The 110,405-nt window shown below is 42.3% G+C and overlaps 4 protein-coding genes across 6 annotated transcripts; 2 read left to right on the forward strand and 2 right to left on the reverse strand.

Moving 5' to 3' along the window:
- Window positions 1–257: 257 nt before the first annotated feature.
- On the forward strand, window positions 258–11,257 carry LOC116684579 (interferon-induced protein 44; the record flags this gene model as incomplete). Its single annotated transcript, XM_032510119.1, is given in 6 exon segments — window positions 258–291; window positions 1,005–1,206; window positions 2,216–2,368; window positions 8,092–8,260; window positions 9,391–9,491; window positions 10,622–11,257. Coding segments are annotated over 6 exon segments (818 nt in total), but the record flags the coding sequence as incomplete, so codon positions are not given.
- Window positions 11,258–24,056: 12,799 nt separating this feature from the next.
- epc2 (enhancer of polycomb homolog 2 (Drosophila)) lies at window positions 24,057–37,468 on the reverse strand. Of its 3 annotated transcripts, none has more exons than XM_032510116.1 (14): window positions 37,112–37,468; window positions 35,724–35,883; window positions 33,958–34,103; window positions 32,856–33,062; window positions 31,507–31,655; window positions 30,446–30,575; window positions 28,572–28,766; window positions 28,318–28,401; window positions 28,067–28,191; window positions 27,659–27,917; window positions 27,388–27,498; window positions 26,132–26,237; window positions 25,937–26,051; window positions 24,057–24,370 (listed from the first exon to the last, which is right to left on the reverse strand). In XM_032510116.1, exons 1-14 carry the CDS (start codon window positions 37,262–37,264, stop codon window positions 24,301–24,303), a joined length of 2,010 nt encoding a protein of 669 aa, XP_032366007.1. In that variant the 5' UTR covers window positions 37,265–37,468; the 3' UTR covers window positions 24,057–24,300. The 3 variants fall into 3 exon arrangements, with proteins under 3 accessions (XP_032366007.1, XP_032366005.1, XP_032366006.1); XM_032510114.1 differs by having other exon boundaries at window positions 26,132–26,249; XM_032510115.1 differs by having other exon boundaries at window positions 26,132–26,249; window positions 27,388–27,494; window positions 27,658–27,917; window positions 37,112–37,467.
- Window positions 37,469–38,595: 1,127 nt separating this feature from the next.
- On the forward strand, window positions 38,596–63,829 carry LOC116684578 (kinesin heavy chain). Its single transcript, XM_032510118.1, has 26 exons — window positions 38,596–39,065; window positions 42,777–42,864; window positions 43,185–43,258; window positions 51,284–51,388; window positions 53,437–53,485; window positions 53,573–53,628; window positions 53,744–53,831; window positions 54,897–55,021; window positions 55,328–55,432; window positions 55,519–55,667; window positions 56,593–56,741; window positions 56,983–57,155; window positions 57,239–57,311; window positions 57,765–57,970; window positions 58,308–58,454; window positions 58,601–58,789; window positions 59,491–59,608; window positions 59,988–60,064; window positions 60,192–60,301; window positions 60,518–60,619; window positions 60,938–60,998; window positions 61,075–61,146; window positions 61,534–61,638; window positions 62,016–62,232; window positions 62,448–62,636; window positions 63,744–63,829. Exons 1-25 carry the CDS (start codon window positions 38,931–38,933, stop codon window positions 62,627–62,629), a joined length of 2,955 nt encoding a protein of 984 aa, XP_032366009.1. The 5' UTR covers window positions 38,596–38,930; the 3' UTR covers window positions 62,630–62,636; window positions 63,744–63,829.
- A 3,434-nt stretch (window positions 63,830–67,263) lies between these two features.
- Window positions 67,264–78,191, reverse strand: arhgap15 (Rho GTPase activating protein 15). Its single transcript, XM_032510117.1, is given in 16 exon segments — window positions 67,264–67,494; window positions 67,497–67,582; window positions 68,410–68,482; window positions 68,485–68,514; window positions 68,705–68,772; window positions 68,774–68,837; window positions 70,537–70,614; window positions 70,941–71,039; window positions 71,400–71,534; window positions 73,328–73,451; window positions 73,601–73,699; window positions 73,990–74,079; window positions 74,531–74,674; window positions 75,035–75,109; window positions 75,179–75,353; window positions 78,087–78,191. Coding segments are annotated over 16 exon segments (1,449 nt in total). The 5' UTR covers window positions 78,101–78,191; the 3' UTR covers window positions 67,264–67,399.
- Between the last annotated feature and the right edge of the window lie 32,214 nt (window positions 78,192–110,405).

The following is a 110,405-nucleotide window of genomic DNA, read 5'->3' on the forward strand; positions in this document are numbered from 1 at the left end:
GGACATTGATGCACAAATTCTAACAAAAAAAAAATTCTTAACCATAAGTCTCCTAAAGATAAATGTTGTAAACATCCAAACTGACTTCATTCACACTTGCAAAGTTTTTTTTGTGCATTTAATTGGTCATTATATATTTTTTGTTTTTTAAGATATCCACTTTATTTCTGATCATCTCACTTTTAGTAAAACCATTATTGATTTGTCCATTGAAATATTAGGTCATTTTCTAAATAATTACACAATTTCCACTTCAGCTTTGAAGGAACCATGGAGGAAAATAGCCTGGGGGTGAGTTCACTTTACTACATTTAATTTTTATGTGTGGTGTCACTACTGTTAAAATAAAAGACCCCAAGCTTAACATGATTTCTTAAAATAAAACCAGACGGACCAGAGGTGGTCAACAATACCTGAGTGCTGAGTGTTATGGCTACAAAGTAGAAATGTGGTTTCAACATTTCATATTATACACCAACTGTTGGAAGGATGTCCATCAATAAAAGATGAAAGAGTGAAACCACATCCTTTCTAGACCAAATATCAAAAGCCTCATTCTTCATTGATAGGACAGACCTCCCAGTATTTAAAGTGGTGCAGCCTGGGATTTTCTCTTTAAGGGAAAGAGATCTTCTAACCTGAGACCAGATACTAATTCAATGTATAATGAATGGATTAGTTAATCTAGAGATAAACTGTGTGAATGCTAGTTTAGAACTCAATAAAGCTGCTAGACCCCACTGAAACCCCCAACACCAGGGGGCAGTGTTGTCAGCGATGTTTTTATTATGGCTGCCCAAGGGTAATATATCAAACATGAGAATGCATCACACCCTTTGATGTAACTGTTATTTAAAAGAAATTCTACTATAATAAATAGTTTTTTAATATAAGAAAATCTACTATTTTACTGCTGTTGAGCAACAATCAATAATAGTTATGTTATTAGATGTAATATACACGTACATATCAATCTAACATTAAAATGTAATGTCTTTTAACAGACACAAAGCGGGGGATCTCCAATATGTGAAGGATTATGAGCCTGACCATGAAGACATCAAACAGATCCGGATCCTTCTGTACGGCCCCGTCGGAGCTGGGAAGTCCAGCTTCATCAACTCCGTCAGCAGCGTCGTACGAGGCAGAATGACTACTCCTGCTTTGGCCAGTGCCACCACCTCGGACAAAAGTTTCACCAAAAAAGTAAGACCACTTTAGATTTCACGGTGAATTTTCATTTTAAACCAGCTGCTGTTTTATCAACTTTGACTCCAACCTTTCCTTTCACTTTCTCTTAATTCAATGATTTTAAACGTTGAGTTACGTACATAACTTGCCCCTATGCAGACTAAAACACAGGGCTTTCAGCCCAGGGAGCAGAGTCCATGTCCCAGGTAGAGGTTAGGGAGGAAACCCAACACCTTCGCCCATTTAGGGTGTTTGTATCCCAGGAGAACTACTTAAAGGGATATTTCACTGCTTGAAGATAAATATCTATTGAAATTTACATTTATGTAGTAGAAATGTGAATTTCTTTTTAGAAGTTGGTGCCTTCTAGACCAACAAACCTCAGAAAATGTAATTTTGGCTCATGTGGATGAAAGACAACTACTCCCAGAATGCACTTGTGGTTAGCCTTCTAAAGTATGGAATAATTACTCAGCGTTCTCCACAGAGCAATAACCTGTGTTAGCTTAGCTTCAAGATGGCTGACACTCATCTAACATCGGGTAGTTAGGGTCCCACCCCCTATGGGAGGGTTGAAAACATGTGGGACTGTAGTTCATAGCCTCTGGGCAAAAAGGCATCTGTCGCAAAACGACGATTTTTGCAACATCAGTTTTTTTCAGACACAATAGAGAGAAGTATCTTTCCAGGTGGACATGGGGGGGTTGTCATTTGAATGCTAATCGGTGAAGTAACCTTTAAGGGAGCCCCTGTTTTAACCCAAACCACAATCTTTTTTCTAATCTTAACTAGTCGTTGTGACTATATTTTAGTTTAGTTTTCCCCCACCGGGAATCAATCATGTTTTAAAGTGTTCCTGACCCCAATTTATTACCCAAACTGATCTGGAATTAGAGATAAACATAAAAACATGACTAATATTGATGCGTCCAGGGACATTTTACAAAATAAACACTGCAGGACCCAAAGTCCGTAGATGGCATCATTGTGACTAACACAAGCATTTAATCTTTTTTTGTTACAGTATGTAACTCATAAAATCAAAAAAGGAAGAGGACAGTCAAAGACATATTATCCTTACGTCTTCAATGACGTCATGGGTTTGGAGAAAGGGGACGGAGTTCGTGCTGAAGACATCAAACTGGCCCTGAGAGGACATGTGAAGGAGGGCTACAAGGTACAACAGTGACTTTATCAAACTTTCAGTCTCACAGTGCCAGACATGTCTCACAGTGCTGCAGACAGGTCTCACAGTGCTGCAGACAGGTCTCACAGTGCTGCAGACAGGTCTCAGGATGTTGATATGGAACTTTTCAGTAAAATATTCACTGACAACAAAAGTGCTGATTAATTTGATGTCCACTTGCTAGAACCTTCATTGGACCTCATGCAGCAACGTCTTCTTATTTCCTGTTATATGACAAGTCCACTGCAGATGCAAGAGACATCCTGAATAATGCAGATCTGCTTTCACCTAGGTGTCCTGAATGTTAAATGGGTCATGATTCTTTACAGTAAACACTATGTACAGTGGGGTTCGAAAGTTTGGGCACCCCAGGTAAAAATGTGTATTAATGTGCATAAAGAAGCCAAGAAAAGATGGAAACATCTCCAAAGGGCATAAAATGACAAATAAGACATTTGTATTATAAGTCACATAAAGTTAGATTTTGTTTCCATTATTTACACTTTTAAAATAACAAAAAACAGAAATTGGCATATGCAAAAGTTTGGGCACCGACCTCCGGGTCAAGGGTGGTTGTTTTCATCCATCCATCCATTTTCATCCACTTATCCAGGTATCGGGTCTCGGGGGCAGCCACTCCAGTAAGGGACCCCAAACTTCCCTTTCCCGAGCCACATCAACCAGCTCCGACTGGGGGATCCCGAGGCGTTCCCAGGCCAGGTTGGAGATATAATCTCTCCACCTAGTCCTGGGTCTTCCCCGAGGCCTCCTCCCAGCTGGACTTTCCAGGAACACCTCCCTAGGGAGGCCCCCAGGAGGCATCCTTCCCAGATGCCCGAACCACCTCAACTGGCTCCTTTCAACGCGAAGGAGCAGCGGCTCTACTCCGAGCTCCTCTCGGATGACTGAGCTTCTCACCCTATCTCTAAGCCCCCCTCCAGAGGAAACCCATTTCGGCCGCTTGTACCCTAGATCTGGATCTTTGGGTCCTGACCCAGGCTCCATGACCATAGGTGAGGGTAGGAACAAACACTGCCCGGTAGATCGAGAGCTTTGCCTTCTGGCTCAGCTCTCTTTTTGTCACCATGGTGCGATAAAAGCAATGTAATACCGCACCCGCTTCTCCGATTCTCCGACCAATCTCACGCTCCATGATCCCCTCACTTGCGAACAAGACCCCAAGGTATTTAACCTCCTTCACTTGGGGTAAGGACTCATTCCCTACCTGAAGAAGGCACTCCATTGGTTTTCTGCTGAGAACTATGGCCTCAGATGTAGAGGTGCTGATCCTCATCCCAGCCGCTTCCCACTTGGCTGCCAACCGATCCAGTGAGTGCTGAAGGTCACAGACCGATGATGCCATCAGGATCACATCATCTGCATCATCTCAGTTGAGGTCAACAGCGTCCCATCCTTACTGTCCACAGCTTGGTTATCACCCCCCTGATCTGGCATTTCTGAGGGCCTTCCTAAACATTATTAGAATATGTGGGTGGCAGTGAGGTCACTTGCATGTTAAAAATGGTTGTAGGACCTTAAAGACAAATAAATAAATAAAACGGAACAGGAATCTTGCAGATATGTATGGATATCACAGAGAGAGAAGTAAAACCTAAAAACATTTGTCATATGTCTTGGGAGTCACACTGTGAAGAAAAAATCATCATAACTTATACAGATGACAAAATACATTTTTTCAAATAAAGTCCAGACGCTTTTGCTCTCATGACATTTACTTATGCCAATAACAACATAATCATGTCATATTTATTAATATTACACCCACAGCAATGCTACATAAGCAATTGTGTGTCTAAAATGTGCGCCTCTTGGCCTTCCATACAGCCTATTACTCTTTTTGTCCCCTCTGGCCTTCCATACTAGAGGGTGACGTTGTCTCCCATATATGGGCATACTGGTGCCTGTATTTCCATAAAAAGACACAAAGGAGAGACGGAGCGGGCAGCTAGCGGCAGAAATGAGCCAAAACACTGTGAATTATGGACATAAAGTGGACAAATCTTGGATGTAACAGTTTGGATTTAAAGCTCAACGACCCCGAAAGAGGCTGGAAGTCCCAGGCTGGATAGAAAATCACCTGTAGAGGCTAGAAAGACCCGGAAGAGACCTCCGTAACCGCTAACTCGTTACCTTTTAGACTCGTTTGAGTGTCTCGGTCTCAGACGGTTAATCAACTCTGCTTTTGAGCCCCTGCAGCAGGCTACTGTCTTCTCCAAACTGGATCTTCGCAACACCTACCACCTGGTGCGTATAAAAGAGGGAGACGAATGGAAGACAGCTTTCAACCCCCCACTCGGCCACTAAGAGTACCTGGTAATGCCTTTTGTGATTGACTAATGCACCATGCAGTATTCCAAACCTGGTCAATGATATTCTTCAAGACTTCCTGAACCGTTTTGTTTTTGTGTACCTGGACGATATTTAGATTTTTTTCCAGAGATCCCGTTGAGCGCATTTCCCACGTCCGCCAGGTTCTTCAGCTGCTGCTGGAGAAGAGGCTCTATTTCAAGGCAGAGAAGTGTGAATTCCACTCCAGTTCTGTGAGGTTTTTGGGTTACATCATTGGGCAAGATACAGGCAGATCCTACCAAGATCCAGGCGGTAGTGGAATGGCCAGTTCCGGGTTCCCGCAAACACAACAGTTTTTGGGGTTCGCTAACTTCTACTGCACGTTTATCAGGGACTACAGTAGAGTTGCAGCCCCCCCCTTACCAGTCTTACTTCTACCAATGTACCTTTTTCCTGGACATCAGAGGCTCAGATGGCTTTTATCAGTTTAAAGTCCCTGTTTACTTCAGTCCCCATCCTTTTGCACCCTGATTCCTCCAGGCAGTTTATTGTTGAGGTTGATGCTTCGGAAAGCTTGGGTCGAGTACGCCCACAACTCCCTTGTCAGTGCTGCTACGGGTCTGTCACCGTTTGACGCTACTCTGGGTTACCAACCGCCTCTGTTCCCTGCTCAGGAGATTGACCTTGCGGTGCCATTGGTCTAACATCATCTCCGCCGCTGTCGCAAGGTCTGGACGGACACCCGGGCCGCTCTTCTCAGGTCTACGCAGCTCTTCTCAGGTCCACGCAGTTCAACCGCAGCCTGGCAGACCGACGTAGAGTCCCGGCCCCAGAATATGTGCAGGGTCAGAGGGTCTAGTTGTCTACCAGGAACATTTCCCTCAGGTCGGAATCCAGGAAGCTGACGCGCGGTTCATTGGTCCCTTTCCTGTTGACCGGATCCTTAATTCCTCTGCGGTCAAGCTTAAATTTCCTCAGTCGATGAAGATTCATCCTACCTTCCATGTGTCCCAGCTGAAGACTGTGGTGTCCAGTCCTTGCCTCACCTCAAACCCGGACTTCACCGCACCTCCTACTTGTTGGCTCTCCTTGTGTTTTCAAATAAACTCTGCCTATTCACTCTACCGTTGGTGTCCGCATCTGAATCCTCCCCCGTGTATCATAACAGGTGTTATGTCTCAGTTTTAAGTAATGCCCAGTGTGTCAGGCTCAGCTTTGTTGAACGCCATAAAGCCGACACGTTGGGCTTTATTTTTGTAAGTGAATATGTTTGTGTTTCATGTGACAACGTTACATCCAGCCCTTCACCTAGTAGACTTGATAGGATGCTGACAACAGGTAACCATAGCTACCTCTCTGTCCTCTGATAGGATGCTGATAACAGGTAACCATAGCTACCTCTCTGTCCTCTGATAGGATGCTGATAACAGGTAACCATAGCTACCTCTCTGTCCTCTGATAGGATGCTGATAACAGGTAACCATAGCTACCTCTCTGTCCTCTGATAGGATGCTGATAACAGGTAACCATAGCTACCTCTCTGTCCTCTGATAGGATGCTGATAACAGGTAACCATAGCTACCTCTCTGTCCTCTGATAGGATGCTGATAACAGGTAACCATAGCTACCTCTCTGTCCTCTGATAGGATGCTGACAACAGGTAACCATAGCTACCTCTCTGTCCTCTGATAGGATGCTGACAACAGGTAACCATAGCTACCTCTCTGTCCTCTGATAGGATGCTGATAACAGGTAACCATAGCTGCCTGCCGTGAGCGTTTCAGCGCCCTGTTCTGCTGCAGGTAGCATCGGTGGTGTTACTTGCCAGTGGTCATCGGTCTGCTCCCCCCCCCCAGACCTCTTGGTTTCTGTTTCCTCAGCCATGTCCGCTAGCCTCCGACTCTTTGTATGGTGTTGCTATGGCTGCGCTGCTAGTGCTAGTTAGCCGCGGAGTAGCTTACCATGCCAGTGACGTAGTAGATTGTGGAATTCCAACATGTAACAAAAACAACACTTTCAACTTGCCATTTTATCCCTTTTAACAAATTCCCCCATTTTAATAATTGTACCAGTGAGAAGAAATAAAATACATCTGTTATATCTCCATTATTCAAAATCCAGTTCAGTTCATTTAGCTACAGCACTGTCAGATAGGAATCTTGTGTAGAAGCTTTTATTTACGTTAGTATAGTCCGGTAGGAAGAATTCAAAAGTTATTAGAGAATGGTCTGATACTAAAGGATTCTGCGGAAATACTACTAAACCTTTAATTTGGACGTGATAAGTCAGCACAAGGTCGGGGGTGTTGTTAAAACAGGGAGTGGCCTTATGCACACTGGCTGAAACCGACTGAATCTAGTAGTGAGTTTAAATTATTATAATAATAATTTAGTTTAGGTTTAGGATTAATTAACAGGTTTGAATCAAAGATGGCTGCAACCCCCCCCTTTGGCCTGAGCCTCTAGGAATTTGAATTTTATTGCGACTGGGAGGAGTGGCTTCATTTAGTAAACCATTTTCTTCATGGCCCAGTAAGAATGTAAATGGACTCTTCCTATGTAACGCTTTCTAGTGTCAACAACTACTCAAAGCTCTGTAACATAGTACAGGAACCAGGCCAAGGCTGCCATGCAAGGTGCCACCGGCTCATCAGATACACACTCACACACATCTACACTCCGATGGGGCAACTCGGGGTTCAGTGTCTTGCCCAATGACATTTCGACATGGGACTGCAGGGCCGGGGATCGAACCGACAACCTTCTGATTGGCTATTCTGTCTTGCTAAAACAGAATAGATCAATTTGATTATCTGATATCAGATTGTTTACTACTACTGCTTTAGAGGACAGAGATCTAATTTCCCTGTTCTGTTCTATCATTGCATTTGTAGTTTTAATTCAATTAGGTTCTTAAGGATAGCCCTCTTCTGTTTACCTTTGATTAACCGGTCTGAGTCGGGGGACAGACACCGTGGTTGTTGGACTATGAGTGGGTGACTGCTCCAGTGGCAGCACAGAGGAGTTATTACTACTGATTACTAATATCAGACTTGGGTTGTCATGGTTTATGGCTGGTAATAGATCGTCAGATGTTTTGATATGAGAGCGTCTCCGTCCAAAGTGGGATGAATGACGTCTCTCCTAATCAGACCAGGCTTTCCCCAGAACGCAGTCCAGTATCTATGTAGGCCACATCATTAGCTAGGCCGTCCCTCCTAATCAGACCAGGCTTACCCCAGAACGCAGTCCAGTGTCTATGTAGGCCACATCATTAGCTAGGCCGTCCCTCCTAATCAGACCAGGCTTCCCCCAGAACGCCCTCCAGTTCTCTGTGTTCATGCATATGATAACATTGTTAATTTTAACATCTTATTATCTAATTGTGTTTTCATCATTTTCCAGTTCAACCCTGCATCTGCACTCTCTGAAGGTGATCCTGGGTACAACCCTTGTCCGTCTCCGGAGGACAAAGTCCATGTTCTGGTTTGTGTGCTTTCTGCTAACGCTGCAGAGTTTACAGACTCAGTTCTGCAGAAGATGGCGGACATCAGAGAGTTAGCCAGTGATATGGGTAAGAATATGATACATGATATGATGTTTGGCTTGAGAAAGTATTCAAACTGTTTATTTCTTGCACTTTATTGTCTTGGTCAATTAAAACAAAATAAACATTATTAATATATATATATTTTTTAAATGTCTTAAATATCAAAAACTGAATCTCTCGTTTAAGGAAGTATTCAGACACGTTGTTCAGTACTTTGTAGTAGCCCCTTGTGCAGTATTTACAGCATTGAGTCTTCTCGGCTACAGCTCCAAGCTTTGCACACTTTTGGACAGTTTATGCCGTTCGTCCTGGCAGATCCTTTCAAACTCCTTCACATTGGATGGGAAGCCATTTTCAGGATGTTGTAGCGGGTTTAGGGCTTTAGTTTGTTACAGTTTCCAAACTCACTCGGTAAGGGAAAGGTACAACGCAAAATATTAAGGTAATGGACGGATCTCTGATATCAATGGGCTATAATCTAGTCCTGCCTATTTTAATTACACAACACCTGAATAAACCCTCAACCCTACAAACACCCTAATTGCCTCTAAGTCGGCTCAATAACCATGCTAATAAAATAAAAAAGACCATAGATTATAAGTTTAACTGCTTATATACTTTGTCCAGTGGCTGGTGTCGCCTGGAAAACCTGCCACGCTGCGCCCTCTAAACCCGACCGCTTCTTTACGTCCGTCTCCAGAGTCCAATCGATCAGCTGATGGTTTTTTCCCATCACCACCCAGTGTCATTTTATAGAAGCATCCATTAGAAAAGCATTTCAAAATAAAAGGAAATAAAGCACCCACATCAGACCATACACAATCCGTGATACCAATCCAGGCCACTGATAAGAAAGCCATATATTTTATCAATATGGGAAAAACAACAATACACTCCTGCATGTTCTCCACATATAATATAGCCTCTATCAAAGATGGACATGGGCAACCATTACAGCTGGGCCACTCAAGGAGAGTCGGAGACTTGTCCCGCAGCCACTAAGGCATTGTTCTTATTCACGGCCCAAAGTGTTTTACGTAATGTTTAATGTAAAGCACTTTGACTTGCCTGGTTGATGAAATGTGCTATTCAAATAAAGCTGCCTTGCCTTGCCTCTGTATTTTTGGTGCATTAATTAGTGTTTCTGTCTGCAGGGATTCCCCAGATGGCAATAGGCACCAACATCGATTTAGCCTGTCCTGAAACTGAGAAGGATCTGAAGAATGTGTACAAGAGCAAGCACATCAAGAAAAAGGTGAGTTTCTGTCTTTCTGAGTTCATACAGAAATATAATTTGACGTGATTTAAAGCTATAATGACCATGACCATCGTGCACATGATGCAGGACTTCCACATGCAATCTGTGGGTCAGCAACAGCTGCTTCAGACTTCCCCGTCTCGAGTCTATTAGATCCTAACCCTTAACTAAGGTCTATATAAAGAGACTTCAGATCCAGTATTAGGGACCACTAAGGTCTATATAAAAGAGACTTCAGATACAGGATTAGGGGACCACTAAGGTCTATATAAAAGAGACTTCAGATCCAGTATTAGGGGACCACTAAGGTCTATATAAAGAGACTTCAGATCCAGTATTAGGGGACCACTAAGGTCTATATAAAAGAGACTTCAGATACAGTATTAGGGACCACTAAGGTCTATATAAAGAGACTTCAGCTACAGTATTAGGGACCACTAAGGTCTATATAAAGAGCTTCAGATCCAGTATTAGGGGACCACTAAGTCTATATAAAGAGACTTCAGATCCAGTATTAGGGGACCACTAAGGTCTATATAAAGAGACTTCAGATCCAGTATTAGGGACCACTAAGGTCTATATAAAGAGACTTCAGATACAGTATTAGGGGACCACTAAGGTCTATATAAAGAGACTTCAGATACAGTATTAGGGACCACTAAGGTCTATATAAAGAGACTTCAGATTCAGTATTAGGGACCACTAAGGTCTATATAAAGAGACTTCAGATACAGTATTAGGGACCACTAAGGTCTATATAAAGAGACTTCAGATACAGTATTAGGGACCACTAAGGTCTATATAAAGAGACTTCAGATACAGTATTAGGGACCACTAAGGTCTATATAAAGAGACTTCAGATACAGTATTAGGGGACCACTAAGGTCTATATAAAACGTTGCTGTAACCGGGTTGTGTTGAGCTCTAAAACCTGACTGTACATCAAGTGGGATGTTGTGCTCTGCTTCCAAACTTTTTGCAGGAATAGAGAGTTTGGAAATTGGTCTATAATTGTGAAGATCTGAAGGGTCGCCACCCTTTAGCAAAGGAAGCACATAGGCTGCTTTCCATAATTTGGGAATTGAATTTGTCTGGAGACTACAATTCAAAATGTGTTTCCCACTCAGGTGAATGACTTCAGCGCTGCAGTGGGAATCCCAGTGAACTGCATCTTCCCTGTGAAGAACTACAGCGATGAAATCGACATGAATGATGACGTTGACAGTCTGATCCTGAGTGCTCTGAGAAAAATGATCGACTTCGGAGACGACTTTATTGACAAATAATTTTGGCAGCATTCTATATTACAGCACGGTAATAAGATGTAATAGTGGGGTTACAGTGTGATAATAAACAGGTAATATATAGGTTATAACATGTATCTACAAAGTAAAAACTGGGTATTAGATCACAGTAATAAGATGTAATACTGGTGTAATAAGAAGGTAAAACATGTAATATTTAATTACCAATGTAATAACTAGGAATGGGTTTGATAATAACCATGTGTATATCTGGCAGTGACGTGCGGTGATGTCAGTGAGAGGCTAGGCACTGAGTTATGAAAGCCAGATTACCTAATTTATTGTTTAGGCTAATAATCAAAACAGTAGGCTAAACGTTAGGCACAAGTGCGGCACACATGCACGGTCGATAGCAAGACATTTCCAATCAATCTATCAATCAAAATCAATCTAATGTAATTATATAACACTCTACAGCAACCAGCAGGCTACAAAGTGCTTAACAGAATGAGTAAAATCACATCATCCAATAGAAAGAGAGAACATAGAGAACAGTAAAATCACATCATCCAATAGAAAGAGAGAACATAGAGAACAGTAAAATCACATCATCCAATAGAAAGAGAGAACATAGAGAACAGTAAAATCACATCATCCAATAGAAAGAGAGAACATAGAGAACAGTAAAATCACATCATCCAAAAGGCTGGCGTAGACCTCCCTCTAAGGCTGGCGTAGACCTCCCTCTAAGGCTGGCGTAGACCTCCCTCTAAGGCTGGCGTAGACCTCCATCTAAGGCTGGCGTAGACCTCCCTCTAAGGCTGGCGTAGACCTCCATCTAAGGCTGGCGTAGACCTCCCTCTAAGGCTGGCGTAGACCTCCATCTAAGGCTGGCGTAGACCTCCCTCTAAGGCTGGGTAGACCTCCATCTAAGGCTGGCGTAGACCTCCATCTAAGGCTGGCGTAGACCTCCCTCTAAGGCTGGCGTAGACCTCCATCTAAGGCTGGCGTAGACCTCCCTCTAAGGCTGGCGTAGACCTCCATCTAAGGCTGGCGTAGACCTCCCTCTAAGGCTGGGTAGACCTCCATCTAAGGCTGGCGTAGACCTCCCTCTAAGGCTGGGTAGACCTCCATCTAAGGCTGGCGTAGACCTCCATCTAAGGCTGGCGTAGACCTCCCTCTAAGGCTGGCGTAGACCTCCATCTAAGGCTGGCGTAGACCTCCCTCTAAGGCTGGCGTAGACCTCCATCTAAGGCTGGCGTAGACCTCCCTCTAAGGCTGGGTAGACCTCCATCTAAGGCTGGCGTAGACCTCCCTCTTGCTATTAGTTCTTTTTTTGAATTAAAATCGCGTTTAGAGAAGTTTCTCACCGCTGTGATATCTGCTGTCATTTTGACTTTGAATTTCGCGGGTATGGTTCTTACAACGTGGCTGGTGTAATGACGTCAGCTACGCAAAGGGCCAGGAATATCTGGATTTTAATTGGTCCGTGTTTGATATGTAACGGAGATGATTACAGCAGAGTTGTGCCTTTTGCTGTACATGTTGAAGAAACAGCATCGCAGTGCGCAACATTGGTTAATCGCTTGAATGGACAGTAAAGGCATTATCTGCTTATTCTACCATTTTTTCTATTTGATTATGCGTAATTGCTACATTTGTCATCGTACCCTTCAAATAATTGGAATAACACACATATATACTACCGGTCAAAAGTTTGGGGTCACTTACAAATTCCCCTTGCACTCCATTATAGACAGAATACCAGCTGAGATCAGTTGCATTGTTTTTTTAACCAGCGCAGCAGTTTTCAGATTACTTTGTGTGCTTACATAATTGCAAAGGGTTGTCCAATGTTTTCTTAGTTAGTTTTTTAAAATGATATCAGATTAGTAAACAGGATGGGCCTTTGGAACATTGGATGAATGGTTGCTGATAATGGGTAATGTAGATATTGAGTTAAAGATCAGCCCCCCCACTCAGATCAGCTGGTACTCTGTCTGTAATAGAGTGGAATGGAAAATTGTAAGTGACCCCAAACTTTTGACCGGTAGTGTAAATCACAAGAATAAACAGTACAAATACAAGCTTATTAAAAACATTTATTTAATAAACATTTTTATGCTTGAATTTTGGCAGGGTAGGCAGGGCCTAGCTTGCCTACCCTGACTGCACGTCACTGGTATCTGGGTACTGGTAATATGGTTACATAATAATATTGTAATAACATGATAATGGAGTAATATACTGTTGATGTTTTCACAGTATCATAGGCTACTATCATCGTAATACCTTCCAAATCAGATGAAACCTTTTGGAATTTTAAATTGGTAATTAGCATATTATAATGCTGAAATCTATCCACCCTTTATGTTTCAAATATTTCCCTTTTGTTTCAAAGTAATACTTTACAAATTACATGTTTAATCTTGTGACTTCTTACCTGGAAACACGTCAGGCATTTTCTGTGTAATAATCATAAATCAGTGGTGCAAAATGCAAATCTGTGTTTCTATTTAATTACATGGTAATATTTAATTCATACACATTTTATATTATTGATGCCTTGTTTTTAAAACTCCAAAGGAATGCCATGTATGAACACATTTATATACTGATATCCATCGATTCATTACTGAAAATCCCTGGAACCTCAGCCACACCTTAATAATAATAATAATAAATAAAAATATTACCTTTGAAATTAAAGTGTGTGTCTGTTTGAGTGTGTGTTTGGTCATGTTTGTGTGTGTGTGTGTGTGTTATAAAGGGTGGATTGCTGTTATGTACTTGAAAAGGTGACCAAGGGCTCCATCTCTGGGAGCTGTAGCCAGCCAGGAGATCCACTTAATGAATTGTAGGGTTTTTCAAGATGTTTCCTGTCATGTTTGCCCTGATACGGTACACCTCATTCTTGAAGCTCCTCCAGGACCTCTGTGTGTGTGTGTGTTGTGTGTGTGCTCCCGTTGGCGGGTGAACAAAGAACCTCTGGTGGTGGACTTGGTACTAGATATACAGTTTCCACTTTCACTCAGTCTGTGATAGGGGCGCCACGAGTCATTTATACTTGCTGGTCTGCAATATCTCTGTATAATGGGAAGCAGGTTGTCTGCATTTCATCTGCTCACCAAATATAAGACAGGCCGTCTTTGTCATTGCTGACCTCTAGCAGTCCAAAGACCCACCCTCTTAAGGACGACAAGGACAAATCAGGGGTGATTGTGACAAAGTGGGTTTGCTCACCACTTGTCCCATACAGGTCATTAGTAAAGGAAACACACAGTCATGTTAGTTTCAGTTCTATTTTATTAGGTTGCAAGTTTAAACCTGGTTTAAGGTTTTCCTGTGTTGATACTTACAATTGTTTGTTCCTTTGTTCAGTTCCCCCATGCAGGACAATTGTTTAGGGAGGGGCCGGCCTAATATTTCCTGTTTTATAGGAATAAGGTGGTCATGGATGACGTCACCGGGCAAAACCAAGTAGAGGGTTTTCTTTTGTATAGGAATGTTTATTTTGGTTGTTTTTGGTTATTGTATAAAAAGGTATGCTAAATCCTGACCTGTTGTGTAGTCAGTAGGATAGGAGGGAACTGGTAACCAAGTTCCATAGGTTAGAAGATGGCTAGATATTAAGGTTATGGAGTGGATCAACCTGCTGTAGGATGGGATGGACTGAAGCAGTGGGGGGGAATTGACAACCTTATATAAATGGTGGGATTTGTGCTAATGGGAGGAGTGAGGGAGGTGAGGCTGTGCTGCCAGGAACATGTGCCTGTTATTGCTACTATTAGTTTAATGTGCAACTGTCTTGAAGTTTGATGGGTTAATTTTCCGTGTACTGTAGACCATGGAAATGAACTAATCACCTTTGAAAATGTGCAATGTTTGAGTCTGCCTACCTACCACCATCCTAGCCACTCTGGCCAACGCTCCACAGTGATTCAATTGGAAATTATTTGAACAGTCATGGATATATGAGGACACAAGCTTGATTTATACTTCTGCGTAAAATCCACGCCGTTGCTATGTACGTAGGTACGTTGTGGCAACGTACATCACCAGCGCACAAGTGTATCCACCAGGCCACTTAGGTAGGCTACGGAGAAAGCTCTGCGTGGAGCCTCCGCACGAACATAAATCCCAGTGACGCTGTCCTGCCACAGTTAAACAAAGACGGGGTAGGATTTTATATGTATGTCATATGTTTCTCTATTCAATGACTCAAATGCATACAGATAGATTTCTGATCACACAGATCACTATTGGAGGTTAATTTGGAAACATTTGCAAAATAATTAAATGTAATATGACATGTAAGCCCCAATTTGCATAACAGCCATTTCATCAATTTAGTTGTGACCATAAAAATATGTGGAAATATTACATCATGAATAAGGTTATTTTGTTTTAGACTGAAGTATTACGATTGCAAAAGTAATTCTCGTCTGTCAATACTCATCCGTTTTTAAAGGTGATCTTCATGGCTGCCTTTAAATAATAGTACACGCACTGACTTAATGAACATGTTTACCTTTCTGCTGTGACAGAATTTACTCTCTTCGATGACAACCAAGGCATTTCTAACTCTATTCTCACTCCCCCGTTCTCTGCGAGCGTTTGGCTGCATGTACACACACTCCTTAGACTGCTAGACATGTTGCTCCGTGTGAGACTGCTTCCACACACTCCTTTAATCAGATCTGCTGGTCTCAGTCCTAATCTTTGAGCAAACCTTCTACATGCAACAATTCTGTGATGAACAACTTTAGTAATGTTCCCTGAACACCAAGATGGCGCTTCAGAAGGGTGACACGGTGTGTTGCTGCACGTTGTTTTGTTTTGTGTTTTAACTGTTTTCTGCGATGGTCCCGGATCTCATTCACCAAAGAAGAGCGTGTAAACCTTTCACATCCCACCCTTCCCCTGTTACTACTGGCGTCCCTCAAGGTTCAGTTCTTGGCCCCCTCCTTTTCATCACCTACCTACTTCCCCTTGGCAATATCTTCCGCAAATTCAACATTCATTTTCATTGTTACGCAGATGACACCCAGCTCTATTATCCAGCAAACCCACCTCCTCGCTCCCCCCTTGTCCCTTACTACTGCTTACTTGAAATAAAAGACTGGTTCACCTCAAACTTCCTTAAACTAAACAGTGATAAAACCGAACTCCTCCTCGTAGCCACCAAGTCCACCCTATCCAAAATCAATAGTTTCTCTCTACCAATCGACAACTCCTTGGTCTCCCCTCCCCTCAGGTCAAGAGTCTGGGCGTCATCCTCGATTCCTCCCTCTCCTTTCAGTCACACATAAATAATATCTGCCGGTCTGCATACTTCCACCTACGCAACATAAACCGCCTCCGTCCGTCCCTTACCACTCACACTGCCTCCATCCTTATCCACAGCCTCGTCACCTCCGCCTTGACTACTGGAATCTCTCCTTTTTGGCCTTCCTCAAAAATCCCTCCATAAACTTCAACTTCTTCAGAACTCAGCAGCTCGTGTCATCACCAGAACCCCCTCATTTCATCATATAACCCCGGTTCTTCAGCAGCTCCATTGGCTCCCGGTTCAATTCAGAATACAATTTAAAATCCTTCTCCATACTTTCAAAGCCATCCATAACCTTGCTCCTCCATATCTATCAGAACTCCTACACATCGCCGTCCCCTCCCGCTCCCTCAGATCTTCCTCCTCTATCCACCTCACTGTCCCCCCAGCTGGACTCATCACCGTGGGGACCAGAGCCTTCAGCCGCTCTGCTCCCCAGCTCTGGAACTCACTCCCACCCGACCTCCGCAACATCAACTCTCCCTCTGTTCAAAACCAGACTAAAAACCCATCTGTTCCAGCTCGCTTATCTGTAAATACACTGTTCCTGTTTTGTTTTTGTTTTTGTTTTTTTTTTTTTTTTGTTTTTTTTTTTTTTTATCTGTTTTGTTATTACTACTTACACTTTTCTGTTCCCTGTATCTGTCTCTTATTCTCTGTAAAGCGTCCTTGAGTGTTAGAAAGGCGCTGTTAAATAAAATGTATTATTATTATTATTATTAAACATCACAGGAACAACACAAGCATATTTATTTTCTTCTCCCTTCACTGGACATTTTTGACATTCTGGTCAAAGTGGTACTCACACACAACACAACCAAATACACAAAACACACGCAAATACACAAAACACAACCAAATACACAATACACACATAAATTAAGAAAACAACTTCATTAATTTGACAACACATGCACAGCATTCAGCAAACACGTGGCAGTGTGACCATGGGAGACCACAGAGCAGAGACACAAAACCTCAACTCCCCTTTTCACAAGTCCAGCACCCCTCTAACCCCCTTACCAACCCCGAACCCTTTGAGGATCCATCGCTCTCTCCGCTCACCCTTTCCCCTCTTTCCATAATCCCCATGTTGGAGGTCACTGACCAGATGAAAAACGAAAACTGGAACCAAATTTACACCCCTTCCCTCCATCGCTCAACCACGGGCAAAAGTAAAACGCCAGGCCCCTCTGCCAGGATGTCAGCTATTAGACAGTCAGTGCCTCCATATCAAGTCCAGGATATGTGTTGTCACAGTGTTCAAGCAAAACTAGTTCCAATATGACAGAATTTAATTCAATCAACCTTAAAATCCTGGAGGACATTACACAACATCTGAAAACCTCCTCCTGTTGCCTTGATATTCTACCAACGGGTGTTTTCAAAAATGTTTCGACTTGTTTGGCTTCTGATCTTCTACAGATTGTGAACTCGTCTCTTCTTTCAGGAATCTTTCCACAGGCCCTGAAAACTGCAGTAATCAAGTCTCTCTTAAAAAAGAACAACCTAGACAAGTCACTAATGAGCAGCTATAGGCCAATATCAAACCTTCCGTTTGTAAGTAAAATCATTGAAAAAGCGGTATTTCAACAACTCACCCATTTCTTGTCACTAAACAACAGTTTTGATACCTTTCAGTCGGGTTTCCGACCACACCACAGCACTGAGACGGCTCTCGTTAAGGTCTTTGATGACATCCACAAAAATTTCAGTCTTAGTATTACTTGATCTCAGTGCTGCATTTGACACGGTCGACCATGACATACTACTAGACCGATTGGAAAACTGGGTTGGCCTTCCTGGCTTAGTACTAAGGGTCGGCTGTGGCTCTGTGGTAGAGCGGTTGCCTGCCAATCGGAAGGTTGGTGGTTTGATCCCTACCCCTGCAGTCATTGTCGAAGTGTCCTTGGGCAAGACACTGAACCCCGAGTTGCCCCCGGTGCTGCGCATCGGAGTGTGAATGTGTATGAATTAGATTAGATTATACTTTATTTATCCCACGACGGGGAAATTCTGTCGTTACAAGTATAGCAGCAACAGCAAAAAAACAAAACAATAACACACAAACAAGTAAGCACGAAAGAAATACAAGGCAAGAAATACAAGGCAAGAAATACAGGCAAGAAAAAGACAATGAAAATATGGTAGACTGAGTAAGTAAAATGCCGTCAAACAAAAGGAATTTTAAAGTGCGGTTGCCATGATAAGAGAAACAATATTGCGGTGTAAGTGACGTTAAAAATTAAGTTGAATGTGTAATTAGAGCAAAGAAGCAAGAGTCGGTAGCATAATTTAAATATATTAACCTGAGACCATCTGATGAGCAGGTGGCACCTTGTACGGCAGCCCTGGCCACAGTGTATGAATGTGTGTGAATGGTGAATGTTTCCTGTAGATGTAAAAGCGCTTTGAGCAGTTGTTAAGACTGGAAAAGCGCTATATAAATACAGCACATTTACATTTACATTACTAAACTGGTTTGAATCCTACTTACAGAATAGGGATTACTTTGTGTCAATAGCTAATTATACATCTGAACTTACAAATATGACGTGCGGAGTTCCCCAAGGCTCCATTCTGGGGCCTCTTCTGTTTAACATCTACATGCTTCCACTGGCTCAGATTATGGAAAACAACAAAATAAGTTACCATAGCTATGCGGACGACACATTTACATAACCCTATCGCCAGGGGACTTATTTCATATACAAAAACTGACTAAGTGCATCGAACAAATTAACTCAGAGGAACTCCAGCACCAGTTCTCGGCTAATGATTGTGTGTCTGTCTGGTGAGGACTTAGGCCTGCCTGGAGATCGGCATGTGGTGCTTTCCATAAAATCATCATTTAATGCAAATCAAACCAGCTATTAGGCTAATTGAAATAAAACCACGCCAATCTCTGGGTACGGTGAAGGGTACGTGATGATGGGGAGTTATTTTAATTCCATAGGCCAAGGGAACTTTATCAGGACGCACAGTATCCTGATCCATGGAATAACTGGCCTTCAAAAATAAACATTCTATGGGAATTTAACATAGGGGGGTGTATACTGTTGTGGTTTCTGTTGGTTCTGTTACTGTTTCCTGTTATTATTGTGCATTTGTTCTGTTTCCTGTTTACTTCTGTTTACTGACTGTGTGTACTTCTGTTCTTTGATTATAACATAGGTTTCTGTTTTAGTTCCAAAGTCTGGTTTTCTGTCATGTCCTAGTTTCCTCCCTTGTCTTGTGTAGTTGTACTTCCTGTCTTGTGTGTTCCAGTAAGTTTATGTTCTGTTTCCTGTTTGATTTCTCTTGGTTTTCGCCCCTCGTCCTGTCTAGTCTTACTTCCTGTGTGTTCCCGCCCCTGTGATTACTTAATGTTGTTCACCTGCTTCCCAGCTCTTTTGTTTCCTTGTTACCCAGTGAACTGTAGTGTTTTTGTGTGTCTTTAGTGTGTTGGGTATTTGTTTTTTCCTCCTTGTGTCGTTTGTTTTTGCTTTTTGGATCCCTGTATTGGTTTGGACTTTTTTTGTTAATAAATCCTTGTAAGTCCAGAGTCTCAGCTGACGTCAAGCCATCCAGAGTCTCAGCTGACGTCCAGCCATGCAGAGTCCCAGAAGATTGGTGTTCAATTCCCGGCCCTGCAGTCCCATGTCGAATGTCCTTGTCAAGACACTGAAACCCTGCTGCCCCATTGGTGTGTAGATGTGTGTGTGTGTATGTGATTAGCGGGTGTGTAGATGTGTGTAAATTTGATGAGCAGCTTTGTAGGTGTGTGTGTGTCTGATAAGTAGGTGTCACCATGTACGGCAGCCTCGGCAGTGTGTGATTGGTTCCTGTATGCTACAGAGATTTGAGTAGTCATTAAGACTAGAAAAGTGCTATATAAGAAACACACACGATTCTTTCAATTTATTAATTTTTGTCTTAAATCCACCAGCTGTTTTCATATTAGACACCTGAAGCACCCTGAGCCGTTTTGGTTACTACAGCATCACTCGGCCCAAAGTAGTTGTATCGTCCCTGAAATAAGTTCACTTTTTATTTTTTAAAGGGGTGATAGAATGCAAAACCGATTTTTACCCTGTCATATGTGAATAACGACAGTTCGGTGGGTAAATAGGACATACATAGAAGCTTTAAATCCCATTGACATGCCTTTCCTCTGAAAATCTCACATTTTGAAACTGCCGCTGAAAACGGGCGAATCCCAACAAAGCCAAAAGATGACGTCAGGATCTCAGAACCATTAGCTTTGTCACGCCCATGGCCGTATCAGGAGAACGGTCCAGCCCCAACATCTACACACAGGCCACTGACCTGAGACCAGCTCCTAATGGAGCTAGCGTTAGGTCAGTTAGATGTCCGACTGAGAACGCTGCTCCTGTACTCTGACGGGATTTACTAAGAAGAAAGTTTGGAATATTTTCCAGGATATTTACAATGAACCAGGGTCGTAAATGCAGAGTTCCAGTCTGTACACGGAACGGAGACACTTCTCATAGCTAGTCTTCCCAAGGAAGCAACCACTCGACGGGCATGGCAGATGTTTATAAGGAGATCCCAGGGAACATTTTCCCCAAAGACAGTTTTCAAAACTTTGGACAATTTAAAGCAGGATTTGCTAAGCTGCTGTTGCTGTTCCGACTGTCTGGTCATCCCAACCACAAGCTGTAAGTAGGATTTCGTCACTAACAGTAACAGTGAAAACGGTGTGTATATAGACTGCAATGTATTGATTTGCATTTTTTTTTTATTTCAGAGTACATCACAAGAAAGTCAAGACACGAAAGATGCAGCTTGCTAAACAGATGCTCCAAGTGTGGCATCTTGGGGGACACAACTGTCTCATAGGACATTAAGACCTCACATATCATACAAGGTACCCTTTCTACTTATCCTTACAAAACCAGACGTCTTATGGTGTTTGTGTAGCATTGTGACTGGGTAGGATTTAGCAGAGCAGTGTTATCTAACAATGTTACCATGATGAGTGAGGGACTTTTATCAAATATGGGAGCCATTCACAACACATTATTAGTATGAACTTTGTCATTCAACAAAACAAGTCTTTAGAAAAGGCAAATGTGAATGGGGGACAAACTGTCTGCTGAAACTGGTTTTGTTCAGTGAAGGAGTGAGACATGAGCAACAGTCTAAAGACATCAGGCCTAATGGCCGGCCATATAAATGTAAATCATTTCAGTTTTAAGCTGGTCCAACTGTAAGGCACTTGTAACAACACTGGTTAGAGTCCAGGTCTGGCTCAGCCTAGAGGTTTAGCAACTGCTTTTGCTGTGAGTTAACTGGAGTATTTTGCTTGTTGTGTGTAAAAGGTAATACAGTTATGTTACAACAGTTATGTTTTTTGTTTCAGGTTGTATCTTGCAGCCACAACGGAAGACAGCCAAGGGGAAACTAATGTCCAGACGTCTGTTCCCGAAGGCCAAAAGGGGGGGGGGGTTACACCGTCAACAAAGTGAAGACAGAGCCAACAATTTGTAAGTTTAAATTTTTTTTTTAATTACAAATAAAAATAAAAAATTGCATCGTATAGGCACTAAAAATAACTTTTCACACACTTCAAACAACAAATCTGAATGTGCAATGGTATAGGTGCTAAAAAGGACTTTTCACACACAACAGGCTATGTCTTAGACCGGATGAGACTGGTGTTCGAGGAGATCCTCCATGACCCCCTTCCTTATCTGGAAGCAGTCCGGCAGATTCCTGGGCCCCAGGACCTGTTGCTCAGCTCGACAGACACCCAACCCGACATACTGCCCTGAAGCCTCCAGAACCTCCCTCCGTATACGCAGCACCACACAAGAGGGGTCACGACACGGACCCTTCTCCCAAGAAAACCCAGCACCAGCTCACCAAGTCCTCCAGGCCCTGGGTCTGCATGGCCTGCAAAGAGAACAGGGTGTAGTGGACAACCACATTCTTTATCTTTTAGATTTCAGAGTAATGATGATTGTTTTTAAACTAAATAAAGTTTTTCATTTTGTTGTCTTGATAATACTGTGTTTTTGTAATAATGCTGAACCAATAATCAGTGGGTATTGTTATAGAACTGCTAACAGTGGTATCACATTGGCCTCACCTTTCCATCCCTCTGATTCTCAACTGGCCATGGTCAACTCTGTAAATATTCACTGCATTTTGCATAGAATATTTATTGAGACCCACCGGATGAAGGCCAGGATGGTGAGTCGACAGGTTCTCTCCTCAGGAACCTGGGTCATTCTTCTCATGACCTGTTAGAACAAACCATGAGATTGTTATTTCATAATGTTGAATGAGCAGATAACAAAGTAGCTTGAGTTAATGTATCTAGTTTTAGTTACCTGAGGTATTTATTGGCAACATATATTTTCTCTCTCCTGGGGCATTTGTGCAGTTTCCACAAGAACACCTGCCCAGGTAAGATGGATGCACCGTAGTTGTAATTTTACATATTACTACATGTTAAGAAGGTAATAATCTCAAAGTCAGATGATCTAATCAGCAGGATAGTACTTCCAAGGTAACATTTGACCTACTGACACAGGCGAGAGTAGTAATAATGCTTTAGACGTAGCATACAAACTGAACAGAAATAGTAGTCTCCTGTCCAGCTAAATGGACGTCCTGTTGTAAGATAACAATACTACTACGTGTTAAATAATTTACGAAACTCATAATCAGAGAGACTTCCGTTGTGAGCAGCTCTTTGAACCAGCCACTAACTTTTCAGCCAACTAGACATCTTGACTGAAACTGCGACGTTACAAGTAGTAAAATATTTGTCCGTGTGCAAATTAACTTATGTTGCTTACGATACTAACAAGACTAATACAACGTTTTTCTTAGGCTACAACACTTAAGTGTGAGGATTACATTAGTAGTTATAACAACGGACGGCTAATGTTGGGCTATGTGTTGTAAATGACCAAACTTACCAGTCTGAAGTCATTTCCAATCTACTGGCAGGTTGCTCCTCTTCATCAGATCCTTCCTCTGATTCAGGCTCAAACAGATACCGTTCAACAGCTAAAGTCTCCATGCTATCTCCACCTTGGATGTTTTAGTGAGTGTTGTTGGTCCTGTTGCACACCAACCAATCAGCACGCAGCTTATTTAAATATTCATGAGCAGACCATATAAGGCAGAACACCTTTCGTTTCAAGCCAGGTCAATTTAGCAGGGTGGTGTGAGGGCCAAAAGAACAGCTAAAGCAACATTTTCACCCCAACAAATGTTACATACCCTATCAGGAGACATCAGGGAACAGCGTGATATACTCTATACAACCATTCTATCACCCCTTTAAGAAGTATACCCAAAAAAACAAGGCAACTTATTTTGGAATAAAACAAAGACATCACAACTTTTTACAAAAGCTCCCCAAAATCAGACATTTTGGTCTCAAAGAAATGTCCAGGGTTAGCCGCTAAATGAGACCCTAAACCAGCCCCCCCCTCCATCATCACCAGCTGACACACTACGAGCAGGAACAAGTTGACTCGTACAGACACACTCTGGTACAGTGAGAGGACGTTTGTGTTGATGGATTTTAATTTGTCATTTGATCAGAATAAGGCAGAGCTGCGTCTCCATGATCCCAACATGGCCGCCACAGATACAACTCCAAGCTTATTATTACTACTCCGTGTTGAAATGAGCAGACGGCCATGAACACATTCTCTCACATTAAAAATAATGTGAAATAATGCTGACCCCCCAAAAATCATTTAAATCAGATTTCATACAAAATGGAAACATGAGAAATAAATAACCAATCAGAGCGGAGATACAGACTTCTCATGGACCAAACAGAGCCGAGCTACAGACTCATCGTGGACCAATCAGAGCGGCGATACAGACTCATCATGGACCACTCAGAGCGGAGATACAGACTCATCGTGGACCAATCAGAGCGGAGATACAGACTCATCATGGACCAATCAGACTCTAGATTGTGAGTAGTTTTTGGCGGTGAAGAAGGAATTGTGTTGCCCTGGTAACAGATGTGTTTACTATCACATGATGATGATCTGCTTCAGAAACAAACTATTTTACATCAGAAAAATTTACAAACTGTACAAACAATAATATTAATAACAATAATAGTTTCCACGCTCAGTAAAATGTTCGGATTCTGACGCCGTTGTCTTCTTTCTTCTGGAGGTCACGGCGCATCACATTCACCGGTCGGGGGGGTGGGGTGTGTGTGTGTGTGTGGGGGGGGGGGGGGGGGTCATGTGACCTCCATGGGTAGCGTGTTCTCTGCCCGTCCGTTCAGAAGTCTCTCCGACTCGTGAGAATCTCTGTTGGAAAATCAACAGAAAAAAACATCACTGATGACATCACTTCAGTTAGGACTCTACGTTAGGATGATAAATGAGGTCTAACTCTACGTTAGGATGATAAATGAGGTCTAACTCTACGTTAGGATGATAAATGAGGTCTAACTCTACGTTAGGATGATAAATGAGGTCTAACTCTACGTTAGGATGATAAATGAGGTCTGACTCTACGTTAGGATGATAAATGAGGTCTAACTCTACGTTAGGATGATAAATGAGGTCTGACTCTACGTTAGGATGATAAATGAGGTCTGACTCTACGTTAGGATGATAAATGAGGTCTGACTCTACGTTAGGATGATAAATGAGGTCTAACTCTACGTTAGGATGATAAATGAGGTCTGACTCTACGTTAGGATGATAAATGAGGTCTGACTCTACGTTAGGATGATAAATGAGGTCTAACTCTATGTTAGGATGATAAATGAGGTCTGACTCTATGTTAGGATGATAAATGAGGGCTGACTCTACGTTAGGATGATAAATGAGGGCTGACTCTACGTTAGGATGATAAATGAGGGCTGACTCTACGTTAGGATGATAAATGAGGGCTGACTCTACGTTAGGATGATAAATGAGGTCTAACTCTATGTTAGGATGATAAATGAGGGCTGACTCTATGTTAGGATGATAAATGAGGGCTGACTCTACGTTAGGATGATAAATGAGGGCTGACTCTACGTTAGGATGATAAATGAGGGCTGACTCTACATTAGGATGGTAAATGAGGTCTGACTTTACGTTAGGATGGTAAATGAGGTCTAACTCTATGTTAGGATGATAAATGAGGGCTGACTCCATGTTAGGATGATAAATGAGGGCTGACTCTACATTAGGATGGTAAATGAGGGCTGACTCTACGTTAGGATGATAAATGAGGGCTGACTCTACGTTAGGATGATAAATGAGGGCTGACACTACGTTAGGATGATAAATGAGGGCTGACTCTGTTAGGATGATAAATGAGGTCTGACTCTACGTTAGGATGATAAATGAGGGCTGACTCTACATTAGGATGATAAATGAGGTCTGACTCTACATTAGGATGATAAATGAGGGCTGACTCTACATTAGGATGATAAATGAGGGCTGACTCTATGTTAGGATGATAAATGAGGTCTGACTCTACGTTAGGATGATAAATGAGGGCTGACTCTATGTTAGGATGATAAATGAGGTCTGACTCTACGTTAGGATGATAAATGAGGTCCGACTCTATGTTAGGATGATAAATGAGGGCTGACTCTACGTTAGGATGATAAATGAGGGCTGACTCTACGTTAGGATGATAAATGAGGTCTGACTCTACGTTAGGATGATAAATGAGGGCTGACTCTACGACTTTAATGGAAACCTATCAACTCAATTCAGCGTCAGCGGTAATTTTCCTCTGTCTTCAAGGTTTGTTTTCATTTAATAATAATTGTGTGTGTGTGTGTGTGGTTGTGGGTGTCCAGGTGTGTGTGTTTCAGTGTGTGTTTGTGCGCATGTGTGTGTGCATACGTGCGTGTGTGTCTGTGTGTGTACCTGGCGGTGGCGGCAAGCTTTAAGGCAGACGTTGGAGGGGTGAAAGCTCGGTGGCGGTGGGCGGGGCTTCTGCTGACAGACGAAGAGGAAGAAGAGTACGGAGATCTGGAGGGACCTGAGGAGGAAGACTTCATCATCATCGTCATCGTCATCGTGTGTATGTATGCGTTGTTGTTGTTGTGTGTATAGTCTGACCTGGAGGACGGAGAACTCCGTTGGCTCCGTCCGGTTTGTTCTCTCCGTTCAGGCGACTGCTGATCACGGCCGAGGCTGCAAACTGAGCGCTGGCAGAGTCCAGAGGCTCGCTGCTGGACTACAGACACACGACAGACACATGATAAACCCTGCTGGACTACAGACACACAACAGACACATGATAAACCCTGCTGGACTACAGACACACAACGGACACATGGTAAACCCTGATGGACTACAGACACACAATAGACACATTATAACAGGCTGTGCTGTGTCAGGTGTTGTTTACCTGTGTGCTGTGTCGTTTACCTGTGTAAGGTGTCGTTTAACTGTGTAAGGTGTCGTTTAACTGTGTAAGGTGTCGTTTACCTGTGCTGTGTCGTTTACCTGTGCTGTGTCAGGTGTTGTTTACCTGTGTAAGGTGATGTTTACCTGTGCTGTGTCGTTTACCTGTGTAAGGTGATGTTTACCTGTGTAAGGTGATGTTTACCTGTGTCAGGTGTTGTTTACCTGTGTAAGGTGATGTTTACCTGTGCTGTGTTGTTTACCTGTGTAAAGTGATGTTTACCTGTGTAAGGTGATGTTTACCTGTGCTGTGTTGTTTACCTGTGTAAGGTGATGTTTACCTGTGCTGTGTCAGGTGTTGTTTACCTGTGTAAGGTGATGTTTACCTGTGCTGTGTTGTTTACCTGTGCTGTGTTGTTTACCTGTGTAAGGTGATGTTTACCTGTGCTGTGTCAGGTGTTGTTTACCTGTGTAAGGTGATGTTTACCTGTGCTGTGTTGTTTACCTGTGTAAGGTGATGTTTACCTGTGCTGTGTCGTTTACCTGTGTAAGGTGATGTTTACCTGTGCTGTGTCAGGTGTTGTTTACCTGTGTAAGGTGATGTTTACCTGTGTCAGGTGTTGTTTACCTGTGGCAGGTGTTGTTTACCTGTGGCAGGTGTTGTTTACCTGTGTAAGGTGTTGTTTACCTGTGTCAGGTGTTGTTTACCTGTGTAAGGTGATGTTTACCTGTGGCAGGTGTTGTTTACCTGTGTAAGGTGTTGTTTACCTGTGTCAGGTGTTGTTTACCTGTGGCAGGTGTTGTTTACCTGTGTAAGGTGTTGTTTACCTGTGGCAGGTGTTGTTTACCTGTGTAAGGTGTTGTTTACCTGTGTCAGGTGTTGTTTACCTGTGTAAGGGGATGTTTACCTGTGGCAGGTGTTGTTTACCTGTGTCAGGTGATGTTTACCTGTGTCAGGTGATGTTTACCTGTGCTGTGTGAGGTGAGCTGTTGTTCTGCAGATGTTCCAGCTGCTGTTTCTGCATCTGGAAGAGCTGCTGCTGATGACTGTGGTACTGCTCCTCTGTTATGCCCCCTACGTACACACACACACACACACACACACACACACACACACACACACACACACACACACACACACACACACACAGTTTAAACTGAATGTTTCTAATTCATCACAACGTTCATTTTAACTTGGTGGATTTAGAGGGAGGTTAGTAACTTGCCCGATGTCTTACCTAAGACATTGCTAGGAGACAGATGGAAAGACGGGGACCTGGTGGACCGGCTGTCCCCTTCCCTCTGGACATGGACCCGTTTGGGTCTGAAGCAGAACCTCCGCAGGGTCTGGATGCTGTTCACGACTTCAGTCAGGGAGGAGAAGCTGCTTCCTGGACTCAGAGAGCCCCTGAGGAGGGTCCTGCAGACTGGGTCTGTTAAAGAGTCCAGCTGCTGCAGGACTGGGTCCAGAGCTGAGGAGGTCCGGTCCAGAACCATCCTGATCACACCCACACCCGACCACACCCCCACACACACACACACACAGGCTTCAGCTACAGAAAAACCCTTCAATATTAAATATTATTATCGAGACAGACATATTTCAGGGTACCTCTGAGTATTAAATATTATATCAGAACAGGGTACCTGCCCCCTCGTCCTATCCGGCGGCGGCTCAGTCCCGTCCAATGAGGACGCCGCGCGAGTTCAGCCAGAGAGTGGCGGAGACACTGAGGGACGAGATCAACTCCACCCGTCTGCTCCATACGAGGCTGAGGAAACAAACGCACACACAGTTACACAGCTATCATTGTTAATTTAATTTACGTTAAAATTCAAACTCAGAACGCCGTCTGTCTCTCTGACACTATAAATAAAGTTATCCGTTTTAAACTCACAGACAAATATTGACATCCATCTTTTCTCCTGAAGACAAAAGCTCCATCAGGATGATTTTCTTCATCGGGGGAAGACGGCGGAGACTGAAGAGACACTCAGATTACTTCATTATAATCAGATTACCTCATTATATCAGATTACTTCATTATATCAGTTTACTTCATTATAAATCGGATTACTAAATTATATCAGATATCAACCCAGAATATCCAGATCCCCCCCAACCCCCCCCAGAGTATAGAGGCGCTCTGACCAGCGGCGGTGGCGTCTCATCCTCTCCAGAGCTGTGGAAGTCGTACTGTTTGATGTTGGCCATGTTGACGGTGAAGACAGCAGGGGGGCGGCCAGGATGTCTCTGGGGAGGACACTTCCTGTCCCGCCTCACGTTCTTCTTCTTTGGTCTGATTGGGTCAAAGGGAAGCTCGTCTCGGACGCACTGTGGCTTCTTCTGCAACAGACACATACACACTTCATTCATATAAAAGATAATGGAACAGTGACTACAAATGGTAGTTGTAGTCGTTCATGGCACTGCAGGGTGTTACAGGGCACTGCAGGGTGTTACAGGGCACTGCAGGGTGTTACAGGGGACAGCAGGGCGTTACAGGGGACAGCAGGGCGTCACAGGGGACAGCAGGGCGTCACAGGGGACAGCAGGGTGTCAGGGGGACAGCAGGTGTTACAAGGGACAGCAGGGTGTTACAGGGGACAGCAGGGCGTCACAGGGCACAGCAGGGCGTCACAGGGACAGCAGGGTGTTACAGGGGACAGCAGGGTGTTACAGGGGACAGCAGGGGTACAGGGGACAGCAGGGCGTCACAGGGACAGCAGGGTGTTACAGGGGACAGCAGGGTGTTACAGGGGACAGCAGGGTGTTACAGGGCACAGCAGGGCGTCACAGGGGACAGCAGGGCGTCACAGGGGACAGCAGGGTGTTACAGGGGACAGCAGGGTGTTACAGGGGACAGCAGGGCGTCACAGGGCACAGCAGGGCGTCACAGGGGACAGCAGGGTGTTACAGGGGACAGCAGGGTGTTACAGGGACAGCAGGGTGTCACAGGGGACAGCAGGGCGTCACAGGGGACAGCAGGGTGTTACAGGGGACAGCAGGGCGTCACAGGGGACAGCAGGGTGTTACAGGGGACAGCAGGGTGTTACAGGGGACAGCAGGGCGTCACAGGGCACAGCAGGGCGTCACAGGGGACAGCAGGGCGTTAAAGGGCACTGTGCCATGGGTGTAACAGACACAGCAGGGCGTTAAAGGGCACAGCAGGGGTGTTGCCATGGGCGTTACAGGACACAACAGGGCGTCATAGGGTGTTACAGGGCACAGCAGGGCGTTACAGAGCACAGCATGCCTGATTTCACCGACCGGATAGCTTTAGAACGATCACTAAGGAAATAAAGAACATTTTAAAACAGAAATCTGAATTTCTAATTCACAGAACAAGATCCAGATCTAGACATTCCCGCTATTAAATCCTCAGATGGTAAAGAAGAGCTTTCAGAAATTTTATTCCAATCTGTATGAATCTGAGGTCACGGTGGATAAATCCCACTGTGACAGCTGGTTGAATCAGCTTGATTTGCCTCAGTTATCAGCAGAGGAATCAGTTAGCTTAAACAAATGAATAACTATTGAAGAATTGAGATGACAGTACAGAATAGACCAAAAGGATAATCACCAGGCTGTGATGTATGTGACTTTTTTGAGAACAGTTGGGCCCTTTCCTTCTTGACATGATTAACTTCTCTATTGAACCTCTACCCGATCCTCATTGGAACTCCAGACCCTCTACCCAATCCTCATTGGAACTACAGAACCTCTACCCGATCCTCATTAGAACTCCAGATCCGCTACCCGATCCTCATGGGAACTACAGATCCTCTACCCGATCCTCATTGGAACTACAGATCCTCTACCCAATCTGGTTATAGGGCAGAGAGCTGCTAAGCTAATACAGAAGCGCTGTTCACCTTGTTAAGAGTGTAAAGGATTTGGGAAAGATTATGTTAAGTTACTAAAAGTTCTCTAGTGTTGCTTGGAGGGCCTTGCTCAAGGGCACTTCAGTTACATTAAAAGAGTAAGACACAGATTATATAATAAAGATAATGAAGCGGCAGTACCTTGATGTTGACGTCACTGTTGTGTCGGCTGCTGCTGTTCAGAGCAGACGGGCTGCAGTACGCTGATTTCTCCAGCAGAGGGAGAGAAACCTCTCTCAGAGTGTCTCCGCTGAAATCTTCCATCTGATACCTGAAGAAACATCCACATATCAGACATTAAACTATCATCTGATACCTGAAGAAACATCCACATATCAGACATTATACTATCATCTGATACCTGAAGAAACATCCACATATCAGACATTAAACTATCATCTGATACCTGAAGAAACATCCACATATCAGACATGAAACTATCATCTGATACCTGAAGAAACATCCACATATCAGACATTATACTACCATCTGATACCTGAAGAAACATCCACATATCAGACATTATACTACCATCTGATACCTGAAGAAACATCCACCCTTAACGCCCCCATCCAACCTAACGTAAAAACCGAGAACCGAATGGAGCCGTGACCTTAGAAGAGGAAATGTGACGGAGGATTTGGAGAATGGTGACAGCCCAAAGTGTAGATTACAGGGAAGTCTAAGCAATCAGAGATTCTTTTAACTGAAGACGTCCCCAGAAACAAACTGATTAAAATCCATTAAAATGAGCTTTACATTTCAATTGTTCAAATCAAAAGTACAATCAGTGATTCTCTGTTTCAGTCCGAGCATGTCTACTAAACAAAATACTAAAATAAAAATATAATATAATATAACCACAGGCTGTTTTTCCACCGCTACGTTATGGTTTAGAAAGGAAAATCTTACTTAATCTACATTTCTCTCTCTCATTCCCCCTGCTCTGGCGTTTCCCCCCTCTCATTCCCCCTGCTCTGGCGTTTCCCCCCTCCATTCCCCTGCTCTGGTGTTTCCCCCCCTCTCATTCCCCCTGATCTGGCGTTTCCCCCCTCTCATTCCCCCTGCTCTGGCGTTTGCCCCCTCTCATTCCCCCTGCTCTGGCGTTTCTCCCTCTCATTCCCCCTGATCTGGCATTTCCCCCCTCTCATTCCCCCTGCTCTGGCGTTTCTCCCTCTCATTCCCCCTGCTCCCCCCCTCACCTCCTCTCCACCAGCTGCAGGGTGAGGTGGAGCAGCTCTCTCTTGGACTTCTCTCTCCTCTTGACCATCTCCAGGATGTCGACCGTTCGGCTGAACTCTCTCCTCAGCCGCAGCATCTTCTCGTACGACGCCTCGTCGTTCTTACGGTTCTGAAAACACACAGCAGGTATTAATCTGGACAAGTAGAGATATATGGACAACGATATATGAGGCTGGACACGAAGAGATATTACATGGACAACGATCTAGGGCTGGACACGAAGAGATGTTACATGGACAACAATATAGGAGGCTGGACACGAAGAGACATTACATGGACAACGATATAGGAAGCTGGACACGAAGAGACATTACATGGACAACGATCTAGGGCTGGACACGTAGAGATATTACATGGACAACAATATCGGAGGCTGGACACATAGAGATATTACATGGACAACGATCTAGGGCTGGACACAAAGAGACATTACATGGACAACGATATAGGAAGCTGGACACGAAGAGATATTACATCGACAACGATATAGGGCTGGACACGTAGAGATATTACATGGACAACAATATCGGAGGCTGGACACGAAGAGACATTACATGGACAACGATCTAGGACTGGACACGAAGAGATATTACATGGACAACAATATAGGAGGCTGGACACAAAGAGATATTACATGGACAACGATCTAGGACTGGACACGAAGAGATATTACATGGACAACAATATAGGAGGCTGGACACGAAGAGATATTACATGGACAACAATATAGGGCTGGACATGTAGAGATATTACATGGACAACAATATAGGAGGCTGGACACGAAGAGACATTACATGGACAACGATATAGGAGGCTGGACACGAAGAGACATTACATGGACAACGATATAGGAGGCTGGACACGAAGAGATTTTACATGGACAACGATATGGGGCTGGACACGTCCAGATATAGAACCCAACGAGACACTAAAGAGGACAGTTGGGGTGGCAGTAGCTCAGTCCGTAGGGAGTTGGGTTGGGTACCGGAGGGTCACTGGTTCAAGTCCCTGTATGGACCAAAAAGTAAGGAGTGTGGATTGGTGCCTGGAGAGATGCCACTTCACCTCCTGGGCACTGCCAGGTGCTGTTGAGCAAGGCACCGTACCCCCCCACCCGCTCAGGGCGCTGGTTCGGCTGGCAGCCCACTCACTCTGACATCTCTCCATTATTGCGTGTATAGATCCTGAGCGCGCGCGTGTGCGGTGTGTGTGTGTGTGTGTGTGTGTGTATAAACTAACCAAGTGTGGACACCGAGTGTAAATTATAATTTCCCCATAGGGGATCAATAAACAGATTAAAATTAAAAACCTTCCTGGTCTGCATCTTCTCCGTCCTGCGCCTGAAGGCCACGTAGGCGTCGCTGTTGGTGGATCCGTCTCTCCTCTCCGGCTTGATGTGAGGAATCAGGGACGGACCTCGCCAGTTCTTCCTCTTCCTCACCCAGTAATCATAGGCCGCCTTCAGCAGGTAGTCATCCTCATTCAGCAGCAGCTTGGCCTCCGCCACAGACAAGAGCTGAGGACAAGACTCATGTATTTATATATACACACACACACACACACACACACACACACACACACACACACAGTATACAGTGGTGTTCGAAAGTTTGGGCACCCCTGGTAAAAATTTGTATTAATGTGCATAAAGAAGCCAAGAAAAGATGGAAACATCTCCAAAAGGCATCAAATGACAAATTAGACATTCATATTATATGTCACAAAAAGTTAGATTTTATTTAATCATTTACACTTTAAAAATAACAGAAGACATAAAAATGGCGTCTGCAAAAGTTTGGGCCCCCTGCAGAGTCAGGCTTAATCTCATTTCTCTGTCGTACCCCTACCCCTTACCCGTGTTTTTGCGTGTTCACACGGGACCTGATGCTGTCCCATTTCTCTTTTAGAACGAGGGGTAGGGCCAAGACCAAGGGGTGTTTACCCCTTGAAACCACATGAGGACGCAAGCTGACTTGTAAACAAGGGCTATTGTACAGCAGCAACAATGGCTGCCGCATCGACCTGAGACCCAGAAATGGAAGTATGTTCGGCTTAAATAACTGATTTAAAAGTTACGACAGTCTTGTTTTGTGGTCTATGCAGTCCTGTACATATATACTGCAACCATGTTCCTAACTGAAACTTAAAAAAAAAAAAAAAAAAAAATCGCTAGCTTGCACTAACGCTAATCGCTAACGTTGATTTGAACAACAGTCCCGCATTTCTCTGCCTTGAATGGACTGTACACATCGCATGGACCATGATTTCTAAGTGGGAGAACTTGTAAAATAGCAGGGTGTTCAAATACTTATTTTCCTCACTGTGTGTGTGTGTGTGTGTGTGTGTGTGTGTGTGTGTGTGTGTCTGTGTGTCTGTGTGTGTGTGTGTGTGTGTCTGTGTCTGTGTGTTACCTGGTGCGTGCTGGCCTTCTCCAGACGGTCCACCATGATCTCAAACTGCAGTGGTCTGATCTCCGTCTTCCTCTTCAGTCTGTTCAGCAGCATCTCGTCCTCCGAGTCCATGTCATAGTCCGGCTGCTCCACATCGACACCCAGAGCTGCAGAAACACACAGTTACTGAGGAGCCTGAACACACCACACCCAGAGCTGCAGAAACAGTTACTGAGGAGCCTGAACACACCACACCCAGAGCTGCAGAAACAGTTACTGAGGAGCCTGAACATACCACACCCAGAGCTGCAGAAACACAGATATTGAGGAGCCTGAACACACCACACCCAGAGCTGCAGAAACACAGAGATACTGAGGAGCCTGAACACACCACACCCAGAGCTGCAGAAACCCACAGTTACTGAGGAGCCTGGACACACCACACCCAGAGCTGCAGAAACCCACAGTTACTGAGGAGCCTGGACACACCACACCCAGAGCTGCAGATACACAGTTACTGAGGAGCCTGAACATACCACACCCAGAGCTGCAGATACAGTTACTGAGGAGCCTGAACACACCACACCCAGACCTGCAGAAACACAGAGATACTGAGGAGCCTGAACACACCACACCCAGAGCTGCAGACACACAGAGTTACTGAGGAGTCTGAACACACCACACCCAGACCTGCAGAAAGACAGTTACTGAGGAGCCTGAACACATCACACCCAGAGCTACAGAAACACAGTTATTGAGGAGCCTGAACACACCACACCCAGAGCTGCAGATACAGTTACTGAGGACCTGACCACACCACACCCAGAGCTGCAGAAACACAGAGATAATGAGGAGCCTGAACACACCACACCAGAGCTGCAGAAACACAGAGATACTGAGGAGCCTGAACACACCACACCCAGAGCTGCAGAAACACAGTTACTGAGGAGCCTGAACACACCACACCCAGAGCTGCAGAAACACAGTTACTGTGGCGCCTGAACACACCACACCCAGAGCTGCAGAAACACAGAGATACTGAGGAGCCTGAACACACCACACCCAGAGCTGCAGAAACAGTTACTGTGGAGCCTGAACACACCACACCCAGAGCTGCAGAAACACAGAGTTACTGAGGAGCCTGAACACACCACACCCAGACCTGCAGAAAGACAGTTACTGAGGAGCCTTACACACCACACCCAGACCTGCAGAAAGACACAGTTACTGAGGAGCCTGAACACACCACACCCAGACCTGCAGAAAGACAGTTACTGAGGAGCCTTAACACACCACACCCAGACCTGCAGAAAGACACAGTTACTGAGGAGCCTGTACGCACCACAACTAGAGCTTCAGATACACAGAGATACTGAGGAGCCTGAACACACCACACCCAGAACTGCAGAAACAGAGGAGCGCCAGTGTTGTGTGTGTGTGTGTGTGTGTGTGTGTGTGTGGTGTGTGTGTGTGTGTGTGTGTGTGTGTGCGCGTCAGACTCTGACGTGCAGACAGAGGATCAGGACTAAGTAACTACATTTTTACCAGAACAAACAACCCTTGCCATGTGGCAGATGCCCTCTGAGACCTCCCCTCTGTTAACAGAGGGTGAGGGGTGGGTCTCAGAGGGGAGGGCTCAGCGTTAGTTACCAGTTTCCTCCTAATATTAATAATACTGTAATGTGTTGGAGCCTGAACACCCCACACCCAGAGCTGTAGCTACAGAGGAGCGTCAGTATGTGTGTGTTAATATTAATAATATTGTAATGTGTTGGAGCCTGACTTACGCTGAATGTGGATCAGCTGTTTGGGGACGCTGACCTCTCCTCGGTACAGACGGTCGTAGTATGTGGTGTTGCTCTCGGCTTCAGGGACGGGGATCACCATGTTCTCCTTCTTCTCCCTGAACACCTGCTGGGCCGACATCACCCTCTGCAGGTGGTGCTCCTGAAACACACACACACACACACACACACAAACAGAGATGTGGTGATTGAGTGAAGGAAGATTCATGTCCAGAGAGAGAGAAGAGACAGAGGGACGGAGGAGTCAGCTAACCTCTAACCCTAACCCCTGACCCTAACCCCTGGCCACTAACCAGGGACCCTAAACCCTGACCCTGACCTCTGACCCTAACCCCCGACCCCTAACCCTAACCACGAACCCTAACCCATGACCTCTAACCTCTGACCCTAACCCCTGACCTCTAACCCTAACCCCAGACCCAACCCAGCTGTAGGCGTGGAACGGTTCAGGTATCCTTATTGAACCCAAACGGTGCGAGCGGCACATGAATGTACACGGAGAAAACACGGTGTGAAAATGAATAAAACTGTGAAAATGAACTAATGGAACAAGGACTACTGTTAGATAGACAGGTTCTGCAAGGACACTTGATCTGGCCCCCCAGAGGGACACAGGGACCGGTCTCTGTTACATGACTGGCCCCCGTAGAGGGACACGGGGAACGGTCTCTGTTACATGACTGGCCCCCGCAGAGGGACACGGGGACCGGTCTCTGTTCCATGACTGGTCCGTTTGTCTGTCTGTCTCTCCATCTGTCTGAACCAGCCTGCTGTTGTTGTTGTGATTTATCAAACAGTTCCAGCCCCTCCCTGATTTACAGACAATTATTAACGCTCTTTAGATACCTGACGATCATCAGAGGGAGGACAGTAAACACACACACACACAACACACAACACACACACACCACACACATATATATATACAGCATGTATAATCAGCAATTATGTTCCCTTGCAAGCGTCCTGAGTTGCCATGGGAACTACGTACAAACTTCAACGTCACCGCTCATTGGAGCTACGCTAAGCGGGCACTGTACGTGATGAGTACGCAAAGTGCGCACATTCATGTGTCCTGCAGTAGGACAGAGCTAGGTACGCTACCAGTGCTAACTGCTGAGAGCCAACAGCAAGACTGTAGATCGAAACATGTCCCGAACAGGGCTAACAGCTAACAGCTGGCAGCTAACTGCTAACAGCCAGACTGAAGATTAAAACATGTCCCTACCAGGGCTAACAGCTAACTGCTAACAGAGCTAACACCCAGACTGTAGATTAAAACATGTCCCGACCAGGGCTAACGGCTAACAGCTAACTGCTAACAGCTAACAGAGCTAACAGCCAGACTGTAGATTAAAACATGTCCCTACCAGCTCCTCTTCTTTCTCCATCCCGGTGGGCATCTGCGGGACGGTCCGGTTAATAGACACGCAGTCGGTCCGGTCCGGCAGCTCCCGGTCCCGGTACACCGGGAGCGGTTTGGCGGCGTCTAGCGCTCGCGCCCGAAACGAGAGTTTACTCATTGTTTGCGCCAAATCCGCAAGGACCCGAGGGAACAAACCGCCGCAGCACGCTCAGCGGGGCCCGCGGCTCCGGGGGGAAGGGGGCATCAGTCAGCGGGGTTAACGGGCCGGTCCTCCGGGCTGCGCGGCTCCCTATACCGGGGAAAACATGGCGGACATGTCCACACCAGCGGCAGAGCTATCCCAGCAGCCACCGCGGCACAACGACACGGGAAGGTGCGCGCGCAGCTGCTCAAGGCAACACTTACAAGTGTCAAGAATACACTAGTTATACAAAAGTAATTATAATAATAATAATAACAACACTTTGTGTTTGGTGTGTATATCAGAGGAATGGGAACATCCTGGGCTGTTTAGACTTCCCACCACATCTTCTCATCCTGCTTACCTTTAGTTCCCATAGCAACCAGCCTCTGACAGCCATGATGACGTATCCTGTGGTTGGTCCATTAGTCAGAGATGGGTGTCGTGTTTGAGATGAAATACTTCATAATATAATAATAATAATAATAAATATGTATTATTATATATATATTCTAAGTTCTAATGTTCTAAAGTTCTAAAGTTCTAAGTTCTAATGTTCTAATGTTCTAAAGTTCTAATGTTCTAAAGTGCTATGTTTCTAATGTTCTAAAGTTCTAAGTTCTAATGTTCTAATGTTCTAAAGTTCTAATGTTCTAAAGTTCTAAAGTGCTAATGTTCTAAAGTTCTAAGTTCTAATATTCTAATGTTCTAATGTGCTAATGTTCTAATGTTCTAATGTTCTAAAGTTCTAAGTTCTAATATTCTAATGTTCTAATGTGCTAATGTTCTAATTTTCTAATTTCTAAAGTTCTAAGTGCTAATGTTCTAAAGTTCTAAAGTGCTAATGTTCTAAAGTTCTAAGTTTCTAATATTCTAATGTTCTAATGTGCTAATGTTCTAATGTTCTAATGTTCTAAAGTTCTAAGTTCTAATGTTCTAAAGTTCTAATGTTCTAATGTTCTAATGTTCTAATGTTCTAAAGTCACATCAAAAACGTCTAAAGAGTCCACCTATAACATATAATAATAATAATAATAATAATAATTATAATTATAATTATAATCCTTAATATGGAAGAAAATAAATGAATTAGCAGCTCCTTTTGTCTGCGTGTGTGTTATTTGTTTGTTATTTGGGTAAATATTTGTGAAATATGATATTATGATATTAAAGCTTCTTCTTCCTCCTCCCAACCGATCAGTTTATTATCTGAGGAAGAAGGACTCTATGTCCCAGAGTTCCCTGCACCTCAGTGGTCCAGGCTGGACCTGTGGGAGGTGGGCGGGTTCAGTCAGCATCCTGATGGAGACACACACACACACACACACACACACACACACACACACAGAGAGACGGAGCCACGCGGACACCCAGAGCGACGGACAGACAGACAGACAGCCTGATCTAAAGAGTCTAACGGATCCAAAGGATCTAACGGATCTAACGGATTTAACAGATCTAACGGATCTAACGGGTCTAACGGATCTAACGGGAGGTATCTGAGTCGTTATCCGCGGCCTGTCTGCGGCTGTTATTGGAGCGGCTGAGGGTAGGTGGAGGCTGGAGCGGACCGTGTGTGTCCCCCGGTGTGGTCCCCGGTGTGGTCCTTTGTCTCGAGCAGCCCTGCCGGTGTGTGCGGGAGATGGTGGACGCGGCAGAGTGCGGGGTTTGCGGGGTGAAGGTGATGTGTCGCTTCCGGCCGCTGAACGACGCGGAGCGGGGCCGCGGAGACAAAGACATCCCCAAATTTAACGGCGAGGACACGGTGGTGGTGGCGGTGAGTCGGGGGGTCTGTGTGTGAGTGTGTGTGTGTGTTTGTGTGTGTGTGTGTCTCACCACCACACCCTCTTTCTGTCCGTCTGAAACCGGAAACTGCTGTTTGATATTTCATCTTCTGAAATAGAAATGAAATCAACAAATGATTATTGTCATCATCTGATCAGTCAATAATAAATCAGTTAATGATCCATCTTATCAAAGGAAAAAGGAAATCATTTCCAGACTGAATATGGAGAATAAAAATATAAAAACAACAGTGCAGTTTTCTGCTGATATTTTCTTTCAACTGACCCAAAGAATCTGAGAGAGATGTGATGATTGTCTTCTGTCTGTAAATGTTGACATTGAGTAATGTCTGCTTCCTGCTGCAGAGCTGCCGTCTACGTTAATGTTAATAATATTAATTACTGTTAATGCAGAGGCAATACTACTCAGTTATACTACTCAGGTTACATGTGTTAGTTCATGTACAATCTAAAAGTAGTGATTATTTACATGGAGTCTGGTGGAGATATGCTGCTCTGTACACGCTAAAAGTAATGATTATTTACATGGAGTCTGGTGGAGATATGCTGCTCTATACACGCTAAAAGTAGTGATTATTTACATGGAGTCTGGTGGAGATATGCTGCTCTATACATGCTAAAAGTAGTGATTATTTACATGGAGTCTGGTGGAGATATGCTGCTCTATACACGCTAAAAGTAGTGATTATTTACATGGAGTCTGGTGGAGATATGCTGCTCTATACACGCTAAAAGTAGTGATTATGTACATGGAGTCCAGTGGGTTTGGTGATGGTGATTTCAGGGACGTCAGTAAAACAGAGGCTTGTTTCTAATGAGACGTCATTAGAGGTCTGTTTCTAATGAGACGTCATTAGAACAGAGGTTTGTTTCTAATGAGACGTCATTAGAACAGAGGTTTGTTTCTAATGAGACGTCATTAGAGGTCTGTTTCTAATGAGACGTCATTAGAACAGAGGTTTGTTTCTAATGAGACGTCATTAGAGGTTTGTTTCTAATGAGACGTCATTAGAACAGAGGTTTGTTTCTAATGAGACGTCATTAGAGGTCTGTTTCTAATGAGACGTCATTAGAACAGAGGCTTGTTTCTAATGAGACGTCATTAGAACAGAGGCTTGTTTCTACTGAGATGTCATTAGAGGCTTGTTTCTACTTCCTGTTTAATGGTTAGTTTTTCTGTGAAGGTTCAGTCTGAAAAGCTTCTACCAAACAGAGAATAACAGTATGTTAATGCTGCCGTGTGATTGGATGACGCAGCTTCTGAGTTCAGTAGAAACTGAAGTTTTTATCAGTGAGAGCGGGGGATGGTCCTGCTCCAAAGCGTCTCCATGTTGGACTCCAGCTTCCTGTAAAGCGTCTCCATGTTGGACTCCAGTTTCCTGTAAAGCGTCTCCATGTTGGACTCCAGCTTCCTGTAAAGCGTCTACATGTTGGACTCGAGGTTCCTGTAAAGCGTCTACATGTTGGACTCAAGGTTCCTGTAAAGCGTCTCCATGTTGGACTCCAGCTTCCTGTAAAGCGTCTCCATGTTGGACTCCAGCTTCCTGTAAAGCGTCTCCATGTTGGACTCGAGGTTCCTGTAAAGTGTCTCCATGTTGGACTCAAGGTTCCTGTAAAGCGTCTCCATGTTGGACTCCAGTTTCCTGTAAAGCGTCTCCAGGTTGGACTCGAGGTTCCTGTAAAGCGTCTACATGTTGGACTCCAGCTTCCTGTAAAGCGTCTCCATGTTGGACTCCAGCTTCCTGTAAAGCGTCTCCATGTTGGACTCCAGCTTCCTGTAAAGCGTCTCCATGTTGGACTCGAGGTTCCTGTAAAGTGTCTCCATGTTGGACTCGAGGTTCCTGTAAAGCGTCTCCATGTTGGACTCCAGTTTCCTGTAAAGAGTCTCCAGGTTGGACTCGAGGTTCCTGTAAAGCGTCTCCATGTTGGACTCCAGCTTCCTTTAAAGCGTCTCCATGTTGGACTCCAGTTTCCTGTAAAGCGTCTCCATGTTGGACTCCAGCTTCCTTTAAAGTGTCTCCATGTTGGACTCCAGTTTCCTGTAAAGCGTCTCCATGTTGGACTCCAGTTTCCTGTAAAGAGTCTCCAGGTTGGACTCGAGGTTCCTGTAAAGCGTCTCCATGTTGGACTCCAGCTTCCTTTAAAGTGTCTCCATGTTGGACTCCAGTTTCCTGTAAAGCGTGTCCAGGTTGGACTCGAGGTTCCTGTACAGCGTCTCCAATTTGGACTCCAGCTTACTGTAAAGCGTCTCCATGTTGGACTCTAGCTTCCTGTAAAGCGTCTCCATGTTGGACTCGAGGTTCCTGTAAAGCATGGGTCTCAAACTCGCGGCCCGGGGGCCATTGCAGCCGCGGGATGATATTTTGTGGCCCCTACTTGACATCAAAGTTAAGTGTAGTGCGGCCCGCGCATTCTGAAACGTTTTGTCATTGCGCATGTCACTTATGGCTACCGTAGTAGTCTCCTGACAGCGGCCTAACGGTTGTCAAGCTAGCTAAGTACCCTTTGTGGCAAATGCCTGAGGTTTGATGTGATTCTGTTGTTGTGAAATGCACCAACCATATCAGATCTAGGGGTTTAAAGCACCGGCAGTTCCGCGCCCTTTTTTGAGGAAATTTAGGGTTTTTTTGGAATACTTGATGCGGCCCAGCCAAACCCAGACTCTACTTGCAGCGGCCCCCATGTAAGTTGAGTTTGAGACCCCTGCTGTAAAGCATCTCCAGGTTGGACTTGAGGTTCCTGTACAGCGTCTACATGTTGGACTCCAGCTTCCTGTAAAGCGTCTCCAGGTTGGACTCGAGGTTCCTGTAAAGCGTAGACGCTTGCCCCACTGATTCATGGTTCTTACACAGAAAATACCTGATGTGTTTCCAGTTAATAAGTCAGAAGATTAAACATATGATTTGTAAAGTATTACATTAAAAAAAGGGAAATATTTGGAACATAAATGGTGGATAGATTTCAGCATTATAACATGGTAATTACCAATTTTTAATTCCAATAAATTTGATCTCATTTGGAGGGTATTACGATGATGGTAGCCTATAATACACATCAACATACATTACCCCATTATTGTCATGTTATTACAATATTAATATAACTATATTACCATACCCAGATGTACACATGGTTATCATTGAACCCATTTGTTGTTCTTACCTTGGTAATTGCATATTATTACATCTGTTACCTTCTTATTACCCCAGTACTACATCTTTTTACAGTGATGCATTACCCAGTTATTACCTTGGTAATTACATGTTATTACCTATATATTACCTCATGATGTTCACACTCTTACCCCACTATTACCGTCTTATTACCGTGTTGGACTGTAAAGTGCCACCCAAACGTTTCTGAAACGACAGTCCAACAGAGAAGCTGAAGTTGACCCATGAAGGACGAGAACAGTCCAGATGGGGGGTGGTGGCTCGGGTGGTAGAGCGGTTTTCTACCAATCAGAAGGTCAGAAGGTCCGATCCCTGCAGACATGTGACCATGGAGATAAGTGACATGGGAAAATGGAATTGGCCTTGCTTTGTGTGGAGGTTCCTTCGAGACTCTGAAGTCTGAAATTGTCAGAGAGAGCAGACAGACCTTTGATTTTAAAAAGAGAACACTGTTTGTTAAAGGGTTAACCCAGAGGCTTTTGTTTTGACGGTGTGCTTCCTGTGTTTCAGGGGAAGCCGTATGTGTTCGACCAAGTCCTCCCTCCCAACACTGAACAGGTTCAGGTGTATGACACCTGCGCCAGACAGATTGTCAAAGGTCAGTTCACCTCATTAAATCTATCTGTCGATATATATATATCACTGCTTTAAAATAATTAATTCTATTTTCTTACGCTGCGCTGAAACTGTTATAGCTGCTTTTATTTTCTATTTATTGAATATTTTCAACTGTTTTAGATGATTTAATGTTTTAGTAAGCTCTTTGAATGGCCTTGTATTACAATACTAATACTAGTAATAATAACAATAACAATAATAATAATAATAATAATAATGATGATGATGATGATAATGATGATGAGAAGAAGAAGAAGAAGAAGAAGAAGAAGAAGAAATACTGTTGTGTGTGTGTTTCAGATGTGTTGGGGGGGTACAACGGGACAATCTTTGCTTACGGTCAGACGTCTTCAGGAAAGACTCACACCATGGAGGTCAGGCCGGTTTTATTGTCTACTCTCTTGTTATTAAAATACTTCAACAGAACATGCTGTAACCATGGTTACAAGCATCATCCGCTGGTGCATTAGTGGACATTTATGTAGTTAAAGAGGAGATCTAACATATTCTTTATATAACGTCCCAGTTAGAGATGATCTAACATATTATTTATATAACGTCCCAGTTAGAGATGATCTAACATATTCTTTATATAACGTCCCAGTTAGAGAGATGATCTAACATATTCTTTATATAACGTCCCAGTTAGAGATGATCTAACATATTCTTTATATAACGTCCCAGTTAGAGAGATGATCTAACATATTCTTTATATAACGTCCCAGTTAGAGAGATGATCTAACATATTCTTTATATAACGTCCCAGTTAGAGATGATCTAACATATTCTTTATATAACGTCCCAGTTAGAGAGATGATCTAACATATTCTTTATATAACGTCCCAGTTAGAGAGATGATCTGACATATTCTTTATATAACGTCCCAGTTAGAGAGATGATCTAACATATTCTTTATATAACGTCCCAGTTAGAGAGATGATCTAACATATTCTTTATATAACGTCCCAGTTAGAGATGATCTAACATATTCTTTATATAACGTCCCAGTTAGAGATGATCTAACATATTCTTTATATAACGTCCCAGTTAGAGATGATCTAACATATTCTTTATATAATGTCCCAGTTAGAGAGATGATCTAACATATTCTTTATATAACGTCCCAGTTAGAGATGATCTAACATATTCTTTATATAACGTCCCAGTTAGAGATGATCTAACATATTCTTTATATAACGTCCCAGTTAGAGAGATGATCTGACATATTCTTTATATGACGTCCCAGTTAGAGAGATGATCTAACATATTCTTTATATAACGTCCCAGTTAGAGATGATCTAACATATTCTTTATATAACGTCCCAGTTAGAGATGATCTAACATATTCTTTATATAACGTCCCAGTTAGAGAGGAGATCTAACATATTCTTTATATAACGTCCCAGTTAGAGATGATCTAACATATTCTTTATATAACGTCCCAGTTAGAGAGATGATCTAACATATTCTTTATATAACGTCCCAGTTAGAGATGATCTAACATATTCTTTATATAACGTCCCAGTTAGAGATGATCTAACATATCTTTATATAACGTCCCAGTTAGAGAGATCTAATATATTCTTTATATAACGTCCGAGTTAGAGAGATGATCTAACATATTCTTTATATAACGTCCCAGTTAGAGATGATCTAACATATTCTTTATATAACGTCCCAGTTAGAGAGGAAATCTAACTTATTCTTTATATAACGTCCCAGTTAGAGATGATCTAACATATTCTTTATATAACGTCCCAGTTAGAGAGATGATCTAACATATTCTTTATATAACGTCCCAGTTAGAGATGATCTAACATATTCTTTATATAACGTCCCAGTTAGAGATGAGATCTAACATATTCTTTATATAACGTCCCAGTTAGAGATGATCTAACATATTCTTTATATACGTCCCAGTTAGAGAGATGATCTAACATGTTCTTTATATAACGTCCCAGTTAGAGAGATGATCTAACATATTCTTTATATAACGTCCCAGTTAGAGAGATGATCTAACATATTCTTTATATAACGTCCCAGTTAGAGATGATATAACATATTCTTTATATAACGTCCCAGTTAGAGATGAGATCTAACATATTCTTTATATAACGTCCCAGTTAGAGAGATGATCTAACATATTCTTTATATAACGTCCCAGTTAGAGAGATGATCTAACATATTCTTTATATAACGTCCCAGTTAGAGATGATCTAACATATTCTTTATATAACGTCCCAGTTAGAGAGATGATCTAACATATTCTTTATATAACGTCCCAGTTAGAGAGATGATCTAACATATTCTTTATATAACGTCCCAGTTAGAGATGATATAACATATTCTTTATATAACGTCCCAGTTAGAGATGAGATCTAACATATTCTTTATATAACGTCCCAGTTAGAGAGATGATCTAACATATTCTTTATATAACGTCCCAGTTAGAGAGATGATCTAACATATTCTTTATATAACGTCCCAGTTAGAGATGATCTAACATATTCTTTATATAACGTCCCAGTTAGAGAGATGATCTAACATATTCTTTATATAACGTCCCAGTTAGAGAGATGATCTAACATATTCTTTATATAACGTCCCAGTTAGAGATGATCTAACATATTCTTTATATAACGTCCCAGTTAGAGAGGAGATCTAACATGTTCTTTATATAACGTCCCAGTTAGAGAGGAGATCTAACATATTCTTTATATAACGTCCCAGTTAGAGATGATCTAACATATTCTTTATATAACGTCCCAGTTAGAGAGGATCTAACATATTCTTTATATAATGTCCCAGTTAGAGATGATCTAACATATTCTTTATATAACGTCCCAGTTAGAGAGGAGATCTAACATATTCTTTATATAACGTCCCAGTTAGAGAGATGATCTAACATATTCTTTATATAACGTCCCAGTTAGAGATGATCTAACATATTCTTTATATAACGTCCCAGTTAGAGATGATCTAACATATTCTTTATATAACGTCCCAGTTAGAGAGATGATCTAACATATTCTTTATATAACGTCCCAGTTAGAGATGATCTAACATATTCTTTATATACGTCCCAGTAAGAGAGATGATCTAACATATTCTTTATATAACGTCCCAGTTAGAGAGATGATCTAACATATTCTTTATATAACGTCCCAGTTAGAGATGATATAACATATTCTTTATATAACGTCCAGTTAGAGATGAGATCTAACATATTCTTTATATAACGTCCCAGTTAGAGAGATGATCTAACATATTCTTTATATAACGTCCCAGTTAGAGAGATGATCTAACATATTCTTTATATAACGTCCCAGTTAGAGATGATCTAACATATTCTTTATATAACGTCCCAGTTAGAGAGATGATCTAACATATTCTTTATATAACGTCCCAGTTAGAGAGATGATCTAACATATTCTTTATATAACGTCCCAGTTAGAGATGATATAACATATTCTTTATATAACGTCCCAGTTAGAGATGAGATCTACATATTCTTTATATAACGTCCCAGTTAGAGAGATGATCTAACATATTCTTTATATAACGTCCCAGTTAGAGAGATGATCTAACATATTCTTTATATAACGTCCCAGTTAGAGATGATCTAACATATTCTTTATATAACGTCACAGTTAGAGAGATGATCTAACATATTCTTTATATAACGTCCCAGTTAGAGAGATGATCTAACATATTCTTTATATAACGTCCCAGTTAGAGATGATCTAACATATTCATTATATAACGTCCCAGTTAGAGAGGAGATCTAACATGTTCTTTATATAACGTCCCAGTTAGAGAGGAGATCTAACATATTCTTTATATAACGTCCCAGTTAGAGATGATCTAACATATTCTTTATATAACGTCCCAGTTAGAGAGGATCTAACATATTCTTTATATAATGTCCCAGTTAGAGATGATCTAACATATTCTTTATATAACGTCCCAGTTAGAGAGGAGATCTAACATATTCTTTATATAACGTCCCAGTTAGAGAGATGATCTAACATATTCTTTATATAACGTCCCAGTTAGAGATGATCTACATATTCTTTATATACGTCCCAGTTAGAGATGATCTAACATATTCTTTATATAACGTCCCAGTTAGAGAGATGATCTAACATATTCTTTATATAACGTCCCAGTTAGAGATGATCTAACATATTCTTTATATAACGTCCCAGTAAGAGAGATGATCTAACATATTCTTTATATAACGTCCCAGTTAGAGATGATCTAACATATTCTTTATATAACGTCCCAGTTAGAGAGATGATCTAACATATTCTTTATATAACGTCCCAGTTAGAGAGGAGATCTAACATATTCTTTATATAACGTCCCAGTTAGAGATGATCTAACATATTCTTTATATAACGTCCCAGTTAGAGATGATCTAACATATTCTTTATATAACGTCCCAGTTAGAGAGGAGATCTAACATATTCTTTATATAACGTCCCAGTTAGAGATGAGATCTAACATATTCTTTATATAACGTCCCAGTTAGAGAGATGATCTAACATATTCTTTATATAACGTCCCAGTTAGAGAGATGATCTAACATATTCTTTATATAAAGTCCCAGTTAGAGATGATCTAACATATTCTTTATATAACGTCCCAGTTAGAGAGATGATCTAACATATTCTTCATATAACGTCCCAGTTAGAGAATGATCTAACATATTCTTTATATAACGTCACAGTTAGAGAGATGATCTAACATATTCTTTATATAACGTCCCATTTAGAGAGGAGATCTAACATATTCTTTATATAACGTCCCAGTTAGAGAGATGATCTAACATATTCTTTATATAACGTCCCAGTTAGAGATGATCTAACATATTCTTTATATAACGTCCCAGTTAGAGAGGAGATCTAACATGTTCTTTATATAACGTCCCAGTTAGAGAGGAGATCTAACATATTCTTTATATAACGTCCCAGTTAGAGATGATCTAACATATTCTTTATATAACGTCCCAGTTAGAGAGGATCTAACATATTCTTTATATAATGTCCCAGTTAGAGATGATCTAACATATTCTTTATATAACGTCCCAGTTAGAGATGATCTAACATATTCTTTATATAACGTCCCAGTTAGAGATGATCTAACATATTCTTTATATAACGTCCCAGTTAGAGATGATCTAACATATTCTTTATATAACGTCCCAGTTAGAGAGGAGATCTAACATATTCTTTATATAACGTCCCAGTTAGAGATGATCTAACATATTCTTTATATAACGTCCCAGTTAGAGAGGAGATCTAACATATTCTTTATATAACGTCCCAGTTAGAGATGATCTAACATATTCTTTATATAACGTCCCAGTTAGAGAGATGATCTAACATATTCTTTATATAACGTCCCAGTTAGAGATGATCTAACATATTCTTTATATAACGTCCCAGTTAGAGAGGAGATCTAACATATTCTTTATATAACGTCGCAGTTAGAGAGGAGATCTAACATATTCTTTATATAACGTCCCAGTTAGAGATGATCTAACATATTCTTTACATAACGTCCCAGTTAGAGATGATCTAACGTCCCAGTTAGAGAGGAGATCTAACATATTCTTTATATAACGTCCCAGTTAGAGATGATCTAACATATTCTTTACATAACGTCCCAGTTAGAGATGATCTAACATATTCTTTATATAACGTCCCAGTTAGAGAGATGATCTAATATATTCTTTATATAACGTCCCAGTTAGAGAGGATCTAACATATTCTTTATATAACGTCCCAGTTAGAGATGAGATCTAACATATTCTTTATATAACGTCCCAGTTAGAGAGATGATCTAACATATTCTTTATATAACGTCCCAGTTAGAGAGATGATCTAACATATTCTTTATATAACATCCCAGTTAGAGATGATCTAACATATTCTTTATATAACGTCCCAGCTAGAGAGAGGATCTAACATATTCTTTATATAACGTCCCAGCTAGAGAGATGATCTAACATATTCTTTATATAATGTCCCAGTTAGAGAGATGATCTAACATATTCTTTATATAACGTCCCAGTTAGAGAGATGATCTAACATATTCTTTATATAACGTCCCAGTTAGAGAGTGATCTAACATATTCTTTATATAACGTCCCAGTTAGAGATGATCTAACATATTCTTTATATAACGTCCCAAATAGAGAGGAGATCTAACATATTCTTTATATAACGTCCCAGTTAGAGAGATGATCTAACATATTCTTTATATAACGTCCCAGTTAGAGAGATGATCTAACATATTCTTTATATAACGTCCCAGTTAGAGAGATGATCTAACATGTTCTTTATATAACGTCCCAGTTAGAGATGATCTAACATATTCTTTATATAACGTCCCAAATAGAGAGGAGATCTAACATATTCTTTATATAACGTCCCAGTTAGAGATGATCTAACATATTCTTTATATAACGTCCCAGTTAGAGAGATGATCTAACATATTCTTTATATAACGTCCCAGTTAGAGATGATCTAACATATTCTTTATATAACGTCCCAGTTAGAGATGATCTAACATATTCTTTATATAACGTCCCAGTTAGAGATGATCTAACATATTCTTTATATAACGTCCCAGTTAGAGAGATGATCTAACATATTCTTTATATAACGTCCCAGTTAGAGAGATGATCTAACATATTCTTTATATAACGTCCCAGTTAGAGAGATGATCTAACATATTCTTTATATAACGTCCCAGTTAGAGAGGAGATCTAACATATTCTTTATATAACGTCCCAGTTAGAGATGATCTAACATATTCTTTATATAACGTCCCAGTTAGAGATGATCTAACATATTCTTTATATAACGTCCCAGTTAGAGAGATGATCTAATATATTCTTTATATAACGTCCCAGTTAGAGAGATCTAACATATTCTTTATATAACGTCCCAGTTAGAGATGAGATCTAACATATTCTTTATATAACGTCCCAGTTAGAGAGATGATCTAACATATTCTTTATATAACGTCCCAGTTAGAGATGATCTAACATATTCTTTATATAACGTCCCAGTTAGAGAGGAGATCTAACATATTCTTTATATGACGTCCCAGTTAGAGAGATGATCTAACATATTCTTTATATAACGTCCCAGTTAGAGATGATCTAACATATTCTTTATATAACGTCCCAGTTAGAGATGATCTAACATATTCTTTATATAACGTCCCAGTTAGAGAGATGATCTAACATATTCTTTATATAACGTCCCAGTTAGAGAGATGATCTGACATATTCTTTATATAACGTCCCAGTTAGAGAGATGATCTAACATATTCTTTATATAACGTCCCAGTTAGAGAGGAGATCTAACATATTCTTTATATGACGTCCCAGTTAGAGAGATGATCTAACATATTCTTTATATAACGTCCCAGTTAGAGATGATCTAACATATTCTTTATATAACGTCCCAGTTAGAGAGATGATCTAACATATTCTTTATATAACGTCCCAGTTAGAGAGATGATCTGACATATTCTTTATATAACGTCCCAGTTAGAGATGATCTAACATATTCTTTATATAACGTCCCAGTTAGAGATGATCTAACATATTCTTTATATAACGTCCCAGTTAGAGAGGAGATCTAACATATTCTTTATATGACGTCCCAGTTAGAGAGATGATCTAATATATTCTTTATATAACGTCCCAGTTAGAGATGATCTAACATATTCTTTATATAACGTCCCATTTAGAGAGATGATCTAACATATTCTTTATATAACGTCCCAGTTAGAGAGATGATCTAACATATTCTTTATATAACGTCCCAGTTAGAGATGATCTAACATATTCTTTATATAACGTCCCAGTTAGAGATGATCTAACATATTCTTTATATAACGTCCCAGTTAGAGAGGAGATCTAACATATTCTTTATATAACGTCCCAGTTAGAGATGATCTAACATATTCTTTATATAACGTCCCAGTTAGAGATGATCTAATATATTCTTTATATAACGTCCCAGTTAGAGAGGATCTAATATATTCTTTATATAACGTCCGAGTTAGAGAGATGATCTAACATATTCTTTATATAACGTCCCAGTTAGAGAGATGATCTAACATATTCTTTATATAACGTCCCAGTTAGAGAGATGATCTAACATATTCTTTATATAACGTCCCACTTAGAGAGATGATCTAATATATTCTTTATATAACGTCCCAGTTAGAGATGATCTAACATATTCTTCATATAACGTCCCAGTTAGAGAGGAGATAGCATAGGGTTGGTTATGATGTAAGCTGCAGATTTTTGATAAACCTTCTGTGTGGATATTTTTATGCTTTCATGTTGAAATGATGTGTAATGTCTGCAGGGGAATCTGCATGACCCCCGTCTGATGGGAATCATCCCTCGGATCTCCAGAGATATCTTCGACCACATCTACTCCATGGACGAGAACCTCGAGTTTCACATCAAGGTGATGATGTGGTCTTTACGTTCATGACATCATCACTCCCATCAGCAGAAAACCACAAGAGATCTTTCACCCTTTATGCATGTCTTTTAAATATTTTTTTATTCTGCAATTTTCTTCAAACTTGGTCCATCGTTTTGTCCTCCAGTCGGCTGGAAGTAGTAATAACTGTAGCTGGTCCCCAGCGATGGTTGGGGCTGAGCACTTTAAGGAGGACAAGGAAAAGGGGGTTAATGAAAAAGAGAAAGAGGAGAAAAATGGCAAATACCCACATGTTCACATCGATTATTCCCAAGGAACAAGTGAGAGTTGATGAGTGGTGTGTATGGGATTAAACTCTACAGCTACAGCTCCTACGTAGCACCTGGCCAGGTGAGCTACTGGCCAGGTGAGGTATTGGCCAGTTGAGGTATTGGCCAGGTGAGCTACTGGCCAGGTGAGCTACTGGCCAGGTGAGGTATTGGCCAGGTGAGCTACTGGCCAGATGAGGTATTGGCCAGGTGAGGTAATGGCCAGGTGAGCTACTGGCCAGGTGAGCTACTGGCCAGGTGAGGTATTGGCCAGTTGAACAGGTGAATTTGTGTAAATTGTCAATTAAGGTTTGTAATTCATTTTATTAAATCCATCAAGGTCAATTTTAAAATACTGTAAAAGATTTGTGAATCACTCTAGACGATGTATAGATGCCTTTAAGTAAACAGGAAGTGGACTGATTATTAATCTAAATCAGGCAGAGACACACTTTTAATATGTCTATATAGTATATATTATTATTATTATATATTAATAACTGTGACCCTTGATGCCGTGGGCAGGTGCTGATCTCAGGGAGCTATTATCTGACTCATGTCACATTTAGTGTCAGTGGGCAGGTCTAATATGTTAGAATTATTTTATTCTCTGTAATAAATTAATACGTTTTTCAGTTGGCATAGGACTGAACGTGTGTGCAAAGTTTTGATTTTCGTTAATGGGAACATGGATTTTTTAGGAAGAAGAAGAAGAATACTGGCTTGATAAGTTGATGACAGATCTCACACCGTCACATGACGGCGTCACGTGACCCTGTCACATGAATTCAGTTCCGGAGTGGATTAAATCATTTAACGCTGTAATGAAATCATTCACACAAAGACTCAGATAGATAGATCTGAGCCTCAGTGTGTTCCTCAGATCTGATCTGTGGTCAGCCGTCCTGCAGAGACTGTCAGCGTCAGGAACCAGCGAGGCGTTCACTGACCTGCTGCTTTCCATATGTTCACTGTTCACCGGCTGCTCTTCACAAACCACTTCCATTAAACACACAACACAAACTCAACAATAGAAAGATAATTTACATTACAACAACTTCACAAACACAGACACACACTTACAGACTAAATCAGGATAAAACTGCAGTTTCAGCTGGAGGACCACATTCAGGGTTCAGGTTTCACTTCAGTTCATTTTCTGGGCCCAGAACATTTAATCTAATCTAATTTAATTCAAATTTCAGGATTACCCAACCCGGTTTATCAGAGCCTTGGTGGACCCTGCTGGCTCAGCACAGAACAACAGCAGCCAAACAGCCATTGCTTGTTTTCATTATAAGAAACAGAAACATCTTACGTTACTCATTCTTATATAATGTTAAATAACAAAACAAAAACATTCATCCATCTTTGGCTGTTATTTACAAAACAGAAACAATACTATGCAACAGTCCAAAATCATTTACAGGACAGATAGCAGCTCTTTAGGAGATGGATCTCCATCTCTTGGTAAGCACCATTTGTTCATTTGAGAGTTTCAGAAGCAACTCATATTTGTCCCCGTCCTGGTTTGTAGTCTTCATTACATCTACGTCCTCAATCATTGGAGACAGGTCCAGGACAAACACTTCCTCTGCATTCGTCTGAAGACCTCTGATTGGCTAACCATGAAATTTTACTCAGCCAGTCGTCAGTATTTATATATACAGTGCATTCTGTATATATATTTCAGTCCCACTGAGTTTTACTGCATCTAATACACACTGAACCCTGTCTGTGTCGATCTGTTTTTCTCTGCAGGTCTCATATTTTGAAATCTATCTGGATAAGATCAGAGACCTCCTGGATGGTGAGGATCATATAGAACATATATAACATTTATATGTTCAACCACACACAGTGTTGATGAATACAATCTGACTGATTCATGTTTCAGTGTCAAAGACAAACCTTGCGGTCCACGAAGACAAAAACAGAGTTCCTTTTGTCAAGGTATCCACTCTAATCATTATTAAAGAAAAAGTGTCTCTCATATCCAAGAATAATGTTGCTGATGGTGTCAATCCTACGGTACGGCCACTCTGATACGCTTCCTGTTTCCTGTCAGGGTTGCACGGAGCGTTTTGTTTCCAGTCCTGATGAGGTGATGGACGTCATTGACGAGGGAAAAGCAAACCGCCACGTCGCCGTCACCAGTCAGTCTCTCACCGTCTCTTTGTGTCCTCTATTCGTCTCACCCTCATGTGCTACTAGTTAATTCAGGAGAGACTCATGAACACAACACATTACAAATACTAATGGAGAAAGTGATCCCTCAATATTTTCTGACCTGTACTGACTCCAGGGCCCAGATTTTAGTATTCCAGTGGGATCTGGATCACGGAGAGGATCAAGTCTTGGAAATGGGTTTTTCAAAAGCAAAAGAGGGATTCTGAACTAGGATCAGAGCATGTAATCCGATCTTACAGTAGACCTGGATCAAGCCTGCCCTTTGGGTTTTTAAAACTTTGAACTCGGTTTGGGATCTATTTGATAAAAAAAATCTGAAGGGTGGCAGTTCTAATTATTTGAACCAGTTAAAATCAGATAGTTATTTTAAGTGAATGATCATAATATAAGGTTTACTAATATTTAATGTCAATGTCAATTTTATTTCTATAGCACATTTAAAAACAACAACAGTTGACCAAAGTGCTGAACAGGGTCAATGTCAAATACATAAATAACAAGTGTAAAAATCGCTCCAACCAAAATACATCACAGGGAGACAAACAACACTTCAAAACATCAGAGTCCAGGTTAACGAGGGTTAAAGCTGCAGCACACAGGTGCGTCTTAAACAGTGATTTGGCACAGACCTGAGCTGTCTTTATTTAAAGCATATATGAGGCATGTCACATCTAATTAATTAATTTTCTGTCACATGAAAGGCACCTTGAGCAGTTGGGGGTTATGTGTCTTGGAGGTGGCAGTAACTCAGTCCTTAGGAACTTGGATTGGGAACCGGAGGGTTGTTGGTTCAAGTCCCGTACGGACCAAAGTACGAAGTGGGAATTGGTAGCTGGAGAGATGCCACTTCATCTCCTGGGCACTGCAATGAGAAAGCGCAATGAGATAACTGTTGTTGTGATTTAGCGCTATGTAAATAAAATTGAATAAAATTGAAAATGGGAGAAAAGAGGACTGCACTAAACTAATAATGTTTCCTGTTTCAGATTTCAGAGAATAAGATGTATATTTCCTGTTGGTTCTTCTTGCAGACATGAATGAGCACAGCTCTCGCAGCCACAGCATTTTCCTGATCAACATCAAGCAGGAGAACGTGGAGACGGAGCTCAAACTGTCGGGGAAGCTTTACCTGGTCGACCTGGCCGGCAGCGAGAAGGTCTACTTCTCCATCCCGCTCTGCATTTCTAGTTTCATTTACTTTAATGGCCACATCATTCACAGAACATTAATTACACAAGGGTCAGCGCACTCTGTCAGCTATCTGACTAACTGAAAGATAGAGAGCTGATTATTAATGAACACATTAACATTGTTTTCTCCATAAGGAACCCGTCCGAGGTAGACTGACCTCGAACAAGTCTGTGTAACAAAAACACAGGTTTCATTCACCAAGTCATGGAAAAGTACTACACTTTAAGTTAGGGTTAGAAGGATTGATCACGATGTTTCTGTGTGTGATCAGGTGAGTAAAACAGGAGCAGAAGGCTCCGTGTTGGACGAAGCCAAGAACATCAACAAGTCTCTTTCTGCTCTGGGGAACGTCATTGCTGCTCTGAGTGAAGGAACGGTGAGTATGGAAGTAACTTTTTAACCTAGTAATGTAATGTAGTAACTTTGAGTTCATTTGTCTATTGTTATTGGTTGTGTTTGCAGAAAACCCATGTCCCGTACCGAGACAGTAAGATGACTCGAATCCTGCAGGACTCTCTGGGAGGAAACTGTCGAACCACCATCATCATCTGCTGCTCTCCTTCAGTTTACAACGAGGCTGAAACCAAGTCCACGCTCATGTTCGGACAGAGGTAAAGTACAGTCTGATAAGTACTAGAACTACATCAGCCACTAGAAACGTAAATATAGGTCTTACCAAACGTCCTCTGGGAGTGGGGCCAACAGTCTCTTAAATATTAATAATCATCTTCTTTCTGTGTTAAAGGTCACATAACAAATTGTAGTTACATGTGATGTTATTATGTATATGCTATAAATATAATTTTGTCATTCCTTTAATACTTTAATATGTTCACTAAACAGCCTGTAGACTAAAACAATATTAAAATTCTGAAAATCACAATTTGAAATGATGTAGGAAAGCATCCATCACAAACACTCTGTGTGTGGTGTACCTTAGTGGGGGGGGGGTAGCAGTCCGTCCCCACTAGACCATCTCTGGGGCTGAGAAAGAAGAGACATCATCTTCATCAACCTGCAGAGAACTACGTTTGTTGTTAAGATGCAAATAATCCCTAAAAAACACTTTAAAACTTGCCAATACATAAGTGATAACCAATCAATATCCTTTAATAAGTGTAATACATGTATCTATCTATTAAATAACTTCACAGATGTAACTGCCTCAGTGAAGTTTAACCTTTTAGAGTCCTGAGTACTCAGTTGGATGAGAAATTGCTCTATTGTCTGAAGGTTCCATCCATCCATCCATCCATCTTTGACCGCTGTCTGAAGGTTGTAAGCTCAAATCCCATCTTTGCCATTTATTTTTCTGTTTCATAAAGGATTCTCTTATTGTGAAAATTCTGTGCCTGAACTCATTAAAATGCCTCAGAAGAGGGTACATTTTTGAACCCTGTGATAGGGGGCAACTAGGGGTTCAGTGTCTTGCCCAAGGACACTTCCCAGCCACTGTGTAGGTCCCTGTCCAGCAGACATCACAGTGGTCTTTGAGTGTTTCTTAAAACCACTTCCTGTGTTATTTTGGGGTTTCAGAGCTAAAACCATAAAGAACACTGTGTCTGTTAACCTGGAGCTGACGGCTGAGGAGTGGAAGAAGAAGTACGAGAAGGAGAAAGATAAGAGCAGGAGTCTAAATATCGTGATCCAGAAACTTGAGAACGAGCTTAAACGCTGGAGGAAAGGTAAACAGAAGAACTCTGATCTAAACCAGCCTCTGGAGACTTGACCAGCTGACGGGCCGTTTCACACTGCTGAGCCCTTTCCTGCTGCTTTATAAGATGACTTTGAACTGGACTTTACACATCAGCTGCTAACAGCTCTCAGTTTCCAGAGGAATTAAAGCAGTTAGATAGATTTCTATGGTTGTTAGAGGAACAACAAAGGACATTTTTTATAAAGTCGAACCTCTGTTAACCTCTCCAGGTGAGTGTGTACCTGTGGAGGAGCAGCTGAGCAGCAGAAACAAGAAGAGCAGCAGCAGTGAGACGGCAGCAGTGATCGACAGCTCAGCCCCGCCCCCTGTTCCTCTGTTGGATGAAGAGAGGACGCAGTATGAGACGCTCATCACTGACCTGTACCACCAGCTGGACGACAAGGTGAGTCCTCCCTGCACCAGTTAACACCCCTCTGCTCAGTGTGAGTCTGTGAAAAATTAAGAATCTGCTGACTCATGTTTTAGGACGATGAGATCAACCATCACAGTCAGACGGCCGAGAAACTCAAACAGCAGCTGATAGACCAGGAGGAGGTGAGTCTCTCCACAGGAGATTACATATGTTAACCATGACCCAAGCCCCTACTGTAGATCAGGAGATAACATGCTAACACATGCTAACCTATGTTAACCATGACCCAAGCCCCTACTGTAGTTCAGGAGATAACATGCTAACACATGCTAACCTATGTTAACCATGACCCAAGCCCCTACTGTAGTTCAGGAGATAACATGCTTACACATGATATAGATATAAGACCTTCCCTCCCTTTATCAGCTGCTAACATCTATAGATATAAGACCTTCCCTCGCTTCATCAGCTGCTAACATCTATAGCTATAAGACCTTCCCTCCCTTTATCAGCTGCTAACATCTATAGATATAAACCTTCCCTCGCTTCATCAGCTGCTAACATCTATAGATATAGACCTTCCCTCGCTTCATCAGCTGCTACTATCTATAGATATAAGACCTTCCCTTCCTTTATCAGCTGCTGACGACCGCCAACAGGACTATGAGCGTGTGCAGGAGGAGCTGTCGCGGCTACACAGGGACTGCGACTCGGCCAAAGAGGAGGTGAAGGAAGTGCTGCAGGCCCTGGAGGAGCTTGCCGTCAACTACGACCACAAGAGCCAGGAGGTGGAGACCAAGAACCGCTGCAACGAGCAGCTGAATGAGGAGATTGCACACAAAACTGTAAGTTTACAAAAAAAGACAGTTGGATAGTTGTCTGGTTGAATAGTTGGATGGTTGGATAGATGGATGGGGATAGTTGGATAGCTGGATGGTTGGATAGGTAGATGGTTGGATAGATGGATGGGGATAGTTGGATAGCTGGATGGTTGGATAGGTAGATGGTTGGATAGATGGATGGGGATAGTTGGATAGCTGGATGGTTGGATAGGTAGATGGTTGGATAGTTGGACCATTGGATAGTTGGATGTGTAGACAGTAGAATGGTAGGGTCCTCTTCCTTTGCCTGAGCTGTGTATATTCTGTAGCTCTCAGCTCTTGTTCTGACCCGTCTCTGCAGTTGCGTCTGGAGGCGGTTCAGAGGGAGTTTTCTACGCTGCAAGAAGTGAGTTCTCATCAGAAGAAAAGGTCTGCAGAGATCGTTAGTCTGCTGCTCAGAGACCTCAGTGACATCGGCAGCATCCTCAGCACCACCGAACTCAAAGCTGTAAGACTCAAATTCCTGTTTCACACATCATACTCACTTTACATGTCGGCCTGTGAAGTGCTAAATGTGTGCAGGCCTTCATCCAGACAGGCTGATACAGCTGTAATAAACCATGGACCTGTCAGCATGTCTCTGTCTGTCTTCAGATGACCGAGACGAGCGGCGTTATGGAGGAGGAGTTCACCACAGCTCGGCTCTACATCAGTAAACTCAAGTCTGAGGTCAAATCTCTGGTGAACCGTAGCAAACAGCTGGACATCAACCTGACGGAGAACATCTGCAGGATGGAGGCCAATGAGACAGAGCTCAACAGCTGCCAGCTGCTCGTCTCCCAGGTACAGACTAAAGTTAATCGGTGCCGTCTCCTAGGTAACACACTGAACCAGAAACTCTGAGTAACTGCCGTTCTCAATCTTTAGATAGAAGGATTCTTAGAATTATGTTATGTATGTTGATAATTCACAGAGTTATCCACTGTATTTGGCTTTATTGCAGAACTGTCCAGTTAGACATCAAGAACACGTGAGCTTCATTAATCAACCTGTATTAATCCTCTGGCCCTAGAACTCCTCCCCAGCCTAACACACCCATGATGTAACAATCCGCTAAACAAACTAGTACCATTGCAATACAAGAGTAATTTCCTTTCTCAGAATAACTTTCTGTCTGTGTGTTCATGTCTCTCTGTGTGTAGAGTTTTGACGATTACATTTTTGGGCAAGGGTTATTATACTAAAATGATGTGGTGGTGGACTGGTGGCTGGAGAGATGGCACCGAACCCCCAACTGCTTGCGGCGCCTTTCCATGGGCAGCCCCCCCCACTCTGACATCTCTCCATTTAGTACATGTATAGGACCTGAACATATGTGTGTAGTTCAGGCCTGTGTGTAATAACAACAGAGTGTAAATTGTAATTTGTGGGACTAATAAAGGACACATTAATCTTAATACAGTAATCTTAATTAATTGTCCTGTGTTTGTGCTGCTACTATTATATATACTGTATATAAAAATGTATATGTATGTTTGTTTTAGCTTCAGGCGAAGATCTCGTCTCTGACAGACGACCTGCAGAAGTTGGAGCAGAAGAAGAGGAAGTTGGAGGAGAGTCAGGACGCTCTGATGGAGGAGCTAGCCAAACTGCACGCTCAAGGTTAGACACCGTCACCATGGTTACAGGAAACACTGCACTCTGATTGGCTGTCCGTTGACATCCAACAGTTCTACAGATTTGGGGGTTTGAAACAATTGGTGGTCAAAAGTCTGTTTCTAATGTATACATAACATACAAATTGTGTGGATGTGTGTGTGTGCGTGTGTGTCTTTGTGTTTCTGTGTGTATGTGTGTGTATGTGTATCCGTATGTGTGTCTTTATGTATTTATGTGTGTGTCTGTATGTGTGTGTATTTGTGTGTCTGTGTGTGTCTGTGTCTGTATGTGTGTGTCTTTGTGTGTCTGTGTGTGTCTGTGTCTGTATGTGTGTGTCTTTGTGTGTGTGTGTGTGTGTGTGTGTGTGTTTGTTTGACCACAGATCAAATGCATGAGGTGACGGTCATGGACAAAGAGAAAGAACACATGAGCAGACTGAAGGACGCTGTTGAGATGAAGGTAAACAGCATCATCATCATCATCATCGTCATCATCATCGTTTTTGACACAGCAGAGTTCTCCTGTGTGAAAGTGATCAGCCATCTTCAGAGATGTGAGGTGACAGTGTCCCTGCTGTGGTTTGTAGAGAACACTGGAGGAACAGATGGAGAACCACAGAGAAGTTCATTCCAAACAGCTGAGTCGTCTCCGAGACGAGATCGAGCACAAGCAGAGACATGTCGACCAACTCAAAGAGTACGTTATTCACTATCACTCATTATATCAACGTTTTTATCTCTTCATTTCAGTCACGTTTAAGTCCTGTGATAGTCTAAAAGTAAAACCTTTTGTGGTTTCTTTGGTAATTTTGAGTCTCATTTTTATTGTGCATTTCTTACTTTGTTAATTGGTGAGATTGTACAAAGCGTTGTCAGTAATGGAGTTTGAATACATGTGTTTGTGTTATTTCAGTGTGAATCAAGCTCTGCAGGTCGAGAACAGGAAGCTTCAGTCCGACTTTGACAAACTGAAAGCTGAGGATCAGAACAAAGACCAGAAACTCCAGAAACTAGTGTAAGTTTGTCCCGTTCTGCTCACCGTAGACTTATCTCTGCTGCTTCTACACAAACATCCTCACATTTCCCATAATCAGTTAGAGTGTTTCCATACACACGTTTTTATTTCAATTCAGTACAGACAATCCTGAGGGGAAACACTGGAAATTAAAGAAAAATGTTTTTCCCTATTGGCTACGGTGCAAAAGTTGGTCTAAAAACAGAAATGGATAAGAAAAAGAAGAAAAACAAGCGTCCATTTGGTTAACATTTAACATTTGGTTAAAGGGTAATATGAGTAATGTTTTATTGTTTATCCTCTGTTTGTGTAATCCAGGTTTCTGAATGAGAAGAGAGAACAAGCCAAAGAGGACCTGAAAGGTCTGGAGGAGACTGTGGTACGTGGATGAGTTTTGTTTTGACTTGCATTAGCAACACATATAAGATCACATGATTAATTGTTTCCTCTAACAGGCCAAAGAGCTGCAGACACTAAACCACCTTCGAAAAGTCTTCATCCAGGACCTCGGCACTCGTGTCACGAATGTAAGAAAACCATCATTCAGAACTTCTTTCCAGAGTTTCAGTGCTAAATTCCTCAATAACAAAATGTACAAAACTTCACAGAGAACATGATCCTGAAGAATCTATAAAAGTACAGTTTATATTAGTACCAAATATCCAATCGACACCCTGCAGGCCTTCCATCTGCCAAGGTGTGATTGCTGCTTCTCTACAGAGCTGATGTTTGTTGGGACAGCATGCATCCTGACACTCTGACAGGTGTCCACATGTAAAACAAAGGCTTTAGCAGAGTCAGTTTGGGAGACGGTTAAAGGATTTAAAGGATCGGAAGATGTTTGGTGGACTTTCTGGGTTCAGTCTTAACCCTGAACATCAGCTTTAAGGTTTTCGTCTTTCTTCTTTAAACAGAGTGCAGAAAACGACTGTGACGAGGCCGGCGGCAGTCTGGCTCAGAGACAGAGGATCATCTTTTTAGAAAATAACCTAGAGCAGCTCAGCAAGGTCCACAAACAGGTCAGTGAAAGTACCACGGGGACACAGTCACACCTGTCCACCACTGAAGCGTCTCCCACAATCAGGAACCTCCAGAGGAACACCTTGCGTTTTGCTGCAAGGTCTAAATTTAGTTCTGGGACTTTTTTCAAGGATTTCTTACCCCCAACAGTCTTTGATGGATGGTAGTACTTTTGGAAAGTACACAAAACTTTGGGGTAGGTTTCTCAAGGATAACCGTCTCTGATTGGTTAAACATCAGCTGCTTCAACTCACATCCACGTAATCCATAAAGGAAAACAAGTACGTACTCTATTTATGGATGAGGGAGGAAATGTCTCTTAGTGTGTTAACATTTATAGGAAAGTCTCAGTGTAATACCTCTCTGTGTCTGACAGCTGGTGCGGGATAACGCTGACCTTCGCTGTGAGCTACCTAAGCTGGAGAAGCGTCTGCGGGCCACAGCAGAGCGAGTGAAAGCTCTGGAAGCCGCCTTGAGAGACGCCAAGGAGTCGGCCATGAGGGACCGTAAATGCTATCAACAGGAAGTGGACCGCATCAAAGAGGCTGTACGCTCCAAGAATGTCTCCAGGAGAGGACACTCTGCTCAGATAGGTGAGGAACTACAAAACATACTGATGGGTCAGATCTAACCTGAGGGTGGTGCTACAGGAAAGCTCAGGAATAACAATGGAAAGGGTCTAGCCTTAAGTTTGTGTTCTGATGGTGGTGCTGGTCCCAGGTGAGAATCCAGCAGCAGTTTGATGTGACGGATAAATCGGGTTCATGTTATGAAACAGCTGACACCTGACTCACCTGTCTCCATGTAGCCAAGCCAATCAGAGCAGGACATCTGCGTCATCAGAACCCGTCCTCCTCTCCGTCCATCAGACCGGCTGTCCGAGGAGGGGGGTTGGCGTCCAGTCCACGCCACCACTCCCCCCGACAGAAACCACAACAACAACCGCAGCAAACTCCACAACAACAGCCCCATCAGAGCCAAAGCAAGTAAGCTACAGGTGAGTCTCAACAAACTCAACAGTGGCAGGAACACAACATAAACCACAACAGAGGCCTCTCCTAGTCCCAGTCACAAGCCTCTCCATGATGCTCATAAAGATTAGACGAAGCCCAGCAGGTCAGAACCAGAGGTTTCACCAGTCGGACATCAAACGCCCACCAGACGGTCTGCGGCGGCCATTTTGCAAAGCGTGAATGCTCTGAAACACAAGCAGTCCACAGCAGACATGTTGGTGTGTAATCATGTTGCTATAGTTCATGTACTTTATATAGCGTGTAGTAATTACCGACCGGGGCCCTAACACATGCAGATGTTAGCTAACGTTACCGGGAAACGTAACTTACCCTTTTGTGTCGGAGAACAACCGTCATGTCGACGTCTGAACTCCGGAGGAATTCCCAAACTCCCGTTTTTTTTCAGCGGTGATTTTTGTTGCTTCCTTCAGCTTCTTTTGAAACAAAACATTTCTTCTGGCCGTGGCGAGTATGCGACGTGCTGTTGTGATTACGTTGAAAATTACATCATCACGCGTAGCTATGGTGACCAGCCACGCTGAGGCGTTACTCAATCTGCAACGGGAAACAGACGCAGAATGGGTTGAGGCGAGTAGAGGCGAGTCGAGCTGTTACCAGCAGTGGGAAAACGCCACAAGTCTTCTGGCAGCAGAGTAAAGAGCTGACTTTAATATGAATGAATTAAACGTTTCTTAGCTTTAATAAACCATCTTGTTGTACTGCCATGATGATGACATCAAGTGTGCTAGTGAACACTAAAACTTTCCACATTTTTCTAGTTGTTCCGAGTTCAGCATGCGTTCACATGCTCATTTTCTTCCCATGTGTCCCCCAAGTACATGCCTCAGGTCCACAGAGACCATAAATAGAATCAAAATTAGATCATTTCATGAAAATCTGAAGAATTATACCATTTAATATAAATGTTGCCTTTAAAACAAAAGTCCCCCTTGTCCCGTCCTCAAGGTTTGGAAGCTTCCTGATGCGATTATATCTTAGTATGTAATGTTGAAACCTCAAAAAGCAGTTTGGTGATCAGTTTTGTTCACATCAGTCTATATAATAAGGTTTATCTCTTCTTTTCTTCACAGGGTGCAGACAATTCCAGGTCATTTTCCTTTTCTGTGGATCTTTGACTTTCTGAACTCTCCTGCTCTCACCACTCTGCTTTACTGGAACCAGACTCCATGTTTCCACGACTTTCCACATTAACAGCCTATCCACATTAACAGCCTTTCCACATTAACCCTATTCCACATTAACATCTATTCCACATTAACAGCCTTTCCACATTAACATCTATTCCACATTAACATCTATTCCACATTAATAGTACATTCCACATTAACATCTATTCCACATTAACATCTATTCCACATTAACATCTATTCCACATTAACATCTATTCCACATTAACATCTATTCCACATTAACATTTCAACATTAACAGCATTTCCACATTAACAGCATTTCCACATTAACAGTACGTTCCACATTAACATCTATTCCACATTAACAGTACATTCCACCTTAACATCCTTTCCACCTTAAAAGCCAACAAGTGCTTTCTGTCCTCTGACTGTCGTCAGCTCTGGTGCTCCGAGTCTGTTTGTCTCACAGCATCAATGCAGTTTAATCTGTTATATAACAAGTTTAATAAGTTAATTATGAGTTTCTATCTGAATGTTCAACATTAATGGAGACTAAGGTCTTTCTGATCTCGGGTTAGCACACGTTACAAAAGTTCAAAGAAGTTGTACAAGTTTTAAGTGAAAGAAATGGAGATTTGGCAGGGAAATTATAAGATATTGAGTCAACTTTTCAACTTTTTAGACCACAATTATAGCACAATCTTCTTTCTGGTGGACTAACCTTAATGTGCTGAATATAGTTGACTTTAACGTCATTTTGAGCCTAAAGCAGTTACTCAATTTTCAGTCATATTAAGATGTAATGTGTAATATTTACTAATAATACAATCCAGTATTAAAAAGTGACAGTCTTGACATAGTTCTCAGTAAAAAGTTATAATTTGGACTTTTGTTTTTATATAGTCTCTTATCAGGATAAAATGTGACGTTTATGCTCGCCTAGGTAACTTCTTTCAGTATTTAGTATCCTTGTAGTATTTCTTGCCCCGTATTTAGTATCCTTGTAGTATTTCTTGCCCCGTATTTAGTATCCTTGTAGTATTTCTTGCCCCGTATTTAGTATCCTTGTAGTATTTCTTGCCCAGTATTTATGTATCAGCTGTGCAGAGCCAGTATGTGTCTGTGGTTCAGTGCTTACATCCGTGTTTTAGTGAAACGTCTTAAACACTTGAGGCTGATAAAAGATAAGATAATAAATATATGAACAGTTAGGAATGATGAAATAAAGAATATCATGAAGAAGTCATAGTAATGTCTACTTTATTCTCACTTTAAGGAAATAAAAATCTGTGATTTGAAGAGTAAAACATTGATACAGAACGTTTTATGACGAGATATAGTATATAAAAAGTCACATTAAGAATAAAGAGGTAACATTTTTAACATTATTATATTATAACTCCATTTACTATTCTTACAACATGTAGACTTCCCATCGAAGGTGCTCTGTTTTAAAATCACAAGTCACATATGATATTTTTATTGTTTAAGCCATATTTATATCTTTAAATACAATAAATACAAATAATACTGTAGTTTAGTTACCCTATCTTGTGACTTTTTTAAACTTCATAATCATATAAATTATTTTACTCATAACTTTTCGTTGTTTTTATTTTCCTGCACTCAATTTTTGTTACACTGATATCATGTTTTTTTTTTAAATAATTCCAATTTATTACTGAGCTGTTTGATAGATTTATGGATTTTTAATTTTTTTGAGAAAAGCTCATTGTTTCTGTGTAATATGTCTGCAATGTAAAACAGTGTTGAATCATAATCATAATCTAACAGTACCATGAACCCAGAAGCAGTCTTTAGACCCACAGTGTCCGTCTGTCTATGGACGTTATGTCTATTAAAACTAAATAATCATGAATATGTTTCTGAGAAGCACAGAGTCTTTAGACCCATAGAGTCCGTCTGTCCATGGACGTTATGTCTATTAAACTAAATAATCATGAATATGTTTCTGAGAAGCACAGAGTCTTTAGACCCACAGAGTTCCTCTGTCCATGGACGTTGTGTCTTTTAAAGTGTGGTGCAGTTGTTGTGTAACGTGTAGTATGTTGCCGGTGTCCTGAGCTGATGGTTGGAACTGGAAGTTAGGAGCAGTGGGGGGGGGGGGGGGGGGGGTGGAACTGGGGTCAGAATAAAGCGTTAGCGTTGAATCGAGGGTCTGAGGACCGAGGTTTAGATAGTAAAGCCCCTTAGGCAGATTTGGGGTTGTTTAATTGGACTTATGAATACAAATATTGACATTGTTAAGTTACAGAATGAGAAGATTGAGCAGTGATACCAAATAATAAATATAGAACAATAGGAGTTCATAAGGATAAGCTACTGCTGCAGAAATCAGTCATGAGTGAAAATGATATTTAGCATGAGTGAAGTTTATGAATTGGTTACGGATATTTTGGTGTATATTTATAAAAATACTAAAAGAAAATGCTAAGAAGAGGGTTACAGGTGTGTCATTGTTTTGTAATAACTTAATTTATTTGAATCATGTCTTTCTTTCTTTTTTTCAGTCTCTTTTAAACAGTTCCTTATGGAGACAACAGTGTATTTCTGTGTATTTATATTATACACTAAGATATTTAAAGTGGAGAAAACCATCTTTATGCTTTTCCTCTTTTAGTTATTATTGGTGAATCAAGTTGTACCATTTATTTTAGATTATATCTTTAATCTGGCACTCACAGGACCACTGGGACCGGCCTAGAAGCTGGTAAAACAGGACAGCTGCTGTCCTTCTGCTTCAGATACACTGCAATATCATGTTGTTTTTATATTTCATGGTTGATGATCTATGTGGAGTAGAAAATGTTTTGTCTCCTACTCATTAGATAGTATATTAGATATATATCCAATCACTAAAAACCACTAAACCACTAAAGTGTGACTGAGCATCTCGCAGTGGCTGCACCATGGAGGACTGAGAGGAAAGAAGAGGCGGAGAGAGAAGAGAGGAGAGAGAAGAAGAGTGAGAAGAGAGGAGAAAGGAGAGAGAAGAGGAGTGAGAAGAGAGGAGAGAAGGGGAGAGAAGAAGAGCGAGAAGAGAGGAGAGAGAAGGGGAGAGAAGAGAGGAGCGAGAAGAGAGAGAGAAGGGGAGAGAAGAGAGGAGGTCGCCGACCAGTCACAAGCAGCTGGGAAGTTGAAGAGGAGAACAGCTCACCAGCTGCCTGACACTTGAACAACAGACGTTTCCATGACACCTGCTGCTGGTCATGTCTCTGTAAATGTCCTGTTAAAATCTGGTTGGAATGATCAATATTGAAGTATTATTCCAGATATTTGGGTTTGTGTATATTTCTGGATCTCAAACAAAAGCAATCTTCAAATCAAACATTGTTTAATCCACTCTGTGAGGTAAAAGTCATTCAATTTAAAGTCAATAATGTATTAATTATGTAGCCTATTAATGTAAATGAAAAATTATGTCATCAAATAAAATTCAGATCAGAAACTGGTTGTTTGTTTTTTTACAGTCCAGCCAAAACCAGGCGCTGCTTCCGTTTCTGTTTATTCAGTTACTCATAGCTTTGACTTGGAAATGTGAGTCTGTCAGGTGATCAGCTCCACCTCAGGACGCTTCACTTCCTGTCCAGGTTGAAGATTTCTCTGCTCTCAATGAGGATGAACTCCACAATCTGGTTCTGGTAGACCATGTTGACCGCCATGTTTTCCGGTCCAGCTCAGGCCACATCAGCGTTGGGCCGAACACGATGCCGATTCCCTGAGTGGACATCAGGTTTTTCCTGGAGAAACCCAGGACTCTGAAAAGAAACACAAGGAACCGAAACTCAAGGGAAACATGAACCGTAAGGCCCTTACGCTATAACTGCACTATGGATGACATCGCCAGTCTCCTCCGAGTAAAAATGTGTAGGAACGAGAACTTTTATCATTCTTTAAATTTTACTTGAAAAGTGAACATTCCAACATAAATAATAAAATTGATATACAAATACTAACACTACAAAAATGTAAAGTCCACGATGAACTTTATAATTTGTCATTTAAATCTATGTGATTTAAATTATTTATATTATTATATATATTATATTATATTTAAAGAGCAGTGTTAATGTGGGGACTGGAGGCACAGGGAATCAAACCAACAACCCTACAATGAACAGCTGATACTTTAAGTGACTGGAAGGACCATGCTTTAGGTTTCCAGTGACTAGAAGTTTTTATAACTGCTTAGTTTAAGTTTGTTGACTTGTTCTTCTTACTTTCTTAGTTATTCCAGTTGTGGTAAATGTGTGTTTGGGGCGTGTTCAGGCATACCTGTCCAGGTGTGTTGGGGTGTGTTCAGGCGTACTGTGCAGGTGTGTTGAGGTGTGTTTGAGGCGTGTTCAGGTGTACCTGTGCAGGTGTGTTTGGGGCGTGTTCAGGCGTACTTGTGCAGGTGTGTTTGAGGTGTGTTTGGTGCGTGTTCAGGCGTACCTGTGCAGGTGTGTTTAAGCTGTGTTCAGGCGTACCTGTGCAGGTGTGTTTGAGCTGTATTCAGGCGTACCTGTGCAGGTGTGTTTGAGGTGTGTTTGAGGTTTGTTCAGGCGTATCTGTGCAGGTGTGTTTGAGGTGTGTTCAGGTGTACCTGTGCAGGTGGCTAAAGAGTAGCTTCATGGTGTCATGGTTTGGTTTGGGCAGGTCCTGGATCAGTTTTTCACAGCCTGAACTTTGTGTTTAGTTTCTTTAATCTCTGCAGAGAAAAAAAACAAAAAAGTTATTATTACAGTTAATTAAATAATCTGTAGCAAAAGCCTTAAACCTGATACTTTATATGTCTTTGTTGTGATATGTAAAAGACATATCTGAAAAATGTAAACATAATCCCATATAGGATGGGATACACAGAGAGTTGGGTTTTATTGTGGACAGGTCTGACTCACTGACGGCCTCCACAAATGGCTGGAAGAACCGGAAGGGAAACAGCGGCTCTGGCAGTTGCGGAAAAACATTTGAGGGCTCCGGTGACGACGTGGATGTCTTCCCACTGACTGTGGTCCAGGTCCAAGTCCTCCTCTGAGCGTAGAGACCAGAACCAGATACAGGATTATTTAATAATGATAACATCTATAAATAAAATGTATTATCTGTTGAAAGGATAATTATTAATGATTACATTGATTAAAAACTGTAATATCTGTGTAAACTGATGGAAGCAACACGTTTCTTTGTCTAAATGTCACTAATGAGCACAACAGTATTTTACATTTCTGTAGGCTCTGTTTTCACATTAAAATCTAAATTTTAAAAACTCATATCTTCAAATACTATAGTGAATTTACAAAATTAAAACATTGGTATTATACAAGTTAAAACACCACATAGAAAGTTTATTGTTATTATGTGTATATATTTCTGTTTCCTGATTTACTTTGGTAGTCTGTTTGTCTGTCTTGTTTTACTCTGTGATTGACTGCCACAGCCTGTTGTGTATCACCTGTTCCTAGCCTGATGTGTATCACCTGTTCCTAGCCTGATGTGTGACACCTGTTCCTAGCCTGATGTGTATTACCTGTTTCTAGCCTGATGTGTGACACCTGTTCCTAGCCTGATATGTTCACATGTTCCTAGCCTGACGTGTGTCACCTGTTCCTAGCCGATGTGTATCACCTGTTCCTAGCCTGATGTGTGTCACCTGTTCTAGCCTGATGTGTGTCACTGTTCCTAGCCTGACGTGTGTCACCTGTTCCTAGCCTGATGTGTGACACCTGTTTCTAGCCTGATGTGTATCACCTGTTCCTAGCCTGATGTGTGTCACCTGTTCTAGCCTGATGTGTGTCACCTGATTCTCTCCTGATGTGTGTCACCTGTTTCTAGCCTGATTTGTATTACCTGTTCCTAGCCTGATGTGTATCACCTGTTCCTAGCCTGACGTGTGTCACCTGTTCCTAGCTGATGTGTATTACCTGTTCCTAGCTGATGTGTACACCTGTTCCTAGCCTGACGTGTGTCACCTGTTCCTAGCCTGATGTGTATTACCTGTTTCTAGCCTGATGTGTGACACCTGTTCCTAGCCTGATGTGTATCACCTGTTCCTAGCCTGATGTGTGACACCTGTTTCTAGCCTGAGTGTATCACCTGTTCCTAGCCTGACGTGTGTCACTGTTCCTAGCCTGATGTGTGACACCTGTTTCTAGCCTGATGTGTGTCACCTGTTCCTAGCCTGTGTGTGTCACCTGTTCCTAGCCTGATGTGTGTCACCTGATTCTCTCCTGATGTGTGTCACCTGTTCCTAGCCTGATGTGTGTCACCTGTTTCTAGCGCTTATTTTCATTAATATAGGTTAATGTTTGAAATGATTTCATTTATTTTGTATATCTTGATGTCAGATATATGTATGAGTCAGTAATATAATTTATTTCAGGAGAATGAATCAGCAAGTATAAATCTGAATACTTTTGAAATGATAGGATCAGTGCAGTACACCACTAGTACTAAGGCATTTTTAGTTTTTGGCTTTTGGTTAATTGTAAATAAAGTTAAATCATGCTTGACTTTTGAACCTTAACAAGGAGCTGTGAGTGATGAAACAGTACCATAAATGGATTTATACAGTATGAACATGTTAATCCTAACCTTATCAGCATTTCTTCAGTTTGTTGATAAAACATAAATGTGGTGCAGTTACTTCCTGCAGTAATTGTGTAGAATGCAAACGTATTTGTAGGTGACAGGACTGGACAGATATCAAAGGAAAGATTTTTGTTGAACTGACCCTGATCGACTATGAAGCGAAGTTTCTGGATTGTGGCCAGATTTCCACTGACTCTGTAGATCCCGTCAACGTCCAGACCTGGATGGGGAATATAAGAAACAAAACTCTTACTGGCTTCAGTCAGGAGATTAAAAGGGAACACTCTAATAGCATTAGTAAAATGCTGCAGCGTGTGTGTTAACAAGAACTAAGAAAAGAGATCAGATTTCTCTTGAATTAGCTTCTCTTTAGAGAGAGTTAAATCAATTTCTCTTTCTTTTACTGGCTTCCAGGATTCTCCTGACCTCCAGAGCTCTTAATTGTCAGATATCTCAGAAAGCTCATTGTACCTTATTGGCCAACCAATGGAGGCCGATGCCCCGCCACGCCGCCTGGTTCCGCCCCTTCAGCAGCTGTGAACCTACCTCGCTTGTCAACGGCGTCCAAACACATCTGAACAAACGTCGGCACCGTGCTTCCTTCACGCTCGCAGAGAGTCAACAGATGGCAACCGAAAACTCGATCTAAGACAAAAATGATCAAAAATAACATTGCAAAAGGTTTCAGAAGCTTTAATGAATAATGTTACAAAAGGTTTGATGACTAATCATTAATGACATAAAGCCTGCCAGTGAAGACCTGCCAGTGATGCTATTGATTCAAACCATCTAAACATTATTTTAATTCTACTGGAAATCTCCCAAGAGGATTTTTAGTTAAGTTAAAGCGTGAAATGATTCAGCAGACATGAATATGACATATTTAATAATCAAATTGAAGATTGAACTGAATGGAAACATCATTGCTGCAGCAACATGATAGAAACAGTATAGTAAGTATGATACTGAGCTGGGAACGTATCTGTGTCAAGAGGAAGCAGAAACCTTTAATGAGGCCTTTCTCCTGCAGAGTCTTCATGGACGGACGTCTGGAGATGAACTTCTTCAGTCTGTTCTTCACGCCGTTCTTATCGGCGCTGTCGGAGGCGCTGTGTTTCAGCTTGGAGCTGCTGAACATATCTGCAGAAAAACATTCAAATTCAAATCCCTCTGCTTTGTCCATCCTTTTTCAGCACAACAGTCCCATGCAGCAGTTATGGAGCAACATTTTTCTTCATTAAGAGCAGGGCTGTAGTACTCGAGTCCGGTCTTGGACTCGGTCTTGTCTCGGACTCGGCCCCCTGGTCTGGCCAAATATGGCTTTTGGTCTCGACCAAATCGTCTTTACTATGTTGATGATAATATTGGAGGGAAAGTAAAACACAGTTTAGGTGGGGATATTGTTCGGCTTTTTACATGTTTGGACAGCTAGCTAACGCTACGCCATTGTTTGCTAACATTAGCGCACCAGCATTAGCCTAGTTAGCTTACTAGGTAAATATTAAGGCTGCCTTCGGAGTTTCCTATATCTGTGTCCACATTGTCAACATAAGACCTGTGGCGTTAGTGCTCCTTTTGAACCATGATTTTATTACATGAAATAAGCTTTGCTCCTACAAGATGTTTTTTTTTTGTTACGTTATAAAAAAGCTAACTGGCTATAGTTAGTCCATTTGTAGTATAGCGGACATTTACCGACGTTGCCGAGCCAGCTGTGTGTGTGTTCCCCCTAAACAACTTCTTCCTGATGTATAGAATACATTATTTTTTAGGGAAGCCATAAACCAACCATAGAGCTACACTCTGTAATACTGGTCACTTCATTTCTACACTACATCTGGAGTGAAGCTATGTTGTCATTTAGTTGCTCAAATGCTCAGTACTAGTACCTACTGTAGCAGTAGCAGTTCTAATGTTCAGTACTAGTATCTACTGTAGCAGTAGCAGTTCTAATGCTCAGTACTAGTACCTACTGTAGCAGTAGCAGTTCTAATGCTCAGTACTAGTACCTACTGTAGCAGTAGCAGTTCTAATGCTCAGCACTAGTATCTACTGTAGCAGTAGCAGTTCTAATGCTCAGTACTAGTACCTACTGTAGCAGTAGCAGTTCTAATGTTCAGTACTAGTATCTACTGTGCAGTAGCAGTTTAATGCTCAGTACTAGTACCTACTGTAGCAGTAGCAGTTCTAATGCTCAGTACTAGTACCTACTGTAGCAGTAGCAGTTCTAATGCTCAGCACTAGTATCTACTGTAGCAGTAGCAGTTCTAATGCTCAGTACTAGTACCTACTGTAGCAGTAGCAGTTCTAATGCTCAGTACTAGTACCTACTGAAGCAGTTCTAATGCTCAGTACTAGTACCTACTGTAGCAGTAGCAGTTCTAATGCTCAGTACTAGTACCTACTGTAGCAATTTTATCTATGTAGCTATTATGAGTTATCACCATATGATATCAAGAGGAATGGCTATACTCATAAATCCTGGTTGTTCTGACAATGGTTTTGCTTTTATATCAAGAAATAACCCAAATTGATTGTCTTGATACTGTCATGCATAAGACCTTTTTTCTGTCCTGGACTCGATCTTGATTTGGACTCAACAAAGGTGGTCTTGACTACAGCCCTAATTAAGAGTAGTGTTTGTGTTCTTCTGACGAATTATACATATAATTATATAATACAGACAACCCAGTATTCATTCTCCTTGAGCTCTGTTTTCGGAATCACAGACTCTTCAGCTGGTAGATGTCTGTGTCTGCCTGCTGTCTGTGTGACCAGGTAGGGAAACGTTTTTATTCTGAGAAGAGTTGCCTGCTGGGACCGGAATCAGTCACCTGAGAGTCTCTATATGCTCTGGGTTTGTTACTACACCTACAGAGACTACAGCCAGCTGTCCTCAGATAAACACTATATCGTAATAATGAGTGACTGACTGATGGAGCGTCTGTGGACCGGGTTGCGTTGCTTGGTGTTGGGTGAGGAGGATCCGTATCCAGGGAGGGAGCTGTGTCTGGGCAGGTACTCCGTGCTGTTGGACCTCCGCAGAGGAAGTTTAGTCTAAAAAGAAAAAGACTTAGTGTTATTTTATTAATAATCTGAAGAAGATTGGGGTAGTAATCTGCATTGTCTCAGATATAGTTTTATATCACAATGTAACAAAACAAAACATTTTAGGTTTGGACTCTCAGAAACTACGATGGACTTACTGAAGAGTCAACGGTCTTTCTGATGGCGTCGTACCATTTACTGGCGATGGAGTAACTGTCAGCCTGAAGGAGGTACTCACTTCCTGTATTGGTTGTGATCTGATACGATGAAAATCAGGAGTTAAATCAGGCACCAAGGGGCAAAACATAGATTTCATTTAGATGACATTTAAGTCTTTAATGTTATTATAAGCTTTCTCCCGGTGTCTTTCAGTCATTGTCTGGTCACTTCCATCTCTAAATTGAATTTGGCCAAAGTTAAAATGTTTTGGGTGATTTCATCCCTTTAACGTGTGACTCATCCAAGTTTTAGACAAAAATCAGCTGAAGTGCAATAACATACATGCATCACATCAGGTTCATGTGACAGGTCTGTGTGGCTTGGTTACCTGGAAGACGTTTTTCCTGCTCGACTTCTCCGTCATCCACTCGATAACCGCTCCACACAGCTGAACTACATCTGGCTTACTTCCTGGTTTCTAAACACATGGGTCAGAGGTCAAATATAAAGTCAAATATATAAGTTTAATTTATCTTGAACAATCAGTAATATGTTGCGGAAGTGAAAACAAAAGAAAGACAGAGATAAAAACACAAACAGACACAATGATCCGATAACTGTTAAGTGCTTCTGAAAAGCTTCCAGCAAACCACCCCAAAACATCACTCAATCCTCAGGGTTTATAAAACGTACCAGAAAGCTCTAATGTTGTCTTTTCTATCTCTCTGGAGATTTGCACTTTTGAGATTGTCGTTGTGAGATTTGGCTAATATCTCCTGACTGACACTAAACAACAGACTAATTTCTCTGCTCCATTTCACCAGATTAAAAAGACATAAAGTAGAGATAGAGTATCTCTACATTGAGTAGAGATAACCACAAGAGAATGTAGATGCATTAGAAAAAGATTAGATACAGTATTTCCATACCAGACTAGTTTCTTGTTGTCTGTCTTTATAAATCAGCAGCTGGTCTGAGGTCAGTACGCTCCACATCAAAGTCCAGTTCTTCCTTTGCTTCTTCCCACTCTCAGAGATTTTAGCCACATTTAGGTGTTCTCCTTTCAGTTCCACCTGGACACACACACACACACACACACACTCCATTAGGTGGTTTTAACCATTCTGTTTCCTCAACTTTGATGACAACCCCTATGACTTAGCTGTACAGTATTTTTTGTAATTTTCTAATGAAGTCCTGATATTTTCTATCTGACATGAAAGTTAGATCATGAAAATTAAAAAAAAACACAATTCTTTTGAAAAAGTATAATAGTAGAAGACAGATTGTTTTGGAAGCAGAAATGTATATTAAATCTGTGAGGGGGTGTGCAGGTCTTTAAGATTTTGATACCCAAACTAATTGTTACTATTTCCATAAAAAAATGGGAAATAAGTAGAAATACTGTGTGAAGTGGAGTCTGTGGGACTCACCAGCGGTTGAGAAAAGGCAGCTCCACCTGCGGCGAGGACGCTATGCTGAGACTGATTCCTGCGGTGCCGAGATATCTACGGACAGAAAGACCCTGTTTAAAAGTGAAGTGCACCACGAAGATGACGATTATGAGGTGTACTTACAGGCTTCGGAGGGAGGTCAGACTCCTGCAGCACCATGGACTTGGACTGACTGAGACGCTCTCCGCTGCTCTGGGAACTCTTAATTCGCATGTGCACGGCTCCCTGCGGTGCGGCGCTGCGCTGCTGAGGCAGGACCAACGGCGGCTGCTTCCCAGAACTCTGGAGGTTCGTGATTCTGTGGACGAACAAATGCAAACAAGTCAATGTGGACTTGAGGAGGTGTCTGAATGACACAGCTCATTGTTTTCAACTAATTACACTTTCCCTTTATATGCTGCATCTCCACAACCACAGACAGACCGACCAACAGACACACAGACAGACAGACAGACAGACAGACAGACAGACCAACAGACAAACAGACACAGACAGACAGACACAGACAGACAGGCCAACAGAAACACAGACAGACAGACAGACAGACCAACAGACACACAGACAGACAGACAGACAGACAGACCAACAGACAAACAGACACAGACAGACAGGCCAACAGAAACACAGACAGACAAAAATAGACAAAAATACACACAGACAAACAGACAGAAAGACAGACCAACAAACAGACAGACAGACACAGACAGACAGACACAGACAGACAGAGAGTTATGCGTCCAAAGCCATGACCAACAGGACCAGTGTGCCAGAGAGAAGCCGGTCAGACAGAGACGCACGTTAAATAAGTTTGTAGATTTAAATATCCAAAGCTATACTTAACTCTAACATACTGTACGTTGGTGCAGAAATGTACAACTTTAGAAGTAAAGTTAAATCATGTCATACTTCTCTAAACATTAATATGAAAATAGAATTTTATAAGTTCTTAAAACACATATCTGTAATACAGACATTAATACCTTACATATGTATCACATGTATAACACACATATATATATATATATATATATATATAATATACACTACCGGTCAGAAGTTTGGGGTCACTTAAAAATGTCCATCCCACTCCATTATAGACAGAGTACCAGCTGATCTGAGTGGGTGGCTGATATTTAATACAATATCTACATTGCCCATTGTCAGCAACCATTCATCCAATCTTCCAAAGGCACATTCTGTTCACTAATCTGATAAAATTAAAAAAAAACTAACTGGATTGGAGATTGGAGAAGGATTTTGCAATTATGTAATTATGTAATCAGAATGCTGCTGCCCTGGTTAAAAAAAACAATTGCGACTGACTCAGCTGGTATTCTGTCTACAATAGAGTGCAAGGGGAATTTTTAAGTGACCCCAAACTTTTGACCGGTAGTGTGTATTTATATATATATATATATATATATATATATATATATATATATATTATATATATATATATAAAGTGTATATACTGCTGAAGTGTGTGTATTTAAATACACACACTTCAGCAGTCTGTGGTCATGTATATATCTATCCCACTAAACTGACTTCAAATGGGTATTTCTGTTGCAGATAACTGATGAAAATACTACTCAAAAGATCACTTACTGACAAAATGTTTGCTCTTTGTTCTTTTATTAGTTTGATTTTCAATCTGCGGGTGAACATTGAGATCCAGAGAAGCCTGCAGACGTTTTCCTGTTTGGGTTCCTGTTTGCTGCTGTGATTGCTTCACTGATGTTACACAACATTTCTTCTGGTGCCAGTCAACAACAAGGAAAACCTCAGCTAATAAGAGACTACAAGTAACAACAGACTCCCAAATAATAAAGTTTGCTTCATGTTGAGGGTCGGTAGGGCCCCAAAGGCCCCATTTTCTCTGTGTGGGGATACACGTTACAGACTTGTTTGAGGACAGGTACTGCAGTTTAACTCAAGGCCCTTTCCAGGCCTGGAATCAGTATCATGACTGAAAATGTGTGTGTGTGATGTCTGTTGGTAAATGTCGGTTTAGTATTAATTCAGAAAGAGATGCCCTCGGACTTCCCCTTCTGTCCCCATCACCTAACTGCATCACCCATCTCCACAACTGTTAACACGTTTCTGCTCTGCAGGGTCTGGCCTACCCTCCTGCATGTCAGCTCACACACGGGCCCGGTTCCATTTATTCCCTACCAATTCATCAGCGTTGCCATGTTGTTTCATGCCGTTGCTATTGAGCCACTAGAACCGTTCCTGATCCTGCCTGTCTGCCTATACTTGCACCAAAATCACTGAACAAATCCGGTTTGCTTTGGCTGCTTTGGGTCTTACCCTGTTGTGACAGGTTTTTTAAGTTTGAATGAAAGTCCTAATTTATGACAACCATTCTCCTCTTCTCGCAATGAATGTTTTACAATATCTAGCAGGCACCAAACAGTATTCACACCTTCAAATTCAGTTCCAAAAGCTTACCTCTACCTCCTGAACCTGCAGTTTGTGTTTATGCCATAGATACATATATATAAAATAATAATAATAATATAATAAATATAAGTATGTGGAGCTGTGCCTCGGTTCTGTGAGTTAAAACGTTTTTAGTAACTTACTGTGAGATACAACCACAGTTCACAACAGTGCAGCTGCTGTCTTCACACAATGACAACTTAAGCTTCAGTAACAGGAAACAAACTGAAACCCTCCATACGGAAGCTGGAGCTTCAGACATGCGACACGTATTATCATCACCTCCTCACATTGTGAGAGGAATGTGGATTTTTAAGTGTTTATCCATATCTGAAGGATGTGGGTTAAGCTTTGAGTTATGACATTTGTGTTGGAAACCATCAGCTATCAAAAAAAGTTCATGCTGTTTGTATTTCATCCCTCCCAAATCAATGACTTTGGGCCTACAAGGGGAGGAAATCCAACTAACCAAGGTTTTTAGCCAATAGTGATGTAGAGAAACGTGCATGAGGACAACAACACAAAGACAACAAAGTAAAAGCCAGGAATCATGACAAACCTGACACATGATTTAATGCGCTCTTACCTTGTATCCGCCATCTCTGGGTGTCACTGATCAAAAAAGAAAAGGCACCGAGTTGTGGCCCGACTGTTAGAGGAAGTATGATTCATCACGTGGTTAGTTCAAACCAGCCGTCTCAAACACTACAACTGCTGCAACCTCCCCATTTCCTGAAGAAAAAAAAATCTAACCTCACTGTCATGAGAGCAGACGTGAGCAGTTTGCCACTTCTGTCATCATGTGTCCAAACACCTGCACACTGGTTTTATTAATTACTGGGCAAATAAAGTCACTGGCCAGCGACTCTGCAGCTCGACAGAGCTTGTGTGGCCTGTTTCCTGTTTTGTTTAGTCTCTGTGTTTCAGGCAGCTGCTCAACAAACATGATTTAATGTGCTACAGATTGTGATCAAGATGCACACTTCACATTACATTTAACAATGTAAAAATAACTTGTCACTGCTCTCTAGTGGACACACGTTGGATATGTGGTCTTTAAATATGGCCTGAGGCCTTTAGGCCTCATTTCATGCACTTTGCAATTCATAAAACAATGTAGTTCTAGTTTCGGAGCTGCCCACAGATATCCTGTTTTTGGCAATATTACATTGGTATTATTATATAATGTTTAAACATGTTTTATATACTAAGAATTTAGAATCAATGCAGACTGGATCTTTAAGACAAGGAATTATTCTGATGAGTCAAAGAACCACCACTCAGCTGTCTTCAATTATTTATTTTACTCAAATCTTTAAAGGACGGGCCTCAGTGTATCATTTAGCACTGTGTTAGCTTTAACATAGTCAACGTGTTAGCTCTTAGCTTCAGCTTTAATTAGCACTAAATTAACTTCATGCTAGGACTACTTCTCTTCAACATTAGCTTTCATTGAAGTCTGCTTAGCTCCATGTTAGTCTTATATAGTGTTTTACTATCTCGAGGGAACTCCATTTAATGGTTATAAATCACTGACTGAAGCACTCAGCGTTGTGGGAAGGCCACCAATCGAAAGTATTCAAAAAGTTCTAACACATATGTGTCCCCCCGCACGTGGAACCCTGCTGGGGCCAACTCCGCAACGCAAGGGGATACAGAGATAGCCTCAGGATTGTCTTGTAGTGCTCAGTCAGCTGATCTCATCAGTTCTATGAGGGTCTCTCAAAGTCAAAGGCTTCAAAAGTAATGGGGGACTAAAGTCATTCCAAATTTCCTTCTAAGTGACTTCCAGATATTCATATATCTAAAAAATGACTTTTTCATCCCTTTTGGAGCCTTCCTTTGGGGCCACAGGGTCAATAAAAAGGATAAGTCATACGGGGATACCAGTTTGATTCAAAGCAAGTTTCAAGTCTCTAGCTCGTCACACTGCGGAATACGAGCCTAAAGACTTGATTATTGACTAGATCAAAATTTGGAAGCTGACCTTTTGACCCTTCATACATCAACAGCGATAACACAGGAATGCAACGAGCTAGGGACATGGGCCCAACTGTTCCAGACAGCCCTTAGAGAGCAATGTGACATATGTCAGAACCAGGTCCATAGTCTCTTGTTTTAGGGTCCAGCTTCGGTCTGACCAAAAATCATCAGCCCATGGAAACTTAAGGCCTTTTAGGGCCTTCGTCCAGGACAGGTAAAATATGCTATCTCACTCATTTTAGGTCATACGGTCTTGACCCATATGTCTACGGAAAGGTCTCACGGAGCCGGAGTCAGCCATTTTGACCACCAAGCTCTACTCCATTGCAGTGAAGAGCTAGAGGGCGTTAAAGGATGCAATTTTCGGCCTAGTTAATGGTTATAAATCACTGACTGAAATGTAAATGTGCTGTATTTTATATAACGCTTGTCTAGTCTTAACGACTACTCAAAGCTGCCACCTGCTCATCAGATACACACTAAAACACATTCACACTCCAATGCACAGCATTGGGGGTAACTCAAGGTTCAGTGTCTTGCCCAAAGACAATTTGACATGGGACTGCAGGGCCAGGGTTTTGAACCCCCAACCTTCCGATTGGCAGGCAACCGCTCTACCACTGTAGAACAAGAGAGAATCTGGACTAAAAATAGTCAAAAAATTAGGGAAATGGCTCTTAAATACTTAGAGAGTTTATTTTGTGTTTATTGGTGAAAATATTTCTCCATCTCCATGTTAACTTCTGTTGAGTAAAACTGTTAAAACTGAAATATATAAAGTGTTTTCCCCCTTCCTGATTTATTATTCTTTTGCATGTTTGTCACACTTAAATTAGAATCAGAAAGGGTTTCATTGACAACAATGTTTTTTTAAACATACAATGAATTTGTTCTGGTGTTGCTGCACGTCACACATTCTTTACAATAAATAAAAAATAAAGATAGAAGTAAAAAGAGCATTACAACATGAAAGTACAGTGGCCTGAAGAGCCAGAGGTAGACTGTGGAGAGAGTCAGTGGGGGCTTTGTTGATAAGGTGGAGGTGAAAAAACTGTTCATGTGGCGTGAGCTTTTGGTCCTTAGCCTCCTGCCAGAGGGGAGTAGCTCAAAGAGTTTGTGGCCGGGGTGGGAGGGGTCAGCCACTATTTTCCCAGCTCACTTCAGAGTCCTTGGCGTGTAGGTCCTGGAGCGGCGGCAGATTTTGGCCAATCACCTTCTCTGCTGATGGAATGAAACACTGCAGTCTGCCCTTGTTCTTGGCAGTGGCAGCAGAGTACCAGATGGTGATGGAGGATGTTCAGGACAGTCTGCCCTTGTCCTCGGCAGTGGCAGCAGCGTACCATATGGTGGTATAGGATGTGAGGACAGGCTGCCCTAGTCCCCCAGCAGTGGCAGCAGCATACCAGATGGTGATGGAGGATGTGAGGATGGACTCAATGATGGTTTTGTGAACCATCATTGTCTTTGGGAGGTTGAATTTCTTCAGCTGCTGCAGGAAGTACATTCTTTGTCTGTGTGTCTCTATCCTGTTAGGGTTAGGGTTAGAAACGTCTGTATGGTCCATAGACTGTTAATAATCTATGGTATTGTTACTCCGCTGCATAGCTTTACAGAAGAAATGAGTATTCTACGAACAGAATGATGCATTTAAAATATGGCTCGATCACACGTTTTAATCATGATTCAAATTTAATCAATTGTGCAGCCCTAGGTACCTTCAATGTGTACTTTAGTACTCATGTTCCCAGTATTATAGTAAATCTACAGTTACTTCCCCCTTGGTGTAGAGGCAGGTAAACATGACCTTTTCACAGACACAACAGAAGAATACTTCTATAATTCTCTTCTATACTCTATCATTTGGTATTTCTCTTCTACACTTCTTTAGTTCTATAATTCTCCTCTACACCTTCTATAGTTCTATAGTTCTATAGTTTTTTTCTGTGGATACTGACATTAACCCTGTTATTTTAACTACATCTTTGGAAATTACATGTTTTAACTTTAAATACATTTTTGTATTTTAACATTTGCAAAGTTTGAATAAGTTATATTTAAGTGTGTGAGTGGCTTTTACAATAGCAATAATTATGTAGGATACAATGAAAAACATTTCTTCAAAATCAAACTCATAATTTTTTCTGTTTTGTGTAAAGCTCGTTGTGTTAAAAGAAACTAGTTTTATTTATATATTAACTTATTATTAAAAGACAAGGTAAAGGTTAGAGGTGCTGTTTAAATAAACTCATTATATACCTAATATAATAAATATAATATTTTTTTAACAGCATTATTTAAACATGTCTTATTCTGAAAAAGGGCCCCGCCCCTCTGGCCTCGCGTAGATCTCCTTTATATAGCCCCGCCCCTCGCCTCCTGTAACTTCAGACCCGCGGAATCAGAAGGTGAAACGGCCGTGCGGCAGAGCAGAAGATTCTCCCTCCTAAATCACCGTGTTCTCGGACCAAAATGAGCCTCTAATCGCTGGAGCTGTGGAGATACTAACGGAGATGTTTCGGTGAAAGTCTGGAGGCAGAAACGGAGACGTTTCGGTGAGTTTTGTGTGTTTGTGTCGACTTCAAAGAAACTTCAAAGAGAGTGTGTTTTCACCGCCGAGTGAACGCGGGCATTTCAATCAGCAGATTAACTGTTTAAGTTACCGTCCAGTTACTCTACAAAGAGGACAAAACTCTTCCTCCTCCATGTTAACTTCACTTACAAATACTTTATTATGAATTAGATTTTTTAATGAATAATTTAGACTTTATTTTTAATTTAGCATGGCCGTTTGTGAGTGGCTGTTGCTTTTTTGAAATATAACGTTTGCAAGCTGTTCCGCGTTTAGGTTTTTTTTCTTTTTAATTAATGATGCAGGTGACATGCCCCCCCCCCCCCCTTATAGCCGCTAGTACCAGTAGAGCCGTTAACCGTTAGTCTCTGTTAGCCGTTAGTTCCGTTAGTTACCGTTAGCCAACCTGAACCGTCCTCCGCCACGTGCGTGCGTGTGTGTGTGTGTGTGTGTGTGTCTCTCTCTCTCTCTCTCTCTCCTCGTGTGTGTTTGTATCTGTCTGTTGCGTGCGTGTGTGTGTATCTGCGCTGTGTATGTCTGTAGTGTCTGTCAGCCTGCACGTGTGTATCTGTTGAGTGGTGGTGTCGTTTTGTGTGTTGTGAGTGTGTGTGTCGGTATTGTGTCTGTGCTTGTATCTGTCTGCTTGCGCTTGTGTGTATGTTTGTGAGTGCGTCTCGTTTTTTTGTTCTGAGTGTGTGTCGGTGTGTGTGTGTGTGTGTCGTGGGGTATCTGTCTGCCTGCACGTGTGTTTGTTATTGTGTGACGTGTGAGTGTGTGTGTCTTTGTGTGTCTGAGTGTGTGTTTTGGTGTATGTATCTGTCTGTGTTTGCGTGTGTGTCTGTGCGTGTAGCCTATCTGTCTATTTGTGTGTGTGTATATCTGTGTGAGTGAGTGTGTGTGTCGGTGCATGTGTGTGTCTCTGTGCGTATATCTGTCTGTTTGCTTGTGTGTGTGTGTGTGTGTATATATCTGTTTGAGTGTGTATGTCTTTGTGCGTCTGTGAGTGTGTGTGTGTGTGTGTGTGTGTGTATATATATCTGTTTGAGTGTGTATGTCTTTGTGCGTCTGTGAGTGTGTGTGTTGGTGTATGTGTGTGTGTGTGTGTGTGTGTGTATCTGATGAGCAGGTGGCACCTTGTTAACAGTGTATGAATGTGTGTGATGGTGGAAAAGAGTTTTGAGTCGTCGTTACGACTAGAAAAACGCTTTATAAATAGAGTCCATAGAGAGATATATCTATCAGTGTATTACCTTCTGATTACTAAGATAACAGTGTATATGTTATAGCTTTCTATCTATCTATCTATCTATCTATCTATCTATCTATCTATCTATCTAAATCAGCTGTGGTCAGTTATGTTTATGTATGTAATGTGTTTGTGTTGTTGAATCCCACAGAAGAAGAAGAACACTAACCCGGTCTGATAGAAGATCAACAGACAACAGGATGGGATTCATTAATTCTCTCATCAGGTAAGAAGACTTCACCTGATCATATTTCTTTTTAATGAAACCATATGTGATCATGTCTCATCTAGTTTTTCTGAAACCATATCTGATCATGTCTCTTCTAGTTTTTCTGAAACCATATCTGATCATGTCTCTTCTAGTTTTTATGAAACCATATCTGATCATGTCTCTTCTAGTTTTTATGAAACCATATCTGATCATGTCTCTTCTAGTTTTTATGAAACCATATCTGATCATGTCTCTTCTAGTTTTTATGAAACCATATCTGATCATGTCTCTTCTAGTTTTTATGAAACCATATCTGATCATGTCTCTTCTAGTTTTATGAACCATATACTGATCATGTCTCTTCTAGTTTTTATGAAACCATATCTGATCATGTCTCTTCTAGTTTTTATGAAACCATATCTGATCATGTCTCCTCTTGGTTGTATTTCAGGTAGATCTACAAAAGTAAGTTTCATTTTTATTGTCTTTGTTTTCTGATTTAGCCACTGTGCTATCTATCTATCTATCTATCTATCTATCTATCTATCTATCTATCTATCTATCTATCTATCTATCTATCTATCTATCTCTCTTGTTCTCAGTCTTTTTCTCCCTCTTACTCATTCTCTCTCTCTCTCTCTCTCTCTCCAGGGGTTCAGACGGCAACCAAATGGTTGCATTTTGCATCCGTTAAATGGGGAAAAACATTAAAGTGTCATTAAAAACGGTCATGATGAAAATAAAACAGGCTAAAAAAGAATATCCACATACAAGAATTAAAGTTACAGTGATTAAGAAATGAATAATTCTAATTTTAATAGGTTGTAGGGCGGGTTTGGGAGGAGTTTTATTTTAGTTTCTTTAGAGTTGGGGGCCAATGTGCTTCTAGTGAAGAAGTTAGTCTGGAGCCCTGCTTTCTCTCTCTCAATTTCTCACTCTCGCTTTATCTCCTCTCTCCCCTCCTGTTCTCTCTCTCTCTTTTTCTATCTCTCAATCTCACTATCTCTCTCTTTGCTGTTCTGTGTTACTTTAACACATATTTTGGATGTTACATCTGTCATGGCCGCCGTGCCTTCCTATCTCTGATTATCTCTGTCATGGCCGCCGTGCCTTCCTATCTCTGATTATCTCTGTCATGGCCGCCGTGCCTTCCTATCTCTGATTATCTCTGTCATGGCCGCCGTGCCTTCCTATCTCTGATTATCTCTGTCATGGCCGCCGTGCCTTCCTATCTCTGATTATCTCTGTCATGGCCGCCGTGCCTTCCTATCTCTGATTATCTGTCATGGCCGCCGTGCCTTCCTATCTCTGATTATCTCTGTCATGGCCGCCGTGCCTTCCTATCTCTGATTATCTGTCATGCCGCCGTGCCTCCTATCTCTGATTATCTCTGTCATGGCGCCGTGCCTTCCTATCTCTGATTATCTCTGTCATGGCCGCCGTGCCTTCCTATCTCTGATTATCTGTCATGGCCGCCGTGCCTTCCTATCTCTGATTATCTCTCTCATGGCCGCCGTGCCTTCCTATCTCTGATTATCTCTGTCATGGCCGCCGTGCCTTCCTATCTCTGATTATCTCTGTCATGGCCGCCGTGCCTTCCTATCTCTGATTATCTCTGTCATGGCCGCCGTGCCTTCCTATCTCTGATTATCTCTGTCATGGCCGCCGTGCCTTCCTATCTCTGATTATCTCTGTCATGGCCGCCGTGCCTTCCTATCTCTGATTATCTCTGTCATGGCCGCCGTGCCTTCCTATCTCTGATTATCTCTGTCATGGCCGCCGTGCCTTCCTTATCTATCGTCTATCTGTTCATCAGCTTGGATCAATGTTGGTGCTGTTTTTTTTTTCAGGTAGATCCACTAAAAGTAAGTGCCATTTGTTGTTATTGGCCGCCGTGCCTTCCTCTTTCTGATTATCTCTCCCACATAGGGCTGGGCGGTACATCTACAGATTTAACGATTCCACATTTTGCTGTGTAATTAATTGGCTCAGAAATATTTGACTAACAACATAATTGTCTCTTTCAGTCAAATGAAAGTTTAGAATGAATCCCAGGAAACTTCTTTTGGTAATATCTCTGTCATGTGACCCAGATAATGTAAACAGTGTGTCCACTGGCTTGAGTCAGGTACAGCTCAGGGTGTTTGAAGTTGCTATGGCAACAAGTGATAGCTGCTGCTAGCATAGCTTTAGAACATAGGTCTGATCATCACTTATATAATTACAATCGGTACATCAAAACAAAATCAACAATTATCATCAACAGTAAGTTAACAAATGTTAACTACCAAGTTATTATATGAGAAGCAAAGAAGGATGTTCACTACAGTGTCATCGTTTACGGAAGCATTACTAATTTAACAAAAACAATAGAGATTAAAAGCAACAAACCACATGACTCTACCACGTTAGGGTTAGGGTTAGCGGATTTTTGACATTAGTAAGTGGACTTGACTAGGAAACACGGAGCGTGTTGACTGGTAGGAATCAAACAGGGAAACCTGTCTTCAGTCATAGTTTAGCAGTCTTTAAATAACAAATGTTGACATTGCTTTGATTTACAACTGAACATAAGGGCCATTTTTAGATAATTCTTAAATTTAGAGTTATATTGAGTATATAACAATTCTACCGAAAATTCCTCTGATACATTGTTTGGTCCGCGCCGTCCAGCCCTACTGTCACGGCCGCCGTGTCATCACCATCTATCTTCCATCTGTATATCACCATCTTTCTTCTCTCTGCTTCCATCTGTTCATCAGCTTGGATCAATGTTGGTACTGTGTTTTTTTCAGGTAGATCTACTTAAAGTAAGTGCCATTATTATTTTAAGTATTTGTTATTTTCCACTGTGCTCTATCTTTCTCTCTCTCGGCTGCTGTGTGTTACATTAACACACATCTACTAGAAGCTCTAGTTCTTTCTTCTAAAACATGATACCTCACATTTTCTTCTGTATAGTGTTGGTGGCCGCTGTGTCTTCCTGTCTTTGATCATCTCTCTCATGGCCGCTGTGTCATCATTACTATCATCTATCTGTTCATAAGCTTTGATCGATGTGGCTGCAATAAATTATTTTTGAGGTAGATCTACTAAAAGTGCCGTTTTTGTTGTCTTTAAGTATTTGTGTTCTTGGCTGCCGTGCCACAACTATCATGGCCACCGTGCCACATGTATCCCTCTGTCTTTCATGGCTGCTTTTTTTAGTTTAAATGGAAAATGAATGTGTATTTCATCAGCTAAGGTGCTACGGTATGTGACTGAGGGTCTTTTTTTGATTTAGTTTAGATGTGCCAAATTGTAAATATAGAAGTGAACATTGGTCTGACTGTCGTGCTTATGTTATGCTTTTTGTTGGTATTTGTTCCTTTTACATGTTCATAGTAACAGAAATTGGTTAGGGTTAAGAGATGAGGTTGGATTCAATTTCAATTCAGTTTTATTTATAGTATCAATTCATAACCAGAGTTATCTCGAGACACTTTACAGATAGAGTAGGTCCCAACAGTTCTCTCTACAGAACAAGCAACAGTGCGACAGTGGCGAGGAAAATCTTCCTTTTAGGCAGAAACCTCGGTCAGACCCAAGCTCTTGGTAGGCGGTGTCTGACAGGCCGGTTGGGGTTAGAATAATTATATATTGGATGTGGGTAGGGGCACCGGTAGCTGTTCAGAGTGCCAACAGGACAGTCCTAGATATTATATTATGGTTTGCACTTTGCTGGTGTTTTACATTAACACATCTTTTGGATGATACATCTCTACATTGCACACACTTTTTCTACTTCAGACTGAAAGCTTTTGCTCATCCTGCAGAGCTAGTCTCTTTCTTTCTTCACTTCCTTCTCCGTGTGGCATACATACCCGCTCGCGGTGTGAGGCGCGTGTCCGCGCTATTCTCCGACATGCACTCACACCTGATATAGATGATCTTTAGTACAAAACTTAGTACAAAACTTAAGTAACGAGCCATTTTGTAAAATGTAAGGAGTATAAAGTACTGATATCTTGTCAAAATGTAAGGAGTAAAAGGTTGCCAAAAAATGTTTTAGCACCATGGACAGTCCCCGTGTGTTTTAGTTAGATGGCTGTTTCAGAACCATTGAAAGCCCCCCCCCCCATGTTTAGTAGTTTCTTTAGACCTGGTCACTAGACCTGGTCACCTGGTCTAGGCTCGGTTTCAGCACCAAGGACAGCCCCCTGTGTTTTAGCACCATGGGCAGTTCCCCTTGTGTTTTAGTGTCAAGTGCTTTTGCACCATGGAAAGTCCTCCTGTGCTTTAGTTATATGGCTGTTTTCAGAGCAATGGACAGCCCCTCGTGTTTAGGTAACTGAACTACGTTAAAATCAAAGAATATAGTTTAGAGTGGCTGGATGTCTAGGCTTTGTTTCAGCACCATGGACAGTTCCTCTCGGTTTTTAATTTTGAGTGTTTTGGCACCATTGAAAGTTCCCGCTGTGTTTAAGCCCTTTGGACAGTTCCCCCTGTGTTTTAGCACCATGGACAGTTTGCCTTGTGTTAAAGCACCATGGACAGTCTCCTCTGTATTTTAGTCCATTGTAAAGTTCCCATTGTGTTTTAGTTTCAAGTGTTTACGTCCATGGACAGTCTCTGCTGTGTTTTAGCACCATGGACAGTTCCCCCTATGAGTTAGTTTCAGTGTTAAGTCCATGGACAGTTTACCCTGTGTTTTAGTACCATGGACAGTTCCCCTGTTTTTCAGCACCATGGACAGTCCCCCCTATGTTTTATTTTAATATTTTAGAACCATGGACAGTTCCTTCTGATTTAGTGTCAAGTGGTTTAGAACCATGGATTGTTCCCCCTGTTTTTCAGTCTAAAGTGTTTTAGAAACAGGACTGTTCCCTGTGTGTTAAAGCACCATGGACAGCACTCCCTGTGTTTTTGCACCATGGACAGTTCCCTCTGTCTTTTAGTGTCAAGTGGCTTATCACCCTGGACATTTCCCCTTGTTTTTTTTTAGCACCATGGACAGTTCTCGTGTTTTATTTTTAAATATTTTAGCACCATTGCTAGTTCCTGCTGTGTTAAAGCAACCTGGACACCTCTCCCTGTGTTTCAGCAACCATAGACAGTTTTCCTGTTTTTCAGTTTCATTTGTTTTAGCACCATGGACAGTTACACATTTCTTACTTAAAATATTTTAGCAGCATTGCTAGTTCCTGCTTTGTTAAAAAACTTTGGAAATTTCTGTTTTTTAGCACCATGGACAGTTCCCTCTCTGCTTCAGTTTATACATTTTAGCAACATGGACAGTACCCCCTGTGCTTCAGCACCATGGACAGTTCGCCGTGTCTTAGTGTTAAGTTGGTTGGCTCAATGGAGAGTTCCTACTGTGTTTAAGGACCATGGACAGCTCCTGTTGTGTTAAGCACCTTCTACAGTTCTCTTTTTTTAGCACCATGGACGGTTCCTCCTGTTTTTTAGTGTCAAGTAGCTTAAAGCCAATGGACAGTGTTCCTTGTGTTTTAGCACCATGGACAGTTCCCCCTGTGTTTTAGTTTAAATAATTCGGTAAAATTGCCAGTTCCCGCTGTGTTAAAGCACCTTGGACAGTTCTCCCTCTGTTTTAGTACTTTGGACAGCTCCCCCTGTGACATAATGTAATATATTTTAGCACCATTGAAAGTCCCTTCTCTCTTTTGGTGTCAAGTGGTTTAGCACCTTGGGCAGTTTCCCCTGTTTTTAAGCACCATGGACAGTTCCCTCTTTGTTTAGCTCCATGGATAGTTCCCCCTGTCTTTAGTGTCAAGTGGTTTAGCGCTTTGGACAGTTACCCGTTTTTTAAGCACCATGGACAGTTCACCCTTTTTAAGTTTCAGTAATTCAGCTCCATGGACAGTTCCATCTTTGAGTTACTGTCAAATGTATCAGCACCATGGACTGCTCTTTCTGTGTTTTAGCACCATGGACAGTTCCCCCTGTCTTTTGATGTCAAGTGATTTAGCACCATGGACAGTTCCCCCTGTTCCTTTTTAAAAGCACCATGGACAGTACCATCTTTGAGTTAATCTCAAATGTTTTAGCACCATGGACAGTTCCCCCTGGCTTTTAGTGTCAAGTGATTTAGCACCATGGACAGTTCCCCCTGTTCCTTTTTAAAAGCACAATGCACAGTACCCATCTTTGAGTTAAGACAGTACCATCTCTGAGTTAATCTCAAATGTTTTAGCACCATGGACAGTTCCCCCTGGCTTTTAGTGTCAAGTGATTTAGCACCATGGACAGTTCCCCCTGTTCCTTTTTAAAAGCACAATGGACAGTACCATCTTTGAGTTAATCTCAAATGTTTTAGCACCATGTACTGCTCTTTCTGTGTTTTAGCACCATGGACAGTTCCCCCTGAGTGTTAACACCATGGAAAGCTCTCCCTGTGTACTACTACCATGGACAGTTCCCTCTGTCTTTTAGTGTTGAGTGGTTTAGCACCTGGGACAGCTCCCCCTGTTTCTTGTTAAACACATGGATAGTTCCATCTCTGAGTTAATCACATATATTTTAGCACCATGGATGGCTCTTTTTGTTGTAGTGTGAAGTGGCTTAGCACCATGCAAAGCGCTCCCTGTGTTTCAGCACCATGGACAGTTCCTCCCTACTTTTAGGCCTAACTGTTGTAAATCCATGGACAGCCCGTATAGCGTTTTAGCACCTTGGACAGTTTCCCCTGAATTTTAATCAAAAGTATTTTAGTAATATTGATAGTTTTCTGTGTTAGTTGAAATTGTTTCAGCACCATGGACAGTTCAACTCTTTATTGTAGTTTAAATATTTTGGCACCGTGGACTACTCTCTTGGTTTTTTAGTTGAAATTGTTTCAGCACCATGGACAGTTCCACCTATTTTATATATTTTGGCATCGTGGACAGCTCTCCCTATGTTTTAGTTGAAATTGTTTAGCATCATATACAATTCCCCTTGTTTTTAGGTTTAACTGTTGTAAATCCATGAACAGCTCCCCCTGTGTTTTAGCTCCATGGACAGTCCCCTGTTTTTAAGTGCCATGGACAGTTCCCCCTGTTATTTAGTTGAAAGCATTTAATTCCATGTACAGCTCTCTGTGTTCTTAGTTGGAATTGTTTAGGCACCATGGACAGTTCCACCTGTTATTTCAGTCTTAATACTTAGCATAATGGATAGGTCTGTGAGTCTATGAACTTCTGATCCATAAACTGAACTCTGCACCTATTGCACGTCATCGGGCATTAAAATGCTGCTGAACTTTTAGCCATTTCAGTTCTTTTTTACTCTTCAATTTGCACACTGTTCATTCCCTGCACTGTTTTACACTTTGATCACTGCTGCACTTCTGTATAACTTTTTGTAAATAATCTGGAAATGTATTCCATCGCACCTGGAATATCATTGCAATATTTATAAGCTGTATGCAACACAATTTCGTTCTATATGCTCTCTGTACATATAAAATGACAAATAAAGTTGAAACTGTGTTTTTAGTTGAAATTGTTTCAGCACCATGGACAGCTCTCCCTATGTTCTAGTTGAAATTGTTTTAGCAAAATGCAGTTTCCCCCGTATTTAAGTTTAACTGATGTAATACCATGAACCGCTCCCCCTGTGTTTCAGCACCATGGACAGTTCCCCACTTGTTTTAGTTGAAAGTGTTTTAGTATTATGCACAATTCCCCATTTGTCTTTAAATTCAAAGCATTTTAGCACCATTGGCCAGCTCTCCCTGTGTTTTAGATGAAACGCTTTCAGCTCCATGGACAGTTTTCCTTCTAGTTGAAAGCATTCTGCACCATGGACAGTTCCACCTTGTGTTTTAGTTGAAATAGTTTCAGCACTATGGACAAATCTTCTTGTTTTTAAGCAACATGGACAGTGCCCCTGTTAATTTTTAACTGTTATAACACCATGGACAGCTCCCACTGTTTCTTAACACCATGGATCTCCTTGCATCTACAAAACTCCTATCACTGTGGACAACCACTCCCTCTCTTCTAGTATACTTCTCTAGGGTTAGAGGCCGTAAGGGGTAAAGGGGGTAGAGTGGGTAATGGGTAGGGTTAGGAAGTATTTAAGAAGGGTTAGGTGTTAGGGTTAGGGTTAGGGGGGTTAGGGTTAGGGTTAGGTTAGGGTTAGGGGGTTAGGGTTAGGGTTAGGGTTAGGGGTTAGGGTTAGGGTTAGGGGTTAGGGTTAGGGGTTAGGGTTAGGGTTAGGGTTAGGTGTTAGAAGGGTTAGGGTTAGGGTTAGGGGTTAGGGTTAGGGTAGGGGTTAGGGTTAGGGGGTTAGGTGTTAGAATTATCTCGATGATCCCCCCCCGCTTCATCCGTCGACTGGGCGGTTAGATAGGGGATCAAAGGTAGGTGCACGGCCGGCGCACGTCAGTATGAACTTACCATTCCTACAATGTCCTCTACCTAATTCTTTTCGATTTTGAAATGGAAGTACATTCAGTACTTTTAACAGCATTCAATAATGCTTTCCCCATTGTTATTCAATGAGTGATAGTGATTGTGACAGCATAATCGTTTTCAAATCCCAGACATCGCCACAGTTCTTGTCTTCCAGGAAATGTTTTTTAAGTTTAAAACATTTTAATTATTAAAAGAGTTTGTTTTTCATTGGTTTGTTTGGTTAGTCCCGAGTGCTTTATTTCACATAATAATAGGAGGTTGTCTGGTCTCAGGTTGTTGTAAGTAGTTCTATCTGCTTTGGACGATTTGTCTGATCTCAGGGTTGCAGTGAAACACTTTATATCTGCTTTGGACCGTTTGTCTGGCCTCAGGGTTGCAGTGAAACATTTGTATCTGCTCTGGACCGTTTATCTGGCCTCAGGGTTGCAGTAAAAGATTAGTTATATCCGCTTTGGACCCTTTGTCTGGCCTCAGGTTGTGTAGTAAGTAGTTCTATCTGCTTTGGACCGTTTGTCTGGTCTCAGGGTTGCAGTGGAAAATTATTTATATCTTCTTTGGACCGTTTGTCTGGTCTCAGGGTTGCAGTGAAAAATCATTTATATCTGCTTTGGACCCTTTGTCTGGCCTCAGTGTTGCAGTCCGTAGATCTTTCTAAATTGTCCTCCCAGTTGGGTTTAGAAAGTAAGGTTAGGGATGTTAAAACTGGTTGAGGTTAGGGGTATAAAATCATGGTTAGGGTTAGTGGTATAGTAGGGTTAGGGGTTGAGTTTAGGCATGTTAAACTATGGGTTGAGTTTAGGCATAGTTCACCATTGGTTGAGTTTAGGGTTAGAGGTCAGGGTTAGGCCCAATTTACTCTGGGTTGAGTTTAGGGTCAGGTTAGGGTCAGGCCTGTAAACCTATGGTTGGGTTTAGGCATAGTTCACCATTGGTTGAGTTTAGGTCCGGGTTAGGGTCCGGCTGTGTTTTATTGGTTTCACTATACAGTTAAGATTTAAATCATTTAAATAATTTATTCTAAATAGTAGGACACATCATCAGTAGAGAACCTTGGAATCATCAGGTTGTTTCGGCCATTACCACTAGACACCCTCCTCCAAGGGCGGCCCAACCGGGGTTGATCAAATCCCGGCGTGTGTCCCATAGCCATTCAATTTTTCTCCTGTATTACAGTCTGTTTTGAAGAGTATTTAAGATGTATTTTCTTGTGTGGTACAGGATATTAGTGCATTTAAAAAGACTTGTTTAAGAGATATTGTTGTTTTGGCGCAGAAGAATTAGCATATTCTTAGGTATACCCATGTTTAAAATTATATTTGAAGTAATTATATTAAGGTATTGTAAGTACAATGATCATTGATTTTGACTTATCACATGATGTATAAGATTAAGCTTGTCTGACATCAATAAAAATTAATAAATATTAACTTACCATCTGTTCCAATAGTTGTCTGTTTTTGGCGCCCCCTAGAGGCCTTTTATGTCAGTCAGGTCAGAGGATCTGGAGGTCCAGGGCCCCTGGCCAGCTCTCCAATCACTTCCTGTGTTCCATACACCGCACAACTACAGGAGGCACTGTTCCCAACACATTAGTGTGAACAGGCTGCACTCCTGAAGTCATTATCTGTACGGGTACAATTGCCACGGTTTCAGCGCTCAAATTTGAAAACGGTTCTGTGGTGCGAAAAGCACACCAGGGAGGACGAGCAGAGTTTACCGAGTACAACGGTGTGAGTCCCATCTCGATACGATGAAGGGAAGTGAGGAAAACTCGTTTATAAAGTGAAAAATTGCGATTTGAAGCGTTTGTGGGCGTGGTTAAATATTTACGTCGCCAGGTATCCATCTTTTCCATAATGTTTTTATTTTTTTATGATTCGGGTTTCTCTTCCCATCAGAGATACTTTATTCATCTGATTTGGACCGTATGTCTGGCCTCAGGTTCGCAGTGGATCGTGTCTTTCAATTCGGACCACTTGTCTGGCCTCCGTCTCTTTTTGTTCCCATCAGAGATACTTTATTCATCTGATTTGGACCGTATGTCTGGCCTCAGGTTCGCAGTGGATCGTGTCTTTCAATTCGGACCACTTGTCTGGCCTCCGAGTTACAGTGACTTGTTTTTGTTTGATTTGGACCGTATGTCTGGCCTCGGGTTTGCAGTGGATCGTTTCTTTCAATTTAGATCGTTTGTCTGGTCTCCGAGTTACAAGAATAAGGAAAGAATCGGTTGGATCATTGCATACTGGGCTTTAAGGTAAGTCATCTTGTCCGAATGCACTGGCTGGGATAGGTGTTAGAATTATCTCGATGATCCCCCCGCTTCATCCGTCGACTGGGCGGTTAGATAGGGATCAAAGGTAGGTGCACGGGCCGCGCACGTCAGTATGAACTTACCATTCCTACAATGTCCTCTACCTAATTCTTTTCGATTTTGAAATGGAAGTACATTCAGTACTTTTAACAGCATTCAATAATGCTTTCCCCATTGTTATTCAATGAGTGATAGTGATTGTGACAGCATAATCGTTTTCCAAATCCCAGACATCGCCACAGTTCTTGTCTTCCAGGAAAATGTTTTTTAAGTTTAAAACATTTTAATTATTAAAAGAGTTTGTTTTCATTGGTTTGTTTGGTTAGTCCCGAGTGCTTTATTTCACATAATAATAGGAGGTTGTCTGGTCTCAGGTTTGTTGTAAGTAGTTCTATCTGCTTTGGACGATTGTCTGATCTCAGGGTTGCAGTGAAACACTTTATATCTGCTTTGGACCGTTTGTCTGGCCTCAGGGTTGCAGTGAACATTTGTATCTGCTCTGGACCGTTTATCTGGCCTCAGGGTTGCAGTAAAAGATTAGTTATATCCGCTTTGGACCCTTTGTCTGGCCTCAGGTTTGTAGTAAGTAGTTCTATCTGCTTTGGACCGTTTGTCTGGTCTCAGGGTTGCAGTGGAAAATTATTTTATATCTTCTTTGGACCGTTTGTCTGGTCTCAGGTTGCAGTGAAAAATCATTTATATCTGCTTTGGACCCTTTGTCTGGCCTCAGTGTTGCAGTCCGTAGATCTTTCTAAATTGTCCTCCCAGTTGGGTTTAGAAAGTAAGGTTAGGGATGTTAAAACTGGTTGAGGTTAGGGGTATAAAATCATGGTTAGGGTTAGTGGTATAGTAGGGTTAGGGGTTGAGTTTAGGCATGTTAAACTATGGGTTGAGTTTAGGCATAGTTCACCATTGGTTGAGTTTAGGGTTAGGGTTAGGGTTAGGGTTTTCCCATTGACAATGAATTGAAAACGCTATATTCCATAATTCCAACCCACTTTCGCATCTATTAGACAGGAAAATGGAACTTCCAGATTCCATATTCCATAATAAATAATTCACAATCTGGAAGTCAAAATGACCACTAGATGGCAGCAAAGTATTAAAATTGGCTAAAAATGCCCAAAATTTCCCAAATTCCAGATTTTCATCTAAAATTACAGAAAATGACCACGAGTGGCAGTTTGACCCACAGATTGCCAATTTTAATAGAAATTACTCTAAATCCATATTTTTCAAATATTATCATCTTAAACTCTAAAATATTCAACATATATTTTATAAGTGTTTATTAACTTCCTTTTGTGTCGTAAGTGTCAAAATTGACAGGATATACCAGAGCGACCCCGACATTCAGCCAAAATGGTTCCTAAGTCTCTGTTACATTGTTGTTCCCCAAATGGGCCCGAGACGAGGGCTAATACTGGACGAAGCGAATATGCAATTTTTGAATGTTGAATTGTAGAGGGACAAGCGAGGCATAGTTCAAAAGGCCCGGACACGCTGAGCCTAGGCGTCCTTGAGCCGAAGCTTAAACCACTTCCTGTCCAGCACTAGGAGGGACCGAATAATGATAATTTTAATCTCTTTAAGTGTTGTATCTATTGAGAGGAAGTAGTCTGGGATGTGTCACAGATACCGTTGGGAAGCCCTCTAAGAGTTCTATCACGTACTTCAAGTTGGGGGATCATAGGGGGTGAAGGGGCTGATCTTTTTTCTCCTCGGTCACACATAAAAAAGAGAGATGTTTTCAGAAACGCCTCGAGAAGCTCTCAAACATATTTCAGCGCCTTTAAGCTACTGCTATCGTTGGGTCCAAACTTTGCTCGAGCATGTCTGAACATACAACGTCTCGAAGCTCTCCATGTCCTGAATACATCTGTCTGAAAATGAGCAGGCTAAGTTGTATTGTTGCAGAGAAATTTGTTCTAAAGTTTAGAAAAATTTGAATGTGTTAGACCAGAATTTGGAATCCGGAATGGTAATGTGGAAGCAATTGATGACATCATAGCTAGGGTTGGGTTAGGGTAAGGTCCATCAAATTCTGGTCATGGGTACAAATCCTTTAGCATAACAACATGTGTGATGCAGAGATGGCTAGCTTACTTTTGAAAATTTCATGAAAATTGACTGAAAAGCTGAAAAAGGAAAAATGAGCTGCTCATGAGATGGAGAGGAACAGCGTGGGGGAGGGGCGAATTAGCAACTTTTGAAGGGTGCGTCGTAGAGCGACATGCAGGGCATAGTCAGAAAGGGCCCGACGAGCAGAACAGATTGCATTGGTGCGGGTCTTTCTAAGTCAAAGCGTTCAAAGGTAATGGGGGACTAAAGTCATTCCATATTACCATCTAAGTGACTTCCAGATTTTCATCTATCCAAAAAATTACTTTTTCATTTCTTTTGTGGCCTTCCTTTGGGGCCACAGGGTCAATAAAAAAGATAACTCATACAGGGGACACCAGTTTGATTCAAAGCAAGTTTCAAATCTCTAGCTCGTCACACAGCGGAATACGAGCCAAAAAGACTTGATTATTGACTAGATGAGAATCTGGAAGCTGACCTTCTGGTCCTTTAAATATAAAAGGTGATGAAAAAGGATTGCAAGGGGCTAGAGACATGGGCCCAACTGATCCCAACAGCCCTCAGTGAGCTTTATAACATGTCAGAACCAGGTCCTGGTCACCATTTTTAGGGGCCAGCTCTGGTCTGACCAAAAAACATCACCCTATGAAAACTTGAAGCCTTTAAGGGACTTTGTCCAGGACAGGTCAAAGATGCTATCCCACACATCTTAGGTTGTATGGTCTTGACCCATACATCTACGGAAAGGTCTCACGAAGCTGGAGTCAGCCATGTTGACCACCAAGCTCTACTCCATTGCAGTGAAGAGCTAGAGGGCGTTAAAGGATGCAATGTTTGCCTAGTTTCAAGAGAAGGTTTAATGTCCCCCTCTGTTAAGCACCATGGACAGCTCCCTCTCTTTAGTATCTCGATTTGTTTCAGCACCATGGACAGCCCCCCCCCCACTGTTTTAGTAACTTGACTTTGTTTCAGTACCAACGACAGACACCATTGGAAAGCCCTCTAAGAGTTCTATCACATAGTTCAGGTTGTGGGATCATAGGGGTGGAGGGGTTGATCCTTTCTTCCCTCTGTCACACATCAAAAAGAGAGACATTTTCAGAAACGCCTCGAGACGCTCTCAAACACATTTCAGCGACGTTCTCAAACATATTTCAGTGCCTTTAAGCTACTGCTATCGTTGGGTCCATATTTTGCTCGAGCATGTCTGAACATACAACGTCTCGAAGCTCTCCACGTCCTGAATACATCTGTCTTAAAATGAGCAGGCTAAGTTGTATTGTTGCAGAGAAATTTGTTCTAAAGTTTAGAAAATTTGAATGCGTTAGACCAGAATTTGGAATTCCGGAATGGTAATGTGGAAGCAATTGATGACATCATAGCTAGGGTTGGGTTAGGGTAAGGTCCATCAAATTCTGGTCATGGGTACAATCCTTAAGCATAACAACATGTGTGATGCAGAGATGGCTAGGTTACTTTTGAAAATTTCATGAAAATTGACTGAAAGCCTGAAGAAGGAGAAATGAGCTGCTCATGAGATGGACAGGAACAGCGTGGGGGAGGGGCGAATTAGCAACTTTTGAAGGTGCGTCGTAGAGCGACATGCAAGGCATAGTCAGAAAGGGCCCGACAAGCAGAACAGATTGCATTGGTGCGGGTCTTTCTAAGTCAAAGCGTTCAAAAGTAATGGGGGACTAAAGTCATTCCACATTACCATCTAAGTGACTTCCAGATTTTCATCTATCCAAAAAATTACTTTTTCATCCCTTTTGTGGCCTTCCTTTGGGGCAACAGGGTCAAAAAAAGATAACTCATACAGGGGACACCAGTTTGATTCAAAGCAAGTTTCAAGTCTCTAGCTCGTCCACAGCGGAATACGAGCCAAAAGACTTGATTATTGACTAGATGAGAATCTGGAAGCTGACCTTCTGGTCCTTTAAATATAAAAGGTGATGAAAAAGGATTGCAAGGGGCTAGAGACATGGGCCCAACTGATCCCAACAGCCCTCAGTGAGCTTTATAACATGTCAGAACCAGGTCCTGGTCACCATTTTTAGGGGCCAGCTCTGGTCTGACCAAAAAACATCACCCTATGAAAACTTGAAGCCTTTAAGGGACTTTGTCCAGGACAGGTCAAAGATGCTATCCCACACATCTTAGGTTGTATGGTCTAGACCCATACATCTACGGAAAGGTCTCACGAAGCTGGAGTCAGCCATGTTGACCACCAAGCTCTACTCCATTGCAGTGAAGAGCTAGAGGGCGTTAAAGGATGCAATGTTTGCCTAGTTTCAAGAGAAGGTTTAATGTCCCCCTCTGTTAAGCACCATGGACAGCTCCCTCTCTTTAGTATCTCGATTTTGTTTCAGCACCATGGACAGCCCCCCCCCCACTGTTTTAGTAACTTGACTTTGTTTCAGTACCAGCGACAGACACCATTGGAAAGCCCTCTAAGAGTTCTATCACATAGTTCAGGTTGTGGGATCATAGGGGGTGGAGGGGTTGATCCTTTCTTCCCTCTGTCACACATCAAAAAGAGAGACATTTTCAGAAACGCCTCGAGACGCTCTCAAACACATTTCAGCGACGTTCTCAAACATATTTCAGTGCCTTTAGCTACTGCTATCGTTGGGTCCATATTTTGCTCGAGCATGTCTGAACATACAACGTCTCGAAGCTCTCCACGTCCTGAATACATCTGTCTTAAAATGAGCAGGCTAAGTTGTATTGTTGCAGAGAAATTTGTTCTAAAGTTTAGAAAAATTTGAATGTGTTAGACCAGAATTTGGAATTCCGGAATGGTAATGTGGAAGCAATTGATGACATCATAGCTAGGGTTGGGTTAGGGTAAGGTCCATCAAATTCTGGTCATGGGTACAATCCTTAAGCATAACAACATGTGTGATGCAGAGATGGCTAGCTTACTTTTGAAAATTTCATGAAAATTGACTGAAAGCCTGAAGAAGGAGAAATGAGCTGCTCATGAGATGGACAGGAACAGCGTGGGGAGGGGCGAATTAGCAACTTTTGAAGGGTGCGTCGTAGAGCGACATGCAAGGCATAGTCAGAAAGGGCCCGACAAGCAGAACAGATTGCATTGGCGGGTCTTTCTAAGTCAAAGCGTTCAAAAGTAATGGGGGACTAAAGTCATTCCACATTACCATCTAAGTGACTTCCAGATTTTCATCTATCCAAAAATTACTTTTTCATCCCTTTTGTGGCCTTCCTTTGGGGCACAGGGTCAAAAAAAGGATAAGTCATACGGGGATACCAGTTAGATTCAAACCAAGTTTCAAGTCTCTAGCTCGTCAAACAGCGGAATACGAGCCAAAAAGACTGTATCATTGACTAGATGAGAATCTGGAAGTTGACCTATGGACTGCCATCTTTGGGACCAAATTTGCACGAGCATGTCTGAACATACAACTTCTCGAAGCTCTCCACGTCCTGAATATAACGTCTAAAATGAGCTGGCTAAGTTGTATCATTGCAGAAATTTGTTCCAAAGTTTATAAAAATTGAATGCGTTAGACCAGAATTTGGAATCCGAATGGAATGTGGAAGTGAATCATGACATCATAGCTAGGGTTGGGTTAGGGTAAGGTCTAACAAATCTGGTCATGGGTACAAATCCTTTAGCATAACAACATGTGTGATGCAGAGATGGCTACCTTACTTTTGAAAATTTCATGAAAATTGGCTGAAAGGCCGAAAAAGGAAAAAAGAGCTGCTCATGAGATTGACCGGGAACAGTGTGGGGAGGGGCGAATTAGCAACTTTTGAAGGGTACATTGTAGACCAACAAGCGAGGCATATTCAGAAAGGGCCCGACAAGCAGAGCAGATTGCATTGGTGCGGGTCTTTCTAGGTCAAAGCGTTCAAAAGTAATGGGGACAAAAGTCCTTCCAAATTTACATCTAAGTGACTTCCAGATTGTCATCTATCTGAAAAAGTGACTTTTCCCTCCCTTTTGGGGCCTTCCTTTGGGGCCACAGGGTCAAAAAAAGGATAAGTCATTGGGGGTAGTTAGATTGAAACCAAGTTTCAAGTCCTAGCTCGTCAACACCGGAATGCGAGCCAAAAGACTGTAACATATGACTGATATGAGAATCTGGTGAAGTTGACCTTTTGACCCTTCATACAAAAAGGCGATAACACAGGAATGCAACGAGCCAGGAACATGGGCCCAACTGTTCCCGACCGCCCTTATAGGGCTTTGTAACATACGTCAGAACCAGGTCCATAGTCCCTTGTTTTAGGGTCCAGCTCCGTTCTGACCAGATTTCATCAGCCCATGAAAATTTAGGGCCTTTTACGGCCTTCGTCCGACGGACAGGCAAAATATGCTATCTCACTCATTTTAAGTCACACGGTTTTGACCAAAACATCTACGGAAAGGTCTCACGGAGCCTGAGTCAGCCATCTTGACCACCAAGCCTCTACTCCATTGCAGTGAAGAGCTAGAGGGCATTGAAGGGTGCAATTTTCGCCCATCAAATGGTTATAAATCACTGACTGAAGCACTCAGCATTGTAAGAAGGCCACCAACGGAAGCATTAAAAGGTTCTAACACTATGTGCCCCCCCCACACGTGGAACCCTGCTGGGGCCAACTCCGCAACGCAGGGGATACAGGGATAGGCTCAGGATTTCCTCGTAGCTCTCCCTCAGCTGATCGCAACGCCGCTATGAGGGTCCCTCTAAGTCAAAGCGTTCAAAAGTAATGGGGGACAAAAGTCCTTCCAAATTTACATCTAAGTGACTTCCAGATTGTCATCTATCTGAAAAAGTGACTTTTCCCTCCCTTTTGGGGCCTTCCTTTGGGGCCACAGGGTCAAAAAAAGGATAAGTCATACGGGGGATAGTAGTTAGATTGAAACCAAGTTTCAAGTCTCTAGCTCGTCAAACAGCGGAATACGAGCCAAAAAGACTGTATCATTGACTAGATGAAATCTGAAGTTGACCTATGGACTGCCATCTTTGGGACCAAATTTTTGCACGAGCTGTCTGAACATACAACTTCTCGAAGCCTCCCACGTCCTGAATATAACTGTCTAAAATGAGCTGGCTAAGTTGTATCATTGCAGAGAAATTTGTTCCAAAGTTTATAAAAATTTGAATGCGTTAGACCAGAATTTGGAATCCGGATGGAAATGTGGAAGTGAATCATGACATCATAGCTAGGGTTGGGTTAGGGTAAGGTCTAACAAAATCTGGTCATGGGTACAATCCTTTAGCATAACAACATGTGTGATGCAGAGATGGCTAGCTTACTTTTGAAAATTTCATGAAAATTGCTGAAAGGCCGAAAAAGGAAAAAAGAGCTGCTCATGAGATTGACCGGAACAGTGTGGGGGAGGGGCGAATTAGCAACTTTTGAAGGGTACATTGTAGACCAACAAGCGAGGCATATTCAGAAAGGGCCGACAAGCAGAGCAGATTGCATTGGTGCGGGTCTTTCTAGGTCAAAGCGTTCAAAGTAATGGGGGACAAAAGTCCTTCCAAATTTACATCTAAGTGACTTCCAGATTGTCATCTATCTGAAAAGTGACTTTTCCCTCCTTTTGGGGCCTTCCTTTGGGGCCACAGGGTCAAAAAAAGGATAAGTCATACGGGGGATAGTAGTTAGATTGAAACCAGTTTCAAGTCTCTAGCTCGTCAAACACGGAATGCGAGCCAAAAAGACTGTAACATTGACTAGATGAGAATCTGGAATTGACCTTTTGACCCTTCATACAAAAACGGCGATAACACAGGAATGCAACGAGCCAGGAACATGGGCCCAACTGTTCCCGACCGCCCTTATAGGGCTTTGTAACATACGTCAGAACCAGGTCCATAGTCCCTTGTTTTAGGGTCCAGCTCCGGTCTGACCAGATTTCATCAGCCCATGAAAATTTAGGGCCTTTTACGGCCTTCGTCCCGGACAGGCAAAATATGCTATCTCACTCATTTTAAGTCACACGGTTTTGACCAAAACATCTACGGAAAGGTCTCACGGAGCCTGAGTCAGCCATCTTGACCACCAAGCTCTACTCCATTGCAGTGAAGAGCTAGAGGGCATTGAAGGGTGCAATTTTCGGCCCATCAAATGGTTATAAATCACTGACTGAAGCACTCAGCATTGTAAGAAGGCCACCAATGGAAAGCATTAAAAAGGTTCTACACATATGTGCCCCCCCCACACGTGGAACCCTGCTGGGGCCAACTCCGCAACGCAAGGGATACAGGGATAGGCTCAGGATTTCCTCGTAGCTCTCAGTCAGCTGATCGCAACGCCGCTATGAGGGTCCCTCTAAGTCAAAGCGTTCAAAAGTATGGGGACAAAAGTCCTTCCAAATTTACATCTAAGTGACTTCCAGATTGTCATCTATCTGAAAAAGTGACTTTTCCCTCCCTTTTGGGGCCTTCCTTTGGGGCCACAGGGTCAAAAAAAAGGATAAGTCATACGGGGGATAGTAGTTAGATTGAAACCAAGTTTCAAGTCTCTAGCTCGTCAAACACCGGAATGCGAGCCAAAAAGACTGTAACATTGACTAGATGAGAATCTGGAAGTTGACCTTTTGACCCTTCATACAAAACGGCGATAACACAGGAATGCAACGAGCCAGGAACATGGGCCAACTGTTCCCGACCGCCCTTATAGGGCTTTGTAACATACGTCAGAACCAGGTCCATAGTCCTTGTTTTAGGGTCCAGCTCCGTCTGACCAGATTTCATCAGCCCATGAAAATTTAGGGCCTTTTACGGCCTTCGTCCCGGACAGGCAAAATATGCTATCTCACTCATTTTAAGTCACACGTTTTGACCAAAAACATCTACGGAAGGTCTCACGGAGCCTGATCAGCCATCTTGACCACCAAGCTCTACTCCATGAATCAAGAGCTAGAGGCATTGAAGGGTGCAATTTTCGGCCATCAAATGGTTTATAAATCACTGACTGAAGCACTCACATTGTAAGAAGGCCACCAATGGAAAGCATTAAAAAGGTTCTAACACATATGTGCCCCCCCCACACGTGGAACCCTGCTGGGGCCAACTCCGCAACGCAAGGGGATACAGGGATAGGCTCAGGATTTCCTCGTAGCTCTCAGTCAGCGATCGCAACGCCGCTATGAGGGTCCCTCTAAGTCAAAGCGTTCAAAAGTAATGGGGGACAAAAGTCCTTCCAAATTTACATCTAAGTGACTTCCAGATTGTCATCTATCTGAAAAAGTGACTTTTCCCTCCCTTTTGGGGCCTTCCTTTGGGGCCACAGGGTCAAAAAAAGGATAAGTCATACGGGGATAGTAGTTAGATTGAAACCAAGTTTCAAGTCTCTAGCTCGTCAAACACCGGATGCGAGCCAAAAGACTGTAACATTGACTAGATGAGAATCTGGAAGTTGACCTTTTGACCCTCATACAAAAACGGCGATAACACAGGAATGCAACGAGCCAGGAACATGGGCCCAACTGTTCCCGACCGCCCTTATAGGGCTTTGTAACATACGTCAGAACCAGGTCCATAGTCCCTTGTTTTAGGGTCCAGCTCCGGTCTGACCAGATTTCATCAGCCCATGAAAATTTAGGGCCTTTTACGCCTTCGTCCCGGACAGGCAAAATATGCTATCTCACTCATTTTAAGTCACACGGTTTTGACCAAACATCTACGGAAAGGTCTCACGGAGCCTGAGTCAGCCATCTTGACCACCAAGCTCTACTCCATTGCAGTGAAGAGCTAGAGGGCATTGAAGGGTGCAATTTTCGGCCCATCAAATGGTTATAAATCACTGACTGAAGCACTCAGCATGTAAAGGCCACCAATGGAAAGCATTAAAAAGGTTCTAACACATATGTGCCCCCCCCACGTGGAACCCTGCTGGGGCCAACTCCGCAACGCAAGGGGATACAGGATAGGCTCAGGATTTCCTCGTAGCTCTCAGTCAGCTGATCGCAACGCCGCTATGAGGGTCCCTCTAAGTCAAAGCGTTCAAAGTAATGGGGGACAAAAGTCCTTCCAAATTTACATCTAAGTGACTTCCAGATTGTCATCTATCTGAAAAAGTGACTTTTCCCTCCCTTTTGGGGCCTTCCTTTGGGGCCACAGGGTCAAAAAAAAGGATAAGTCATACGGGGGATAGTAGTTAGATTGAAAACAAGTTTCAAGTCTCTAGCTCGTCAAACACCGGAATGCGAGCCAAAAAGACTGTAACATTGACTAGATGAGAATCTGGAAGTTGACCTTTTGACCCTTCATACAAAAACGGCGATAACACAGGAATGCAACGAGCCAGGAACATGGGCCCAACTGTTCCCGACCGCCCTTATAGGGCTTTGTAACATACGTCAGAACCAGGTCCATAGTCCCTTGTTTTAGGGTCCAGCTCCGGTCTGACCAGATTTCATCAGCCCATGAAAATTTAGGGCCTTTTACGGCCTTCGTCCCGGACAGGCAAAATATGCTATCTCACTCATTTTAGTCACACGGTTTTGACCAAACATCTACGGAAAGGTCTCACGGAGCCTGAGTCAGCCATCTTGACCACCAAGCTCTACTCCATTGCAGTGAAGAGCTAGAGGGCATTGAAGGGTGCAATTTTCGGCCCATCAAATGGTTATAAATCACTGACTGAAGCACTCAGCATTGTAAGAAGGCCACCAATGGAAAGCATTAAAAAGGTTCTAACACATATGTGCCCCCCCCACACGTGGAACCCTGCTGGGGCCAACTCCGCAACGCAAGGGGATACAGGGATAGGCTCAGGATTTCCTCGTAGCTCTCAGTCAGCTGATCGCAACGCCGCTATGAGGGTCCCTCTAAGTCAAAGCGTTCAAAAGTAATGGGGGACAAAAGTCCTTCCAAATTTACATCTAAGTGACTTCCAGATTGTCATCTATCTGAAAAAGTGACTTTTCCCTCCCTTTGGGGCCTTCCTTTGGGGCCACAGGGTCAAAAAAAAGGATAAGTCATACGGGGGATAGTAGTTAGATTGAAACCAAGTTTCAAGTCTCTAGCTCGTCAAACACCGGAATGCGAGCCAAAAGACTGTAACATTGACTAGATGAGAATCTGGAAGTTGACCTTTTGACCCTTCATACAAAACGGCGATAACACAGGAATGCAACGAGCCAGGAACATGGGCCCAACTGTTCCCGACCGCCCTTATAGGGCTTTGTAACATACGTCAGAACCAGGTTTGTCCTCCCTTGTTTTAGGGTCCAGCTCCGGTCTGACCAGATTTCATCAGCCCATGAAAATTTAGGGCCTTTTACGGCCTTCGTCCCGGACAGGCAAAATATGCTATCTCACTCATTTTAAGTCACACGGTTTTGACCAAAACATCTACGGAAAGGTCTCACGGAGCCTGAGTCAGCCATCTTGACCACCAAGCTCTACTCCATTGCAGTGAAGAGCTAGAGGGCATTGAAGGGTGCAATTTTCGGCCCATCAAATGGTTATAAATCACTGACTGAAGCACTCAGCATTGTAAGAAGGCCACCAATGGAAAGCATTAAAAAGGTTCTAACACATATGTGCCCCCCCCACACGTGGAACCCTGCTGGGGCCAACTCCGCAACGCAAGGGGATACAGGGATAGGCTCAGGATTTCCTCGTAGCTCTCAGTCAGCTGATCGCAACGCCGCTATGAGGGTCCCTCTAAGTCAAAGCGTTCAAAAGTAATGGGGGACAAAAGTCCTTCCAAATTTACATCTAAGTGACTTCCAGATTGTCATCTATCTGAAAAAGTGACTTTTCCCTCCCTTTTGGGGCCTTCCTTTGGGGCCACAGGGTCAAAAAAAAGGATAAGTCATACGGGGGATAGTAGTTAGATTGAAACCAAGTTTCAAGTCTCTAGCTCGTCAAACACCGGAATGCGAGCCAAAAAGACTGTAACATTGACTAGATGAGAATCTGGAAGTTGACCTTTGACCCTTCATACAAAAACGGCGATAACACAGGAATGCAACGAGCCAGGAACATGGGCCCAACTGTTCCCGACCGCCCTTATAGGGCTTTGAACATACGTCAGAACCAGGTCCAGTCCCTTGTTTTAGGGTCCAGCTCCGGTCTGACCAGATTTCATCAGCCCATGAAAATTTAGGGCCTTTTACGGCCTTCGTCCCGGACAGGCAAAATATGCTATCTCACTCATTTTAAGTCACACGGTTTTGACCAAACATCTACGGAAGGTCTCACGGAGCCTGAGTCAGCCATCTTGACCACCAAGCTCTACTCCATTGCAGTGAAGAGCTAGAGGGCATTGAAGGGTGCATTTTCGGCCCATCAAATGGTTATAAATCACTGACTGAAGCACTCAGCATTGTAAGAAGGCCACCAATGGAAAGCATTAAAAGGTTCTAACACATATGTGCCCCCCCCCACGTGGACCCTGCTGGGCCAACTCCGCAACGCAAGGGGATACAGGGATAGGCTCAGGATTTCCTCGTAGCTCTCAGTCAGCTGATCGCAACGCCGCTATGAGGTCCCTCTAAGTCAAAGCGTTCAAAAGTAATGGGGGACAAAAGTCCTTCCAAATTTACATCTAAGTGACTTCCAGATTGTCATCTATCTGAAAAAGTGACTTTTCCCTCCCTTTTGGGGCCTTCCTTTGGGGCCACAGGGTCAAAAAAAAGGATAAGTCATACGGGGGATAGTAGTTAGATTGAAACCAAGTTTCAAGTCTCTAGCTCGTCAAACACCGGAATGCGAGCCAAAAAGACTGTACATTGACTAGATGGAATCTGGAAGTTGACCTTTTGACCCTTCATACAAAAACGGCGATAACACAGGAATGCAACGAGCCAGGAACATGGGCCCAACTGTTCCCGACCGCCCTTATAGGGCTTTGTAACATACGTCAGAACCAGGTCCATAGTCCCTTGTTTTAGGGTCCAGCTCCGGTCTGACCAGATTTCATCAGCCCATGAAAATTTAGGGCCTTTTACGGCCTTCGTCCCGGACAGGCAAAATATGCTATCTCACTCATTTTAAGTCACACGGTTTTGACCAAAACATCTACGGAAAGGTCTCACGGAGCCTGAGTCAGCCATCTTGACCACCAAGCTCTACTCCATTGCAGTGAAGAGCTAGAGGGCATTGAAGGGTGCAATTTTCGGCCCATCAAATGGTTATAAATCACTGACTGAAGCACTCAGCATTGTAAGAAGGCCACCAATGGAAAGCATTAAAGAGGTTCTAACACATATGTGCCCCCCCCACACGTGGAACCCTGCTGGGGCCAACTCCGCAACGCAAGGGGATACAGGGATAGGCTCAGGATTTCCTCGTAGCTCTCAGTCAGCTGATCGCAACGCCGCTATGAGGGTCCCTCTAAGTCAAAGCGTTCAAAAGTAATGGGGGACAAAAGTCCTTCCAAATTTACATCTAAGTGACTTCCAGATTGTCATCTATCTGAAAAAGTGACTTTTCCCTCCCTTTTGGGGCCTTCCTTTGGGCCACAGGGTCAAAAAAAGGATAAGTCATACGGGGGATAGTAGTTAGATTGAAACCAAGTTTCAAGTCTCTAGCTCGTCAAACACCGGAATGCGAGCCAAAAAGACTGTAACATTGACTAGATGAGAATCTGGAAGTTGACCTTTTGACCCTTCATACAAAAACGGCGATAACACAGGAATGCAACGAGCCAGGAACATGGGCCAACTGTTCCCGACCGCCCTTATAGGGCTTTGTAACATACGTCAGAACCAGGTCCATAGTCCCTTGTTTTAGGGTCCAGCTCCGGTCTGACCAGATTTCATCAGCCCATGAAAATTTAGGGCCTTTTACGGCCTTCGTCCCGGACAGGCAAAATATGCTATCTCACTCATTTTAAGTCACACGGTTTTGACCAAAACATCTACGGAAAGGTCTCACGGAGCCTGAGTCAGCCATCTTGACCACCAAGCTCTACTCCATTGCAGTGAAGAGCTAGAGGGCATTGAAGGGTGCAATTTTCGGCCCATCAAATGGTTATAAATCACTGACTGAAGCACTCAGCATTGTAAGAAGGCCACCAATGGAAAGCATTAAAGAGGTTCTAACACATATGTGCCCCCCCCACACGTGGAACCCTGCTGGGGCCAACTCCGCAACGCAAGGGATACAGGGATAGGCTCAGGATTTCCTCGTAGCTCTCAGTCAGCTGATCGCAACGCCGCTATGAGGGTCCCTCTAAGTCAAAGCGTTCAAAAGTAATGGGGGACAAAAGTCCTTCCAAATTTACATCTAAGTGACTTCCAGATTGTCATCTATCTGAAAAAGTGACTTTTCCCTCCCTTTTGGGGCCTTCCTTTGGGGCCACAGGGTCAAAAAAAAGGATAAGTCATACGGGGGATAGTAGTTAGATTGAAACCAAGTTTCAAGTCTCTAGCTCGTCAAACACCGGAATGCGAGCCAAAAAGACTGTAACATTGACTAGATGAGAATCTGGAAGTTGACCTTTTGACCCTTCATACAAAACGGCGATAACACAGGAATGCAACGAGCCAGGAACATGGGCCCAACTGTTCCCGACCGCCCTTATAGGGCTTTGTAACATACGTCAGAACCAGGTCCATAGTCCCTTGTTTTAGGGTCCAGCTCCGGTCTGACCAGATTTCATCAGCCCATGAAAATTTAGGGCCTTTTACGGCCTTCGTCCCGGACAGGCAAAATATGCTATCTCACTCATTTTAAGTCACACGGTTTTGACCAAAACATCTACGGAAAGGTCTCACGGAGCCTGAGTCAGCCATCTTGACCACCAAGCTCTACTCCATGCAGTGAAGAGCTAGAGGGCATTGAAGGGTGCAATTTTCGCCCATCAAATGGTTATAAATCACTGACTGAAGCACTCAGCATTGTAAGAAGGCCACCAATGGAAAGCATTAAAAAGGTTCTAACACATATGGTGCCCCCCCCACACGTGGAACCCTGCTGGGGCCAACTCCGCAACGCAAGGGGATACAGGGATAGGCTCAGGATTTCCTCGTAGCTCTCAGTCAGCTGATCGCAACGCCGCTATGAGGGTCCCTCTAAGTCAAAGCGTTCAAAAGTAATGGGGGACAAAAGTCCTTCCAAATTTACATCTAAGTGACTTCCAGATTGTCATCTATCTGAAAAAGTGACTTTTCCCTCCCTTTTGGGGCCTTCCTTTGGGGCCACAGGGTCAAAAAAAGGATAAGTCATACGGGGGATAGTAGTTAGATTGAAACCAGTTTCAAGTCTCTAGCTCGTCAAACACCGAATGCGAGCCAAAAAGACTGTAACATTGACTAGATGGAATCTGGAAGTTGACCTTTTGACCCTTCATACAAAAACGGCGATAACACAGGAATGCAACGAGCCAGGAACATGGGCCCAACTGTTCCCGACCGCCCTTATAGGGCTTTGTAACATACGTCAGAACCAGGTCCATAGTCCCTTGTTTTAGGGTCCAGCTCCGGTCTGACCAGATTTCATCAGCCCATGAAAATTTAGGGCCTTTTACGGCCTTCGTCCCGGACAGGCAAAATATGCTATCTCACTCATTTTAGTCACACGGTTTTGACCAAAATCTACGGAAAGGTCTCACGGAGCCTGAGTCAGCCATCTTGACCACCAAGCTCTACTCCATTGCAGTGAAGAGCTAGAGGGCATTGAAGGGTGCAATTTTCGGCCCATCAAATGGTTATAATCACTGACTGAAGCACTCAGCATTGTAAGAAGGCCACCAATGGAAAGCATTAAAAAGGTTCTAACACATATGTGCCCCCCCCCACGTGGAACCCTGCGGGGCCAACTCCGCAACGCAAGGGGATACAGGGATAGGCTCAGGATTTCCTCGTAGCTCTCAGTCAGCTGATCGCAACGCCGCTATGAGGGTCCCTCTAAGTCAAAGCGTTCAAAAGTAATGGGGGACAAAAGTCCTTCCAAATTTACATCTAAGTGACTTCCAGATTGTCATCTATCTGAAAAAGTGACTTTTCCCCCCTTTGGGGCCTTCCTTTGGGGCCACAGGGTCAAAAAAAAGGATAAGTCATACGGGGGATAGTAGTTAGATTGAAACCAAGTTTCAAGTCTCTAGCTCGTCAAACACCGGAATACGAGCCAAAAAGACTGTACATTGACTAGATGAGAATCTGGAAGTTGACCTTTGGACTTCC

This window comes from Etheostoma spectabile, unplaced genomic scaffold (genome assembly GCF_008692095.1).
Source record: "Etheostoma spectabile isolate EspeVRDwgs_2016 unplaced genomic scaffold, UIUC_Espe_1.0 scaffold00019320, whole genome shotgun sequence".
Taxonomy (NCBI): Eukaryota; Metazoa; Chordata; class Actinopteri; order Perciformes; family Percidae; genus Etheostoma; species Etheostoma spectabile.

Bases quoted from the DNA above. Each gene is read 5' to 3' on its own strand.
- epc2 (XM_032510114.1), bottom strand. From the start codon at position 37,264: ATGAGTAAACTCTCGTTTCGGGCGCGAGCGCTAGACGCCGCCAAACCG. The intron at 35,884-37,111 runs GTAGGGACATGT...TGTGTGTTTCAG, and splicing joins TGGAGAAAGAAGAGGAGCTG to GAGCACCACCTGCAGAGGGT. The intron at 33,063-33,957 runs GTAACACACAGA...TCTTGTCCTCAG, and splicing joins AGAAGGCCAGCACGCACCAG to CTCTTGTCTGTGGCGGAGGC.
- LOC116684578 (XM_032510118.1), top strand. From the start codon at position 38,931: ATGGTGGACGCGGCAGAGTGCGGGGTTTGCGGGGTGAAGGTGATGTGT. The intron at 56,742-56,982 runs GTAAACAGAAGA...TAACCTCTCCAG, and splicing joins GCTTAAACGCTGGAGGAAAG to GTGAGTGTGTACCTGTGGAG. The intron at 59,609-59,987 runs GTTAGACACCGT...GTTTGACCACAG, and splicing joins AGCCAAACTGCACGCTCAAG to ATCAAATGCATGAGGTGACG.